A 144,179-nucleotide genomic window follows, 5' to 3' on the forward strand; every position below is an offset into this window, starting at 1 on the left:
AGGATTTCAATCCATGATTGATACATGGCTGTTAATAATAGAGCAAGTTATACCAACAACTGTTCACTAGCCACTGTTTCCATGGTAATTGAGAACATACAAGCACAGGTCAGTCTCATTTACAACCACTGACATATCTGCATTATGCTCATCCCCCTCCATACAAGGTTAACTCAATTGATGTATGCAATGTACATAACAAGTCTTAATGTTGCCAAATCAGGGTCCATGAACAAGAACATATAATATAAAACAGAGAAAACTGACAACAATTGTTGACCGCTATAAAGTGCCTTGCAAAAGTATTCATCCCCCTTGGCGTTTTTCCTATTTTGTTACATTACAACCTGTAATTTAAATTGATTTTTATTTGGATTGCATGTAATGGGCATACACAATATAGTCCAGATTGGTAAAGTGAAATTAAAAAATAACGTGTTTCAAAAAATTATAACAAATACAAATCTGAAAAGTGGTGCGTGCGTATGTATTCACCCTCTTAACTATGAAGCGCTTAAATAAGATCTGGTGCAACCAATTACCTTCAGAAATCACACAATTAGTTAAATAAAGTCCACCTGTGTGCAATCTAAGTGTCACATGATCTGTCACATGATCTCAGTATATATACACCTGTTCTGAAAGGCCCCAGAATCTGCAACACCACTAAGCGAGGGGCACCACCAAGCATCTCCAAACAGGCCAGGGACAAAGTTGTGCAGAAGTACAGATCAGGGTTGGGTTATAAAAACATATCCAAAACTTTGAACATCCCACAGAGTACCATTAAATCCATTATTAAAAAATTGAAAGAATATAGCACCACAACAAGCCTGCCAAGAGAGTGCTGCCCACAAAAACGCACGGACCAGGCAAGGAGGGCATTAATCAGAGGGGCAACAAAGAGACCAAAGATAACCCTGAAGGAGCTGCAAAGCTCCACAGCGGAGAATGGAGAATCTGTCCATAGGACCACTTTAAGCCCTACACTCCACAGAGCTGGGCTTTATGGAAGTGGCCAGATAAAAATCCATTGATTAAAGAAGAAAATAAGCCAACACATTTGGTGTTTTCAAAAAGGCTTGTGGGAGACTCCCCAAACATACGGAAGAAGGTACTCTGGTCAGATGAGACTAAAATTGAGCTTTTTGGCCATCAAGGAAAACGCTATGTCTGGCGCAAACCCAACACCTCTCATCACCCCGAGAATACCATCCCGACAGTGAAGCATGGTGGTGGCAGCATCATGCTGTGGGGATGTTTTTCATCGACAGGGACTGGGAAACTGGTCAGAATTTAAGGAATGATGTATGGTGCTAAATACAGGGAAATTCTTGAGGAAACCTGCTTCAGTCTTCCAGAGATTTTAGACTTGGACAGAGGTTCACCTTCCAGCAGGACAATGACCCTAAGCGTACTGCTAAAGCAACACGAGTGGCTTAAGGGGAAACATTTAAATGTCTTGGAATGGCATAGTCAAAGCCCAGACCTCAATCCAATTGAGTATCTGTGGTATGACTTAAAGATTGCTGTACCCCAGCGGAACCCATTCAACTTGAAGAAGCTGGAGCAGTTTTGCCTTGAAAAATGGGCAAAATCCCAGTGGTTAGATGCACCAAGCTTATAGAGACATGCCCCAAGAGACTTGCAGCTGTAATTGCTGCAAAAGGTGGCTCTACAAAGTATTGCCTTTGGGGGGGGGGGGTGTGAAAAGTTATGCACGCTCAAGTTTTCAGTTTGTCTTATTTCTTGTATGTTTCACACCCAAAAATATTTTGCATCTTCAAAGCGGTAGACATGTTGTGTAAATCAAATGATACAACCCCACCCCCAAAAAAACATTTTAATTCCAGGTTGTAAGGCAACAAAATAGGAAAAATGTCAAGGGGGGTGAATACTTTCACAAACCACTGTAGGTAATTACAAAAGACTTGTTGATAGATTTGAGTGTAAAGAGGAATGTGGAATTTGCAACGTGTTTAGGAGGGGTCATTCCTTACTAGTAAAAGACAAAAGGTGACACAGGTTATGAGAAATGGGGAGAAACAAAGCTAAGTTTGTTAAATTGGTTAAAGTTAGACAAACTTTGGAGAACTGAAGAAAGCTTTAATTTGGTCAGGTGGCAGAGAGGGGGTACAGGAAGGAAAAGGCAGATGATGTGTCCAGGTGCTGGCGGATATCTAGAGAAGAATTTATGGTTGGAATTGTCACCAGTTGCACGATTATGAGTCACAGTTATATTGTGGTCATCAAAGGGAAAGAGTCACATTTTGAGTTTTGAATTCAGATTCCACACACCAGGTGTTCCACGTCTGAATCATTCCTGATTAGAGGGGAGGAATGGGGGTCTACAGAGTAAGGGGCTTAGAACCCTTGGACCATCCATTAAAGAACAGATCAAACAGGATTACCATTCTTATTTCAAATTGAATTCAAATAACCATGACGACTGTGTGACGTCAACTGACCTCAAAGGGAGGGGCGTAAAAATTCTACATACGGCATCGTTTCGTAGATATTTTAAAACAGCAAACACATTTAGACACAGTTAAATGTTACTTGTGCTGTTTAGTTTCCAAGGTAACAAGAAGTGTATATTTAGAGTGTACAGAATGAGGCAGAGGGGAAGAAAAGTGTTGATCCTCTTGATGAAGCAATTAACAAATAGACAAAGTCCAATAGCACAGATCAAAACAGCTCATCTGTTAACAGTTGGAGGAGAAGGCTCATGAACGAAACAGTCATCCTCTCATTCACCACCACTTGTGACACTTGAGTCACTTGGTATTTAAAGACATTACTGATTCGTGCAGTGCAGTACACATTCGGCCAAAACTACCTAGGAAGTTGTTATCTCATTGCTGGAGTATACAGACATCAGTGAGGGAGGTTAGTGCCTACATCCGTTGATCTGGATACTCATCAGTCGGTTGAAGGCAACATTGTTCTGATTAATTAATTAGTCAAGAGAGCAAAAACATTATGGGTTCAGCCAACGGGGAGAACTGAGGAAACTCAGAATTCAAGGCAGAACGGTTACTGTATGCAACTGTGTCAGCTCAGCCATAAAGTAATGCAGTACAAATTGAGTGAGTGAGTGAGAGAGTGAGAGAGACGTTTTGTCTTCCGTGTCTCTGGCTTCAGCCTAGGTTGAAGATACCCAGATTAGAATCTTTCGAAAAATAAACAGATTCATGGGACAAGCGCCATTGCTAACTAGCATAGCTGGCCCCTTTGCTTTTCTAATTCTTTCTCATTTATGCAAAGAGTTATGGGATATTAGAATCCTTGTCTTAACCTTTGATATCTTCAACTTAGGCTTCAGCACAATTGTGTTTCCTATATTCAAGTAGTGTACACAAGTCACTTAAACTAAATTAAATAAATACTCAGTAGCAACACACAGTATAATATTAACTAAGGAGCACATGCCTACATGGATTGTTGACTGTTAGTGCATGGCAGTTAAATACCATTTAGCCTCAGCGTTCCACCATTAACAAGGCACTTGTTCTGTATGTCACCCAACCGACACCAGTGAGACTGTGCCTGGATATGATCAGTATGGTCGTGTCTGACGAAGACCAGCCTGGTGGTTCTGTAGTCTAGTTAAAAACAAGAAGTATTTAATTGGTGCAGGTTGAGGCCAAGTTCCAGAGGGTTATTGTTTGAATGCTGCCCTGAGTTTGGCTGAGCATCCCCATGGGTTCTCCAGTATGTCTTCTGCCTGTGGCATCAGCACCCCTCTCTGCAGGTCAACCCAGCGACCACTGTCCTTTTCCCCACCCTTCTCTTCTTCCTCTTCCTCTTATCGCTGGACTCTCTGATGGACACTACGACGGGGTGGGGCACCTACATCCTCTCCATGGAGAAAATGCTTTACCAAGCGGTCCTCTAGTGAATGGAAGGTCAGCACACAGAGGCGGCCGCCAGGTTTAAGCACTGTCTGAGCAGTGCAGAGTCCAGCATGCAGGTCATTCAGCTCATCATTGACAAACATACGCAGCGCCTGAAATGTCTTGGTGGCAACGTGTGAGGGTCGCTGAAGCCGATCTTTGCGGGCATAGAGAGCGCTGGCTGCAAAAGATCCTAGAGGCAAAGAAATGCTTTTATTTTAAATAAATCAAACAAATGACATGAAGCATTTATATAGCGCAGGAAGCATGTTATTCACCTGGAGAGCAGCATACCTGAAATGTTTCACATTCAATCCAGGAGAATCAACAGACCAGAACAGAATTCTTACAGCTCTCTAATGACTCTTAGTTTTTAACCTCCCAGTCTCAATAAGCCCCAATCATAGCCACATTTTCCCATATCCTGTCCAGGCTGCAGCTTTAATATGTGATTGACAATGACAGTAAGTAAAACCTGTAAATAAACAGGTGCTTGTGATAATACTTGAAAATGAAGTTGTGCTTCTCTTTCAGATGACTCTCTCTTCATCCCCCCATTGCTAGCAAATAGCCTATAATGGTTGCCTTTGCTTGTGCGGTTTGATGACACCGTGTTCAGACAGACTGTGTTCAAGTAAGCTCAGATGGTCATGTTTGCATTTGGTACTGTTTGAAGTGCCACAAAACAATCTGTGCTGGGTGAAGAGCACGTCCACTCCTCCCTGCTCCCTGGCACTGATTGACAGGCAAGGGGTCCAGACTGCAGTGCCTTCCTGGCTGCTGAAGCGCTGCTCTGTTTCCTATCTGGAGCTTTGGTGTCCCCTGTCCAGAGTAATGCCAGCATTGACGTAGAACCCAGCCCATGTTTGTACGTGAGAGGAGAAGAGAGGGAGAGCAAGAGAAAAAGAGAGAGAGAGCAAGAGGGAGAGAGAGCGAGCAAGCAAGAGGGGAAGGGAGAAAGAGACAGGGAGAGAGAGAAAGAGAGAGAGAAAGAGACAGGGAGAGAGAGAGAGAGAGAGAGAGAGAGAGAGAGAGAGAGAGAGAGAGAGAGCGGTGTGGCATTTCTCTCCTCTGGCGTTCAACAGCACTGACTGTGAGTCACCCAGCAATCAATAGAAAACCTGCGCTGCGGCCGTGGCCCAGTTTCACCAAGTTGTTCTCTCTCTAATTCATCTTTCAAGGGTCCCACAGCTAGAGTGCACGAGAAAAAAATAAGCAAAGATGCCACAAAGCAGCAGACTGGGAAAGCTAACAGAAATCTAGCTATATCCAAACAATCTCACTGATCAACTGAACAGGCTGAACAAATAGCATTGCCAAACAGACACCAAATCCTCCAGACCTGTTGGAGGCAGCGGAGTTCTGAAACCCCTCTGGGATGTGGTGGTTATTCCCATTTTATAAGACCGATCACTTTGTCTTCATCGCTAATGGATAAATAATATTCTAAAAAAACTTTTGTCTAATGTTTTTCGCTACAACCCTGACAAAAAATCTGGAAGAAGGCCAAAAAAACGTAATTATTAACTAAGAATTTAGTCTAAGAAACATAAGAACACCCTTATTTGAATACATTTCTTCTCCAGGTGATGTTACCCCTGGTGATTGTCTGGTCCGAAGGCTGACGTGATGGACTCTGTCTTGCTATGAAATGAAAGGGTATCGCTGAGCTGTACATGTTCTTCTCCATCTGATTTTGTTTCTATAAAGGGGGTCTGGGAAAGACATTCACTTCACAATCATATTACAGCAATTACTTCTCAATAAGGACAGTACTGCACTGTGGAACAACACACCACTAAAGATACGGGATCCAAATTACATGGCATCATTTGGAGTCCTGGAAGAACCATTCCTAGGCAGCCATATGCTGCCTGTTTATGCACAAGAGTATTTCAGACTGATGCTTGATTATTAGTTCATAAATCCTGTGTTCTATAAAGCAGTGAGGCACTTGAGGATGTATTACATCATTAATATTGTCAGGGCTTGAGGCATGAGTGCAACGGACTGCTCGTGAACTCTCCATGGAGCTTGGGCTTGTGCCGTGGTGATTATTCGTTTCTGTGAGCTGAAACCACCGCCTCATTCACAGTCTGTGGTTAGTGAAACACCACCGCCAAATGTCACCAAGTTGCAGACACCATGACGAGGATAGAAAACATTCACATTAGAATGTTATTCTTTTGAGGTTGTTTAACCCTGGAAAGTGTGATTTAGAAATCAACACAGCGTTGCAATTTTAAGGGCTGTTCATTTATAATTGAATAAAACTAGAGTGTCCATTTAGCTGGGCAAACTTCACACTGACACAATGCATTTATTGCGAGGCAAACAACCATTACTAACCGCATCCGTCACGTGAGTGAATGCTGGGTTGAAAGGCCACACACTCCTACAACAGTCAATCATGTTATCCTCACTAACTGTGTCCATCACCATATCAAGGATGTGCCTGTTCACTCTGCTGCGTTAACTCTCAACAACTTGAGTCCATTTGAGATGCATTTCCCAAGAGGAAGCCAGTGGGACCCATGCACTCTCTATGTTTAGTGGTTGGATGCACCACTCTGACCCACTGAATAACAGAGCCTATATGGCAGGGGTAGGCAACTAGATTCATCCGCAGCCCTATTTTTGTCGGAGCGGATGGTCAGGGGGCCAGAACATAATTATAATATTTTTTACACTGCAAATTGACCACATCTTAGCCTAAAAAGAGATTGTATTTGAAAATAACAAGCATTTCATACCTTGATTACAATGAGACATGATGACATATATTTGTTATTAAATGTCACGAATTAAACACATTTTTAGCTAAATTCCTGGATTTTATGTTCTTATTTGACAAAAAAACGTGTTTCTGACCCCTGCTATATGGGCTAAATGGATTGCTCTCCATAATAATATGTCAGCAGTTCTTAAAAAATATATGTATACTTAAATGAGGGAAAACATTTTAGGGGCCTCAGTCAGCCACAGCTGTGTGGGTTTACACAAAGGAAGGAAGAGAGAGACAAGGGGATGTATATGGAGGGAGGGAGTGAGTGGGGGGAGCAAAAGGCTCCCAAGGCACCTGTCATTATGGTGTCTCAACACCTTCAACAACCCAACCACCACTGCTTAATTTGTAACAAAATAGATGCTGGGGTGCAAGCGAGAGGGGGTAGAGAGGGCTCATTAGGCATTACTGTTGACTCTGGCAGGGAAGGGGGAGGGGGACAATTGGCTTAGAATTAATATATTGGAGCCACAACTGAAGCAAAACTGCATGATCGTGTTATGCAAATGTATGTAAGCTAAACACACAAAATTTATCATAATAGTATAATATTTGATCTATTAGTGGATTGTTGCTTTTGTTCATCACACGCCGAACATTTATTGTTGTATTCATATCAATTTATATAAACTATGGGTTGGTTAAGTCATATTTATTTGACTGGTTTGTCTATTTCTGTGGTGTTTTTCTCCTCATGAAATCAGATCCATGTCCTTTAGCTAGCTCTGCTAAAGAGGTATATAAACAGATGAATCAAATTCAAAAACATTTCAGAATTACATTCAGTATATTCAACTAAATGACTACTGAGGCAGGAACTATTTGATTTATTATGTCTCTACATTTTCATAATACAGGGGAATGGAAAGGAAATTAAGGAGGCAGGGCTACTAGTCCTTATAGAAGAGCTTCAGGGCTACTACTCCTTATAGAAGAGGGGCAGCGCTACTACTCCTTATAAAAGAGCTGCAGGGCTACTACTCCTTAAATAGAAGCGCTGCAGGGCTACAACTCCTTATAGAAGCGCTGCAGAGCTACTACTCCCTATAGCAGAGCTGCAGGGCTACTACTCCTTATAGCAGAGCTGCAGGGCTACTACTCCTTATAGCAGAGCTGCAGGGCTACTACTCCTTATAGAAGAGCTGCAAAGCTACTACTCCCCATAGAAGTGCTGCAGGGCTACAACTCCGTATAGAAGAGCTGCAGGGCTACTACTCCTTATAGAAGAGCTGCAGGGCTACTACTCCTTATAGAAAAGCTGCAGGGCTACTACTCCTTATAGCAGAGCTGCAGGGCTACTACTCCTTATAGCAGAGCTGCAGGGCTACTACTCCTTATAGCAGAGCTGCAGGGCTACTACTCCTTATAGCAGAGCTGCAGGGCTACTACTCCTTATAGAAGAGCTACAGGGCTACTACTCCGTATAGCAGAGCTGCAGGGCTACTACTCTGTATAGCAGAGCTGCAGGGCTTCTACTCCTTATAGAAGGAATGCAGGACTACCACTCCTTATAGAAGAGCTGCAGGGCTGTTGGTAGCAAACACAGTTTATAATAAGCTCTGCACCACAACATGGCTAAACAGCCTGGAAGGCTTCCTGCCACTGTAGTCTATGGGGCTTAAGAGATCTGCATCCTGATCTAAGTGTGCCTGCAAAAAGGTAGAGAGATGGAGAGAGAAAAAGAAAGACCCATCCAATAAATCTATAATTTCGGTCCTGAACACCCCCAACCATTGCGCTACAAAGTGTGCCCCCTTACACAAATACAACCTCCCCTCCCCTCCACCCACATGGCATTCTTCCCTAGGCAACGGTGTCACCAGCAGCCTAGCTGACCCCCTGGGACCCACATGAGTCAGGACCTCTTGGATTGATTGGAATAAAGATTGCTGGTGACTCGCTCTGCTCTTCAAAAGAGATCAAACAACTGTCCTCCCTCACACCTGTTCTCCCTGTGTGACGCACGTAGCGCCTAGCTCCGTAACAGCCATTGAGAAGATCTCTCTGTAGAGATCTCAGAGGGAGGCAAAAAAAACAAAAATGCATTAAAAATTATGATCCATCCTCAATCTGTGCATGAGTGTGTGTGCATGTGTGTGAACGAGATGGGCTGGGGGATGGGCATAAAATGAGGTAGGGTGGGAAACGAAATCAAAAGCAACAAAGGGGAGGAGGAAAACGGGAGGGAAGAGAGAACGGGGGGCTCATGTGAGAAAGAGAAGTTGTCACTCTCTTGTCAGAGCGGCAGCCGCACCCTACGCCAGACGCATCTCTCTCCTCCTTATTAATAGTAATCTCATCAGGAAATGGGTGCGAGAGGCATCCAAAACACAGACAGGAGAGGATGATGCTTGAGATTAGAGCCATCGTGATTTTCCCCCAGACAAATAGGTCCCACAGGGAGACGGGGGCTTAATATTTCCCTACCGTTTCTGCCCTGAGCCTCTAAAACAATGTAGGGAATTAATGAGGGTACCTGCCACCACGCTGGCCAGCTGCTGTGTCCGGGTGATGGGGTAGACACTGCGTGCCTCCACCATGGCCGAGGCTATTTTCCTGGCATGCCTCTCCTCCCCATAGGCAGTGAGGATGGACGCAAGAGCCTGTTGATCTAAGGCGTTCACAACGTCAGCAGCGCAGGGCATGTCGGGGTACCTACGCACAAAGAAGAGCCCAATTATGCTGCTTGACGTCACGTCCTTGCTGACAGCGGCGAAGCCTGACATATCTCAGACACAGCTGAAAACCTCTGTGGCTAACAGGAGCGATGTAACCAGCGGCAGAGCCGTATTTCTATATTTGCCAGTTCATTTGTCTCCATTCACTCATTGACAGGTTCTCGGTACATCTCGTTAGAGAAACATAATTAGTGTGGATAAAATACATAACTACAACAATAATAACTACAACAAAGTGTTGGGAGGGCAAGACATGTAATGCTTTAGATGAATAACGTGCCAGTGATCATACATGCCATGTGTCGTTTTAGTTGGTGCTGGAAAACAAATGCAAAAGGTTATGTCAGAGGAAAAATCAATGCTGACCTCTGCATGTTAAAATTCCACAAACGCCTCAACAGATTTGAATGCAAAGAAAAGGAGCAGGCACACAAACATCACCTGTACAGTAGACCTTGAAATAGACAGTGTAGACGACTATCTATAAACTTGAGATCTGCCATATGAACAATTATTTAAAGGGGTTCATTGGTCATTTCAACTAGGATAACAGAACGAGGGTAATATAATAGAAATATAAATATTTTTTGTAATGATTACAATAAAATGCCTTCATGAGTTTAATACAATTGTCATACCTTATCATAACCTAAAAACAAAATATATTTTGCTCCATGTCTGTCTATGTTGTCATAAGAGACTTTAAAATATGTAGCTTCAAATGGTGTTTAAAATACATTGCCTACGAGGTTCCTCAAATGGGGCAAAAATTAACCACATAATTGACCGAGATGGGTTTTTACAGTGTAAATGGGAGGTAAAGATAAAGAACAGATCTAAGCCCTTATATGTTGTTCATCTACCACAGCAAGAGTGACTCATTCCTTCATCGAACACTAACATGATATACTAGTTCATGAACCACTCTGCTTTGCTACTGTGAGATGTATCGATGATTTTCATTTTGCCGCTGTAAGGGTTGGCCGATGCGGCGGAATCCTACTGATTATACAATAACAATTGCCGTTCCTTTCCACAGAAACATAATACCTGTCAATTTGAAAAGCTCATGTCAAATCACTGTCAAAGTCCTTGAAGGCAAGGATAGATTGATAGACTACAAATTCCAGGTCTTATGAGTGCTCAATGTGCATATATATATATATCAATAATTTTCATTATATATATACACATCTATGGGAATAAATTGTTGACCCAATTGACTTTCCTCTCATGACAGAAGCAGGGAAATAAAATTGCCACCAGATTATAACATTTCCCAGCATGCAGTAGGAAGGAGGCGCCGTATGTGTGTTGAGAAACACATACTATGTTAGAGTAATCTGGGCTGAAGGTAGTTCAATGTATCCTCCAGACACATAGGCCTATATCATTACTATTCACTGATACTACCCTATAATACATAGTGATGGACATCAAATTACAATAATGCTTTGTGCAACTTTGGTGGGGTGATAATGCATGGTCCCACCTATCTGCATCCATCCTCATGTCCAGAGGGCCATCCTTACTGAGGGAGAAGCCTCTCTCGGGAAGTCCATCTGCATGGAGGAGCAGCCAGTATCCAGAAGAACAGCATCCACACTACCTGGCTGAAACCTCAGTCTAGACAGCAGGGCTCCCAGCTCAACTGAAACGCCCGAGCAACGGGTGCACCCGGCCACTGGGGGAGGGAGGGAGGGAGGGGGAGAAAACCTTTAATCAGATAATTAAATGTCAGGAAAGGGACATGGAGAAATGGGTACAGATTATGTAAACACATTCAACACAGGTCAGAAATACTGTACAAGAATTTGTACAAGAACTCCTGTTGACACTTCCTGTTTGTTATGAATGCTAATGAGACAAATAAAAAGCACTATAAAAACCTTTTAAGCAAAAGTGGTTGACAGAAAAAGTAAAATTTTCCTTGCTGTTCAACACCCGTCTCCTCTGGACCCCATCCCCATGCAAATCCTTCCTGTATAACACACAGCCCTGTACAAGACACAGCCTCCTGCCTCGACACACAGCCATGTACAAGACACAGCCTCCTGCCTCGACACACAGCCCTGTACAAGACACAGCCTCCTGCCTCGACACACAGCTCTGTACAAGACACAGCCTCCTGCCTCGACACACAGCCCTGTACAAGACACAGCCTCCTGCCTCGACACACAGCCATGTACAAGACACAGCCTCCTGCCTCGACACACAGCCATGTACAAGACACAGCCTCCTGCGTCGACACACAGCCCTGTACAAGACACAGCCTCCTACCTCGACACACAGCCCTGTACAAGACACAGCCCCTTGCCGCACACACAGGTGGTGGGATCTTCCCATCACGGTCATGCATTTTTCATGTGACCTTTTCAGTGAGCACAGAGATGATGGCTGGTGAGAGCTAGAGGGGCAGCCATAAATCAGCCTGAGGGGCCAACAGGGCCACCCAATACTGGCAGACAGACAGAGACGGGGTCTTAGACACCACACCAACCTGACTTATAACATCTTCCACATCTCAGCACCGCAGACAATTGCGATTCCGCCGCATCTAACCTCCTCTAGTCTCCTCTCAATAGTCTTGTTGAAATGAAATAAAAGACCCCCCATTGCTGCAATAAAGATATAATAGCAGTGGCCATCTCGATAAGGTCTCTCCCACTAACGGCTTAGCAAGCAGGCCTTGGGGTCCTTGTGTTCATACACCCACTGACGCTTGAGAGACCAAGGGTTGAGTGGAGCATCTCGCCCGCGCCGTCAGGCCAGGGCTTTTCCTTATCATGCTCGAGAAGTTTTTCATTCTTCGCTGCAGTCATTAATATGCTGTAAAATCTATAGCAAGGCATTCTCCACACCCACGTGCTTCACAGACTCGTCCACCCCCTCCCGGTCCCATCTCAACAGAGCAGTGCCCCCAGACAGAGCAACCATGCCTACTGTGTACCAACGCAGTACACAGTAAGACCTTATGTCAATATGCTGAGAATTTATGGCTTCTGCAGCTCATTGGTTTGAGACCATTTTCATCAATCAGGACTCTTGATGTATTTCACTCCCTTCAGAGACTGAAGTCCCCTAAAAAGTTACATTGAGTATAAAATGTAATAAAGTGTAGGAAAACTGAAGGGATATCATTTATCCATACATTGTTTCATGGACATAACATCTACATTTACAAACCTTTGTTATCCCCCTAATTCAATTAAAGTTGGTTAACATGGTAAACTATACTGTGTGTGGAGATACATTTAATTTCATCCAGGTAGTTGACTTGTTCAAATGCATCGTAAGGTTTAATCATAAACTTGGTTTGGTACAGATGGTGTCGTGTCAATTCTTCTAGCCTCCTCCACAAATCTTATATTGTCTTCAGCAATAAGGCAGGCAGGCAAGGAGAGGAGGTGGATTAAGTAATGAAGAGACAAAGACCCTAACAAACTGTTCTTATAGTAGTTATGGCTAAATCGTGTTGAACTACAAAAGATTATGATGGAGCTTTCTTAGTAAGGGATTTTAATCTATGGATTTTATACATTGATAATTGCAAGAGATAAGGAAATTGCCCACTTGGCCAGTGTCTCATCATTAGTAACTATTTTCAGTTACTATATTTAAGTTCCGGGTATTTTTTTTCTACACACCCTCAGCTATGCCGGTTGAACTCACCTTCCCCTACACACTGAGGAGGCTCCGATGCTCTCTTTCTGTAAGACACAGAAGGATTTAAGAATATGCAAAACAGTTAACGTTTTTTTAATTATTTACTTCTTTATGTGGCTTAGACACATGGTTGGATATACACATTCCTTATGTAAGGTGTTATATTATTAAACATGCCCAGTTTCAGTAGTGTGTGCATGTTTGTGTGGTCCAAGTATAGGCTTCTAATTGCTTTAGAGAACTGATCTATATGTAGTTATGCAACCCACAACATTAACATCATTCTTAACTAATAACTGAATAAAAGGTTAGTTGGTGTTTTAAATGTCATCTCCCCTGGTCCACCTACAACATGTTAAATGATTGAAGAGAAGGCCACATTGGGGCATATGGTGGATTGAATGACCTTAAGTAATGCTGGGGGATGCCCTGCCCTGCTGAGTGAGGTAACAGGGCTCTAGGCAGGGAAACCTTGTTAAAAAAATAAAATGATGAACTGGTTATTGTTACAACCACTCTTCTTCACGTGCATGTGTCAAACTAGGGCCAGTAGGGACACTCGTCCCTCTGCACGAGGTAGACCCCAATGCCCCAGGGTGGTGACTGGGGATACTGTCCGGAAGGTTGCAAGTTCAAACCCCCGAGCTGACAAGGTAAAAATCTGTCGATCTGCCCCTGAACAGGCAGTTTCTAGGAGCACTGTTTCTAGGCCGTCATTGAAAATAAGAATTTGTTCTTAACTGACTTGCCTAGTTAAATAAAGGTAAAATAAAAAAATAAAACACTGTAGTCTGTAGTCACTACAACTTCCATATCACATTAAAAGGGATTTGGGAACTTATTTAACTTTAAGTTCCATTAGGGTCTTCAGGAAGTGTGAAGATTGACCACTAAACGGCGAAACTTCCGTCTTTCAAAAATATTCCAATTTCTGGCATAAGTGCTCAGCCTGCATCTATTTTTGCTACTCAGTTTGCTCCAGAAAAAGTCCCCAGTTGTCCACAACTGTTAAAAAGAAAGCCCTTCCCCTGTCTGTGTACTGTAGGCCCATCCTGGAAGTAAGTATTGGTGGTAGTATTGGTGCCTTGGAGCAGGACCTTATATGGCTCCCAGGGCAGTATTGAGTAGCTTGGATGAAAGGTGCCCAGAGTAAATGGCCTGCTCCTCAGTACCAGTTGCTAATATATGCATATTATTATTAGTATTGTATAGAAAACACTCTGAAGTTTCTAAAACTGTTTGAATGATATCTGTGAGTATAACAGAACTCACATGGCAGGCAAAAATCTGAGAAGAAATCCAGGATGTAGGAAATCTGAGGTTGGTCGATTTTCAACCCAGCCCCTATTGAATACCCAGTGGGATATTGGTTATGTTACACTTCCTAAGGCTTCCACCAGATGTCAACCGTCTTTAGAAACTTGAATGAGGCTTCTATTGTGATGTGGGGCCTGATGAGAGCTCTGAGTCAGTGGTCTGGCAGAGAGCCAGGTCCTGGTCACGCGCATTTCACATGATACGACCTGCGTTCCATGGCTTTTCTACAGACAATGGAATTCTCCGTGTTGGAACGTTATTGAAGATTTATGATTAAAAACATCCTAAAGATTGATTCTATACTTAGTTTGAAATGTTTCTACGACCTGTAATATAACTTTTTGAAGTTTTCGTCCAACGTTCGGCTGGACCTGCACGAGCATTTGGATTTGTGTACTAAACGCGTTAACAAAAGTAGCTACTTGGACATAAATAATGGACATTATCGAACAAAACAAACATTCATTGTGGAATTAGGATTCCTGGGAGTGCATTCTGATGAAGATCATCAAAGGTAAGGGAATATTTATAATGTTATTTCTGATTTCTGTTGACTCCAACATGGCGGATATATATTTTTTTCTGAGTGCCGTCTCAGATTATTGCATGGTTTGCTTTTTCCATAAAGTTTTTTTAAATCTGACACAGCGGTTGCATTAAGGAGAGGTATATCTTTATTTCCATGTCTAACAATTGTATTTATCGACATTTAGAATGAGTATGTCTGTAAAATGATGTGGCTCTCTGCAATATCACCGGATGTTTTTGGAACTAGTGAACGTAACGCGCCAATGAATACTGAGATTTTTTATATAAATATGAACTTTATCAAACAAAACATACATGTATTGTGTAACATGAAGTCCTATGAGTGTCATCTGAAGATCATCACAGGTTAGTGATTCATTTTATCTCTATTTGTGCTTTTTGTGACTCCTCTCTTCGGCTGGAAAAGTGACTGAATTTTTCTGTGAGTTGGTGGTGACCTAGCATAATCGTTTGTGGTGCTTTCGCTGTAAAGCCTATTTGAAAGAGGACACTGTGGTGGGATTATCAACACGATTACCTTTAAAATGGTATATGTATGTTTGAGGAATTTTAATTATGAGATTTCTGTTGTTTTGAATTTGGCACCCTGCACTTTCACTGGCTGTTGTCATATCGATCCCGTTAACGGGATTGCAGCCCTAAGAAGTTTTAATAAAGGAACAGAGCTTTGAGCTGCTGCAGTCTTCTTCATATGAATGTCAATCACCTGTTTATCTGGGTTTGAAGTAGAGCAGATAAAGGTTTGCCTACACATATTCCTCTGTTGGTTTGGTAATCTTTTAAGCGCTTCCTCTGACGGATGACACTGATGTACAGTACAGATGTACTGTGTAAATATAGTGTCCTTTGTTTTCCATTTTCATGATTGTAACCTGAACACATTACACAAAAATGCACTATATTCAGCAGCACTTGAAAACACACATCTGCAGATGCCATTCCCCTCCCAACACCCCATTTTGAGGTAAAAGTGCCAGGAGTCCTCACTGTTGAGTGCTAAGTGTGTGTGTGTGTGTGTGTGTGTGTGTGTGTGTGTGTGTGTGTGTGTGTGTGTGTGTGTGTGTGTGTGTGTGTGTGTGTGTGTGTGTGTGTGTGTGTGTGTGTGTGTGTGTGTGTGTTGTTGTTGTGTGTGTTTGTGTGTGTCCAACATGACGCGCTGCCTCTCCACAAATCAAGTCTGAAATATTCCCCAGTGCTGACCTGCTCAGCTCCTCTACCTGCGTCACTAAGGCCTAAGACAAGATGCTGATTGATTGCTTTCAGCAGGGGAGCAGTGATGAAAATATCTACAGGACATGAAAAAAGAACACACACAAAGTACCACTGGCGAAAGATGCTTGTGTTTGGTTTGGAATGTGAACTTAAGCAACCTCAAATCTAGAAGTTTAAACTAAACTTAAAAATAAACAAATGTAGCATGTATGTGTTTAAGATGTAAGCCTAAGACTAGAGAGAGTTAGAGCTACGTAGATTCTCAGTAGAGTGCCACAACTAATGTCGTTTCCCCTTTCTTCTCCCTGGTAGGCCTGTTCACTAGATGTAACCCTAGGAGAGTGGAATGGTGTCTATAGTAAACACAATAAATCAGGTTTCTTGCTAAATGCTAATCACCCCATGCAAATCAATGACATGCAGACACCAATCACTAGTAATTTACTTTCTCTTTTTGTTAATTTTCTACTTTCTACTAAAGTTGCACACACATAAAGCCCCCTGTACGTAAGTAATAGCAATAAGAAAGATATCTCTGGTAATAGACTAGTACGTAGAATCTCCACAATATTGTCACACTCAGTCACAATTAGAGAATTAAGTCTCAACATTAGGGCCTGGACAATAACAGATACTTGTTAGTGTTGTGGCAAGGAAACAAAGCACAAAGCGGATTTACCTTCTTTAGGAAAGCAGCCCTAATATGTTGGAAACAAACATCACGATGTCATTCAGAGTTACATGTATAGATTTTCCAAGCTATAGCACACACTATTTCACATACAGCAGGTTTATAAAGGACCAAAGACTTTGATCTGCTTCGTGTTTTCATTTTTGGCAAGGAAAAAAATATTGCGATACTGGTATCGTCTCAGGCCTTCTTTCATTTTGATTTTGGCACAAATGAAAATGTGCCACTGATTTGTCCATTGATTGATGTTTCAGCATTGAAGATTTCGGTGTTCGAATAGCCATGTGTGACATATTCACGCAGTTACAAGCCTGCTAGAGTTAGCAGCAGGCTTCATACCGTAGTAGTACAGATGAAGCCTGAGCTGGAATCTGAAGCAAATTGAAGCTGGTTAGCTTTAGAAAACCAGCTTCCTTCGTAGGATACCCCTCAGACCACTGCAACCAACGTGAAAGTTGTCAGGGCGTCTACTACGCTAGAAAATCTAACTCTGGGCTCTAATCTAAGCAATTACATAAGTGCAGATTCACATCGCTCTTCAATAGTTTGCATCAAGGCTATACTTTTTGCAAGGCAAAAGAGAAGTGAAATCAGTGAGGATATAAATACGGGAGAGAGAGAAGAGAACGCTCTCCAGCCCTGTTGTGTGGAGGCATTACGTGGGCTGCAAGGGTCTTTTATACAGGCTTCCAATAATATTAGCTAATTGCTAGATTTCTCTGGCTTCTCTCAACTCACATCGTGAGTGGGTTTGGAAGGGTTTATAGCTGGGATATATTGCTGCTGACAGAATGGCGTACTCTGATTTTCTCTCTTCCGTCTCATCCCCCTCTCATAGGCGCGTTGGTGTAGCAGACATTCCCCCGAGAGAGGTTTCCCCGGAATCTACGTAAAAGGATTCCTACCCACGCCATGGTCTTAGGAACATCTCATTTTCATCCTCCCTCATGCGCTCTCGCTCGCACACACTCCTTCTCTCCCTCATTAATAAACACAGTGGCACGGTGTCTCCCTCCTCTCTTCAAAGTTTGCTGGGCTCTCCTCTCTCTTTACCTCCCACTCACCACTGACGGAACCTCAGTGGGAGGCAGCATCTCCCTCACACTGGGGCCGTGGGCCTCTGTTCTGACAAATGAGACACCAGGCCCACCAGCTAAGCGTGGGGGGACTGGGTTTAAGTCTCCCTGACACAATGGATGTGGATGGTTTGTGAAACGAGGGGCTTTAGCACCAGTTACTCAATGATTCGCTTTCTTTCAGGGTTTGAAGGTTGGCAGGGAGGTGGAGAGGGTTGGGAGCTGGGATGCAAAAGGCTGTATCATGATCTAGCTAACCTTCAATCCAAACTATGATCCATAAATTGTTGACTATATAACTTTGAGGGAAAATAACCCACATAACAGCACCAACAATGCAAGCACATACCAATCACATTCGGCAGTAGAGCTATTGTGAATCAGACTTTATTAGAGTGTCTATTCTGTTTTGTAGTCTCACTTCAAATAACTGCCTCTAAAGCATGTATATATTAATCAGAATGTAAGCAGGTACAGTGAAATTAATTGCATTTTAGGTAGCCTACACATTTTACAATTTTACAATTACTTTTATGGCATATTAAGATGTGTTAAAGGGATACTTTGGGATTTTGTCAATGAGGCCTTTGATCTACTTTTCCAGAGTCAGATGAACTGATGGATACCATTTGTATGTCTCTGTGTCTAACATACACGTCATTTGTAACTAGTTAGCAACTTCCTTCAAACTCCAAGCAGAGACATAAAAATGGTATCCATAACCTCATCTGACTCTAGGGAAGAAGAAAGCTCCTCATTGTCAAAATCCAGAAGTATCCCTTTGATGTTCATTGACATTGCTACGTGCAGATTACATTTGCAAACAAATGTATTTATATTTGACTTGCAAATCTGGGAAATATGTGACTTAAGTACAAATTGTACCCATATTATACATACCACTGTAATTATTATTAAAAAAGGCAATCACCTGTGTTCCTTGGCCAGCTGTTGAGCTAAGCTGAATGCTGTGGGGTCTCGGTCTAGGGCCACTACTGTCACTTCAGGAGAGGCCCTCAGGATGGCTTTGGTGTGACCTCCACCTCCAAAGCTCAAGTTCAGAAAAACCTATGGACACAAACAATAGGCTATATGTAGGCTGATGTCAAGGACAGTGCTTTCAGAGGCCTTACAACAACAATCTTCTATCAATTAGCCTATACAGTGGGGCAAAAAAGTATTTAGTCAGCCACCAATTGTGCAAGTTCTCCCACTTAAAAAGATGAGAGAGGCCTGTAATTTTCATCATAGGTACACTTCAACTATGACAGACAAAATGAGGAAAAAAATCCAGAAAATCACATTGTAGGATTTTTAATGAATTTATTTGCAAATTATGGTGGGAAATAAGTATTTGGTCACCTACAAACAAGCAAGATTTCTGGCTCTCACAGACCTGCAACTTCTTCCTTAAGAGGCTCCTCTGTCCTCCACTCGTTACCTGGATTAATGGCACCTGTTTGAACTTGTTATCAGTATAAAAGACGCCTGTCCACAACCTCAAACAGTCACACTCCAAACTCCACTATGGCCAAGACCAAAGAGCTGTCAAAGGACACCAGAAACAAAATTGTAGACCTGCACCAGGCTGGGAAGACTGAATCTGCAATAGGCACGCAGCTTGGTTTGAAGAAATCAACTGTGGGAGCAATTATTAGGAAATGGAAGACATACAAGACCACTGATAATCTCCCTCGATCTGGGGCTCCACGCAAGATCTCACCCCGTGGGGTCAAAATGATCACAAGAACGGTGAGCAAAAATCCCAGAACCACACGGGGGGACCTAGTGAATGACCTGCAGAGAGCTGGGACCAAAGTAACAAAGCCTACCATCAGTAACACACTACGCCGCCAGGGACTCAAATCCTGCAGTGCCAGATGTGTCCCCCTGCTTAAGCCAGTACATGTCCAGGCCCGTCTGAAGTTTGCTAGAGAGCATTTGGATGATCCAGAAGAAGATTGGGAGAATGTCATATGGTCAGATGAAACCAAAATATAACTTTTTGGTAAAAATTCAGCCAGTCTCCAGATCTCAACCCCATAGAAAATCTTTGGAGGGAGTTGAAAGTCCGTGTTGCCCAGCAACAGCCCCAAAACATCACTGCTCTAGAGGAAATCTGCATGGAGGAATGGGCCAAAATACCAGCAACAGTGTGTGAAAACCTTGTGAAGACGAAAACGTTTGACCTCTGTCATTGCCAACAAAGGGTATATAACAAAGTATTGAGATAAACTTTTTTTAAATTACAGGCCTCTCTCATCTTTTTAAGTGGGAGAACTTGCACAATTGGTGGCTGACTAAATACTTTTTTGCCCCACTGTATGTGTCCTGATAAATAAAAATGCCACTGAACAATAAAGACTAATCCCCAAATATGATATTTGTCAAAAGTATTTGTGCCTGTAGAAATTACACATTGATTATTGCCTGAGAAAATCACTACTTAGTTTTGTAAAAATGACCCATTGATTACTTTCTGAGAAAATCACTACCTAGCTGTTTCTCTACTAACGTTACCTAGCCATTTCTATCTTTTACTTCAGTGGTTTGTAAAATAATTGAGTCATCCAGACATCTTTTTAAAACACCTACAAAGTTATTATTTTCCAGTGAACAAAACACAATGAGCATGAACCAGTTAAGATAACTTATTTATCAAGGTAATTTGCTTATAGATAAGTCGATGTAATGTCTATTCACTTCCCGACTGTATTGGCTCATAGCTACAGTTCCCAGCTTGAATTGAAGACTCTTGGGTATCGGGTTACATATCCACATCCATTGGAGGCTGGGAAGTCCCACCTAAACTTTCATTCGCTGGTCGGACTGTCCGTACATTGTTGGTGTAAGGATAGGTCTCACCCTCATATGCAGCACAGCGTTGGAAAGCTAAAAGCCTCCAACATAGACAGCAATTAGTTGTTCTATGACAAACACCAATGTTTTTATAACAAATTGTATTTTAAAAAATGAACAATTTGTAGACAGTCATCATTTGTAATTCATTACAGCAGGACAACATTTATAGGAGACAAAAGCTGAGATCTTGAATTCGTAGAGTCACTAACCCACTGTACAGGAGGGGAGGAAAGAATGAATCAAGGCAGTGCTGTAAGGACTCAGGATACTTTTCACAACCCACTAGTTAATTGATGAATTATTACAGTAAAAAGGCAGCTGAAATCTTATAGGATGTCATTTATAAAGTTGATAGTAAATATACAGTACAAGTCAAAAGTTTGGACACCTACTCATTCAAGAGTTTTTCTTTCCTTTTACTATTTTCTACATTGTAGAAAAATAGTGAAGACATCAAAACTATGAAATAACACATATGGAATCATGTAGTAACCACGTGTTGAACAAATCAAAATATATTTTATATTGTAGATTCTTCAAATTAGCCACCCTTTGCCTTGATGACAGCTTTGCACACTCTTGGCATTCTCTCAACCAGCTTCATGAGGTAGTCACCTGGAATGCATTTCAATTAACAGGTGTGCTTTGTTAAAAGTACATTTGTGGAATTTCTTTCTTTCTTAATGCATTTGAGCCTATCACTTGTGTTGTGACAAGGTAGGGTTGGTATACAGTGAAAGGACCGACGCTGGAGTCGAGAAGCAGGTACGGGGAGTAGAACATTTCATGAGAAACTGACAAAGCACAAGACAGGAACAGCGTCAGCACACGGGTACACAATGACAATCAACAATCAATGCAGCAGTGGAGAACAGAGATGGGGAACTGACAAATATAGGGGAGGCAATAAACAGGTGATTGAGTCTAATTGAGTCCAATAATAGGCTGATGCGCGTGACAGTAACCCCCTCTAGGGGTGTCACCCAGCATCCCACCTGGGCGAGCCTAACGGGCCGGATGAGGCACGGGTGCTGAACAAGCCGGCTGGACGTGAAACCCAGACGAACAGGCAGAGGCATGAGAGCCTGGCAAGCCGGCTGAGGCATGAAGGCCTGTCGATCCCGCGTGATCGACAGGGAGGCGTAGCAGCATGACAAGCTCGCTGGACATAAAATCCTGACGATCCGGCTGAGGCCTGACATGGGATGGGCGCCTTCTGAGCCAACCGGGGCAAGAAACCTCTCGAGCCAGCTAGGGTGTGACAGCCTGATGAGCTGGCTTAGGCACCCCCGGATCCATCAGTGGCGGCCCCCGGACCCGACGTCACCACCAACCGGAAAGCCAGCACTCCCCGATGCTTTGTATGAAAGCTTCTGCATTGATTGTCTTATGTCCTTGTATACCTGTGTACTGATGCTATTCCTGTTTTGTTTTATGTCTGTTCCTGATTAAATGTTTGACTCCCCGTACCTGCTTCTCATTCCCGGAGTCGGTCCTTACAGAATGCAGAAGCCTTCAAAAACGAAGCATCGGGGAGTGAGGTTGATGGTGACGTCTAAATTTGAGATTTTTGGTTCCAACTGCTGTGTCTTTGTGAGACGCAGAGTAGGTGAACGTATGATCTCTGCATGTGTGGGTCCCACCGTGAAGCATGGAAGAGGTGGTGTGATGGTGCTTTGCTGGTGACACGGTCTGCATTCTGCAGCGATATGCCATTTCATCCCATCTGGTTTGCGCTTAGTGGGCCTATCATTTGTTTTTCAACACACCTCTGGGCTGTGTAAGGGCTATTTGACCAAGGAGAGTGATGGAGTGCTACATCAGATGACCTGGCCTCCACAATCAACTGACCTCAACCCAATTTGTATTTATTATGGCTCCCCATTAGCTGCCAACGCAGCAGCTACTCTTCCTGGGGTCCAGCAAAATTAAGGCAGTTGATACAATTTTAAAAACATTACAATACATTCACAGATTTCCCAACACACTGTGTGCCCTCAGGCCCCTACTCCACCACTACCACATATCTACAGTACTAAATCCATGTGTATGTATAGTGCGCATGTTATTGGGGTTTGTGTGTATGCATGTGTCTGTGCCAATTGAGATGGTTTGGGATGAGTTGGACTGCAAAGTGAAGGAAAAGCAGCCAAAAAGTGCTCAGCATATGTGAAACCCCTTCAAGACTGTTTGAAAAGCCTTCCTAATGAAGCTGGTTGAGAGAAGGCCAAGAGTGTGCAAAGCTGTCATCAAGGCAAAGGGTGGCGACTTTGAAGAATCTAAAAACTAAAATATATTTTTGATTTGTTTTTACACTTATTTAGTTACTACATGATTCTATATGTTTTATTTCATAGTTGCGATGTCTTCACTATTATTCTACAATGTAGAAAATAGTAAAAATAAAGAAAAACCCTGGAATGAGTAGGTGTGTCCAAACTTTTTATTTTTTATTCAGGCCCTATTCACCCATTATTCATGAATAGGTTGTTGAATAAGCGTATTCAATTGTAAAATGTCCTCTATTATGAAAGGTGTACTGCAGGGTCCGATTTAGGGACAAGTTCTCTACTATTTATATAAATAATATTGGTCTATTAAATCCTGTAATATTCATCTGTATGCAGAGGTTATGTCTGCCATTGCACCAACTGTTGACCAAGCCGTTAGAGCTGCAATGTGATTTTGTTTCATTACAGAAGGCCCTTGTTGATTTAAAACGTGTACTTAATGCGGGCAGAACTAAATATATGTAGTTCTATAATTCAGGCAAAAATGTTACCAATGGACTACATTTTTACTCATTGGATGGTTCTCTCATCGAGCAAGTTCCATCCTATAAATATCAGGGAGTTTGGATTGATAAAGATCTAACTCTTGAAAAACATACGGAAGAGCTAGTTATAAAGCTAAGATTTAAAGTGGGCTTATTTTTTAGAAATACATACTTCCTCGCTCTAAACAGCAGGAAGCAGATTGTACAATCAACTTTCCTGCCAGTTTCTATCGTGACACCATTTGTCAAAATGCAGCAGACACACCATTCGTTTCATCACTGGTGGCAGTTTTAATACTCACCACTGCATCCTGTATCAAAAGGTTGGCTGGTCCTCATCAAAGTCACGTAGATCAATTAATTATCAAACATCTTTTTTGTTTACAAAGCCCTACTACACAAGTTTCCAACTTACCTAACTTTGGTGCCAACGTATAAAATAATGTGATACCAAACCTGTTCACAGGGTTGGTTAGCGCTGCAGATTCCTAGGGTCTACACGGAATTAGGTAAATCCGTTTTCACACTTCACATTTTTTGAATCACTTACAAAATGCATTACATTTGGATTCCCTGGTGCCACTAGGGTATTTTAAAACCCTGACGATAAATGAGTTCACAGAGGTGTAAAATTGTTTGTTTGTTTGTTTGATTGATTGAATGATTTAGTAACTTGTCTATGACACCAGTGATGTTGGTGATGTTCTTGTGTAGGGTACTTCTTATTGTATATTGTTATATTTTTTATCTTTTGCTTTGTGGTCTCAGGCCGCCATTGAAAATGAGACCCTGGTCACAAATTGGGCTCCCCTGATTAAATAAAAGTTCATTTAAAAAAATACAGCAATCAGTAAACATCAATTGATCATGTATTTTCAGATACGCGAGGGTAGCCAGATGCATTTGTCAAGTAGCTAGCTAGCTAAAGGAAACAACATGTCATTTAGCTTGTTTCATCAGAGATGAGGATTTTGGAAAGAGTTTGACATCGTCCTGGTAAAGTTGTAAATCAGACTACTGTCATCAACACTATAGATGGAAAGCAAATCAAACGATATTGGATATAGCCATCCAGTTTATCTCGTTAACAAGCCATATTGTCCTGATCTGATGTTAGCTAGCTATCATGTCTGTCAGCAGCAATTGTGATCAAACACCTTAAAAACAACGTTGAAAGGGGATACTGCTAGCCAACTCCACTAGGAAGGCCTACGTTGGAGAAAAAAGTACACTGCACAAAGTTTCTACCTGTAGCTTGCAAAGTAAACATCAGCTAACAGTAACGTTACATTGGCAAATGCACCCGTCTGCGGTTTGAAAGGCAGACCCTACAAAGGATGGGAAATTAACTTAAACCACTCATACTTGTCAGGTATTGATCACTTTCATTTTACATCACTCAAATATCCAATTAATCGTGGCCAATACTGAGAGACAGCGTGTGGCTACCCTCACTTATCTGAAATGACATGATCAATTGATGTTTATGTTTCGGAAACATAATGACTTTCACTGCTATGCGGATGACAGATAGATGTACATTTCGATGAAACATGGTGAAGCCCAAAATTGCCCTCACTGGAAGCGTAAGACATAAGGAAGTGGATGGCTGGAAATGTTCTACTTTTAAACTCAGACAAAACAGAGACGCTTGTTCTAGGTCCCAAGAAACAAAGAGTTCTTCTGTTGAATCTGACAATTAATCTTGATGGTTGTACAGTCATCTCAAATAAAACTGTGAAGGACCTCGGCGTTACTCTGGACCCCGAACTCTCTTTTGACGAACATATCAAGACTGTTTCAAGGACAGCTTTTTCCCTCTACGTAACATTGCAAAAATCAGAAACTTTCTGTCCAAAAATGATGCAGAAAAATGTATCCATGCTTTTGTCACTTCTAGGTTAGACTACTGCAATGCTCTACTTTTCTCCTACCCGGATAAAGCACTAAATAAACTTCAGTTAGTGCTTAACCTACAAAGCTAACCTACAAAACTTTACATGGGCTTGTTCCTACCCATCTTTCGATACCTACATGTACGCTACGGTCACAAGACGCAGGCCTCCTAACAGTCCCTAGAATTTCTAAGCAAACAGCTGGAGGCAGGGCTTTCTCCTATAGAGAGAAGTCTGTCTGTTATCTCTGGAGTATTTCTCCAGTCTTATCCGGTGTCCTGTGTGAATTTAAGTATGCTCTCTCTAATTCACTCTCTCTTTCTTGCTTTCTTTCTTTCTCTCTCTCGGAGGACCTGAGCCCTAGGACCATGCCTCAGGACTACCTGGCATGATGACTCCTTGCTGTCCCCATTCCAGCTGGCCGTGCTGCTGCTCCAGTTTCAACTGTTCTGCCTGCGGCTATGGAACCCTGACCTGTTCACCGGACGTGCTACCTGTCCCATATCTGCTGTTTTCAACTCTCTAGAGACAGCAGTGGCGGTATAGATACCTCTGAATGATCGGCTTTGAAAAGCCAACTGACATTTACTCCTGAGGTGCTGACCTGAAGCACCCTCGACAACCACTGTGATTATTATTATTTGACCCTGCTGGTCATTTATGAACATTTGAACATCTTGGCCATATTCTGTTATAATCTCCACCCGGCACAGCCAGAAGAGGACTGGCCACCCCTCATAGCCTGGTTCCTCTCTAGGTTTCTTCCTAGGTTCTGGCCTTTCTAGGGAGTTTTTCCAAGCCACCGTGCATCTACACCTGCATTGCTTGCTGTTTGGGGTTTTAGGCTGGGTTTCTGTACAGCACTTTGAGATATCAGCTGATGTAAGGCACTTGTCATCTCCCGTCTGGATTACTGCAACTCCGCTCTCTCCACTGGCTTCCAGTTGAAGCTCGCATCCGCTACAAGACCATGGTGCTTGCCTACGGAGCTGTGAGGGGAACGGCACCTCAGTACCTCCAGGCTCTGATCAGGCCCTACACCCAAACAAGGGCACTGCGTTCATCCACCTCTGGCCTGCTCGCCTCCCTACCACTGAGGAAGTACAGTTCCCGCTCAGCCCAGTCAAAACTGTTCGCTGCTCTGGCCCCCCAATGGTGGAACAAACTCCCTCACGACGCCAGGACAGCGGAGTCAATCACCACCTTCCGGAGACACCTGAAACCCCACCTCTTTAAGAAATACCTAGGATAGGATAAAGTAATCCTTCTCACCCCCCCTTAAAAGATTTAGATGCACTATTGTAAAGTGGCTGCTCCACTGGATGTCATAAGGTGAATGCACCAATTTGTAAGTCGCTCTGGATAAGAGCGTCTGCTAAATGACTTAAATGTAAATGTAAATGTAATCTTGAAAATAATTCAGTACTTGCTGTAGACCTATAACTGATGATAGAGCTAAATGTGTGCAATTATTTTGCATGGAATAATCTGAAATTTGTAGTTCTGACTATGCTCTTCAAGAGTTGATGTATGATATTACAACCAAATAGTTAACATTTATTCAACAATCCCTTGAAAATAGCACACAGATGTCAATTGGTTAAGTGGAGCTGCAGGTTTCCTTGACCCCAGCAGGCAAGTCGAACACTCTGCACCTTACTGTGACGTTTTATTGATAAAGACCTACAGCCAAAGAATTATAATTATGGCTAAACCCCAGCTATTTCTACAATTTGTCCTCTTAAAATGTTATTTGAAACGTAACCCTTACATTAATCTCACTGCTAACCTTATGCCTAACACTTGCCATTGCCAGGTGGAAAGAATGGAAAGAGAGAGCCTGTGACAAGACTTCCGTTTTTGGATGTTAACAAGGTGACACTCCATCTTAACTCCTCCTCCAGATTTACATTTACATTTAAGTCATTTAGCAGACGCTCTTATCCAGAGCGACTAACAAATTGGTGCGTTCACCTTATGACATCCAGTGGAACAGCCACTTTACAATAGTGCATCTAAATCTTTTAAGGGGGGGGTGAGAAGGATTACTTTATCCTATCCTAGGTATTCCTTAAAGAGGTGGGGTTTCAGGTGTCTCCGGAAGGTGGTGATTGACTCCGCTGTCCTGGCGTCGTGAGGAGTTTGTTCCACCATTGGGGGCCAGAGCAGCGAACAGTTTTGACTGGGCTGAGCGGGAACTGTACTTCCTCAGTGGTAGGGAGGCGAGCAGGCCAGAGGTGGATGAACGCAGTGCTCTTGTTTGGGTGTAGGGCCTGATCAGAGCCTGGAGGTACTGAGGTGCCGTTCCCCTCACAGCTCCGTAGGCAAGCACCATGGTCTTGTAGCGGATGCGAGCTTCAACTGGAAGCCAGTGGAGGGAGCGGAGGAGCGGGGTGACGTGAGAGAACTTGGGAAGGTTGAACACCAGACGGGCTGCGGCATTCTGGATGAGTTGTAGGGGTTTAATGGCACAGGCAGGGAGCCCAGCCAACAGCGAGTTGCAGTAATCCAGACGGGAGATGACAAGTGCCTGGATTAGGACCTGCGCCGCTTCCTGTGTGAGGCAGGGTCGTACTGTGCGGATGTTGTAGAGCATGAACCTACAGGAACGGGCCACCGCCTTGATGTTAGTTGAGAACGACAGGGTGTTGTCCAGGATCACGCCAAGGTTCTTAGCGCTCTGGGAGGAGGACACAATGGAGTTGTCAACCGTGATGGCGAGATCATGGAACGGGCAGTCCTTCCCGGGAGGAAGAGCAGCTCCGTCTTGCCGAGGTTCAGCTTGAGGTGGTGATCCGTCATCCACACTGATATGTCTGCCAGACATGCAGAGATGCGATTTGCCACCTGGTCATCAGAAGGGGGAAAGGAGAAGATTAATTGTGTGTCGTCTGCATAGCAATGATAGGAGAGACCATGTGAGGTTATGACAGAGCCAAGTGACTTGGTGTATAGCGAGAATAGGAGAGGGCCTAGAACAGAGCCCTGGGGACGCCAGTGGTGAGAGCGCGTGGTGAGGAGACAGATTCTCGCCACGCCACCTGGTAGGAGCGACCTGTCAGGTAGGACGCAATCCAAGCATGGGCCGCGCCGGAGATGCCCAACTCGGAGAGGGTGGAGAGGAGGATCTGATGGTTCACAGTATCGAAGGCAGCCGATAGGTCTAGAAGGATGAGAGCAGAGGAGAGAGAGTTAGCTTTAGCAGTGCGGAGCGCCTCCGTGATACAGAGAAGAGCAGTCTCAGTTGAATGACTAGTCTTGAAACCTGACTGATTTGGATCAAGAAGGTCATTCTGAGAGAGATAGCGGGGAGCTGGCCAAGGACGGCACGTTCAAGAGTTTTGGAGAGAAAAGAAAGAAGGGATACTGGTCTGTAGTTGTTGACATCGGAGGATCGAGTGTAGGTTTTTCAGAAGGGTGCAACTCTCGCTCTCTTGAAGACGGAAGGGACGTAGCCAGCGGTCAGGGATGAGTTGATGAGCGAGGTGAGGTAAGGAGAAGGTCTCCGGAAATGGTCTGGAGAAGAGAGGAGGGGATAGGGTCAAGCGGGCAGGTTGTTGGGCGGCCGGCCGTCACAAGACGAGATTTCATCTGGAGAGAGAGGGAGAAAGAGGTCAGAGCACAGGGTAGGGCAGTGTGAGCAGAACCAGCGGTGTCGTTTGACTTAGCAACGAGGATCGGATGTCGTCGACCTTCTTTTCAAAATGGTTGTCGAAGTCATCTGCAGAGAGGAGGAGGGGGGGGGAGGAGGATTCAGGAGGGAGGAGAAGGTGGCAAAGAGCTTCCTAGGGTTAGAGGCAGATGCTTGGAATTTAGAGTGGTAGAAAGTGGCTTTAGCAGCAGAGACAGAAGAAGAAAATGTAGAGAGGAGGGAGTGAAAGAATGCCAGGTCCGCAGGGAGGCGAGTTTTCCTCCATTTCCGCTCGGCTGCCCGGAGCCCAGATTACCTGGATTGGTTGAACAGTGTAAAAAAGAACCTAGCCAAGACCCGTATGTAGTGGATCTAATTTGAAGAGTTTATTTTATGCCTGCTACAGTTGAAGTCAGAAGTTTACATACACCTTAGCCAAATACATTGAAACTCAGTTTTCACAATTCCTGACATTTAATCCTAGTAAAAAGTCGCTGTCTTAGGTCAGTTAGGATCACCACTTTATTTTACGAATGTCAGAATAATAGAACTAATAATTATTTACGTTTTTTTTCTTTCATCACATTTTTCTTTCATGATCAGAAGTTTACACACACTCAATTAGTATTTGGGGCGGCAGGGTAGCCTAGTGGTTAGAGTGTTGGACTAGTAACCAGAAGGTTGCAAGTTCAAACCCCCTTGCTGATAAGGTACAAATCTGTCGTTCTGCCCCTGATCAGGCAGTTAACCCACTGTTCCTAGGCCGTCATTAAAAATAAGAATTTGTTCTTAACTGACTTGCCTAGTTAAATAAAGGTTTAAAAAAAATTGGAAGCATTGCCTTTAAATTGTTTAACTTGGGTCAAATGTTTTGGGTAGCCTTCCACAAACCTCCAATAAGAAGTTGGGTGAATTTTGTCTCATTCCCCTGACAGAGCTGGTGTAACTGAGTCAGGTTTGCAGGCCTCCTTGCTCACACACGCTTTTTCAGTTCTGCCCACACATTTTCTGTAGGATTGAGGTCAGGGCTTTGTGATGGCCACTCAAATACCTTGACTTTGTTGTCCTTAAGCCATTTTGCCACAACTTTGGAAGTATGCTTGGGGTCATTGTCCATTTGGAAGACCCATTTGCGACCAAGCGTTTAACTGATGTCTTGAGATGTTGCTTCAATATATCCACATAATTTTCCTACCTCATGATGCCATCTATTTTGTGAAATGCACCAGTCCCTCCTGCAGCAAAGCACCCCCACAACATGATGCTGCCACCCCTGTGCTTCAGGGTTGGGACAGTGTTCTTCGGCTTGCAAGCCTCCATCTTTTTCCTCCAAGCATAACGATGGTCATTATGGCCAAACAGTTCTATTTTTGTTTCATCAGACCAGACGACATTTCCCCAAAAAGTACAATCTTTGTCCCCATGTGCAGTTGCAAACCGTAGTCTGGCTTATTTATGGCGGTTTTGGAGCAATGGCTTCTTCCTTGCTGAGCGGCCTTTCAGGTTGTGTCGATATAGGACTCGTTTAACTGTGGATATAGATATCTTTCTACCTGTTTCCTCCAGCATCTTCACAAGGTCCTTTGTGGTTGTTCTGGGATTGATTTGCACTTTTTGCACCAAAGAACGTTCATCTCTCGGAGACAGAACGCGTCTCCTTCCTGAGGGGTATGACGGCTGTATCTTAGGTTTAGCGAAACCGTAACCTTAAAATTAAGACAAAAAAAGCTAATTATGGATTTCATATATTTTTATAATACAGACAATTTTGACTTTGTGGCTATATAATCTAGTGGAAACCACAATGCCAGAAATAACACTGTGCCTCCATAAGAATTTCATCATGTTTACATTGCTGTCCAAATCCCCCATTGTATTTATTGCAACTTGCACATTATTCCCCTTGCTTCCAGGCTAGAATTTAGTTTGGCACAGGAGGGGTTAATATAAGCCTAGCAGTCTGCCTGTCCAGCCTCTGAAGATTTGTTTCACTTTTGAAATGCAAACTCCCCTGGAGCCTACATAGAGAGTGGACAGGTGTCCAGACGGGACTCAACTTTATTTGAGACAGGCGATATCATGCATCAACGTCATTATTATGGATATAGCCAAGTAAATTCCAATAGAAAATAAGCTAAAACAAACAAAAATGCAACTAGTCATTCCAGGTGCAATGTTTGACGTGACTGACTTAGCTGAAGTTGGCTAGCTAGCTAGAAATGGTCAGGAACATTAGTCAGCCTGCATAGCAACCATTTTTGTTCGAATGTACGACCAGTACTTTTCCATGGCAACTATGCAAAAAGAATTAACGACTGGAGCGCGTCTGTAGAAACATGACAAAAATAACTAAAGGACCAGATTTCTGTCTGGACTATTTCCTCTGGTGGAAGAATTCAATTGTATGAATTTACTTTACTTATAAAATTTTTTATGAAAATGTGTCATTTATTGTTGTTTTAATATGTTGGTAAAAGTTTTATAAAAGCAATAAGACACGCGAGGCAGTGCCTTATTGCTTTCGTGTAGGGCGAAACAACGCCATTTACCTGCGTCTGTGCCTTATTGCTTAAATAAAGACCAGAGGATCAGAGCTTTCTAACAGTACACAGTATTACTAGGTACTGTTCATGGCTCTCACATGAAGAAAAAAATGATATGGGCATACTAATAAAGATACGAGAATTAGTCCTGATCATGTTTTAAGGCCGAAACTCGGCATCCTTTTCTAAACGACTGATTTAAAGTTCTGCAAATGTGCTCCAAAAAAACCATACGCAAAATGTGCCGTAGCATTGAAACGTCAACCGGCAGAAAATGAATGGCTGCAGATCAATATACACTTACTTCCAGGTTGGAACCAGTCTACCAGTAACCTACATCATTAGCCAAATGCTTATTGGTTTCATTTTCAAGCTAATTTAGAACACAGAACAATTGATAAAGCTCTCTTGTAAACAACTACCACATACAGTGTTGTGAAAAAGTATTTGCTTATTTGATCTATTCTTGCATATTTTTGGAACTGAATGTTATCAGATCTCAACCAACCAAACCTAATATTAGATAAAGGACATGGGTCCCATTATGTCTGGCGAAAACCAAACACTGCATTCCACCGTAAGAACCACAAACCAAGGGTCAAGCTTGGTGGTGGTAGTGTGATGGTTTGGGGATGCTTTGGTGTCTCAGGGCCTGGACGACTTGTCTTAATAGAAGGAACCATGAATTCTGCTCGGTATCAGAGAATTCTCCAGGAGAATGTCTGGCCATCCGTCTGTGAGCTGAAGCACAGCTGAGTCATGCAGCAAGACAATGATCCAAAACACACAGTCAAGTCTACATGAAAATGGTTAAAAAGCATCCAATTTGAAGTTTTGGAATGGCCTAGTCAAAGTCCCGATCTAATCCCAAATGAAATGTTGTGGCAGGACTTGAAACGAGCAGTTCATGCTGAAAAGTCCACTAATGTTGCTCAATTAAAGCAGTTCTGCATGCCAGACTGGGCCAACATTTCTCCACAGTGATGTGAGAGACTGATCAACAAATACATGTAGTATTGGTTGTAGTCATTGCAGCTAAAGGTGGCACAACCAGTTATTGAGTGTAAGGGGACAATACATTTTTCACAGGGGAATTGGGTGTTGCATAACTTTGTTAATTAAATAAATAAAATACGCATCCTTTTTTTAAATATATATTTGTAAACTCAGGTTTCCTTTATCTAATATTAGGCTTTGGTTGAAGATATGATAAATCAGTATAAAAAAAATATGCAAAAAATTTGAAAATCTTTAAAGGGGCCAAATACTTTTTCATGGCACTCTACACAGTCATAAAAATACTAATTTGATGTAATTTTACAGAGACCAGGTGTAGATGTAGAGGATTTTAATTTGGCTATTTAGCGACGTACCGTAACTATGCAGTCTGGAACGATGTGGCTGCAGTGATGGTTGTGTAACTAGTGTAGGTCTAATTGCGTAATAAAACTCCTGGAAATGTTGGCTACCTTTTCTAGTTCTTTGCAGAGGCAGCGATTTGGACAGTAACAGGAAAGAAAGTAAACTAATTTGTATTGAAAGCTCTAGCTATGATCTCCAAGTTTAGTTGAGTAGGGTATTGAATGATGTTGCCAAAAGCAACAGTTTTTTTTTTAAGTAAGGTTTTTGTGTAGCAGATGCACAGAACGTTAGCAGGTTTAGAAAACGGGGAAAGGATCAACAGGACGCCAGGCCAATAAGTAAAGAAGTATATATACAGTACCAGTCAAAAGTTTGGACACACCTACTCATTCCAGTTCTTCTTTATTTGTACTATTTTCCACATTGTAGAATAGTGAAGACATCAAAACTATGAAATAACACATTTTTTTATTTTTCACCTTTATTTAAACAGGTAGGCCAGCTGAGAACAAGTTCTCATTTACAACTGCGACCTGGCCAAGATAAAGCAAAGCAGTGCAACACAAACAACAACACAGAGTTACACATGGAGTAAAACAAACATACAGTCAATAATACAATAGAACATTCTATATACAGTGTGTCCAAATGAAGTAAGATTGGGGAGGTAAGGCAATAAATAGTCCAATAAATAGGCTGTGGTAACCAGCATGGCTACCACAGCATTCTGCAGCGATATACCATCCCACCTGGTTTGTGCTAAGTGGGACTATCATTTGTTTTTCAACAGGACAATGAGCCAAAACTCACCTCCAGGCTGTGTAAGGGCTATTTGTAAGGAGAGTGATGGAGTGCTGCATCAGATGACCTGGCCTCCACAATCACCGACCTCAACCCAATTGAGATGGTTTGGGATGAGTTGGACAGCAGAGTGAAGGAGAGAATGCCAAGAGTGTGCAAAGCTGTCATCAAGGCAATGTGTGGCTATTTTGAAGAACCTAAAATATATTTTAATTTGTTTAACAGTTTTGTTGGTTACTACATGATTCCATATGTTTTATTTCATAGTTTTGATGTCTTCACTATTATTCCACAATGTAGAAAATATTCAAAAAATAAAGAATAACCCTTGAATGAGTAGGCGTCCAAACCTTTGACTGGTACTGTATATGTACATGTCTTTACACCCCCCCATCTCTACATTTTGGAAAGGAAACAAATTACCAACTTTTGTGTCGTATTTGGGACAGAAGACTAAGGTTGTTGGCAAAGTCTGGGTGAGTGACCATAAAATTCTAGTCTTGTCTCCTCTAACTGTTTCAAACATGATCCACTCCATTGCCATAAAGAAGAACAGGTGCGCAGGGGTCCTGGCAGGACATGCTTGCCTTTAGTGTGACTGTCAAACAGAAGGTGGGGGCCAATTTATCCACACAAACTCTGTGACAAAAGGTTACTTTACTGCCATTCCAATAATTTCCTTCTTCTACTATGAAAAATGTTATGTAAAAATTGATGTATTGCTCAAATGCCCAATTACAGAGCGGCCTACAGTACAATTATCTACATTGCACTTGCATCCAATTACAGCAGCTGTGGTCATATTGTTATGCTCCCAGTGTAATGGGGCATGGCTTTGAAAACAATGTATGAAGGAAGAAAGAAAACATCTAATTTTTTTATTAGACCACAAATCCTTTTAAATATAATTTGTTTTGATAACAGGAATGTGTAGATCCCTACCAAGGTATTCAGTTAATCTGGATGAGGTGGTTCATGGTGGTTGTGTGAAGAGTAACTTTGCCTGAAGACTTGGGTTAGCTCCCAGGGTGAATGCCTAGGCTTCAGCTCAGCGGGCTTACAGTCTTGTGGCATGCGAGACAGCCGGGTTTGAACCTATTTGTTGACATTGGTGCCATGCCTCAGATTGGTCTTTGCAAGAAGACCCTCAAAGGGGGTAAAGTTGAATGAAGATGGTTTGGTAAGACATGCTTGTGCATTGCCTGAGAGCTGAAGACATGTGATACATCCTGAGCTAATGCCTACAATTCTGCTTAGTGAGCTAACACAGTCTTGTAGTGTGCAGGAAACCTGGGTTCTTACTCAGTAGGTCACATGTACATAACCATAAGTATTCAGTAAACACAAAGTTGACTCACACCGTACTTTCAATATATTTTTATTTATTTCTGTGCCTTTACAACCATATGCCTATTTATTTTGGGTTGGAAGGGAAATTGTTCTCAGTGTGTCTCAACTGTCAACAGTGGATGCACCATAACCATTGCATTTTTTAAGAAAGTGAAAACATTGCAGTCAAATTGTCTGTGGCTTATGACTTCTGCCTTTTGTCTCATTGCATCAACAAAAAGGGCTTTTTGGTGGCCAACAGATGGAAAATGACAATGGGAAATGTCTTCCGTTCCCCACAGAAACATTAAACATGCCGATCGATAGTGACGTCGGAGGTGGGGTGTGTGCGTGCATGTGAGAGAGAAGAGGTGATCAATGGCGTTTCCCTCTCCCATCTAAAGCACAGCAGCAGATGGGGCGGAGGTGTGGGCTAGTGGGATGAGTCACACGCATAATGAACTCGCCTGGTGTGCCATTCAATACAAAAAAATAAAAACAACAAAAATACAAACTGCAAGGTCTGCTGGCCTTTAACCAATATTTTTTTATAAGACAACATCTCATAGCACTGTAGGAACTGTGAAATGACACACACACAAACACTATCACACACAATCTACACACACATTCTTTATTTGTATTTTTGTATATTGTTGTATTTAATATTTGTGTGTCTGTTCTTGTCGTGTTTTGGTTTGTTTTTGTGTGGACCCCAGGAAGAATAGTAGCTGCTTCGGCAAAAGCTAATGGGGTCCTGAAAAAACTAAATGTTTCAAAACCAAAATGGTAAGTATATGCTACTGAAAGGCAAACTAGTTATTAGACGAGACAAAATTCACAAATTCTACAGCACAACGGCAGAGTCATGTCTTAAGTGCAAAACTAACATTATAAACTCTGTGGTTCGAGCCCTGAATGCTGATTGACTGACAGCCGTGATATATCAAACCGTATACCATGGGTATGACAAAACACATACTTTTACTGCTCGAATTACGTTGGTAACCAGTTTATAATAGCAATAAGGCTCCTCAGGGGTTTGTGGTATATGGCCAATATACCACAGCTAAGTGCTGTATCCAGACACTCCGCGTTGCGTCATGCATAAGAACAGCCCTTAGCCGTGGTATATTGGCCATATACCACACCCACTCGGGCCTTATTGCTTAAATGACAGGGAATGCTATAAAATCCTAAAGTTATGGGCGGGGTTAGAAAGTTGACTGTCAGAAGTATTACAATGTAAATGTACTTTTAATCTGTTTGTCTGTATATGTCAAGACATGGCATTTGAGGGTGCAGTAAGATACCCAATGGGTTGGGCGATACTTTTCTCATCAATCATCTTGAAAATAACATATACTTAAAAACTGGAAATCAGCCAATCCTGCATCATTAACACAATGATAAGGTAAAATGCTCTATTATCTACATTTTTTAAGTGTGTGTGCGACGGAGAGAAACAAAATGGTGCCGTTTGAGGCCATGTGGTGGAGAGTGATACGGGCGCTGGACATGGGTGTGTGAGCGGGTGGGGCTAGGCAGGGTGATGTTGTGGATGTTTGTGTGAGTCTGAATGTTGTCGTTTGTAAGTTGATGTTTTGTATTGTTAAAAATAAAATCTTACAAAGAAGTTTTTTTAAAGGAAAACTAGTCTTCAATTGGGGCAAGCAGGGGATCCAATCTTAACAACTCTACCTCTGCTAAAGCCTCCTAAATCTTTAGAACTGTGGCCATAGAAGCAACAATGCTGATCCTGCCTAGGTGATGTGGATTGCTAAAGAAGTAAGTTGAATGTGATAATAAACAGTGTAGGCTTACTAGGCTATGTGGCAGCACTGGAATCAGAGTTAGATAAGGAGGAATCCACCTATGAGCATCAACTAATATTATTTTAAAATGCCTTCTAATACAGTACTAACCTGAAGCTAGTAAACCTGTTAATGTAATCACAGCACAACCCACTCCAGTCTAGACACCAATCCTCATGATGTCTCCTAGCCCAGTCTAGGATAACAAGGACTGCCTCTGGGCATGAACAGATAATCTATTACATTTTTAATCCATGCTTTAGATGTATGATGGGAAGATCACCACCATGACTGCTCATTGAGGATTAGGCGTGTGAACACATGGGACCTTTCAAGCTTCGGGCACCAAATACACCCCACAGTCCAATTTTGGGGGGAATGGTGAAACGTTTTCAGTGAAAACTACATAGACTAAAACCAGATATACACTACGCAGAAAATAAGATTGACCTATATATTTGTTAATAAGATCATCTTTGAGAACTATCAATCACCAACAACAAAAAGGCACAGTCAAGGAGAATCAAAAATGTATGCATTCATGCATTCACTATTTTTGTCATGGCAGGATTTTGTTATAATGTTTGAGTCACTCCGATAGCATAAGCCATGCCAAAATGGAAAGCCCCGCAACTTGTGCCATATCATGAGGATACCTGGACCACATATTGAGGTCATAAAGGAGCAATTATTTCTCCATGCCCCAAGAAATTGGCTTAAAAACAACAACAATTTGACTGTGGCGAAGAGAAGGGCCACAAAAAATTCTGGACGGCGGCCTCACCATTGGCCACGCCCACTGCCCCCAACCCACCCACCCACAACCTAAGCCTCATTTTGATCCAGGAAAAAACCCTGCCTATGTGTTAAACAACATGTGACCCATGGAAATATATCCTACTACGGGAAGGAGCACGCAATGCAACAAGTCTACCAGATCCAGCAGTGTCATTGGAGGGTATTTTCATTTGTTTATCCACAACTCTCCTCCTGTGATGTACTTTTAGAGCATGATGTCTGTTTTGAAAAAAAAAACGAGAAAAAGCCTCAAATATGAATGCCTTGTGTAACATCTACAGAGGCCATCATTTTATGTGATCCTTCCCCTTTAAGCAACCTGCCATCTCGGCAACCAGACGGACCAAACAACTCCCTGAAGGATTTGGCTATAATGGGCTTGGCATTTGCCATGATGATTGACACAGAAGTTGGAGCGAGTCATTCGCATACATACAGAGGGGTGTCTGTAGTGCTCTAGCCAAGTCTGCCTGGACCAAGACATCCTGGATCAGGCAGGAGGGGAATAGGACCAAAATAAAACATCACAAAGCCCGGTCATACTATCTTTCCAGGTGAAGCCAGGGGAGTAACTATGTCCAAGTAATGATGCTGTTGCTGGTGTTCTTCTTCGGTCAGGGGTGTCAAACATACGGCCCCAGGGCCGAATCCGGCCCGCGAAGGTGTCAAACCTGGCCTGCGAGTGGTTGGGGAAACAAACTAAAAAATATAAACATAACATGTAAAGTGTTGGTCTCATGTTCCAAGAGCTGAAATAAAAGGTCCCAGAAATGTTCCATATGTACAAAAAACATATTTCTCTCAAATGTTGTTCACATCCATTAGTGAGCATTTCTCATTTGCCAAGATAATCCATCCACCTGACAGGTGTGGCATATAAAGAAGCTGATTAAACTGCATGATCATTACACAACTGCACCTTGTGCCGGGGCCAATTAAATAGCCACTCTGAAATGTGCAGTTTTGTCACACAACACAATGCCACAGTTGTCTCAAGTTTTGAGAGAGTGTGCAATTGGCATGCTGACTCCAGGAATGTCTACCAAAGCTGTTGCCAGAGAATGTTATGTTAATTTCTCTACCATAAGCTGCTTTCAATGTCGTTTTAGAGAAATCTGTCCAACTGGCCTCACGAGCGCAGACCACGTGCATGGCATAGTGTGGCTAAGCGGTTTGCTGATGTCAACGTTGTGAACAGAGTGCCCCATGGTGGTGGGGTTATAGTATAGGCAGGCATAAGCTACGGAGAATGAACACAATTGCATTTTATTGATGGCAATTTGAATGCACAGAGAGACCGTGACAAGATCCTGAGGCCCATTGTTGTGCCATTCATTCAGCATGATAACGCACGGCCCCATGTTGCAAGGATCTGTACATAATTCCGTGAAGCTGAAAATGTCTCAATTATTCCATAGCCTGCATCCTCACCACACATGTCCCCCTTTGAGCATGTTTGGGATGCTCTGGATCGACGTGTACGACAACGTGTTCCAGTTCCCGCCAATATCCAGCAACTTCGCACAGCCAGTGAAGAGGAGTGGGACAACAATCAACAGCCTGATCAACTCTATGCGAAGGAGATGTGTCGTGCAGCATGCGGTAAACGGTGGTCACACCAGATATTGACTGGTTTTCTGATCCATGCCCCTACCTTTTTTTAAAGGTATCTGTGACTAACAGATGCCTATTAATATTCCCAGTCATGTGAAATAAAGGCCAAATGAATTAATTTCATTTGACTGATTTCCTTATATGAACTGTAACTCAGTAACATTTTTGAAATTGTTACATGTTGAGCTTGTATTTTTGTTCAGTATACTTTAAAAAGACTAAAACTAAATCAAACTGTGTAGAAATGATAATGGACCTACATTTATACAGTTTCTTGACTGTCCAGCTCACTAATAATCACCGGAATAAAAACTGCACAGTCGAAGAGTATAGAAATGTTCAAAAACGATGCAAGTTTTGACGGCGAGGAAATATAACCAATATTCAGTGCGGCCCCCCAGACCTCGTTGAAGATCGAAGGCGGCCCCCGGGACAAAAATAGTTTGACACCCCTGTCTTAGATGAACATATGTTAATGATGAGGTTGTAATCTGATTTGACAAGGCAGGAGGAAAGGTAAAGCAATCATAACAGGTGAGACATGCATCTTGAACCTTAGCCTTGTGAATGAATGATTGTCAATATACAGTTGCATACATGTCCACTAATTAAGGGATGTAATATCTGCCTTTTCCAGCAGAGGGAACAGAAGAGTCAGAAGTTCCCCAAGTGTTGCAGTTGGGCATTGAAACTACAAGGCAGTGGTACTGCAGTTTGCAGGGCAGTTGGGCATTGAAACTACAAGGCAGTGGTACTGTAGTTTGCAGGGCAGTTGGGCATTGAAACTACAAGGCAGTGGTACTGTAGTTTGCAGGGCAGTTGGGCATTGAAACTACAAGGCAGTGGTACTGTAGTTTGCAGGGCAGTTGGGCATTGAAACTACAAGGCAGTGGTACTGTAATTAGCAGGGCAGTTGGGCATTGAAACTACAAGGCAGTGGTACTGTAGCTTGCAGGGCAGTTGGGCATTGAAACTACAAGGCAGTTGTACTGTAGCTTGCAGGGCAGGTGGGCTTTGAAACTACAAGGCAGTGGTACTGTAGCTTGCAGGGCAGTTCGGCACAGTCACCTCACTGCATTCCTCTAAACACCTTCTATGCTCAACATCCTAACAGAAACAAAGGAGAAGTTAGATACTGCTAAAGGGTAAAGTTACACAATAGACTATATGAAAATCCTTCAGGGATGCCCTTGCATTTTATTTTAAAAAATGACATATTGAGTTCATTTAGTTCATGCAAACATATGACAGTTTCTGACTTATTGGAAAAAAGGCCACATCTCGATAATCTTCCTCTTCAGTTCATTAGGAAAAGGGGACAGGAACCTGAGAGATGGCAGAAGACGAAAATCGTACTTGTGACTCCCCAGCCCGGGTCAGTTACAGTGAGGGATCTAAAATGTCATTGAGGGGAGTTTTTAAATATCTTGTTACACTAACAGACAGACCATTAGGGAGACCGATCCACTGGTACAGGATCGCTTTCCTTGTCGCATCTGTTGCCATGACAGGGATGGGGGAGTGGGTTTGCATTTCCCCCGTCACTCAAAGTTCAGAGCAAGATTAAGTATACATAAATTTGTCAATCTTGTGATGGAGTGTGTGTATTTTATGTAGGGCACTCAGTGTCTTCAATGGCTAATAAAGGTGCAGAATGTGATAGGGGTGAGGGCAGTTGTCATCGACTGGATGGCTTTATGGTTGAGAAGCTGAAGTGTCTCCTGTATAGCCGTTGCCCATGGATTCACTCAATTGCACGGAAGGCAGGCAGCAAACTGGCACTTACTGGTTAAGGGTATTAAGAAGCTGTAAAGTACTGTTAAACATCTACATTTACACTGAATTTTGAAGACTGGAGATAAAATCTTGGAATAAGTTCAATGTGCTTTGCAGAAGGAGATGTTTTGTTTATTAGGGTCAAGATTTCCCATCACAGACATGTGCAGATCTCACAAAGAAAAAACATCTTAGTGCTAAATCGGTATTTCTCGCTGCACACCTGTTCAGGGATTAAAATAAGTCTAGGCCGAACATAGGGAGGGAATAAAACGTAATACTGAAACAAAGATGTACAGTATCTGGACAAGCCAATAGGCAGGTAACCTGGCAGGTAGGAGTGTTAACCAAAAGGTTGCTGGATCGCATCCCAGAGCCAACAAGGTAAAAATTGGTTGTTCTGCCAGGCAGTTAACCCCCAACAACAACTGCTCCCTGGGCAGCAATGATGTGGATGTCGATTAAGGCAGCACCCCGTATCTCCTGATACAGAAGGGCATGGTTAAATGCAGAAGACACATTTCAGTTGAATGCATTCAGTTGAACAACTTACTTTACTTTAAACCAAGTGCACATATAATTTACAACCCAGCACACTGAAACAGAGTTCACAATTTAAAATAGGTCTGCTTCAGAACAGGCAAGTCAGAGGCACGCGGAAGAACTTGCACTAATATACAGTATGGACCTTTGTAGCACAAGATGTTGTATATGCATTTCACATTATTAATCAAGGTCAGACTCATTCCCACTAGGATAAATTACTATCTTCAAACATGTCACAGAAACTCGTAACAAAATCCAATACAAACCAAGTGGAAATGTAAAATGTTACAGAAAGGAAATAGCAAGCCACATCAGAAAACAAATAATTGTCTGGGCATCAACTCCATACACCAAGGCTTGAATAGCAGCAACGCAGAAGGCAAATGAGAGGTGAATATCTCACAGACAAGAAAACTTCTAGCAATTACTCTGTCAAGACTGAGGTTATTATGTTGATCGGCTTCATTGCTGTTCGTGGCCAAGACACATGTGGTCTCTTGCCTCAACAGGCTTTGAATAGACCTACCTGAAAAACTTCCCCTTGTGCTTGTGCTTGTGTGTGTGTGTGTGTGTGTGTGTGTGTGTCGCCTGACAAAAAAATGAGATGGCAAGAGTGCCGTCTTCTACTACCTTGCTGCATGTCGAGGTAATGTCCCTTTTGTTAATGGAATGCAGTAAAGTTACAACAAATACAAATATTATTTGTCTATTCAAAACTCTACAGAGATTTTAAGTAGAGATTTTTTTTAGGAGAAAGATTTTAAGCTAGCGAGGACAAGACAGAACTGCACGAGCCAAAACATTTGTTACTATAAATCACCCTGCCTGAGTAGGTTTAGGGAATATTTCCCAAAGAAATGAATACATTACCAGCTGAATTCCATCAGGAAAAAGAGCCAGAGGCCCAGAGCACACAGTCTTTAGGACCCTACCATAACCCCTCTGTGGCTGCCATACTAGAGATCTGACCCATCCTAACCTCGGAACCCATTAGCACATCTCTCGCCAGGTAGCTAGCTAACTCTATCTTCATATTTATATGAATGTCTGTTACGCAAGATTAGACCCATGACAATGTTCACAAAATCATAACTACCTTTTGCAGTCAGTCTGAAAAGTCAGCATGTAAAAAACCAACTGCTTGCAAAACTGACATACTGCAACGTAACATTTTTTAAATAAAAACAAGTTAGATTTTTTGGTGATTTGTCAGATTAAATAAATGGATTTAGTGTGCAAGAGGAACTGTCCCCAGGACCCAGAGGTGAAATTAGATATACAATAGTGTTCCAGTCAGTTCTACCTAGCACACACAGTCAGTGGACAAGCTCTACCTTCTTTCGCCCTTTGCTAGCAAGGAAAATAGCTACATTTTACCACATAGGCTATACAAGCTGCATTAAAAAATAATATTTATTTTCACTTACTAATTTGTTCATTATTAGATGGACTCAATATAATCAATTAAATCAATATTCATTCATTTAGGGCTTAGGGATCTAGTGCCTTTTAAACTAATTTGCATTGCCCTTAATCTAGCCTAACATCAAACCACATAGGCCTATGTCATCATTCTCAGAATCACAGGACATAGGGTGAGAAGAAACCAAGAAAGGATTTAGTTTTTTTTATGGCAACCAATTCTGTCTTTAATTCATGGCTTGTTAATTGTCTCATGCGGGTGATCAACTCTTTAATGATCCTACAATCACTTGCTGTTTTACAGATCATGAGGCAACCACGTCATGTTCCCAAGCCACACTGAGTGGAGGAGGACAGAGGGAATTGGGAGATAAATCTTCTCTCTCCATCAACGCCCCCAAAGATGTTTCTAGATGTTACAAATGCCATCGACAACTCTTGTCCAAGCCTCCTCTTCATAAAGCCCCTGTCAACCCTGCCTCCCACGGTAGGTGCCCTGAGACTGCCTTAACAGATACAGTGGTGGATGGAAAAGTAAGGAGGAGCCTGTATATGAAGCACTTAATTCTATCGTTAAAAAAGACAACAATGAATCACAAACTGAACTTGTCAGCAAAATACATTGCTAGACAAATGTCTGAGCTATATCTGATGTGAAGAGTATTTTTTTTCCTCTGTCAAATACAAGCCAAAATGTTTCACAGGTAAAAGTCCAATAAGGTTGCAATCTAGTCTGGAGGCAATGAATGACAGCAGGTAATGAGTTATTGCAATGTCCCGGGTTAAGGAGAAGGAGCAAACTCTAAGTGTGTGCATGAGTCATCACCCCATACCCAGAATTCTAGACAGATTTTGCCCTGTAGGTTAGTTATTCACCAGCACCACTTCTGCCTATTTCCAAATAAATTTGACTTACTCATTTATATCACCATCATCCTCAGCATCATCATCAAATAAAATGCAGATAAAACATTACAAATAAAAAGGGTTGTGAAAAAGTGTGTTGACAAATGTACGCAGACGTCACTCGACTGAAGGAAGTGTTGATTTGAAGAAAATAAATAAACTCTAACGAGACTGAAATCTGATGGGTAGGCTGAATCCAAGCCATAGCTTTGAGGTACGGAAAGGATGTTAGTCATGCCTGCTGTCTCTGGGACAAGATATTTTGATTGCCATTCATTTGAAATATTTCTTCCCACTACAGAGATGAGAAAAGCTCCAGAGGTTGGGGGATGAGGGGAAGGATTTAAAAGAAATGGCAATGCCAAAAATCTCTTCTTAATTAATTCTAACAAGAACAAAACAAAAACGGGGTCAAACATGATACAGCGGATCCTTTCAAAATGACTATGCGGTCGGTTGGTGCCCATTTTAAAAGACTCCACTTTGTCAAATGGATGAGAGAGTTGTCAACACGGCGTGCAAAGGAAACAACGCAAACTATTTATAGCCCAAATGAAACCAAATTGAAAGGAGGGGGTTCAGGGGTAGAATCCTCTAACTACTGTATATTCACAAAATGTAAAGAAGCAGCGGGAGAAATGGCTTCCCTCCTGAAGGTGAATTTCATGGTACTAAAGGAAGACAAAAGAAGAACAGGGTCATGTCCATTAGTATGTGTCAAGTGTGGCGTCAAGCTAAATGAAGACCTCCCAGTGAAAGAGTACTCATAGAAAAAAAGATCTAGAGGCATATGAAGAGATGCTTCTGGTAGTTGAAGGCTGTTTTCACAATAACCGATGAAAGAAATTGGGGGGAGGGAGGGTTGAGAGACTGTGCCATCCTTCATCATGTACTGCAACGATTTAAAGATTTCCTGATAAAGTGGATGCCCCAGGCAGTTTGAAGACTGGAATTATCATCAGTTCATAGCTAGCTATTTTGTATACATTTAGCTGTTAGAAAGGGGGTGGGGGTGTAGCCTACTAAGTGCACATCATTTCTAGTTCAACCTCTCAGACTAGACTCAGACAGTATCGAAACAAGATCATTTTCACTTTTTAAGCCTTAGAAACCCCTGAAAGTCATTAAGGCACCAAAACTTCCTCAGATTTTTATCTATTATCTTTGTTTTGTGTCTTATATGTGTTGTATGGTACAGTTGTATCATGTTGTATCATCTAGCAATATGCTAAATTACACATAATTCAATGTTGGCAATAATATGCCAAGCTTGGCATTTCTGGACGTGCTATGGGATTGGGCAGAATAAGCAAGGACGAGGAGTAGGACGGAAAAGAGTATTGTGGGCCTGATCTGTTAAAGCCACAAAGCAAGCATTGATCCACAGTAAACAGCCTTCGTAGTGAAGCTCTTTTGAACACTAGATGGGCCGTTGAGCTTGACAATTTTCATCAGCGCACTTATACTAAACAAAAATATAAACACAATATCTTCAAAGATTTTACTGAGTTACAGTTTATATAAGGAAATCATTCAATTTAAATTAATTAATTAGGCCATCATCTATGGATTTCACATGACTGGGAATACAGATACGCATCTGTTGCTCACAGATACCTGTGTTGTCCCACTCCTCTTCAACGACTGTTTGAAGTTGCTGGATATTGGCAGGAACTGGAACGCACTGTCGTACATGTCGATCCAGAGCACCCCAAACATGCTCAATGTGTGACATGTCTGGTGAGTATGCAGGCCATGGAAGAACTGGGACATTTTCAGCTTCCAGGAATTGTGTACAAATCCTTGTGACATGGGGCAATGCATTATCATGCTGAAACATGGTGATGGCGGAGGATTAATAGCACGGCTATGGGCCTCAGGATCTCATCACGGTATCTCTGTGCGTTCAAATTGCCATCGATGAAATGCAATTGCGTTCGTTGTCTGTAGTTTATGCCTGCCCATACCATAACCCCACCACCACGGGGCACTCTGTTCATAACATTAACATCAGAAAATCGCTTGCCCACACAATGCCATACCAGCGGTCTGTGGTTGTGAGGCCGGTAGGACGTACTTCCAAATTCTCTAAACCGACATTGGAGGCAGCTTATGGTAGAGAAATTAACATTCAAGTCTCTGGCAACAGCTCTAGTGGAAATTCCTGCAGTCAGCATGCCAATTGCATGCTCCCTCAAAACCTGAGACATCTGTGGCATGGTGTTGTGTGACAAAACTGCACATTTCAGAGTGGCCTTTTATTGTCCCCAGCACAAGGTGCACCTGTGTAATGAGCATGATGTTTAATCAGCTTATTGATATGCTACACCTGTCAGGTGGATTATTTTGGCAAAGGAAAAATGCTCACTAACAGGGATGTAAACCAATTTGTGCACAAAATTATACGCTGCTGCTACTCTCTGTTTATCATCTATGCATAGTCCCTGCACATTGACTCTGTACCGGTACAAGCTGTATATACAGTGCCTTGCGAAAGTATTCGGCCCCCTTGAACTTTGCGACCTTTTGCCACATTTCAGGCTTCAAACATAAAGATATAAAACTGTATTTTTTTGTGAAGAATCAACAACAAGTGGGACACAATCATGAAGTGGAACGACATTTATTGGATATTTCAAACTTTTTTAACAAATCAAAACCTGAAAAATTGGGCGTGCAAAATTATTCAGCCCCTTTACTTTCAGTGCAGCAAACTCTCTCCAGAAGTTCAGTGAGGATCTCTGAATGATCCAATGTTGACCTAAATGACTAATGTTGATATATACAATCCACCTGTGTGTAATCAAGTCTCCGTATAAATGCACCTGCACTGTGATAGTCTCAGAGGTCCGTTAAAAACGCAGAGAGCATCATGAAGAACAAGGAACACACCAGGCAGGTCCGAGATACTGTTGTGAAGAAGTTTAAAGCCGGATTTGGATACAAAAAGATTTCCCAAGCTTTAAACATTCCAAGGAGCACTGTGCAAGCGATAATATTGAAATGGAAGGAGTATCAGACCACTGCAAATCTACCAAGACCTGGTCGTCCCTCTAAACGTTCAGCTCATACAAGGAGAAGACTGATCAGAGATGCAGCCAATGATCACTCTGGATGAACTGCAGAGATCTACAGCTGAGGTGGGAGACTCTGTCCATAGGACAACAATCAGTCGTATATTGCACAAATCTGACCTTTATGGAAGAGTGGCAAGAAGAAAGCCATTTCTTAAAGATATCCATAAAAAGTGTTGTTTAAAGTTTGCCACAAGCCACCTGGGAGACACACCAAACATGTGGAAGAAGGTGCTCTGGTCAGATGAAACCAAAATTGAACTTTTTGGCAACAATGCAAAACGTTATGTTTGGCGTAAAAGCAACACAGCTCATCAACCTGAACACACCATCCCCACTGTCAAACATGGTGGTGGCAGCATCATGGTTTGGGCCTGCTTTTCTTCAGCAGGGACAGGGAAGATGGTTAAAATTGATGGGAAGATGGATGGAGCCAAATACAGGACCATTCTGGAAGAAAACCTGATGGAGTCTGCAAAAGACCTGAGACTGGGACGGAGATTTGTCTTCCAACAAGACAATGATCCAAAACATAAAGCAAAATCTACAATGGAATGGTTCAAAAATAAACATATCCAGGTGTTAGAATGGCCAAGTCAAAGTCCAGACCTGAATCCAATCGAGAATCTGTGGAAAGAACTGAAAACTGCTGTTCACAAATGCTCTCCATCCAACCTCACTGAGCTCGAGCTGTTTTGCAAGGAGGAATGGGATAAAATTTCAGTCTCTCGATGTGCAAAACTGATAGAGACATACCCCAAGCGACTTACAGCTGTAATCGCAGCAAAAGGTGGCGCTACAAAGTATTACCTTAAGGGGGCTGAATAATTTTGCACGCCCAATTTTTCAGTTTTTGATTTGTTAAAAAAGTTTGAAATATCCAATAAATGTCGTTCCACTTCATGATTGTGTCCCACTTGTTGTTGATTCTTCACGAAAAAATACAGTTTTATATCTTTATGTTTGAAGCCTGAAATGTGGCAAAAGGTTGCAAAGTTCAAGGGGGCCGAATACTTTCGCAAAGCACTGTAGGCTCGCTACTGTTATTTTCACTGTCATTTTACTGTTTTATTTTTTTGCATTTCTTTACTTATCTGTTGCTTACCTAATACCTATTTTTTACTTAAAAATGTCACTGTTGGTTAGGGCTTGAAAGTAAGCATTTCACTGGAAGGTCTGTTGTATTCGGCGCACATGACAATTACACTTTGATTTGAAATAAGCTTTTTGTGCATCTGAAAAATGTCTGGGATCTTTTATTTCAGCTCATGACCAACAGTTTACATGTTGCGTTTATATTTTTGTCAGTATAGTTTCTGGAGCAAGCACTATCCCCAATATAACCTTACAACTGTAGTATAATTAGTTTGCAAGGCAAACAAGCTGTAGTCTAGGTGTTGTACTACATATGTTTTCTAAAGTAGTACCAAAGAAAACCATCGGAAAAGCTAAGTAATCTAATGAGTAAACAAATATTAATGAGGCTGTTTATATCTGAATTTGATAAATTACAAACAAAATATATGCCTATGCTGCCATAGAAACAGAAGACACGGTGTAAAGGTATGAATGAAAGTTTGAATAATTTTTTTTAAAATAGAGTAGGCTACTTATCAACAGTATGCTACTAAGTATCAGTATTATTAAGGGAGAAACTGTTCAAGACCCAATCAAATGTGTTCAGATTCCTAGTCTTCCCCTCCAAAGCTCTTATTTGTTTGTGTGGGAGCAGTGGATTGGTCTAGCTCCAATTAGGGAAACGGAAAGGGGGATACCTAGTCAGTTGCACAACTGAATGCATTCAACCGGTATGTGTCTTTCACATTTAACCCAACCCCTTTGAATCAGAGAGGTGCGGGGAGCTGCCTTAATCGACATGCACATCATTGGCGCCCGGGGAGCAATTGGTTACTGGCCTTAACCGCAAGGCTACCTGCCGCCCTTCAAGGCTAGTGCTCTAAGGGGGTATTGGACTAAAATAAAATACTAAAACGTCTCAGAAAATATTATTGTGACAGATTCTGGGTATTCCAGCTTACAGGCATGTTTGAATATGAACTTCCTTTGAAACAGACTTGAAGTTGTCAAAACATATCAAACCATATTACAATTATAGTACAAATGTAGATTTCTAATACTTAGCTGGCAGGCACATCAAATCAAATGTTATTTGTCACATGCTCCCGAATACAACAGGTACAACAGAATACAACCTTACCGTGAAATGCTATCTTACAAGACCCTAACCAATAATGCAGTTCAAGAAACAGTTAAACTATTTACTAAATAAACTTAAGTAAAACAATTTAATAAAAGTATCAATAAAATTGCAATAATGACGCTATATACAAGGGGTACTGGTACCGAGTCAATGTGCGGGGGTACGGGTTAGTTGAGGTAATTTGTACATGTAGGTAGGGGTAAACTGACTATGCATGAAATCAGACTGGAGACTGCTTGTTGACATTGTGTTAAAAGCCCTGCTGCACCTGCCCTTTACTACCCCATAATGATGTTTCCCCAATAATAATAACATCCTCCTGGGAATGACAGAGCAAACTCAACCCTATCTACAAGCCAAATACGTGGCACTTCACTTCCCTAGCAGAGTGTTTATTCTGGAGCTGTTTGTGCCGCATTGAGTGTGCTTGTACTATGACACAGATACAATGCAAACAGATGACCTACCCAACTAACAATAAGCAACAATCACAGTGCATACAGGGAGCTCTATGAGCCTGTTTCGTACAAGCTAAGGCAATATGTGTGTAGAGTACACCATTCATAACTGGTACTAGTCTGGTTGCCCCAATTTCTGTTAGACAACAATATATGCTAACCGAGAGATTACTCATTTGTCACTTTGAGCCTTGAACATTTACAATGTTGGAAACCCAAAATGTTCTACTTTGGCTTGGGCAGTCCTAGCTTTTGTTTTGGTGGCCTTGCAGCTTTATCTGCATATCGAATCTCACGTCTTTCATGATGTAACCATTTGGGTTTGTGGGACATCATTTATGAGGACTAACATCTGCTGGTGAAGACTGCTTAACCACATATCCTTTCATTCTGGTTTTGCCAGGGTGAGAATATATATATATATTTGATTTTTTCCACAGCTGACTAGTTGCAGGTGTAATTCAGCACCACAAGGAGTAATGCATCCTACCCCACCTGAACCCTGGGCCACTAAGCAGCCTGAGCAGGAACCAACACCGCAGTATAATCCTACTTTCAATGGGCTCAGTGTAGAACATTTAAAGCACTGGAAAACCATTATTTAACGTTACACAATCATGTGCATAGTGAATGCATATGATCGTATGAGTTAGTAGATAAATCCAACATATGGTATAGTTGCCGTTAGTATCGATGCTGTATCGTATCGTTGTGTGGCTATGAGGTTTTACAAGCCTTGGATTGAGCTCCTACTTGATATTGAATTTGTATCAGAAGCATTGTGTTTGTATTGTAGATAAAATATTGTTAACATATTGGTATATTAACGCCCAATGCAGATTGACCAAATCCCTGCTATAATCTTTTCAAGGGTTTTAATGAATGTGAAACATTCATGTTTATAAAATTTCTCTCAGGAAATGGTCTCCCTGATCATTATGAAGGTTACTATTTTTTTCTTATATCACTAACAGTGAAGTGATTCCTTATTTTTCCCTGACCCTATTTTTAGCTATATTTTACAAAAATAAATGAGTCATGTATTTAATTAATCAGTTAGTTAATTCCCACGAGATAGTGAGCTGTATGGCTGCTGATGGCTGATGCTTAGAGAACTAACAAGACACAAGTACAGGAAAATTCTGATAAATATGCAAAAGTGATGTACGTTTATCAAACACTCAACCATCATTCTAGTACTATCCATTAACTCAATTGACAGTCACGTAGAGAAGTGTTTCCCAGCTCCAGTACCCCTAACAGCAGCACAAGCACACCCGATACAACTTGTCAACTAATCATGAAGCCCCAGATGAGTTGAATGAGGTGTGTTTGTCCGTGGCTAAAACAAAAATATGTATTGTTGGGGTACTTGAGGACCAGAGTTCGCAAACACAGATTTAGATGACATGGGCTGCGTTTAGACAGGTAGCTCAATTGTGATATTTTGTTTCACTAAATTGGTCTTTGAACCAATCAAATCAGCTCTGAAGAGGATCTGATTTGAAAAGATCTGATGTGATTGGTCAAAGGAACTAAATAAAATATTTGAATTGGGCTACCTGTGTAATTGAGACAAAGTCAGTCTGGTATAAAGTAGGCTAGTCATAACACTGTAGACTGAAGGTCATGCCAAAATGACTACATTATGTCAACGATCAGTTCATCTGGGTTTGCTGGCAAATTCATGAAATGTTTTACATCAGTGTTGAGTTTAAATGTGGAATTGTACATCAAAAAACCAATGATTATTACAGTGCCACTATGTTTGACATGTCCTGTATGATCTTAAAATGACAGCACAGTGTTAGGGAGGGTCACAAAACAAGACAAAATGACAGGCTTCTCAACTCGCCCCCTCTGAACTTGCCTCAGACAAGAGAGCTAGTTTTATTTCCAGCGCTGTATTACAAAGCACTAAAATTGTTCCATTTGCCTACCCAAACCTCTGTGACCAGTGTATGCACGATACACAGGCCCAATTACTTATGAATGCATTTATTGTGTAGATGCATTGTTAGCTGCCCCCCACGACTGTCAAAATAAACACAAAACCACTAGGGGGATTCATGGTGGCATGAGCATACCTGCAACAAGAAATCAATAAATAGGGGTACGTACCTTGAGGACTTGTCAAATCAGGTGAGGGGCTAACAACTGCACTTCAATTAAATCTGAGGCTGTTTCCCATTAGTTCAAATTAATATATACACTGACTGTTAAAAAAAAACACGAAATAATCCAAATAAAATCTATTGTAAGCCCCGTTCAGCAGGTATAGCCAGATGAAAGTTCTTACTTTTACTTTTATTCAGGTAAAACAATTTTCAACAGCGCATAGATAACAATAAACCAGCCAATGACATAGATTGTCAACTAATAAAGCCGCACAGTTTGACTCGGCTACTGATATGACCTGGGGTTGTTTGGCATGCAAAAATACTTTTAGATCAATGACTGTCAACACAGTTACATGCAGTTCCCCACTGAAGTAGACACATCAGATATCACAAAAGATTTGAGGTATTTTCGGTAAGTAGAAAGAAACCATTTTTGTGAACCGGCAATTCGTAAAGTTTATATAGATGTTCTGACTGATGCTACATTTGGATAGGTTTGGGGTCCGCAGACCGATACACTTCTATCTTAAACATTTGAATTGGGGACTGATGCGAATCGGTAAGTCGCTACATCCCTAATATTAACCCCCCCAAATATTTATCTGGCGTAACTTTAATGCATCCTAGCTAACAATTATTACATACATTTATTCATAGGGTTGGCTCAGAGATGGATAGAGGACACAATATTGTATCTGTCCCATTATGCCGTCTGTGAGAGCATGGGCAGATGAATTGAGGCCATCACCATTCTGAAGTAGTACATTTTCTTCTTCTACTACTTTATCAGTTGATAAACAAATTGAAAGGGTGCATACGCCACCTGCAGTGTGTTGTTTGAACAGGTATGAAGCCAAAATCTGTGATTTATTGCCACCTGCAGTTATGGAATGTTTGCTCACGTGTATAATTCATTGGCTGATCCCTTCTGGTGACCTGGATGGAATTATGTGATCCTTCCTTAACCCATAGGAAGTCCCAACCAATTGACTACTTCAATATGGTGAAAGTCCTCAATGGCACTGCCTAATCTAAAACATGCTTTTGGGTACTAGAGTCCTCTATCCATCTCTATGGGTTGCCTACACTTCCAGGATTACAAGCTAGCTAGAAAACTTGGAGGTTTCTCAGACAATCTGATGAGAACATGAGGAAGATCTGTAACTTGTTGTAACTTGTCTTAAAAGCATGTCTCGGTATCATTGTTTTATTATAATAAATACATTTATATATGTTTTTTAATGTGCAGTGGCGGCAATGATTTAGCAGCGGTGGTGCGCCGCTGCTAAATAAATATAGGGGAAACACTGAACCCCATACTCCCCCTCACCCCAAAGATAAACCTAATCTGACAATAAAGGAAATATTAGTGGACATAATGATAACATTAAATTCACAAACATACCTGGGAGATGTACTTTTTCAGGAAAACATTTACATTTACATTTAAGTCATTTAGCAGACGCTCTTATCCAGAGCGACTTACAAATTGGTGCTTTCACCTTATGACATCCAGTGGAACAGCCACTTTACAATAGTGCATCTAGGTCTTTTAAGGGGGGAGGTGGGGGGGGTGAGAAGGATTACTTTATCCTATCCTAGGTATTCCTTAAAGAGGTGGGGTTTCAGGTGTCTCCGGAAGGTGGTGATTGACTCCGCTGTCCTGGCGTCGTGAGGGAGTTTGTTCCACCATTGGGGGGCCAGAGCAGCGAACAGTTTTGACTGGGCTGAGCGGGAACTGTACTTCCTCAGTGGTAGGGAGGCGAGCAGGCCAGAGGTGGATGAACGCAGTGCCCTTGTTTGGGTGTAGGGCCTGATCAGAGCCTGGAGGTACTGAGGTGCCGTTCCCTCACAGCTCCGTAGGCAAGCACCATGGTCTTGTAGCGGATGCGAGCTTCAACTGGAAGCCAGTGGAGAGAGCGGAGGAGCGGGGTGACGTGAGAGAACTTGGGAAGGTTGAACACCAGACGGGCTGTGGCGTTCTGGATGAGTTGTAGGGGTTTAATGGCACAGGCAGGGAGCCCAGCCAACAGCGAGTTGCAGTAATCCAGACGGGAGATGACAAGTGCCTGGATTAGGACCTGCGCCGCTTCCTGTGTGAGGCAGGGTCGTACTCTGCGGATGTTGTAGAGCATGAACCTACAGGAACGGGCCACCGCCTTGATGTTAGTTGAGAACGACAGGGTGTTGTCCAGGATCACGCCAAGGTTCTTAGCGCTCTGGGAGGAGGACACGATGGAGTTGTCAACCGTGATGGCGAGATCATGGAACGGGCAGTCCTTCCCCGGGAGGAAGAGCAGCTCCGTCTTGCCGAGGTTCAGCTTGAGGTGGTGATCCGTCATCCACACTGATATGTCTGCCAGACATGCAGAGATGCGATTCGCCACCTGGTCATCAGAGGGGGAAAGGAGAAGATTAATTGTGTGTCGTCTGCATAGCAATGATAGGAGAGACCATGTGAGGTTATGACAGAGCCAAGTGACTTGGTGTATAGCGAGAATAGGAGAGGGCCTAGAACAGAGCCCTGGGGACACCAGTGGTGAGAGCGCGTGGTGAGGAGACAGATTCTCGCCACGCCACCTGGTAGGAGCGACCTGTCAGGTAGGACGCAATCCAAGCGTGGGCCGCGCCGGAGATGCCCAACTCGGAGAGGGTGGAGAGGAGGATCTGATGGTTCACAGTATCGAAGGCAGCCGATAGGTCTAGAAGGATGAGAGCAGAGGAGAGAGAGTTAGCTTTAGCAGTGCGGAGCGCCTCCGTGATACAGAGAAGAGCAGTCTCAGTTGAATGACTAGTCTTGAAACCTGACTGATTTGGATCAAGAAGGTCATTCTGAGAGAGATAGCGGGAGAGCTGGCCAAGGACGGCACGTTCAAGAGTTTTGGAGAGAAAAGAAAGAAGGGATACTGGTCTGTAGTTGTTGACATCGGAGGGAACGAGTGTAGGTTTTTTCAGAAGGGGTGCAACTCTCGCTCTCTTGAAGACGGGAGGGACGTAGCCAGCGGTCAGGGATGAGTTGATGAGCGAGGTGAGGTAAGGGAGAAGGTCACCGGAGATGGTCTGGAGAAGAGAGGAGGGGATAGGGTCAAGCGGGCAGGTTGTTGGGCGGCCGGCCGTCACAAGACGCGAGATGTCATCTGGAGAGAGAGGGGAGAAAGAGGTCAGAGCACAGGGTAGGGCAGTGTGAGCAGAACCAGCGGTGTCGTTTGACTTAGCAAACGAGGATCGGATGTCGTCGACCTTCTTTTCAAAATGGTTGACGAAGTCATCTGCAGAGAGGGAGGAGGGGGGAGGGGGAGGAGGATTCAAGAGGGAGGAGAAGGTGGCAAAGAGCTTCCTAGGGTTAGAGGCAGATGCTTGGAATTTAGAGTGGTAGAAAGTGGCTTTAGCAGCAGAGACAGAGGAGGAAAATGTAGAGAGGAGGGAGTGAAAGGATGCCAGGTCCGCAGGGAGGCGAGTTTTCCTCCATTTCCGCTCGGCTGCCCGGAGACCTGTTCTGTGAGCTCGCAATGAGTCGTCGAGCCACGGAGCGGGGAGGGGAGGACCGAGCCGGCCTGGAGGATAGGGGACATAGAGAGTCAAAGGATGCAGAAAGGGAGGAGAGGAGGGTTGAGGGTTGAGGAGGCAGAATCAGGAGATAGGTTGGAGAACGTTTGAGCAGAGGGAAGAGATGATAGGATGGAAGAGGAGAGAGTAGCGGGGAGAGAGAGCGAAGGTTGGGACGGCGCGATACCATCCGAGTAGGGGCAGTGTGGGAAGTGTTGGATGAGAGCGAGAGGGAAAAGGATACAAGGTAGTGGTCGGAGACTTGGAGGGGAGTTGCAATGAGGTTAGTGGAAGAACAGCATCTAGTAAAGATGAGGTCGAGCGTATTGCCTGCCTTGTGAGTAGGGGGAAGGTGAGAGGGTGAGGTCAAAAGAGGAGAGGAGTGGAAAGAAGGAGGCAGAGAGGAATGAGTCAAAGGTAGACGTGGGGAGGTTAAAGTCGCCCAGAACTGTGAGAGGTGAGCCGTCCTCAGGAAAGGAGCTTATCAAGGCATCAAGCTCATTGATGAACTCTCCGAGGGAACCTGGAGGGCGATAAATGATAAGGATGTTAAGCTTGAAAGGGCTGGTAACTGTGACAGCATGGAATTCAAAGGAGGCGATAGACAGATGGGTAAGGGGAGAAAGAGAAAATGACCACTTGGGAGAGATGAGGATCCCGGTGCCACCACCCCGCTGACCAGAAGCTCTCGGGGTGTGCGAGAGCACGTGGGCGGACGAAGAGAGAGCAGTAGGAGTAGCGGTGTTGTCTGTGGTGATCCATGTTTCCGTCAGTGCCAAGAAGTCGAGGGACTGGAGGAGGCATAGGCTGAGATGAACTCTGCCTTGTTGGCCGCAGATCGGCAGTTCCAGAGGCTACCGGAGACCTGGAACTCCACGTGGGTCGGCGCGCTGGGACCACCAGATTAGGGTGGCCGCGGCCATGCGGTGTGGAGCGTTTGTATGGTCTGTGCAGAGAGGAGAGAACAGGGATAGACAGACACATAGTTGACAGGCTAGAGAAGAGGCTACGCTAATGCAGAGGAGATTGAATGACAAGTGGACTACACGTCTCGAATGTTCAGAAAGTTAAGCTTACGTAGCAAGAATCTAATTGACTAAAATGATTAAAATGATACAGTACTGCTGAGTTAGGCTAGCTGCGTTGTTGACACTACCCTAATCAAGTCGTTCCGTTGAGTGTGAAGTTTCTACAATGCTGCTATTCGGGGGCTAGCTGGCTAGCTAGCAGTGTTGGTTACGTTACATTGCGTTAGGAGAACGACAATAGCTGGCTAGCTAACCTAGAAAATCGCTCTAGACTACACAATTATCTTTGAAACAAAGACGGCTATGTAGCTAGCTATGTAGCTAGCTACGATCAAACAAATCACACCGTTGGGACTGTAATGAAATGAAATGAAAATGTGATACTACCTGTGGAGCGAAGCGGAATGCGACCGGAATGCGAAAGTTCTATTCAGTAGACGTTGGCTGGCTGTTGGCTAGCTAGGAGTGTCTCCTACGTTAAGGACGACAAAATAGCTGGCTAGCTAACCTCGGTAAATTAAGATAATCACTCTAAGACTACACACTCTAAACTACACAATTATCTTGGATACGAAGACAGCAAAGACAATTATGTAGCTAGCTAATACTACACTAATCAAGTCGTTCAGTTGAGTGTGATAGTTACTACAGTGCTACGGTAGCCGGTGAACGTATGCTAGCTGGCTAGCTGCTAGGCAGATAGGAGGACGACGAAATACGATAATTACGCAATTATCTTTGATACAACGACGGCTATGTAGCTAGCTAAGAAGAAATTGCTAAGATTAGACAAATCAGACAGTTGTACTATAATGAAATGTAATGAAATGTAATGAAAAAGTTATACAACCTGCAGACCGAAGGAGACCGAAGCGTGGATGCAACCGGCTCGCTCCAACCCGGAAGCTGTGAAAAGGTTTCATTATGGAGATCTGGAATAAATTTAAGCGAAATGCAGTTTTTGAGCCCTCATTCAAACCCCAATCAAGGACATGTTGCAGGGATGAGTCATCATCTCAATCCAGCTGTCCACGGGGCATACATCTGATTAGCATACCCACGCTCACACACCAGGCGCAAATGTAAATATTGTAATAAAACCCTCCATAATAACATTGCTCCCGTGTCTTGGAAAGGCTTTGCTTTGTTTATTTTTCCCACTTTCAGCAATATTGTATGACTGTGAGCAAGTACGCAAATAACAGTTATTAAAACTGGATTTCAGGTGCAGCTTTCTGAGATCCTTCTACAGGCAGCCTCCTCTCTATTCTGTTCCTTATGCTCTCTCTCCTGACATTTTTATCATTAGTATAAATATCATCCTCATTATTGACAACATGAGTAACCATCAAGGCAGATATTCAACTGTACATTTTGATCTCAAGATATCAATAACTGAAGTCAAATTCATGGAACCTGTTGACAAAACAAGCACCTTCTGCACACAGTAATGTTCTCATTTGTAATGTAAGCAACTAAACAAACTGGCACAAGGATATGTTTGGGTGTGATACGATAAACACGGCTATATTCACACATTATGGACTTATGCCACTAATAGTTTGCATGTAGAGTACATTGATGTACATGTATCTAAATGAAACTAAAGCCGCAGACTGTGTAAGATGAAAGGGTTAAAGTAGCTCAACATGACAGTCCGGTGGAGCACCCACAAGGGGGTTGTCTGCTCAGCAATGCTGAACCACCTGCTGCTCTATAGACTCAGGCACCCCATTTCACTAATGAAGTCCCAGACTCTCTTTCACACCACGCCCCCATCACCACTATGAAATGGTCTACTCATGAAAGTAATGAGCCAGGGAGGGAGAGAGACTCTGCTGGCCACTGATAACCTCAGACTAAACTTGCAACCTTACGAGACAAGGGCTTAATATCTGGCCGTCAATCAGCCCCGGCGTCCCTAGCTGGAGTGTTTAATTACAAGGATCAATTATTCACCAGCCTCCTCTTTCACTACACTGTGCTCCGAAAAACAATGGATGAGTGAAAAAAAAACTGTTGCCGTGGCCCACAGGGGGGCCCAATTTTACCCTTGGGGGACAGTTAACCCCCTGCTCTTGTACATACACAGAGTGTACAAAACATTGAACACCTGCTCTTTCCATGACATTGACTAACTGACCAGGGGAACCCAGCTGAAAGCTATGATCCCTTATTGATGTCACCTGTTAAATCCACTTCAACCAGTGTAGATGAAGGGGAGGAGACAGGTTAAAGAAGGATTTTTAAGCCTTGAGACAATTGAGACATGGATTTGGTATGTGTGCCATTCAGAGGGTGAATGGGCAAGACAAAATATTGAAGTGCTTTTGAGCAGGCTATGGTAGTAGATGCCAGGCGCACCGGTTTTGTCAAGAACTGCAACGTTGCTGGATCATTCACACTCAACAGTTTCCCATGTGTGTCAAGAATGGTCTACCACCCAAAGGACATCCTATGTCTGTGGGAAGCACTGGAGTTAGCATGGGCCAGCATCCCTATGGAACGCTTTTGACACATTGAAGAGTCCATGCCTCGACAAATTGAGGCTGTTCTGAAGGCAAAAGGAAGGTTTTCCTAATATTGAGGTCGTTTTACTTCAAAAAGCACAAGAAAGAAGATTTCGACTCCCACCATCTCAGATTGTTCTGAAATTATTTCTGTTGTTAGAAACTGATAATATTCTGTATACTGGTTGTTAGGGTGGGATTGGCGTGGGGTGCAGGGGGTCCGTGGATGGCTTTTGACTATTTATTTGGATTCCTCATGTCTTCCTCATGTCTTCCCTGTTTTTATTTGTTATTTATTTTATTTCACCTTTATTTAACCAGGTAGGCTAGTTGAGAACAAGTTCTCATTTGCAACTGTGACCTGGCCAAGATAAAGCATAGCAGTGTGAACAGACAACAGAGTTACACATGGAGTAAACAATTAACAAGTCAATAACACAGTAGAAAAAAATGGGCAGTCTATATACAATGTGTGCAAAAGGCATGAGGAGGTAGGTGAATAATACAATTTTGCAGATTAACATGCTTAATTATCAGATGGTCATGTACAGGGAGAGATATTGGTGTGCAAAAGAGCAGAAAAGTAAATAAATAAAAAACAGTATAAAAACAGTATGGGAATGAGGTAGGTGAAAATGGGTGGGCTATTTACCAATAGACTATGTACAGCTGCAGCGATCGGTTAGCTGCTCGGATAGCTGATGTTTGAAGTTGGTGAGGGAGATAAAAGTCTCCAACTTCAGCGATTTTTGCAGTTCGTTCCAGTCACAGGCAGCAGAGTACTGGAACGAAAGGCGGCCAAATGAGGTGTTGGCTTTAGGGATGATCAGTGAGATACACCTGCTGGAGCGCGTGCTACGGATGGGTGTTGCCATCGTGACCAGTGAACTGAGATAAGGCGGAGCTTTACCTAGCATGGACTTGTAGATGACCTGGAGCCAGTGGGTCTGGCGACGAATATGTAGCGAGGGCCAGCCGACTAGAGCATACAAGTCGCAGTGGTGGGTGGTGTAAGGTGCTTTGGAGACAAAACGGATGGCACTGTGATAGACTGCATCCAGTTTGCTGAGTAGAGTGTTGGAAGCCATTTTGTAGATGACATCGCCGAAGTCGAGGATCGGCAGGATAGTCAGTTTTACTAGGGTAAGCTTGGCGGCGTGAGTGAAGGAGGCTTTGTTGCGGAATAGAAAGCCGACTCTTGATTTGATTTTCGATTGGAGATGTTTGATGTGAGTCTGGAAGGAGAGTTTGCAGTCTAGCCAGACACCTAGGTACTTATAGATGTCCACATATTCAAGGTCGGAACCATCCAGGGTGGTGATGCTAGTCGGGCATGCAGGTGCAGGCAGCGATCGGTTGAAAAGCATGCATTTGGTTTTACTCGCGTTTAAGAGCAGTTGGAGGCCACGGAAGGAGTGTTGTATGGCATTGAAGCTCGTTTGGAGGTTAGATAGCACAGTGTCCAATGACGGGCCGAAAGTATATAGAATGGTGTCGTCTGCGTAGAGGTGGATCAGGGAATCGCCCGCAGCAAGAGCAACATCATTGATATATACAGAGAAAAGAGTCGGCCCGAGAATTGAACCCTGTGGCACCCCCATAGAGACTGCCAGAGGACCGGACAGCATGCCCTCCGATTTGACACACTGAACTCTGTCTGCAAAGTAATTGGTGAACCAGGCAAGGCAGTCATCCGAAAAACCGAGGCTATTGAGTCTGCCGATAAGAATATGGTGATTGACAGAGTCGAAAGCCTTGGCGGGGTCGATGAAGACGGCTGCACAGTACTGTCTTTTATCGATGGCGGTTATGATATCGTTTAGTACCTTGAGTGTGGCTGAGGTGCACCCGTGACCGGCTCGGAAACCAGATTGCACAGCGGAGAAGGTACGGTACGGTGGGATTCGAGATGGTCAGTGACCTGTTTGTTGACTTGGCTTTCGAAGACCTTAGATAGGCAGGGCAGGATGGATATAGGTCTATAGCAGTTTGGGTCCAGGGTGTCTCCCCTTTGAAGGAGGGGGATGACTGCGGCAGCTTTCCAATCCTTGGGGATCTCAGACGATATGAAAGAGAGGTTGAACAGGCTGGTAATAGGGGTTGCGACAATGGCGGCAGATAGTTTCAGAAATAGAGGGTCCAGATTGTCTGTCTTTTCTGTTAGAAAAGAGTTTGGTCCAAATCAGAAGTTAGGTATTTATTGAATAATATATGAATCCTATGAATTAAAAATGGCCAAGTTGGGTGCAATACAATATCTTAATTTATCAGAGATCAAATTATATTTCAACAAAATAACGTTGCTGGAATGCTAATCTTATCGGTTTCTAAATATGGAAATTATTTCAGAACCATCCGAGATGGTAGGTGTCATGTCATGAAAAGACCCACTTCCAAAATACAGTCATTGGCATGGTTTTCTGTTTTTTCCCTAGGACCTTTTTCAAACTTAGTGTGGGAGAACATCCTGCGAAGAGAACATTTTAGTTTTAAAGCTAGTTTCCTGCAATTTTACACATTTTGCCATAGCATAAGAACACAGCATAAGCCTTCAGAGTGAATCAATGCGGGCCTCATGCCATGACATTTTTTGATTCTCCCTGATTGTATATTATTTATATAGTGATTTATCATGATCTTATATATATATATTATTTATATAGTGATTTATCATGATCTTATATATATATTATTTATATAGTGATTTATCATGATCTTATATATATATATATATATATATACATACTACAGTTGAAGTCGGAAGTTTACATACACTTAGGTTGGAGTCATTAAAACTCGTTTTCAACCACTCCACAAATTTCTTGTTAACAAACTATAGTTTTGGCAAGTCAGCTAGAACATCTACGTTCTGCATGACACAAGTAAGTTTTCCAGAAATTGTTTACAGACAGAATATTTCACTGTATCACAATTCCAGTGGGTCAGAAGTTTACATACACTAAGTCGACTGCGCCTTTAAACAGCTTCGAAAATTCCAGAAAATGATCTGATGCATTTAGAAGCTTCTGATAGGCTAATTGGGTCAATTGGAGGTGTACCTGTGGATGTATATCAAGGCCTACCTTCAAACGCAGTGCCTCTTTGCTTGACATCATGGGAAAATCAAAAGAAATCAGCCAAGACCTCAGAAAGAAATGTGTAGACCTCCACATTTCACATTTTTTAAATTAAGTGGTAATCTTAAAATACCTAAAACAGGGAATTTTTACTAGGATTGAATGTCAGGAATTGTGAAAAAATGAGTTTAAATGTAGTTGGCTAAGGTGTATGTAAACTTCTTACTTCAACTGTGTATATATATATATATATATACACACTATATACATACATATATACACATACATCCTGTTGAAGTCAGACGTTTACATGCACCTTCGCATAAATACAATTAAACTCATTTTTTCACAATTCCTGACATTTAATCCGAATAAAAATTCCCTGTTTTAGGTCAGTTAGGATTAGAGGTCGACCGATTAATCGGAATGGCCGATTAATTAGGGCCGATTTCAAGTTTTCATAACAAATCGGAAATCGGTATTTTTGGGCGCCGATTTCCGATTTTTTAAATTATTTTTTATACCTTTATTTAACTATGCAAATCAGTTAAGAACACATTCTTATTTTCAATGATGGCCTAGGAACAGTGGGTTAACTGCCTTGTTCAGGGGCAGAACAACAGATTTTCACCTTGCAACCGTACAGTTAACTAGTCCAACGCTCTAACCATTGCACTCCACGAGGAACCTGCCTGTTACATGAGTGCAGTGGAAGCCAAGGTAAGTTGCTAGCTAGCATTAAACTTATCTTGTAAAAAACAATCAATCATAATCACTAGTTATAACTACTAATCCAGTTTAGCAGGCAATATTAACCAGGTGAAATTGTGTCATTTCTCTTGCGTTCATTGCAAGCAGAGTCAGGGTATATGCAACAGTTTGTGCTGCCTGGCTCATTGTGAACTAATTTGTCAGAATTTTACGTAATTCTGACATAATATTGAAGGTTGTGCAATGTAACAAGAATATTTAGACTTAGGGATGCCACCAGTTAGATAAAATACTGAACGGTTCCGTATTTTACTGAAATAATAAACGTTTTGTTTTCGAAATTATAGTTTCCGGATTTGACCATATTAATGACCAAAGGCTCGTTCGTATTTCTGTGTGTTATGTTATAATTAAGTCTGATTTGATAGAGCAGTCTGACTGAGCAGAAGCAGGCCCGTAATCATTCATTCAAACAGCACTTTTGTGCGTTTTGCCAGCAGCTCTTCGCAAGCACAGCGCTGTTTATGAATTCAAGCCTATCAGCCTGATGGCTGGTGTAACCAATGTGAAATGGCTCGCTAGTTAGCTGAGTGTGCGCAAATACCGTTTCAAACGTCACTCGCTTTTAGATTTGGAGTAGTTTGCCACGGCTTTTGTGGAGCGATGGGTAACGCTGCTTCGAGTGTGGCTGTTGTCGATGTGTTCCTGGTTCGAGCCCAGGTAGGGGCGAGGAGAGGGATGGAAGCTATACTGTCACACTGGCAACACTATAGTGCCTATAAGAACATCCAATAGTCAAAGGTATAAGAAATACAATGGTATAGAGAGAAATAGTCCTATAAATACTATATTATCTACAACCTAAAACCTCTTACTTTGGAATATTGAAGTATCATGTTAAAAGGAACCACCAGGAACTTAAACGTTCACTTTTTTACACGGCACATATTGCATATTGGCACATATTACTTTTTTTAACCTTTATTTAACTAAGCAAGTAAGTTAAGAACAAATTCTTATTTTCAATGACAGCCTAGGAACAGTGGGTTAACTGCTTGTTCAGGGGCAGAACAACAGATTTGTACCTTGTCAGCTCGGGGACCTTTCGGTTACTAGTCCAATGCTCTAACCACTAGGCTACCCTGCCGCCCCAAGCTTTCTTCTCCAACACTTTGTTTTTGCATTATTTAAACCAAATTGAACATGTTTCATTATTTATTTGAGGCTAAATTGATTTATATTAAGTTAAAATCAGTGTTCATTCAGTATTGTTGTAATTGTCATTATTAAAAAAAATATATATATATATATATATATATATATAAAAAAAAAAAAATTGTCCAATTAAATCGGTATCGATCTTTTGGGTCCTCCAATAATCAGTATCGGTGTCCGCGTTGAAGAATCATAATCGGTCGACCTCTAGTTAGGATCACCACTTAAATTTTAAGAATGTGAAATGTCAGAATAATAGTAGAGAGAATAATTCATTTCAGCTTTAATTTCTCTCATCAAATTCCCAGTGGGTCAGAAGTTCACATACACTCAATTAGTATTTGGTAGCATTGCCTTTAAATTGTTTAACTTGGGTCAAACATTTTGGGTAGCCTTCCACAAGCTTCCCACAAGAAGTTGGGTGAATTTTGGCCCATTCCTCCTGACAAAGCTGGTGTAACTGAGTCAGGTTTGTAGGCATCCTTGCTTGCACACGCTTTTTCAGTTCTGCCCACAAATTTTCTGTAGGATTGAGGTCAGGGTTTTGTGATGGCCACTCCAATACCTTGACTTTGTTGTCCTTAAGCCATTTTTCCACAACTTTGGAAGTATGCTTGGGGTCATTGTACATTTGGAAGACCCATTTGCAACCAAGCTTTAACTTCCTGACTGATGTCTTGAGAAGTTGCTTCAATATATCCACATAATTTTCCTGCCTCATGATTTCATCTATTCTGTGAAGTGCACCAGTCCCTCATGAAGCAAAGCACCCCACAACGTGATGCTGCCACCCCGTGCTTCATGTTTGGGATGGTGTTCTTCGACTTGCAGGCCTCCCATTTTTCCTCCAAACAAAACGATAGTCATTATGGTCAAACAGTTCTATTTATGTTTCATCAGACCAGAGGACATTTATCGATTACCATGTGCAGTTGCAAACCGTTGTCTGGCTTTTTTATGGGGGTTTTGGAGCAGTGGCTTCTTCCTTGCTGAGCAGCCTTTCAGGTTATGTTGATATAGGACTCGTTTTACTGTGGATATAGATACTTTTGTACCCGTTTCCTCCAGCATCTTCACAAGGTTATTTGCTGTTGTTTTGGGATTGATTTGCACGTTTTGCACCAAAGTACGTTCATCTCTAGGAGACAGAACGCATCTCCTTCCTGAGCGGTATGACGGCTGCGTGATCCCATGGTCTTTATACTTGCGTACTATTGTTGGTACCGATGAACGATGTACATTCAGGTGTTTGGAAATTGCTCCCAAGGATGAACCAGACTTGTGGAGGTCTACAATTTTTTGGGCTGATTTCTTTTGATTTTCCCAAAGAGGCACTGAGTTTGAAGGTAGGCCTTGAAATACATCCACAGGTACACCTCCAATTGACTCAAATGATATCAATTAGCCTATCAGAAGTTTCTAAAGCTATGACATAATTTTCTGGAAATTTCCAAGATGTTTAAAGGCACAGTCAACTTAGTGTATGTAAACCTCTGACCCACTGGAATTGTGAAACAGTGAATTATAAGTTAAATAATCTGCCTGTATAATGCACAAAGTAGAAGTTCTAACCGACTTGCCAAAACTATAGTTTGATAAGAAATTTGTGGAGTGGTTTAAAAATAATTTTGAATGATTCCAACCTAAGTGTATGTAAACTTCCGACTTCAACTGTGTATATATGTGTATATATATATATTTCAATCCCAGGCTGTGTCACAACCGGCCGTGACTGTGAGTCCCATCGGGCGGCGCACAATTTGCTCAGCGTTGTCCGGGGTAGGGGATGGTTTAGCCGGGACGGGTTTACTTGGCTCATCGCACTTTAGCAACTCCCTGTGGTGAGCCGGGCTCCTGCGGGCTGACTTCGGTCGTCAGTTGAATGATGTTTCCTCCGACACATTGGTGCAGCTGGCTTGCGGATTAAGTGGGTGGGTGTTAAGGAGTGCAGTTTGGCGGGTCATATTTCAGGAGGACACATGACTCGACCTTCGCATATTTGAGATTCTTGAAAGTAGCCACCCTTTGCCTTGATGACAGCTTTGCACAGTCTTGGTGTTCTCTCAAAACCAGCTTCATGAGGTAGTCAACTGGAATGTATGTCAATTAAACAGGTGTGCCTTGTTTAAAGTGAATTTGAGGAATCCAAGTCCATATTATGGCAAGAACAGCTCAAATAAGCAAAGAGAAACGACAGTCCATCATTAATTTATTAAGACAATACGGAACATTTCAAGAACATTGAAAGTTTCTTCAAGTGCAGTCTCAAAAACCATCAAAAGCTATGATGAAACTGGCTCTCATGAGGACCACCACAGGAAAGGAAGACCCAGAGTTACCTCTGTTGCAGAGGATAAGTTCATTAGAGTTACCAGCCTCAGAAATTCCAGCCCAAATAAATTCTTCACAGAGTTCAAGTAACAGACACATCTCAAAATCAACTGTTCAGAGGGGACTGTGTGAATCAGGCTTCATGGTCAAATTGCTGCAAAGAATCTACTACTAAATGACACCAATAAGAAGAAGAGCACGGTGGAAATCTGTCCATTGTTCTTATGAGTCCAAATGTACGATTTTTGGTTCCAACCACCGTGTCTTTGTGAGACGCAGAGTAGACGAACGGATGATCTCCGCATGTGTGGTTCCCACCATCAAGCATGGAGGAGGTGGTGCGATGGTGCTTTGCTGGTGACACTGTCAGTGATTTATTTAGAATTCAATGCACACTTAACCAGCATGGCTACCACAGCACAATGACCTAACACACCTTCAGCCTGTGTAAGGGCTATTTGATCAATAAGGAGATTGATGGAGTGCTGCATCAGATGACCTGGCCTCCACAATCACCCGACCTCAAACCAATTGAGATGGTTTGGGATGAGTTGGACCGCAGAGTGAAGAAAAAGCAGCCAACAGCAGCTCAGCATATATGGGAACTCCATCAAGACTGTTGGTAAAGTATTCCAGGTGAAGCTGGTTGAGAGAATGCCAAGAGTGCACAAAGCTGTCATAAAGGCAAAGGGTGGCTACTTTGAAGAATATAAAATATATTTTAATTTGTTTAACAGTTTTTTGGTTACTACATTATTCTATACGTGTTATTTCATAGATTTGATGTCTTCACAATTGTTCTACAATGTAGAAAATAGTACAACTCAAGAAAAACCCTTGAATGAGTAGGTGTGTCCCAACTTGACTAATACTGTATTTATAGCTCCATTATCTTTTCTACATTCTTTATATCTGGTTTAGTCATTTAAGTTAACACTGAAAACATGTAGAAAAAATATATAGGTTTTATCATATTGTTTTGGAGTGTAGGCAACGATTTAGCAGCGGTAGCCTTTATGTAAATGGAGCTATTTATGTAAATGCATAGGCAACCACAAACAGTTGCAAAAGTCTCTGGATAAGAGCCACTTATTTTTTACATATTTTTTTATTAACATATTGAACTATAGATTAAAAAAACGATTTATGCTGAGTAAATTGAATCTCTGCAGTTCAGCACATACACTTTCCTGTCTCACTGTTTTTCAGACAGACAAAAGTATAAGCTATGATTTTCTAAAAGGAATTTCATTATTTGGCTAACAAATTTCATTGGAACTAAAACACTCTTGTAAAAGGACATAGTACTTGTTATGTATTTAAATTCAGGTAAGGAGAAGGTGTAACACGGGAGGCCATTTTAATTCCACAAGGGGGAGTGTGGTGAGACTGCAGTGGCCACCTAGTTTTTCCCTGCTAAAGCAGTAGTGGATCTTTCCCTGGACATCCAGTTGACGGCTCATTAATCTGCCCTGGCGGAGGTCCCCAATTCTGGCACCAGAGAAAAGGATTCCCCACACCTTGTCCTCACTCTTGCAATTCCAGGGCCACAACAACAAGACGGGGGATTCCTGGCAGCATAAAAACAAAGAAATCACTTCCTGCCCGTGGAGCCACCGGGATGTCCTCTGTGAGTGGGCGTGTGAAAACGGGGAGTGTGAAAACGGGGGGGGCAGAGAAACACTCACCCACTATCATCTGTGGGCTAGTAATGAGGGATGCTGGAGGATAAAAATCTATTGCAGTGGTCGTGGGTGGACCTGACAAAAAGACAAAACACTCAACAATATTGAGTTCCGGGGCTGGGCGACAGGCTTTTAGTCCATACATTTTGAAAAGATGTGTCTTTTCCTAAGAGTGATTGGGGAGGTCGTGAATGGGGGCTGGATAAATGGTTCAACTTGCTGAGAAAGAATAAGTTTTCTTTTTAAACATTGTATAAAAGCTATGTTCTACACTTGCAGAGAACACTTGTACAAGACAGTTTTCTTCATTGTTTCATTCAAACAATTAGGTTACAACAAAGGGTGTGTCAGGGATGATGCAGGGGGTTTCATCAAGACTATTAACTTAGCCTGAGTAATAAAGCCTATTTGTACCATCAGCCAGGGTATACCACGGTGATTTATGATTACTGACTGATGGGCTAGGAACAGAGATACTCTCTGTATGTTCCTAGCTGACGGGGCAGCCCTGACATTATGTTTTGATGCTGACTGACACTACCTTCTCAAGTGTATTATGCTCAGTCTTTAAACTAATGACTTGCAAGTATCAAAAGGAGTGACAGAGAAGGGGGATAACGTACATCAGGTGGACTTTTAAAATATGGCCATCCTATTCATTCATTTCAAAATCTTAGTGGCACTTTGTTAATGTTAGTCATCTTCTGACACCTTCTTACCCTGATTCAATTTGATTTATTTGAGTCATTTTCACAGCAATAAGCAGCCATAAATCCTGTTCCTCCATGTAAATAAAATACCCTATCCTCCAGCTCCTCCTGTCTTGAGTAAAGTAATAACCTCCAGGTCAGGAAAAGCTTGATTCTGCCCTGAGAAAAGGATATCCTTCTCCAAGCCCCCTACCTCGACCACCGTCTCCCACATCACGGTTTATAACCACCTTTAGGCCTCACACTGCCCATTATTCAATTAGCCAAATGCTAGAATTGAATCAAGATGACGATAATTAGGTTAAAATGGTTATCCGGCTGGCTAAGCACATTCACGTTCAAGGTGAATAGAAAAATATTCAATTGTACAAACTCTAATCTTTTAAGAGCTAATTTGGTGGTTAATAAGGCCAATCTAGTTTGGGTAATTTATGGTTGATGGGCAGGGAAGGAAGGCCAGCAGGAGAGCAACACTGTGGCTGCTTGAGATAAAGCTCATTTCTGGAGTATAAAAAAGGTTTTACAAGGTCCATCTCTAGACTTATCAACCATCTCTAGATTGATCAGCACAATTAAGACCTAAGCCCATAACCTTATCGTCATTTTTGTAAGTAGTACAATCACTTGTTATTTTAAAGGCTTTGCATGTGCATCACTACTAGCCCTGACAGTGTGAGAGAAATGTGGGGAAATATCACAGTCCACCTGTGTAGATATCTGCGCTGGACTTCATGCGTGGGAGGCAGCGGGACATGAAAGGCTGCATTGCCATTTACCCACTTTGGTGTAATTGCAGCATTTGCTCTCAGATACCCATCATCTCCCTAAGTGCTCCATTCATACACACTATGCTTAGCCTGACAAGAGCAACTACGCAGGGTTGATTGCTTTACAATAGCAGATCAAAATATTAATCTGACTCAGTTCAGTGATTTAAGTGAGTATTTGGCTAACATGGAGTGTGGGTTTCCTCCCAGTCATTGACTTGTCAGTGAAACCCCCACTTAAACAAACAGGGTCTGTGATTACACTACCTAGCTGCTCTACAGGACAGCTGATGAAAACAGAGTGCAGACACCTGATTGCCTGACTGGTTCATTAACAGAAATGGCGGGGGGATTTCACATGGAGAATCTCTACCATAAAAATGTATATTGTAAGACCGTTTAAAGTGTTTACATGTGCCGTCATTACTACATGGAAATGTAAACACAAAAACTAAATGGTTTGTAGCTGTTTATTTACATGTGTACCTTGACCAAGGCTGCTATTACATATAGCCTAATAGACCACATGAATGAATAAACATTGTATTTATGTTTGTGAGACCTTACATTTCAGTTTATAAACAGTTGCCATTGTCGTTGCAATGTTCCAGCGAGCAGTCTGAACATGACGCATTTCAAATCTCCATCAAAGAGAAATTACAGTAAGAGCTGGATTCAATCAAGCATGCCAAAGTAGGCTTAGTGTTTATGTAGTTTCTATTTACACAGCTAGCCTACTTTCTGCACACACAAGTATCTCAGTCTGAAAGTTGAAGGTAAGATGGATGTGCAGTACCCAAAACATTCTGCTAATGTATTTGAGTATGGGGGAGGGGACCGAGTATGCCAATATGTATATACTGTAATGCTGGTTTGACAATGTTGCTACAAGTGTAATTACAGCAGCATACACACACAAGTAAGCACAACTTAAAGGGCCAATCTGTGACTACTACATCCCACATGGCCATTTAAATGAATGATGTATACCCACTGGTTCTTGAAGAATATATCTTATAAATTACTCAAAAGCTTAGTTCAACTGTCATACCCCATCAGAACCCAAATTATTGCCTAAACTTGTTTGTAAATAATGTCATTATAAACACAGTATGGCCTCAAAACATGGCCAAAACGCAAATGTTGCATCATGGATAGTCAGTCCATACATAGCTCTGTCTATGAATTTGAGAGTGGTTACATTTCTTAAGCCCCATCCCTCAGCATTTTACCAAAACAGTGGCAGGGTGTCTTTATTATTGTTTAAACAGCAGATTGCTGCTTTAACGTAAAGTATTACAGCTTTTAATTACTGTGCTACATTGCCGGTCTTTCAGCTTTTAATAAATTCTATTTCAGCATTTGGGGGTGAAGCACAAACTGTATAAAGCAATACTGTAATATATATGCAACTAGGCTACACCCTAGATTGACAGGCTCTATGTGCAGTGACTAGAATTACATAAAAAAATCTATCTAACACTTGTTTTTAATGGCAAGCTCTTGGCTAGCTTTATTGGGACAGTTGGCCAATGGGCGGAGAGTGAAGGAGTTACAGTAAGAGGCGCTAAAGTTCAGGCAGGAGTGTTGCAGGCAGCACTCTATGTCCTGCCAACAGCCTTACGGTGGCACAATGCCTGACTAAGTTGTTGACCCATGGCCCCCACCTGCCCTGTCCGTGCAGCATCTCTCGGCCACCCAGGGGGCCCATCAAGTCTCCCTCCGCACTGCCCACCAGAAACAGAAGGCCTTTGACTTATGCCCATCTGTCCTGGTAGTATGTATGGGAAAGCAAAGGTAGTGGGATCCTGGTGACTTAATGTGCCCTCTCAAGAGAAGTAGCCCATCTTATGAACTGAGAAGTGAAGTTTGGCCACAAACGATTCATCATGGGGTAAAAACAGGCTAAATGCACAACAAACCTTACCTGCTGTTCCATAGAATATTTAAACATCAAGGGCTCACTAAGAAAAGGTGGGTTGACACACACACACAGTGCGTTAGAGAAGAAAGACTTACCTGGCCAGGTTGAATATCTAAACATTGGAGCACTTCTAAGCATGACAGGTGTGTGCAGTGTCTGTTCAGCCAAGATGGTGGAGTCATCTTTACGTCTGTCCTGGTGACCAGGCTCCATGGGAGCAAAGCCAGAGTAAGACAACCTACTCCCCTTCCATGGCTGGCTGACTCTACAAGCAGCATCAAGAGCAACCCTCCATGATGATCTCAAGGTGGGACAAGCAGACACATGCTGGCATGCCATGGTCTGAAGAGAATTGGAAGGGCACAGACATGATGAGAGTGACATGACAAACACACAGCAACTTTGTAAGATACTATTCTAGCTAGTGGCTAATGCAATAAATGCCACTAATTGTGGATGGCAGAAAGAATGGTATTAGCGAGCTAAAAAAATGTAGCTAACATTTCTGGCTAAGCTAGCTAGGTATCAGAAAATATGAAGCATTGATCCGTTTTTTCGATCTAGTTATCCAGCTACAGTAAATACCTAGCTACTTAGCAAAGTACACAGTAAACCAAATCAAAGTGGGCTCCAGGACATCTTTTTACACTAGAGTGCAGTACTCAGTAGAAGATCACGTTGAAGAGAGCTATCTAATTTCAAAGTGGAGAAGTGCGAAATGATTTGTGTAGCTACTAGCGTTAGACAGCTAATAGCTAGCTATTCTCAGGTGCATATTCATAGAAAACTATCGGGGAAAAGTGTTCGGATATGTGCGTTCCGTTCAGCTGCAGTAATTTAGCTAGTTAGTAGCTAGTGTTACAACACCTTGAATAACTTGCAACTGGACGATGCAAATTGTATTTAGGACATTGGTCTTAGCGCAATAGTATACTTACTTTCTTATGTTAGCTATGTGTCATAATGGTTTCAATTACATGATAAAACATTATTTTTTGCTAGATAATAGCTGGCATACGAACAGAGTTTTTAAACCACTTCCTCCACCAGTACTGCAATCAAGTGACTGCAACACCAAGCTCACCGACGTCACCCAAGGTGCATAGCCAATCAGCTGTTGCGAAGGAAAAGGGGGCTTGTTTTTGAAAAGACGCGCTGGTCTTGGGAGAAAAAGTAGCAGTGGCAGTACTTGCTAGCGAGCTACAATTGCAAATGTGAAACAATTATAGTCAAAGGTAGGCTGTGGGTGTATTATACTTCGCTCCAGAACATACGTAATGTTTATGATGTATTTTACAACTCGCAGCACTTGCTGTTTTCGCTCGGAGGTGAGCTTATATGACTCTTTGTTGACTGCTAATGTTAGCTAGCCACAAGAAGGCACTACGGGCGACGAGACACGAGACAAGTCGCCCTGTTCTTTATGTAACAACATATTTGTATATATTCACTGCTTAAAATGTAACGTCGAATGCAAGTAGTTAGCTATGTTATTACTTATTAAGCTGGAGACTCTTACCTCTCTCACTAGCGTTAAGCACCAGCTGTCAGAGCAGCTCACAGATCACTGCACCTGTACATAGCTCATCTGTAAATAGCCCATCCAATCTACCTCATCACCATACTGTATTTATTTATTTATCTTGCTCCTTTGCACCCCAGTATCTCAACTTGCACATTCATCTTCTGCACATCCTACCATTCCAGTGTTTAATTGTTATATTGTAATTACTTTGCCACCATGGCCTATTTATTGCCTTACCTCTCTTATCCTACCTCATTTGCACATATAGATTTTCCTACTGTATTATTGTTTGTATGTTTGTTTATTCCATGTGTAACTCTGTGTTGTTGTATGTGTCAAACTGCTTTACTTTATCTTGGCCAGGTCGCAGTTGCAAATGAGAACTTGTTCTCAACTAGCCTACCTGGTTAAATAAATAAATACAAATTATGTCTGGCCATGCCCAATTCCCCAAAGCCTGGTCTCTGCTCCACTCCAATGGAGTATATCTGAAACATCCTTCACTGTGGAGTTTAGTCAGCTAAAGCATCTTCCTTGTGCTCTCTCAACTAGATCAATACACAATAAGAAGAGTCATGGACGTGTGCAGCCATGTCAAAGTGGTTGTTCGTGTGCGGCCAACTAATGACAATGAGAAGTGCGAGAACTTCAGAAATGTGGTCCAAGTTGTGGACAACCACATGCTAATATTTGACCCCAAGGAACAGCATATGACATCTTTCGGGGGACCAAGAGTTCAAAACAGAGATGTCAACAAGAGAGCCAATAAGGACCTGAAATTTGTCTTTGATAATGTTTTTGGGGAGGATTCTTCTCAGGTGGATATCTTTGAGAACACCACTCAAAGGATACTTGATGGAGTGTTGAATGGCTTTAACTGTACAGGTAATAAAATAGGCTTGAGCCTACTAATCTTTACAGGACTACACCGTTTGATTAGTAGGCCTATGACTATGTGCACATTGAGACAGACGTGAAAAGTGTTGCAAATAACTTAATTTAAATTAATGTCATAGTACAGAGGACCATTATAGAAATAGTCATTAGTATACTACAGTAGCCAACATCTTTGTACCCCATTTAGCAGTTAAATTCCAATAGATTTGGTGTCACATTTAAACCTACCAAAATCAGATTTATTTGAAGTGGAAGTTTTGATCATGTTTGATTACTAATCCCTCTCTGAAATGTTGCAGTCTTCGCTTATGGCGCAACAGGAGCAGGCAAGACACACACCATGTTGGGCTCAAGCAATGACCCGGGTGTGATGTATCGCACCATGACAGAGCTCTTCAACCGTATGGATCAAGTCAAGGAAGAGAAAATATTCGATGTAGCATTTTCTTATCTTGAGGTGACTGGTTTCATCTGTCTGATTTTACAAGTAATACATTTACACAGAAATCAAGGAATAATCTTCCTCCATCATACCTGGGAATTAAAGAAACACATTTTATTAATGAACAATCAGAATTTAAATTGCCAAAAGAATCCAGCCAAGTTCTTGTCATAACTGGTTTTCAGGTCTATAATGAGCAGATCCGGGACCTCTTGGCTAATGTGGGCCCACTTGCAGTGAGGGAGGACCCATCGAATGGAGTGGTTGTCCAAGGCCTTACTCTGCACCAGGTTAGTGATCGACAGGTTATTTGTTGTCTGTCAGGTGTGTTTGTTGTCCTTTTTTCCCTAGTTGAATGAATTTACATCTATTTTTAATGGACGTGTACTGATTTTATTTGTTTAAAAGTATTCATGTGACCTATTTTGTAGCCTAAGTCTGCTGAGCACATCCTTGAAGCTTTGGATTATGGCAATCGGAATAGAACGCAACACCCCACTGACATGAATGCCACCTCGTCACGGTCCCATGCTGTATTTCAGGTATGCTATTTCAATGGAGTGGTGTCATCTACCTTTCCTCCTTTACCAGACAGCAAGCAGGTTTACCCACTGCAGTCACTGAACAGGTGAAGATGAAATTGTTGGTGTTCTTGTCCCACTAGATTTACTTGAAGCAACAGGACAGGACGGCCAGCCTTAATCCAAATGTCCGTGTGGCCAAAATGAGCCTGATTGACCTCGCTGGCTCCGAGCGAGCAAATGCCACTAACGCAAAGGGAGCACGTCAACGGGAAGGCGCTAACATCAACCGTTCACTCCTTGCCCTGGGAAATGTCATCAACGCTCTGGCTGACCCTAAGGTATGTGTAAAGCATCTTGATGCATGTTTCTCATTGAATATGACAAATTATTCAAAGGAAATGTTTCTGCTCACAGAATTCAATATAATTCAAAAAGGTGGTTGATCTTTTGACAATAACACCCACAGGCATTTCTGTGAGACTCGTAAGCAATGTTGAGCAGGCCTTGGTGCTGCTTCCTCACCACTGAGAATACACAAATTTATGTCTAGATTTAATACTAAGACAGGTGTGTCAAACTAATTTTGCCCTGGGGGGCGCATTCGGTGTTCGAAGTCCAGAGGGACGCACTGAAACTTATATTTCCTTGCCATCAACATTTGCTAAAGATAGTCCTCTATCCATCATTTTTGGAATTTTCAATGCTCCCGGATTGTCTGGCTTTCATTTCTGGGATTATTAGCCGTCTGGACACAGTCAAGAAACGGTATGAATGTAGGATCATTATCATTTCTACACAGTTTCCATTTGGTTTTAGTCATTTTAAACTATTGAGTTCATTCCCCCCCACACACTTTTATCCAAAGCGACTTAGTCATGTGTGCATAGATTTTATTTATGGGTGGTCCCGGTAATTGAACCCACTACCGTGGTGTTACAACTGATTGCATATGTTTATCTCACTGGTGAATGGTGTTAGGGTTATCCTTTGCTGTCGTTCATTTTCACTGTGCCAGTTGATTTCTGTGGTCACTGCATTTTTTAAGATGATTTTTTTCTTGTGGATTTTTAGGTCGGCCTAGTCTAATTTATTCTGCCTTCATTTTGTTTGTATGTTGTTTAATTGATTGTAATTTTACATCACACTGGCAGCAATACTCCCCTGCTCTGTCATTGCCAGAAAAAAAGTGAGCAGCTCCCTGTGACTCAAGGAGCCTTGCTTGGTCTGTTAGCAAGCCAAGTATTTGGATAATATTTCATTCCAGTTGCATACATTAACCTGTCACTGAGTCTTTTTGGTTTACCACTGACCCTGGGGATTCCACAAGCAGGCCACATGCATTTAGGAAATGCTGCACAAACATGCCACGCAGTACCAAAATGTATTTTTATTATGGCACCATTGCTTTAGGGAATGATACCTTGATGTCCCAGCTAGGACTGGTCCCATGGCCATGAATTGCAGTTGCACATTTAGCCTTTGTGGTTTTCTCCATTGGCCCATTTCCTCTCTCTCTCTCGGGCTGTACATTGTAAATCCTGCTCTGACGAAAGACTCATTTTGCTTAATTGGGACAACCTCCTTTTAGCTGCAAACTTTGAGCTCCCATAGGATCAGCTGGAAATATAAGGGTTTCCTGGTTCCAGATGTAGGTTTCGGCCAGGGAGAACAGCTGGCCAGCCCCCAGCCCATTGCAGATCACTTTTCCTCTGCAAGTGCCTGGTAATTCCTGCCATTTGAGTCTCCATGCGACTGTGACTCACCTGAACAGATGTAATGTACTCAAGACGCATCTGTGCCATTAGTGAAGCCAGGCTGAATTCAGACCTAGCACATTCACACCAGCAGAAGATAATCTGCTTGGGCGTTTTCATTTTCTATAGAAATGAAAGGTATCTATCTGCCAGAAACCTGTTTATGGAAACAAATAGTTACCGTTTGCCAAAGTAAAAATACGAATGTGTATATACAAAACATTAAGAATACCTTCCTAATATTGAGTTGCACCCCACACCCCGCACTCAGAACAGCCTCAATTTGTCAGGGCATGGACTCTACAAGATGTCGAAAGCGTTCCACAGGGATGCTGGCCCATGTTGACTCCAATGCTTCCCACAGTTGGCTGGATGTTCTTTGGGTGGCGGACCATTCTTGATGCACACTGGAAACTGTTGAGCATGTAAAACCCAGCAGTGTTGCAGATCTTGACACAAACGAGTGTTTCCTGGCACCTACTACCATACCTCGTTCCAAGGCACCTAAGTATTTTGCCTTGCCCAGTCACCCTTTGAATGGCACACATACACAATCCATCTCTCAATTGTCTCAAAGCTTAAAAATAATGATTTAACCTGTCTCCTCACCTTCATCTACTCTGATTTTGAAGTGGATTTAACAAGTGACTTCAATAAGGGATCATAGCTTTCACCTGGTCAGTCTGTCATGGAGGCAGCAGGTGTTCTTGATATTTTGGACATTCAGTGTATGACTGTACTAAAATGGCCCCCTATACAGCCTTATTAGTGTGTTGTCCCATTGTCACTGGACATTTACTGTATGAGTCCCAAGGGGTCATAGGACTGTGGTCAATTGCATTTTAATGCAAGCAAGAGGGAATTAATTGGTATTTTATGTTCTATGAGGTTTGTCAGACCTTTACCAATCCCAAACCTGAATGTGTAGGCCTAACCTTTTCCTGTTTTGCACTTTTACTCTTTTCTCAGGCTAATGTTGATTTTGCTTGATTTATTATAGCAGAGTAAGAAAGCCCACATTCCATACAGGGACAGCAAGCTAACACGACTCCTTAAAGATTCTCTTGGCGGGAACTGCAGGACGGTCATGATTGCCAACATTAGCCCCTCCTCCAAATCTTATGACGACACCCACAACACACTGAAATACGCCAACCGGGCCAAAGAGATCAAATCATCGGTCAGTAAACTACTCACCCATCCCAACAATGTTATAGGATTTATTTAGGCCTCTTTGGCTGTGTTTTTAAAAGCCAAACATGAGTTCAGAGGTGGTTTTGATAGGGAAACTTGTACTACATGGCATTTCTTACAATATTTCTGTTTGTAATGCCTCTCTTTCTCATTCCATACGTTTTTACATGCATCTACCTGTTCTTTAGCTCAAGAGGAATGTTGTCAGCTTGGACAGTCACATCGGCCAGTATGCAGTGATATGCGAGAGGCAGCGAGAAGAGGTAATATAATATGAAACACCAATCTCTACTACGTAGACTGGAGGCCCTTAGGTTCCGAAAATGTGTGGACATACATTTCACATTTTATCAACAGTTTATGCTATTTCAGATCATTCAGTTGAAGAAGAAGTTGAAAGAGTATGAGGAGAGGAAGATGGACCCTCTTGTTCCTGGAGTCTCTAATACTATTTCCAGTCAGAACCAAACAGAGATTCACAAGTAGGTACTTATTTCTTGTACCAATGTGCATGCAACAACCAAAAGGCAAAACTTGTATTTATACAGTAATACAAGTTATGTTATGCATAATATGCAACCACACTTGAGTGTCCTTTAAACTTGTACACTTTAATTGAAATCCATAGATAATTTATCATGTTGAGGGAAAGTACAAAGCCCAAGGACCTGGGCTTTGGGTGGAGAGTTTGCTCTGCATTTTTGATAGGGGAAGCTGTGAGCCACATAAAAAATAAAACTACACATATAATATATCGGTATTAGTTAAAAACGTCCTTCCTTCACTCCCCTCCAAGGGCTGCAGTGGCGTCTGTTTAAAAAGGGAGAGAGGGAAAGGGAAGGGGGGGTGGAGCTGAATGAGTCTCATTCCCACGCATTTCATTCACCGGCATCAGAATTCACAACTCGCACAATGTGAGGCTCTGAAGAGAGGCAGCATGCTTCTCACACAATTAAAAATTCATCAGTCTGGCAAGGCCACGGCGGCTCCTACGTCACAGGGGTTACATTGGAGATTGCAGTCACATTTCAGCGGCTGCTCTCCACTGTCTGTTTATTTATTTACCTGCATATCCCTCTTCCTTTACCAGAATGAGACATTGTTGCAATGCCTCTGCCTTATTGGGTGAAAGCTGCTGAGGGTGGTCCAGGGCAACTGCCTTATTGGGTGAAAGCTGCTGGGGGTGGTCCAGGGCAGCTGCCTGATTTGAACACTGTTCAACCTGTTGAGTTGTACAATAACATGACATAGGATTTTTACTTGAGAAAATTTTATTTTTTATAAACCTTTGCCCTCCATTATTAAGCAAGGACTCCATTTAACAATAACTGGCTGGTTGCCCCTTTTTCTGGACAGGGTGTCAGAGTCCCTACAGAGCATTTTCTCCAGCCGTACTCAGATCAGGAGGGAGCACCTTGTTCTGGAGCGGCAGCTCAAGGAGAACGAGTTACGTCAGCGCCACAGCGAGGAGTGCAACCAGCAGGCCCAGCTCTTCAGTGCCAAAGACAAGACTGAGAAGGTCTGAAAAGGGCCCTGCTTATCACCATGTCATTTTAGCCAGAAAATGGTCCCAGAAGGAGCATGTCTTTTATGATGTACCAGTGATAGATGGATGTTTAAAGTGCATACACTCCTTTGTCATATCCAAATCTGATAGGCTCTGTTGTTGAATAGGCCACCTGCAAGCACGAGCGCAAGCTGGCTTCCCTGCTCACACAGCAGCAGCACATCCGCAAGAGGCTGAAGGAGGTTGAGCTGTGCTTCCTTGAGAATGAGGGCTGGCTGCACCGCGTGGAGAATGACGTGAAGCTACTGAGACAGGACTCCCAGCCACCAGTGGTGAGGCAACTGCTGGAGGGGTCAGGAGATATGGAATCACTTGACCCAGGGGTGGTGTTAGAGTGGTGTGGTATATGGGTTATTTTGTTCATGTACTGGTAGGGGAGATGTAGAGGAAGATGGTCCCTCCAGGATTCTGTGATAGTGTTTTTATTTTATTTATTTTTGCTAAATCAACAATTCCCTGCATATTATGTGAGGGTTTGCAAATTTGACCAATCACCGCACTATTTCTTCATAAAACAGTAAAAATATTGCTATATTAATCGCTTAAAGCTGACCCATCACCGCAGTACAAAAAGAGGGCTCACAATTCAAATCAAATTGTATTTGTCACATGCGCCGAAGTTCTTACTTTACAAGCCCTTAACAAACAATGAGGTTCAAGAAATAGTTAAGAAAATATTAACTAAATAAACTAAAGTTTTCAACAACAAAAAGTTACACAATAAATAACAATAACTAGGCTATGTACAGGCGGTACCCGTACAGGTTAGTCGAGGTAATTTGACCATATAGGTAGGGGTAAAGTGAAGATGCATAGATAATAAACAGCGAGTAGCAGCAATGTAAAAACAAAAAGGAGGGGGTCCATGTCAATTGTCTGGGTGGTCATTTGATTAAATGTTGAGCAGTCTTATGGCTAGATGTTGTTAAGGGGTCTTTTGGACTTAGACTTGGCGCTCTGGTACTGCTTGCTGTGCAGTAGCAGAGAGAACAGTCTGTGACTGGAGTCTGACAATTTTTGGGGGCCTTCCTCTGACACTGCCTAGTATATGGGTCCTGGACGGCAGAAAGCTTGGCCTCAGTGATGTATTGGGCCATATGCACTACCCTCTGTAGCGCCTTCGGTCGGATGCCGAGCAGTTGCCATACCAGGCGGTGATGCAACCGGTCAGGATGCTCTCGATGGTGCAGCTATAGAACTTTTTGAAGATCTGGGGACCCATGCCAAATCTTTTCAGTCTCCTGAGGGGGAAAAGGCATTGTTGTGCCCTCTTCACAAGTTTCTTGGTGTGTTTGTACCATGATAGTTTGTTGGGTATGTCCACGATCAGTTCCTTTGTCTTGCTCACGTTGAAGGAGAGGTTGTTGTCCTGACACCACACTGCCATGTCTCTGACCTTCTACCTATAGGCTGGCCGTCGTTGTCGTAATCAGGCCTACCTACCACTGTCATTGGGAAACTTAGTGCTTACAGCCCAACACCATGCAGGACATTTGGCATTTGCCAGAGAACACCAAGATGGGAAAATTTGCCACTGGCGCCCTGTGCTCTTCACAGATGAAAGCAGGTTCACACTGAGCACATGTGACAGACGTGACAGTCTGGAGACGCCGTGGAGAACGTTCTGCTGCCTGCAACATCCTCCAGCGTGACCGGTTTGGCGGTGGGTCAGTCATGATGTGGGGTGGCATTTCTTTGGGGGGCCGCACAGCCCTCCATGTGCTCGCCAGAGGTAGCCTGACTGCCATTAGGTACCGAGATGAGATCCTCAGACCCCTTGTGAGACCATATGCTGGTGCGGTTGGCCCTGGGTTCCTCCTAATGCAAGACAATGCTAGACCTCATGTGGCTGGAGTGTGTCAGCATTGATGCTATGGACTGGCCCGCCTGTTGCCCAGATCTGAATCCAATTGAGCACATCTGGGACATCATGTCTCGCTCCATCCACCAACGCCACGTTGCACCACAGACTGTCCAGGAGTTGACGGATGCTTTAGTCCATGTCTGGGAGGAGATCCCTCAGGAGACCATCCGCACCTCATCAGGAGCATGCCCAGGCGTTGTAGGGAGGTCATACAGGCACGTGGAGGCCACACACACTACTGAGCCTCATTTTGACTTGTTTTAAGGACATTGCATCAAAGTTGGATCAGCCTGTAGTGTGGTTTTCCACTTTAATTTTGAGTGTGACTCCAAATCCAGACCTCCATGGGTTGATAAATTTGATTTCCATTGATAATTTTTGTGTGATTTTGTTGTCAGCACATTCAACTATGTAAAGAAAAAAAGTATTTAAAAATAACCTTTCATTCATTCAGATCTAGGATGTGTTATTTTAGTGTTCCCTTTATTTTTTTGAGCTGTGTAGTTCAGGTGAACTATCCCTTTTAAATGTTATTTTCATCTCCCAGAGTACATTTTAGAAGGGATGGGAACAGGAATTTTACTCTATGCAACCTTTTTATTTTTTACTTCTGGTTTGTTTGTTTTTGCAAATACGTCTCAAATGTTGTTGTGACAGTTTGTTTTCTTCCATCTGTTCTGGTAATTAGGACTGTGCTTATTTTATTGCTCTTGTTCACTGGTGGATGATTGAGGTGAGTGGATCAATGATCTTCACGCATCCCTCACACAGCCAGTTACCTAAACCATGTAGATGTTTTTTTCCTCTTTCTCATCCCTCTTCTAGGAAGTGGCACAACAATGATTCATCCGCTTGTCAAATGTTCTCTCTGCTGTCGTTTCGTATACTCTTTTTACGTCAGAGGTGGATGACAGCTTTTTTTTTTTTTTTTTTACCCAGAAGACAGGTTCTCAGAGATGAAGCATGGCACAAAATAAACCCCTCAAGACTCATTGTCTTGTGCGTCACTGATGACTCCCTGCCAGCCTGTTCTCTAGCTGTGGTCAGGGTTACTCAATATGTTCCCTCGTGGTCATTTCCCTAGCTCTTCCACTTTCCCCTTTCCCCCTCAGGTACTCCAGAAGGACCTTCGCTGCCACAGGCTCCAGCTACAGGTAGAGGACCTCACGCAGCACATTGAGCAAATGACCCACCTCATCGGCATCCAGGACCAGGAGAACAAACAGACTAAAAAGTAGGTCATTTTTCTTTTACAGGGTTCAACACGTGATGTTATCACCATACCAACATTTGGACTTCAATACCGATATTCATTGTAGCATTTGATACTCTTTACCCCAGCAATACGACAGTGGAAAAATACCTCACTTCCTGTGTAAAACATGTGGCCAAGCCAACGCTCCAGCTGGAGAGCTACTTTTGTTCCTGTTGAGCAGCTTATTGCTGGAGTCTGATATGCTACAGCAGGGCTGGAACAAAAGCCTGGAATTACATATCAGAGTTGAATCATCCACCTGTATCCACTGAAGACAGAGAGTGGAAATGCAGTGATATTACCATAAGATGGCCTTAAGTCTTAAAGGGGTTTGTTAGACTTTTCAGACCTGTAAAGTGGACTTAAGTCAATCCGAGCCAGTACTCCACAACATCTGTTGTACAGATATTGCTACATGTTTTGGAAGGTATCTTCAGGCCTAATCCTACATGAATGGGAAAATATGGTCAGGTAGACACAGGCATATTAAGATGGGAATAATATTTATGAATAATTGAGTATGAGTAGTGACTCACACTGTACTATGTGAGTATGAATGGCTGTGTGCCATCCATACCTGTCATACATTACCTCCAGAGAATGTACAGTGTTGTTGTTGGTTACTTATATGAATTAGTGAATAGAGAGTATTAGTCTTTTGAATTATACTATACTAGGTGTTGCATACATAATGCAACAAAATTCACTTTGGCACCTTTTACACTATAAATTGTGATACTGACTCAACAGAACATCTTTTAAGCCTGAGTTTCATGCTTTCTTCTGTTCAGAATGGTGCACATGCTGCTGCCTGCCTACAGCAGGCAGTACTGGACGCTGAGGGGGTCGGGCCTGGTCACAGCTGCCGACGAGGCTGAGAACCAGGACCTGGAGCACCTGGTCTTCAGGGAGAGGGGTGTGGTGTGGGCCGATCAGGAGAAGGCAGGGGAGCAGAAGGACGAGGAGACCCAGGCTGAGGGTTCCAGGCTTAGGCCAGAGCTCGTACCCATCCTGTCATTTTCACACCTCATCTGTCCCCATCAAAACAGTCCCTGCAGTAGTAAGTCATGACTTCACACCTTATGTTGTCTTAAAAAACGCAGAATTGGCTTCAACTCCCAGTCACAACGATGACATGTAAATTCCCCCTGAGGGGTATACTATCATGCCCATTCTTTCTAGAAAATCTAAATATATTTTGGCAAGTTAGCTGGCCATTTATCTTGCTTTGTAGTATACCCCCCTGGTCGACTGTTTAATCATCTATTGTAGTGCTTTATTTTCAGGCCACCAGTGGCCATACAGCAATATCTGGTGGCCCTGGGCTATTGGGCTCTATTTACTGTTGATCATGGGAGCCTACACACACGGGAGCCACCATTCTCCAGGTCCTATCACACCCTGTATAACCCAGCACCAGTGCGCCATCAGGCCTCCTTTCATGACATTCAGCCCCTAGGAGACAATGGAGCGTGAACCAAAGCTGGCCAGCAATACTTAATTACTATGTTGCTGTCCATCATATGTCAGCAGGTGCACCCCGCATCTGTCCCCCTGTACTAGTCACATGCTTGTTTCCCTGTGTCTTTTATTTTGTGTTTTTGGCCCTGTCCACTTGTGCTTATAGTTGAGTGATATCCTGTAATTTGACCCTCCTTTCACAAGCCATGAGCACAAGTGTATGATACCAGATCTCAATAGGTCCCGTCCGTTTGTTCTATTCCCTCCGTTTTCACCTTGCAATGACTGTCCTGAAGACAACTGTTATTATTTATTTAAAGATACATTTATTGAAAGGCCCAGTGCAGTCAAAAATGTGATTTCCTGCATTTTATATACAGTATATATATATATATATATAGTGTTTAAGTGTTCCCTTTATTTTTTGGGAGCAGTGTATATATATATATATATATATATATATATATATATATATATATATTCACTGCTCAAAGAAATAAGGGGAACACTTAAACAACACAATGTAACTCCAAGTCAATCACACTTCTGTGAAATCAAACTGTCCACTTAGGAAGCAACACTGATTGACAATAAATGTCACATGCTGTTGTGCAAATGGAATAGACAACAGGTGGAAACTATAGGCAATTAGCAAGACACCCCCAATAAAGGAGTGGTTCTTCAGGTGGTGACCATAGACCAATTCTCAGTTCCTATGCTTCCTGGCTGATGTTTTGGTCACTTTTGAATGCTGGCGGTGCTTTCACTCTAGTGGTAGCATGAGACGGAGTCTACAACCCACACAAGTGGCTCAGGTAGTGCAGCTCATCCAGGATGGCACATCAATGCGAGCTGTGTCTGTCAGCGTAGTGTCCAGAGCATGGAGGTGCTACCAGGAGACAGGCCAGTACATCAGGAGACGTGGAGGAGGCCGTAGGAGGGCAACAACCCAACAGCAGGACCGCTACCTCCGCCTTTGTGCAAGGAGGAGCAGGAGGAACACTGCCAGAGCCCTGCAAAATGACCTCCAGCAGGCCACAAATGTGCATGTGTCTGCTCAAACGGTCAGAAACAGACTCCATGAGGGTGGTATGCGGGCCCAAAGTCCACAGGTGGGGGTTGTGCTTACAGCCCAACACCGTGCAGGACGTTTGGCATTTGCCAGAGAACACCAAGATTGGCAAATTCGCCACTGGCGCCCTGTGCTCTTCACAGATGAAAGCAGGTTCACATTGAGCACGTGACAGAGTCTGGAGACGCCGTGGAGAACGTCCTGCTGCCTGCAACATCCTCCAGCGTGACCGGTTTGGCGGTAGGTCAGTCATGGTGTGGGGTGGCATTTCTTTAGGGGGCCGCACAGCCCTCCATGTGCTCGCCAGAGGTAGCCTGACTGCCATTAGGTACCGAGATGAGATCCTCAGACCCCTTGTGAGACCATATGCTGGTGCGGCTGGCCCTGGGTTCCTCCTAATGCAAGACAATGCTAGACCTCATGTGGCTGGATTGTGTCAGCAGTTCCTGCAAGAGGAAGGCATTGATGCTATGGACTGGCCCGCCCGTTCCCCAGACCTGAATCCAATTGAGCACATCTGGGACATCATGTCTCGCTCCATCCACTAACGCCACGTTGTACCACAGACTGTCCAGGAGTTGGCAGATGCTTTAGTCCAGGTCTGGGAGGAGATCCCTCAGGAGACCATCCGCCACCTCATCAGGAGCATGCCCAGGCGTTGTAGGGAGGCCATACAGGCACGTGGAGGCCACACACACTACTGAGCCTCATTTTGACTTGTTTTAAGGACATTACATCAAAGTTGGATCAGCCTGTAGTATGGTTCTCCACTTTAATTTTGAGTGTGACTCCAAATCCAGACCTCCATGGGTTGATAAATTTGATTTCCATTGATAATTTTTGTGTGATTTTGTTGTCAGCACATTCAACTATGTAAAGAAAAAAAGTATTTAATAAGAATATTTCATTCATTCAGATCTAGGATATTATTTTAGTGTTCCCTTTATTTTTTTGAGCAGTGTATATTTCTACACTATGAAATTATGATAATTCCCTTTTATAGTTTAAGAAAAGACTGCCTAAATGTCTGCCTGTTTTGGCGGGATGGCATTTTGGCCTGCCTGGTGACATCACCAAGTGGTAAATGAGTTAATAAGAATGAGTTCCAGGGGCCTCCCGGGTGGCGCAGTGGTTAAGGGCCAGCTGTGCCATCAGAGTCCCTGGGTTCGCGCCCGGGAGGTCCGTGGGGCGACGCAAATTACCCAGAAATTATTTCATATTTAGATTTTTTTTTAATGGCTGCATTGAACTTTTAACCCCTTACACTTGTGGGCTTTGGATAGGGATAGAGCTAAATGTTTCTTACAGAAAAACAAACAAATATGGAAATGTATAGCCATGGTAGAAATTTAAAGGGAACTGTGAAGATTATGGGAAAATTATTAGACTAAAGGTTAGGCCAACCGTTCAGCTGACACGAGACTGAATCCAAACATTTCACTGTTGATTTTATGTGCATTTTTTAATTTACTGTAGTTTTTTTGCCGCATTTGTTTTTTAACTAAATCCGAAAATTCTCCCCGCAGTAACATGATAAGAATATTCTTGGGAAATTTGAGATGGGTGCAACAAAAGACAAAAACATTCAAAGGTTTGAGTGTGAGGTCTAACTGATGTTTCCAAGTGGCCACACACCTCAAGTGTGCACAGTTCCAAATTAGTTTCAATGCAGTTTTACGACTCAGAAGTCCTCAACTATACATTGCTTTTTTGAGCTCTCATAACTGTGCCGTTTAGGAATTAGAGCAAGCATACTTGTAGTTGTTTTATCTGGAATACAGCCCTGCATCCTCGCCTTTACAAAATTATTGTTGCTTACACAATCCAAAACAGTCAATTTTTCTAAATCACAATTTGGGTCAGGTGGGTGAAATTTGAGCGCTTGTTCTATTGCCAACATGACTAGCAAAATGATAAAAATAGGATCTTAGTGTTAGGCTTTCACAAAGCAGTTCAGAGAAACAGATTGTAATTTTGTGTGCACGGAATGGATGAGTAAATTCAAATGCGTGGTCCGCTGCAAATGTTTCCACAATACAACAAACTGGCTCATTCTGTTCAGGACAACCCAGGGTATAACACCATGGTGTTTTGTAACTGTACATCAAACATAGTAATCATACATGTTGACAATGTATATTACATGAGTTTTATGATATGGAAATGTGAAGTGCACATTGGGACTCATGGTTGTTAGGCTTGCTTGTATGACATCAAAGCAGTATTTATTATAATCCTTAGCATCTCATCTTTCAAAATACATAGAGTCCTTGCAATTTACAGCATTTCCCTCACTCAGACAGAACATTTTCTAAAGTTGCCAAATTTAGTGGAAGGGATGGGGGCAACTTCTTGTCGTGTGCGGTGCTCAAGTTCGGAACGAGAGCTGTGAAGTGCAGAGCCTGAGATCTGACATCATGTATAGCATTTTACTGTACAGCCATTACGTTCCAATTTAGGTGCTTATCAATGTCCAAATCTGCCATTTTCAACCCAAATGCAGATACAAGTGTAAAGGGCTACCCATTCTTTAACCAGGCAAGTGTACAACAGTAGATTTTGCTGCGCAGTTCATGATGACTATTCACATTTACCACAGCCAAATGCTGAGGCACGATTGTGTCTGTTCTATTGATAACTGTGCAGGCTGAGCTGTGATGCTAGTCATGCTGTGTGTTGTGCTGATAACTGGGGGGGTGGCATGGTATTCATGAAGGAGGCGGTGTTGTTGAACATACTGTTGTCTGTCACTCAGGTGCCGAGAAACATAAGAGGAGAGTCTCGCTGCGCCTTCAACCCAATCCATCATCGAAAGGTAAACCTGTCTTTACTCTCCCTCAGGCCTGCTAACCTGGTCATTAATCTAAAAGCTTGCCACATGGAATCCTTCATAGTGACAGTCCGAGGGGATCAAATATGTCCATCAAAGTCATCACTCCTGTGGTAAAAGCTCTGTTTCAGCTGTTAATTGTTCATCAGCAATTTCAGTTGTGCTAAAACTGGTTCCAGGATTCACTAGTATAAACTTAGGGTGTTAACAGAGAAGGCTTGTTTCAGAAGACCACAAAGACTGGAATGGTTAAAATAATGAACTGGCAATATTAAACATCCCCACTGTAGTGGTCAAACTGAAGTGCGACCATGAGTAATATTGATCTGTGGATTAAGTGTTTTTTATTGTTTTATTCCCACTGATCACTGGTGTTTAGTGTAACAACTTAGTTTCCCTTCTGCCAACCTCAAGAGATGATGGGACATCAATTGGCACTTCAACTGATTCTTAAGCGAGGAAAAATACAAAAAATAGGAATTCTGTAAATAAACTACAAAAACTATTCCGACATTAAATAGAATGTAATTTCCAGTTGTTCAGCAATGCGGACTTTCTGGTCTGGAACTAAAGATATTTTGTGAAAATGAAATGACACTTGAGACCCCTTGAGAAAAAAAAGGACTGGGAAAACCTTTAGGGAAGTACAATAAGGAAGTATGTGAAATATGGCCGTCCAAATTGTCTGTAATGATATTTTCTGCTGAACAGGTGGTCTACATTTGATTGAAACACATTGTGGGAAACGTCAGCTACATTTTTAAAGAAAACCACACCAGATGACCACGGCGCAACAGGAAATGGTTTAAAAAACACTTTTTACTAGGGCTGCCACAATTACCATTTAACCGTCATGAAAATAAAATAATCCTCATAACAGTTTTAAAACGTGTTTTTTGTGGAACAGCTGACTGAAGACTGGACAGCTGGGCATTTGTGCGGCTGAGTGTTTCTGGGGACGGCCAGGCATTTGTGCGGTTGAGTCTGTTTCTGCGGTAACATAGACTTAACTTAAGGGTTTATCATAGTCCAAAACCGGCACACATATACACTTCGGTTTTCTAGAATATTGGACCGTTAGCTTTCATACTTTTCTCATTCTCAGTGCAGCTCAAGCAGTTTCTCCAATTGTCAACAGATTCAAATGAATAGAGGATGCGTACCGGAGACGCGTTGGTTGGGAATTGTAGGAAGGTGTGTGTTCGGGCTTTGTGTCCCCTGCAGATGGTGGTCTCAGAGCCAGGTAGCTATGTCACAATGGGACACTGGACTATCACTTCTGTGTATGATTTACGCTTTTGATATGAAATAAGATCTTGTCCAAATCATGTTACCTGTTCGTGTGAAATCTTTGTTTTTTTCTGTGTTTGTGTAACTAGCATCAGAGCTTGAGTATGGAAATCCTCCCTATCCAACCTTTTTATTACTGCACCATCTCTAAGTGGATACGAGGGCAGGTCACCACACATGACCCTCTCAATAGGTTTCTGCACACCGCCAGTCCAATGCCTTGTACCCATCCCTTTATCTCCCTTCAGCACAGGATGGCCCACACAATTTCAATCTCTCTCCTGCAACCTCGTTCTGTGCCAGTCTTACTTGTTCCTGCTCGATCACTCTCTCCCTCCTTGCCCCCCTCCCCCTTTCCTCCATATCTTGTACTCAGTCAATCCAGCATCCAGCCCTCCCAACCCAGGCTGCTCAAACCTCATTCATGAAAATGCAAATTCAATGCAGTGAAAAGAAGGTAGGCAAGGCAAGCGTAAAACGCCCCTGCCCCGTCAGCAAGAACAGCAGCAGCGCTATAAAGAGGGAGGCAGCAGCCAAGCGACCCTAATACGGCGCTGTCTCCACCAGAAATAGCACCTCATGCATGTATTAATCCTACAAGCCAAAAATATGTGATTGAAAGAACTTGGCTGCCATTTATTGCCGGGCCAGATCTCCGTCAGAGAAGCAGTACCATTTATCACTGTCCCCTCATCCTGTCTTGCTATCTGAGCTGTGACTCAAATTTCCTAAATATTGCATTCTGCTCTTCACATGAATAAATAGGTCCATTAATCTTCCATATCTCCTCCTCCCTTTTATGATACGCAAATATGTTGTTAAAAATGTGAGCATTTTTAAAAGCTTCTACATTAAACAATTTAGTTGATTGTTCTATTTTGTCTGTGGGGGGGTGGGGTTAGAGTAGGCAAATTGATATGTCAAATCCACTACCACACAGCTCACATTTCTGGGAATTGCCTCCTCCTCAGTAAAATGTAGTAGGTAGGAAGCGGCGTCACAGGGCTGTGGTCAGCAGCATGTAAATGATGCAGCCGCAGTGTCTCACTGCAACAAGTGAGTCTGCCTCCTCGTGCTCTGATGCTACATGCTCTCCACTTTACTCTTACACACCAGCTTTTATACTCGAACAACCCTGCTAACGTTCTTCTGGTGACATAATCCTCAATCTCAGCCAGGTTTTTATCATAGTCTTCCTATTCTCGTAAAACATTGTATTTATTCATGTTAATACATTTAAGCTCTTATTACATAATTAAATCCCAAAATTATATTCATAACATTTAGGCCGGTTAATGGAAGACCCATATATATTAAAACGACTTTGGTGTATATTAAAAATTAATTGTGTAGCCTATATCAATTATTCCCATTTAATCAGTTGTATGTAAAGTTAGTTGTATCTAAGTTAGTCTTGATCAAATGACCAATAATTAACAGTATGTAGTGTGTATGACTCATCCTCACTGATGACTAATATGGTGATCCATTCAGTGTAGCTGTATCCTTTATACGACAGGTTGCTAAGCGTGTGAGTCATCCATTATGGCTAGTGATTGTGAACCACTTATACCATGAAATAACTTATAGGACTAATCATAAGATATGTCCACTCCTGCTTTGTCGGCCATAAGTTGTTTCCCTCGTTCCTTGCTTTGTGTTCCATAAGGATTTTATGTGGCCTTGTTATGTTTACATGATTGGTTAAAGGTCCATTGCAGCAGATTTGATCTCCATATCAATTCATTTCTGGATAACAATTAAGTAATCTTACCGTGATTGTATTCCATAAACATTGTCAAAAATAAGCAAAAATAGCTTCTTAGCGAAGAGCAATTTCTCAAGCGAGAATTGTTCTAAGACTGTCTGGGGAGGGGAAAACTGAAAATTAGCTGTTATTGGCAGAATGGTTTGGAACTCTCTTATTGGTCTATTAAGTAGTTTGCCACCTGGCGATGTCACCGGGCAGGCCAAAACTCCATCCCACCAAAACAGGCTTAAATTTCAGTATTTTCAAACAGCTCTTATTAAACAGTTATTCCAACCACATAGTGTGGAAATATACACTGAGTTTACAAAACTGTATTAACACTGACCAGGTGAATCCAGGTGTAAGATATTGAATCCACTTCAATCACTGTAGATGAATGGGAGGAGACCGGTTAAAGAAGGATTTATGAGACAATTGAGACATGGCTTGTGTATGTGTGCCATTGGGGGTCAATAGGCAAGATAAAATATTTGAAGTGGCAGTGGTCTAAGGCACTACATCCAGTGCTAGCTGTGACACTAGAGATTCTGGGTTTGGGTCCAGGCTCTGTCGCAGCCGGCCACGACCAGGAGACTCATGGGGCGGCGCACAATTGGCCCAGCGTCGTCCGGGTTAGGGGAGGGTTTGTCCTTGTCCCATCGCGCACTAGCGACTCCTGGGGCGGGCCAGACGCAGTACACGCTGAAAATCGTGTTTTTGACTGCACTGGGCCTTTAAGTCTTGGTTTCTTTAAAACAACAAATTATATTTTTCTTTTGCCTTACTCGATTTGATTCATTTTCTTCTTTCCCCTACTTAGCCATATTCAATGTCACAGTAGCTGGGCTTGTCGGGACTGGTGAAACTCAATTTGTGGGCATGAATGTGTCCCGGCCCTTTCTCCCTTACACCTCTGATTAATGTCTGCACTGTGTAAAGGTCACCAGGTTCACTTTCTTTGGCTACCTCTACACTTCTCCAACTGCCAAAAGATGAGAACCCTTATTAGGCCTACTGCAGACATGGACTTATCCTTTCAGTATTTTACAGAGAGGTTATTCCTTCATCTTTCAATGGTAGTGATACGCTGTGTCTAATTTTTATACCGGCGCCAACTAAGATCTATTCAGATGTGATTGATTTTCTTAAAATATGATTATGGTGCTCTAACACAGATGGTAAGGCCATGCGGGGGTCAAAGTTCTCAGGAGGGTGATTATTTTGGATATAAAATAACACTCCAGACCACATGAATGTCTAAGACTAGATAGAATGTATGTAGAAATTGTAATGGACATACAGTTGAAGTTGGAAGTTTACATACTCCTTCGCCAAATACATTTCATCTCAGTTTTTCATAATTCCTGACATTTAATCCTAGTAAAAAAATCATTGTTTTAGGTCATTTAGGATCACCACTTTATTTTAAGAATGTGAAATGTCAGAATAATAGTAGAGAGAATTATATATTTCAGCTTTTATTTCTTTCATCACATTTCCAGTTGGTCAGAAGTTTACATACACTCAATTAGTATTAGTTTACATACACTCAATTAGTACCCCCAACAGCAACTCGCCCAAGCCTTCCCCATTTCTCCTTCTCCCAAATCCATTCAGCTGATGTTCTGAAAGAGCTGCAAAATCTGGACCCCTACAAATCAGCCGGGCTAGACAATCTGGACCCTTTCTTTCTAAAATTATCTGCCGAAATTGTTGCCACCCCTATTACTAGCCTGTTCAACCTCTCTTTCGTGTCATCTGAGATTCCCAAAGATTGGAAAGCAGCTGCGGTCATCCTCCTCTTCAAAGGGGGGGACACTCTTGACCCAAACTGCTACAGACCTATATCTATCATACCATGCCTTTCTAAGGTCTTCGAAAGCCAAGTCAACAAACAGATTACCGACCATTTCGAATCTCACCATACCTTCTCTGCTATGCAATCTGGTTTCAGAGCTGGTCATGGGTGCACCTCAGCCACGCTCAAGGTCCTAAACGATATCTTAACCGCCATCGATAAGAAACATTACTGTGCAGCCGTATTCATTGATCTGGCCAAGGCTTTCGACTCTGTCAATCACCACATCCTCATCGGCAGACTCGACAGCCTTGGTTTCTCAAATGATTGCCTCGCCTGGTTCACCAACTACTTCTCTGATAAAGTTCAGTGTGTCAAATCGGAGGGTCTGCTGTCCGGACCTCTGGCAGTCTCTATGGGGGTGCCACAGGGTTCAATTCTTGGACCGACTCTCTTCTCTGTATACATCAATGAGGTCGCTCTTGCTGCTGGTGAGTCTCTGATCCACCTCTACGCAGACGACACCATTCTGTATACTTCCGGCCCTTCTTTGGACACTGTGTTAACAACCCTCCAGGCAAGCTTCAATGCCATACAACTCTCCTTCCGTGGCTTCCAATTGCTCTTAAATACAAGTAAAACTAAATGCATGCTCTTCAACCGATCGCTGCCTGTCCAACATCACTACTCTGGACGGCTCTGACTTAGAATACGTGGACAACTACAAATACTTAGGTGTCTGGTTAGACTGTAAACTCTCCTTCCAGACCCATATCAAACATCTCCAATCCAAAGTTAAATCTAGAATTGGCTTCCTATTTCGCAACAAAGCATCCTTCACTCATGCTGCCAAACATACCCTTGTAAAACTGACCATCCTACCAATCCTCGACTTTGGCGATGTCATTTACAAAATAGCCTCCAATACCCTACTCAACAAATTGGATGCAGTCTATCACAGTGCAATCCATTTTGTCACCAAAGCCCCATATACTACCCACCATTGCGACCTATACGCTCTCGTTGGCTGGCCCTCGCTTCATACTCGTCGCCAAACCCACTGGCTCCATGTCATCTACAAGACCCTGCTAGGTAAAGTCCCCCCTTATCTCAGCTCGCTGGTCACCATAGCATCTCCCACCTGTAGCACACGCTCCAGCAGGTATATCTCTCTAGTCACCCCCAAAACCAATTATTTATTTGGCCGCTTCTCCTTCCAGTTCTCTGCTGCCAATGACTGGAACGAACTACAAAAATCTCTGAAACTGGAAACACTTATCTCCCTCACTAGCTTTAAACACCAACTGTCAGAGCAGCTCACAGATTACTGCACCTGTACATAGCCCACCTATAATTTAGCCCAAACAACTACCTCTTTCCCAACTGTATTTAATTTATTTTACTCCTTTGCACCCCATTATTTTTATTTCTACTTTGCACATTCTTCCATTGCAAAACTACCATTCCAGTGTTTTACTTGCTATATTGTATTTACTTTGCCACCATGGCCTTTTTTGCCTTTACCTCCCTTCTCACCTCATTTGCTCACATTGTATATAGACTTGTTTATACTGTATTATTGACTGTATGTTTGTTTTACTCCATGTGTAACTCTGTGTCGTTGTATCTGTCGAACTGCTTTGCTTTATCTTGGCCAGGTCGCAATTGTAAATGAGAACTTGTTCTCAACTTGCCTGCCTGGTTAAATAAAGGGGGGGGGGGGGAATGGGGGAAAAATTTGGTAGCATTTCCTTTAAATTGTTTAACTTGGGTCAAACGTTTCGGGTAGCCTTCCACAAACTTCCCACAATAAGTTGGGTGAATTTTGGCCCATTCCTCCTGACAGAGCTGGTGTAACTGAGTCAGGTTTGTAGGCCTCCTTGCTCACACACGCTTTTTCAGTTCTGCCCACACATTTTCTATAGGATTGAGGTCAGGGCTTTGTGATGGCCACTTCAATACCTTGACTTTGTTGTCCTTAAGCCATTTTGCCACAACTTTGGAAGTATGCCCTGGTCATTGTCATTTGGAAGACCCATTTGCGACCAAGCTTTAACTTTCTGACGGATGTCTTGAGATGTTGCTTCAATATATCCACCTAATTCTCCTCCATCATGATGCCATCTATTTTGTGAAGTGCACCAGCCCCTCGTGCACCAAAGCACCCCAACAATATGATGGTGCCACCCCGTGCTTCACGGTTGGGATGGTGTTCGTCGGCTTGCAAGCCTCCCCTTTTTTCCTCCAAACATAACGATGGTCATTATGGCCAAACAGTTCTATTTTTGTTTCATCAGACCAGAGGACATTTCTCCAAAAAGTATGATCTTTGTCCCCATGTGCAGTTGCAAACCGTGGTCTGGCTTTTTTATGGCGGTTTTGGAGCAGTGGCTTCTTCCTTGCTGAGCGACCTTTCAGATTATGTCGATATAGGACTCGTTTCACTGTGGATATAAATATTTTTGTACCTGTTTCCTCCAGCAGCTTCACAAGGTCCTTTGCTGTTGTTCTGAGATTGATTTGCACTTTTCGCACCAAAGTACGTTCATCTCTAGGAGACAGAACACGACTCCTTCCTGAGTGGTATGAAGACTGCGTGGTCCTATGGTGTTTATACTTGCGTACTGTTGTTTGTACAGATGAACATGGTACCTTCAGGCGTTTGGAAATTGCTCCCAAGGATGAACCAGACTTGTGGAGGTCTACAATTTGTTTTCTTGGCTGATTTCTTTTGATTTTCCCATGATGTCAAGCAAAGAGGCACTGAGTTTGAAGGTAGGCCTTGAAATACATCCACAGGTACACCTCCAATTGACTCAAATGATGTCAATTAGCCTACCAGAAGCTTCTAAAGCCATGACATAATTTTCTGGAATTAATTTTCCAAGCTGTTTAAAGGCACAGTCAACTTAGTGTAACTTCTGACCCACTGGAATTGTGATAGTGAAATAATCTGTCTGTAAACAATTGTTGGAAAAATTACTTGTGTCATGCACAAAGTTGATGTCTTAACCGACTTGCCGAATCTATAGTTTGTGAATGAGAAATTTGTGGAGTGATTGAAAAATTTGTTTTAATTACTCCAACCTAAATGTATGTAAACTTCCAACTTCAACTGTATGTACCCCTATTTATTTATTTCTTGTTGCAGGTATGCTCATGCCACCATGAATCCCCCTAGTGGTTTTGTGTTTATTTTGACAGTCGTGGGGGGCAGCTAACAATGCATCTACACAATAAATGCATTCATAAGTAATGGGGCCTGTGTATCGTGCATACACTGGTCACAGAGGTTTGGGTAGGCAAATGGAACAATTGTAGTGCTTTGTAATACAGAACTGGAAATAAAACTAGCTCTCTTGTCTGAGGCACGTTCAGAGGGGGTGAGTTGTAGAGTGGTTGAAAAACGAGTTTTAATGACTCCAACCTAAGTGTATGTAATCTTCCGACTTCAACTGTATCTATTTTCAAATAACTGCTCTTTTTCATGACCGTAAATCGATTTAGATAAACAAATCGGTCATTAAAAAATCTGTGCTGCCCTCTGTTGAATTTTGAAATCCCGATGTGGACCTCGAGCCAAAACGTTTATCATGGGATAAAATCATTTAAAAAATTAATCCCTGGGCCATGTATGAACATTTCTATGGCAAACAACTGGCATGTTGTTAGTGAATACCCACATGCTGAAGCCGACAGCCTACTGTGATTTAGACTGGATAATGCATTCGTATCTTGCACTTGAGATCAAACTAGTAAACCAAGTAGCAAGGCCTCACCAACCACTAACAGAAAAAGTGTTCTGGCTGAACAGGATGAACCCTGGACCCTGTTCAGGGAGAAGCAAGTTTATAGAACGCTCCTATATAAATGTGTGTAGAACAGATGTGACTGTTTGTCAAGTAAAATATGGAACTCTTTACGTTTTATATCCGCAACATTCCAAAGGTCTTAACACAGTGAATACATTCAAGGTGTATGCACTTCCATGTAAGTGCTTGGTGGAGGATGTTTCTAAATTACTTTACAGAATTTTTTATGTTTTAATAAAAGTCAGGGTTGAGGTCAATTCCATTTGACCTCTCTCAATTCAATAAGTGATATGTAGAGCTATGCCTAAATAGAAAAATCCTCTAATTGTCAATTCACAGTGCATGGATTGGACTGTATTGAAATGGAATTGACCTTGATGAAGTGTGGTGTGTAACTTGATAGCAATTTATTTGATCATGCATAGGCCAAAATTTGTTAGGTTCTTTGTGGCTTCTTCATAAAAAATAAATCCTATTGATGTTGTTTTCTAGGCCCAGCAGCCCAGGTGACAGTGATGGAACCCATTTCCAAGAAACATACCAGGAGAAAGCTGGCAGTGTCTCCACCAAACCCTGGGAGTGTTGTCTCCGCCTCAGCGCAGGTTCCCATGGTCCTCCAGGAGGTTTTAAGACAGGAGGGGATGTTTCCACTGCTCTACACTCCAGAGGCCAGCAGTACACTCAACAGGCCTTCACTCCTGCCTCTCCAGCACTATGCAGTCAATGACCCCAACATGACATTTGACATTGAAGATGAAGACAATGAATCAGCTCTTGCCAACGCTACCGTCGTCCTTTACCAATGTAGCCCCAATCATCAAGCGGTGTCTTCGTGCCCCTTGAGTCCAAGCCAACAGCAGGCTCCCCGAGCCAATGACATGAGCAAGCCCCCCAAAAGGTGGGTGTGGTATTGTCAAAGATGGTCATCATACTCCATCATTTCAACAGTCCAGTTTAATATTAGCTGCTGAACAATGTAAAACAGTGCATACATTCATAGATTAAGACATTCTCAGTATATATATATATTTTTTTTTGCCTCTATTACTATTACAACAATTCTCATTTTTATTTTACACATTTTGTCCCAGGTGACAGAAATTGTATTAGGGTTTGAGCCCCTCCAAGTACTTATTTCTAAACGTTGAGCTGCCTTGTCTCTTAAATTTGAGGTACGAGCAAGTGGCAGTGAGAGAGCTCAGAATTGTCTAACGTATCAGAGTGCGGTACTCATTCCAGTCTGTTTATTTGATTTGGTCACATGTAAGAGACTGTTCAAAAATTGAGAAGGAAATTGCCTGACTTGTTGTATCCCGCAGACTGGAGATACCGTCTCTGTTGGACATCCAACATGGCAAGACCTACATGGCCATGACTTCGGCTGCGCAGGGCAAACGCAAAATGAACTGGTAGGTGTGGTTGTGACATACTCAAAATACATGTTTCTTAGAGAAGGATCAGGGAAGGAAGTGTTGTGCTGCTCAGATATTAACACATTTCATCTCTTGTGTTTCAATCTCCCTCTGTAGCAGCAGCAGAGAGCAGGAAATCCTTTCAGCACCCAAGCACATAAAGCAGGACCCCACAGTAGTAGCAAGACCACTAAGAGTGCGTCTTTTTGCTGGTGAGTACAACAATACCAGTATTTCTCCCCTGAAGTGACCCAGGGAAAGAGTGTAGCTTGCTTTCATTCGCTATTTATAAAAATACATTAAATGTGTGGCTATTTCCCCCTCTAAAATCCCCATGTTCATTCCAGTTAGTGGTGCTTACACTCAGAGCTCATGCCTACATCTCTCAGCTGCAACACAAAGTTCAGGGCAGGGCCAGGCCAGAACATGCTTTTTTTATATGCCTGTTATGAAGGACACTTGCTTTTAGAAAACCAAGCTGTTTTTAAATCTACAATGGAGCTTGTCTGCCTGTTAATTATGGCACTTATTATTTTCATTTTAAGGATTTTGTTTGGCTTTTGGACAAAACTGCAGAATTTGGTTTCTCATACGATTGCATACTTTTAGTGTGATGTGTATTAGACAGCAATTTGTTTTATTGTTTGATTTATGTATGTTCAGTAATCTAAAAATAACTTTATTTTTTAATAATGGGATTTTTCACACTGCAAAGGAAAAACATTCAATTTGAAGCTCTCCATACAGACGGGGGTTCTATCTAAGCATTGTGTTTCTCCTTAGGGTCAGAGGAGAACGAGCCCAGAAGAGTTATGAGGAGTGTTTCTGAGGGGAATCTTCACCTCATGGATGTTCAGAGGAAAAAGTCCATATTCTATAAAACCTCACAGAAATTCAAGAGTGTGACAAAGAGGATGTGAGGCCTGCTTTTGACCAGATGTTGCTGATGTCATGTAGAAATTAGGGAATCGTGTTTAGATGTGGAGAGAGAAATTAAATCCTATGGATTTCTTGGATAGTTTTTGCTTGAATTGTGTATGATTCTGTACTTGTTCTTAGTTTTATTTTATGTTTTTACATTTTTATTTCCTACATTAACATTTGTTGTACAGATAATTTGCTATATTGTTATTTAGTAATAAAATGTTTAGTTAACTAGTACTGTATGTGGTTGGTTTTTGACATGAATAATTCAACTCATCCAATAATTTTTTCTCAAATGGTTATTTTCTGGGCTTTTCCCTGTTTAGTATACATATATTTCCTTTCAATGTAAAATTGAACAGAAGGGGTAGATTGAGTTATCAGACATGCAGTTTTACTGTCAAGTCATGTGAATGCTGTTGAAATTGAGATTTGTGATGTTTGTTCATTCTGCTTGTAACCCATCTGTATAGTGAAACTCATTCACCTGTGGAACTTTTTTCACAGTTCAATATCAGGCTACACATCATAAACAGAAATGGAGGGCTCATTAAATATTAGGTCAGAATGTTGAACAGTGTTAAGAATTCCAACTCACTGAGAGCTGTATTGAGCCCCATCTAATTGCCGCTCTTAAGTAAATACATTTGTTTTCAACCAGCTCTAACAATAGGTGTTGTACATGCACTTTGATACCAGCTTCAAAGAACAAATCTGACCTACATTATGTCTGGAAAGAAGCCAATTCATCACTTTAAATTCAGTCTTTCAGTTGCACAGCATCCAATGTGATCTTTATTTTTAGCCAGGAAGTTAATGCCAGGTGCACAGATGGGGAGTCTACCTGTGCTGAGCACGTGCCCTCCCAAACGCTGAGTGCCCTGTTGGGTGGTGGTATACAGTGTCTTCAGGAAGTATTCACTCACCTTGACCTTTTCCAATATTTGGTTTTGTTACAGCCTGAATTTTATACATACATTTAGATTTTCTGTCACTGGTCTACACACAATATCCCCTAATGTCAAAAAGGAATTATGTTTTTAGAAATGTTTACAAATTGAATTAATGAAAAGCTCATGTCTTGTTATGGCAAACCTAAATAAGTTCACAAGTAAAAATGTGCTTAATAGTTGCATGGACTCACTCTGCAATAATTGTTTTTAGAATTAATCAAGATGCCGGAATGGAAGGAAACAGCTGAGGGATTTCACCATGAGTCCAATGGTGATTTTAAAACAGTTAAGAGTTCAATGGATGTGATCGGAGCTGACTGAGGATGGATCAACAACATTGTATTTACCCCACAATACTAACATAAATTAGAATGAACAGAATACAAATATTCCAAAACATGCAGCCTGTTTGCAATAAGCCCAAAAAACAATACTGCAAAGTAATTATCTTGTCCTGAATACAAAGTGTTATGTTTGGGGCAAATTCAACACCTCACTGAGTACCACTTCATATGTTCAGTCATGATGGTGGCTGCGTCATGTTATGGGTATGCTTGTCTTCGGCAAGGATGGGAGTTTTTTTGAATATAAGAAATAGGAGAATCAAGAAATCCTTGAGTAAAACGTGGTTCAGTTTGCTTTCCAACACACTGGGAGACAAATTAAGCTTTCAGTAGGACAATTACCCTAAACAGAAGGCCAAATATACAGGAGTTGCTTACCAAGACAACATCGAATATTCCTGAGTGGCCTAGTTAGTTTTGACTTAAATTAGCTTGAAAAAGTCTGTCTAGCAATTGTCAACAACCAACTTGACAGCTTGAATACATTTTTAAAGAACAATGGGCAAATATTGTACAAAGCAGCTGTGATTATAACATCTGTTTTGGAAAAAGTCAAGGGATGTGAGTCCTTTCTGAAGGCACTGTATACATATTTTTTGTATAGCTGTTCTGAACCCACTGCCCGCAAGTCATTATGTCAAGTTAGCCTGTTGGTTTGCCCTGTACAGGGTTCGGCGCGCCCGGGTTGCGCCTGTTTTCCAGTCTGCCTTGTATGGAGATTGCGCACGCCCGGTATCCAAACGTGCATCGCTTGAGATGCGGTCACCGGTCAAGTGTGTGTAGCAAGCTACCACAGCAGCATAATATTTAATTAACACACGATAACACTGGATTTACGTCATCAATTTCGGTCTGGCTGGCTGATACGCGCAGCACGGAGTCAGAAAGACAAAGAAGAGAGCATGAATCAACGACCCTCCGACTCAACTCCATCCCTTCTTCCGTCGGAAGTTGCACATGTGTGTCAGGGCAGCAGCAACACAGGTATTCTAGACTCTAGCTAACCACCACTCAAATATCAACACAAACCACTAGCCAGCCATATCAACACAAACCACTAGCCAACCAGCCATATATCATAAATTGGAAGATTATGAATATTATATTGTAAAGTTATTTTAAAACGTTTAATTTTGAGCACCTCTGAAAGGTCTGTGCACCGTGCTGCTCAATGCAAATATCAACACTCTACTGCGCAAGTACTGACACCTCTCATTCACAAACTCTTCATTGTGTTTTTTTCTCCAAGAGAGGCAGGTCTTGACTAAAGTTTATTAACTTCCTCTGAGCCAATGAGGTGACTACTGCGTTCTACCCACTGACCAATGGGACAGATTGAGAGATTGTAGGTGGATGTTGCTTAGCAACTGCAGGTAGAATCTAGGATCATGTTGGTATCATTGTCTTATCTTACCTCCCAGAGAGACAATACATGTTATGTGTTGTGACTTTTGAAGATGACATCTGTTTGAATGCATCAAAGTATTTGAAGTTATTAAGTCTGTTTTCTCATTCTTAAATTTAAACATGTTTTCCTTTCATAATGCCACTGCGCAATGTCCCAATAAGTCAGACCACTTTTAATTGAATAAGATAAATACCCAAAGCCTATACTGAGTTTACAAAACATTATGAACACCTGCTCTTTTCATGAAATAAACTGACCAGGTGAATCCAGGTGCAAGCTATGATCCCTTATTGATGTCACCTGTTAAATCCACTTCAATCACTGTAGATGAAGGGGAGGAGTCAGATTAAAGAAGGATTTTTAAGCCTTGAGACAATTGAGACATTAGTTGTGTATGTGTGCCATTCAAAGGGTGAATGGGCAAGACAAAAGATTTAAGTGCCTTTGAACAGGGTATGGTACAGTGGAGGCTGCTGAGGGGAGAACGGCTCATAATAATGGCTGGAATGGAGCAAATGGAATGGCACCCAACACCTAGAAACCATGTGTTTTTTATTTTACCTTTATTTTACTAGGCAAGTCAGTTAAGAACAAATTCTTATTTTCAATGATGGCCTAGGAACAGTGGGTTAACTGCCTGTTCAGGGGCAGAACGACAGATTTGTACCTTGTCAGCTCAGGGATTTGAACATTGCCATCTTTCAGTTACTAGTCCAAAGCTCTAACCACTAGGCTACCCTGCCAATGTATTTGATTACATTACACTGATTCTGCTCCAGTCATTACCACAAGCCTGTTCTCCCCAATTAAGGTGACACCAACCTCCTGTGGCATGGTAGTAGGTGCCAGGCGCACCGGTTTGTGTCAAGAACTGCGTCGCTGCTGGGTTTTTTAAGATCAACAGTTTCCCGTGTGTATCAGGAATGGTTCACCACCCAAAGGACATCCAGCCAACTTGACATAACTGTGGAAAGCTTTGGAGTCAACATGGGCCGGCATCCCTGTGGAACATTGTAGAGTCCATGCCCCAAAAAATTTAGGCTGTTCTGAGAGCAGAAGGTGTTCCTAATATTTGGTATACTGAGTGTATACTGCCAACCCATTGGAAAATGCCTTCCTTAATTGAGAGGTAAATGTGTTATAGTATTTTACCAATTGCCAGATTTTCTGCTGCAGAATAATGGGGCAGGCCTACTATTACCAAATGAATACTGCTAACTGCTATAGTTATAGTTGTGCTATTAAAAAACATCAATATTACAAAATGAAACATTTATTCCCATACTTTCCTAGATCCTATGTTCTTTATTGTCAGGTTGCATCTTGTATATTTGTATGATTTTCCAGCTGAGGGGAGTTTGGCTGGGCTTTTAAGGGAGGCTAATACTGATATAGCTGAGCGTGAGAGAGAACACGGTTTGGGCGGTAGATGTTGAAGTTTAAGACAGATTGCAGCTTGCTATTTCCATGACTGGTAAGTAGGAAAATAAGCACAGACTCCCACACAAACATACGCACTCCCCTCCTACAATGCTGCCGTCTCCCACAAGGCAGTGCGTCACAGCTGTGATCCTTTAGTCTCCTGACTAATTAGAGAAACTGAAGACTTAAGACTTCTTCTTGAGTGAAGAGTTGCTTTTTATTGTTTCAGTCACCCCCCTTCTTTCTTCCAGTAGTTTTTCAGCTTTTACTTTTACTTAACTACACTTTTCTCTGTGGAGTGTCTTGGTTCGGTTTATCTTTGTAGGTGGCTGTGTTTCTGTAAGTCTGTTTCTCAACCCAAATCCAAAAAGGATATATTAAATGTAGAGATCAGACAGGGTGACATAATTCTATGTGTATGAGAGACATTATCATCCAAAAATATTAGCAAAAAAGAAGGGTGGAGAAAACCATTTGAGATTCACCACTTCATCCTCAGGAGTGTCCAGTACAAGTGTTAAAAAATCTTCTTACGCAATAATATCACAGTAATGACAATCATTATAAACCACAAAACAAGAGCATGTCAACAGAACACAAACTCACCTACAGACAAATAGAAGTCAAGTTCTTCAATGCACCTTTTGGAAACATAATCTAGTCATAAATGTTACTATATAATACTAAATTACTCTTTGCTTGCATACACTTAAATACATTAAGACTGGTTACCATTCAAGCTACTGTAAACCACTTTGCAGAATAGCATTCTATCGGCAGTATAGAAATGAACAATGCTATTTGATTGTGAAGGTAGGAATGAATTCTGTCCTTGATAATCAGGGAGGGAAAACAGACAAAATAGTATCAAGCTTTTCTCTTGCAAGCTTAAAATCTATTTTGATCCAGTGTTTTTTATCAGTGAACTTATTTTCTCCTGAGCCTAAATAAACGTTTTACACTGGATCCTCTCTGCTGGCATTAGCTCTATCCCAGCATCAGCACCAAGCAAACAGCTTTGAGCCATCCCTGCCAAGTAGGAGGCCTGCCATCCTCCCTTACGGTCTCAACAGCCCCACACAACTGTGATGCAGGGTTTTTGTAAATCTCTTCAACTGTAGAGAGATTGGAACTGTTCACATTTGAAATGCAATTGCCTGCACTTAACTCTGGCTTCTCTATAGCCTACTGAGTTGGCATTTGGTCTCTGATGCTCATTAACCCTGTGACACCCAACAGTGTAAAAATACCAGCCAGGTCACCCGTGATACAAGTCAGTATTCGACGTCCATCCATGTCTGAGGTTGTCGGGAGATGACGTGGAAACCGGCCACTAGGGGCAACAGTGAGCGCTGTTACCTTCAAGAAGGTTTTGATTTTGCTAGGGCATTGGGGACTGGGATGGTGGATGGATGTAAGCAACTGCCTCTGATTCAAAAGGTTGCATGTTTGAATCCAGAAATATAAAGTAGTTCTTTATGTTTTTGTTTTAAGCCTATCCCAAACCTTAACCCTTACCTCCCAAACCTTAACCCTTACCTTAACCCTCCCGAGTGGCGCAGCAGTTTAAGGCACTGCATCTCAGTGCAAGAGGTGTCACCGCAGTCCCTGGTTTGAATCCAGGCTGCATCACATCTAGCTGTGATTGGGAGTCCCATAGGGCGGTGCAGAATTGGCCCAGCGTCGTCTGGGTTTGGCCGGGGTAGGCCGTCATTGTAAATAAGAATTTGCTCATAACTTACTTGCCTAGTTAAATAAAGGTTACCTTAACCATTTGGAATGAATGCCTACCCTTAAGAATTTTGAGTTAATGCCTGAACTCAACCCTAACCTTAAAAATGTGGAGTTAATCACGTCCGGATGAAATGCATGCCCAAATTCAACTGCCTGCTACTCATCCCCAGAAGATAAGATATGCACATTAGTAGTAGATTTGGATAGAAAACACTCTGAAGTTTCTAATACTGTTTGAATCATGTCTGTGAGTATAACAGAACTTATTTAGCAGGCGAAACCCCGAGGACAAACCATTCAGATGTTTTTTATTTTTTAGGTCACTTTCTTTTCAATGGGTTTTCAGTGGGAATCCAGATTTCTAAGGGACCTTCTTGCAGTTTCTACCGCTTCCATTGGATATCAACAGTCTTTAGAAATTGGTTGAGGTTTTTCCTTTGTGTAATGAAGAAGTAGCCCTGTTCAGAACGAGGGTCACTTGTAGTGTACTGTTAGATAGAGGCGCGTGACCAGAAAGCTAGCTACAGTTTGTTATCCTCCTGTATTGAACACAGATCATCCCGTCTTCAATTTGATCTATTATTTACGTAAAAAAATATCTAAAGTTGTATAACAAAAGTAGTTTGAAATGTTTTGGCAAAGTTTACAGGTCACTTTTGAGATATTTTGTAGTCACGCAAGTTGGAACCAGTGTTTTTCTGGATCAAACGCACCAAATAAATGGACATTTTGGATATATATCGACGGAATTAATGAACACAAGGACGATTTCTGATGTTTATGGGACATATTGGAGTGCCAACAATAGAAGCTCGTCAAAAGTAAGGCATGAATTATATTTTTATTTCTGCGTTTTGTGTCGCGTCTGAGGGTTGAAATATGTTTTTCTCTCTTTGTTTACGGAGGTGCTATCCTCAGATAATAGCATCGTTTGCTTTTGCCGAAAAGCCTTTTTGAAATCTGACATGTTGGCTGGATTCACAAGTGTAGCTTTAATTTGGTATCTTACATGTGTGATTTCATGAAAGTTAGATTTTTTTTTTTTTTTTTTTTTTTACCCCTTTTTTTTCTCCCCAATTTCGTGGTATCCAATTGTTGTAGTAGCTACTATCTTGTCTCATCGCTACAACTCCCGTACGGGCTCGGGAGAGACGAAGGTTGACAGTTATGCGTCCTCCGATACACAACCCAACCAGCCGTACTGCTTCTTAACACAGTGCGCATCCAACCCGGAAGCCAGCCGCACCAATGTGTCGGAGGGTACACCGTGCACCTGGCAACCTTGGTTAGCGCTCACTGCGCCCGGCCCGCCACAGGAGTCGCTGGTGCGCGATGAGACAAGGACATCCCTACCGACCAAGCCCTCCCTAACCCGGACGACGCTAGGCCAATTGTGCGTCGCCCCACGAACCTCCCGGTCGCGGCCGGTTACAACAGAGTCTGGGCGCGAACCCAGGGACTCTGATGGCACAGCTAACGCTGCAGTACAGCGCCCTTAACCACTGCACCACCCGGGAGGCAAAAGTTGGATTTTTATAGTAATTTATTTGCTTTTGGCCACATATCCCAGAGAGGTTAAACAAACTTGTCGTTTGGAACAACTTTGAAATTTGAAGTTTGAGAAACATGGATGAACATCTAATTCTGATGTGAGAGCTGGTAGCAGCATACAATATTTTCTAAATTGCATCCTGCAATCATGTCAAACACTGCATAGTGCATCTCCTTAGGCCCAGATGTATCTTTTAATAATATTTGTTCAGTATCAGTATGATTACTGTAGCATCAGTAGCCTCTGGAAAATTTGAAAACTGTCCACTCATCTAACACCACACTGGCCCCTACACCGACATATGTTGTAGGCCATCCATGCATGTACATGACATGAAATATGTTTTCCTGTCTTTTCTAAGATGTAGTGATTATGTACAAAAAAATGAAAATCTAGAAACAAACATTCTGAGTCAGAGCTAGAGGTAGTTTTGTAAGTATTGCAAAAAGGCAAAATTGGGTTTAAAGGCTTGACACACTGGTAGATACACTCTTAGAAAAACAGGTGTTATCTAGAGTTTAAAGGGATTCTTCAGCTGATCCATAAGAGAAGCCTTTGAAGAACCCTTTTTGGTTTCAGGTAGAACCCTTTTGGGTTCCCTGTAGAACCCTTTCCACAGAGGGTTCTACATGGAACCCAAAAGGGCTCTTCCTGGAATTAAAAAGGGTTCTACATGGAACCAAAATGAGTTCTCCTATGGGTACAGCTGAAGACCCCTGTTGGAGGGCCACAATCATATTTTGATAGACAAGTTTCCTTACCAAATTCTGCAAATATGGACAACCAAATACTTCAACAGTAACTTTGATGCCGTCTCTACACATCAAAATAACAAAACTGTATATACAATTTAAGATAGAAAGGACAATCAGATATTACTTCTCCATACACAGAAAACTCACAAAATACTTTCAAAAATATAAACATTCGGATTGTTCAAGTTGATCAATTTAGCTATTTGAGACACATTTTTTAAATGAACCTTCATTTAACTAGGCAAGTCGGTTAAGAACAAATTCTTATTTACAATGACAGCCTACTGGGGAACAGTGGGTTAACAGCCTTGTTCAGGGGCAGAACAACATTGGAAACTGTATGACAAAGAAATGCATTTGAAAGGATGATGAGGAAGCTGCGGGTGTAAACCGAAGTCAAAAGTTGGAGTAAGTTGGAGAAGAGTAATACAGTATGATGATGTTTTATTACCATGTTTTAATTATCATTATCAATCCAGTGAAACTGGCTTTGTTGTAAAGGGTAGCTTTGGTCTCTGTCCCATGTTGCTTAATTTAAATATTTAAAAAGGGTTTATGGAAATTTCTGTCATGCAACCTGGATTTGAAATGTAAAGCAGAGCAGTAGAAGATGGTTGCTGGGACCCACTCCCTACCAACAGAACAGGACAGAACCCTGGCATTACATTGATTTGTGGTTCTGATATATTATTTTCTGGATCTGGGCCTGCACTAGGAGATACTGCAGTCCATAGGCTGTTGCCTGACAAGTGACACCTACTTTAGCTACAGAATAAGGTAAGCTTTGCTGCACAGATTCCTTTATGCTTGGATTGCACAGGTAGAATAGCACCACAGGATCTTGTTTTACCAAATTGTATGAATCAAATCTTTCCATGGTTTCCTGTCAAACTTGATAATCTCAATGGAGATGTTCGTGTCTCATTTTCAACTGGCCTCATAAGTACAGTACATGTGGATACACTTAGATCTGCTTTATCAAACAAGGTGAGTGATCTAAAGTAAGCTATACAGGTAACTGTCAAGATAAATACCAACATAAAGTGTACTATAGGGCGTTGGGCAACCATGAGCCAGAACAGCTTCATTGCATCTTGGCATGGATTATACAAGTGTCCAGAACTCTATTAGAGGGATGCGATACCATTCTTTGACAAGAAATTCCATAATTTTGTGTTTCGTCGATGGTGTTGGAAAGCACTGTCTCAGGCGTCGCTCCAGAATCTCCCATAAGTGTTCAATTGGGTATAGATCTGGTGACTGAGATGGACATGGCATATGGTTTACATCATTTTCATGCTCATCAAACCATTCAGTGACCACTCGTGCCCTGTGGATGGAGGGATTGCCATCCTATTGGGGCATAGTCATGGCAGCTAAAATAATGGCCTGCCCAGCATTTGTATACATGACCCTGAGCATTGCTTAATGTTAATTGCTTAATTAACTCAGGAACCACACCTGTGTTTTAAAAAATATGTATATTTCACCTTTATTTAACCAGGTAGGCCAGTTGAGAACAAGTTATCATTTACCACTGCGACCTGGCCAAGATAAAGCAAAGCAGTGCAACACAAACAACACAGAGTTACACATGGAATAAACAAATGTACAGTTAATACCACAATATAATAGTCTATATACAGTGTGTGCAAAGGAAGTAAGATTAGGGAGGCAATAAATAGGCCATAGTGGTGAAATAATTACAATTTAGCAATTAAACACTGGCGTGATAGATGTGCAGAAGATGAATGTGCAAGTAGAGATACTGAGGTGCAAAGGAGCAAAAATAAATAAATAACAATATGGGGATGAGTTAGTTGGGTGGGCTATTTACAGATGGGGTGTGTACAGGTGCAATGATCTGTAAGCTGCTCTGACAGCTGATGCTTAAAGTTAGTGAGGGAGATATGAGTCTCCAGCTTCAGTGATTTTTGCAGTTTGTTCCAGTCATTGGCAGCAGAGAACTGTAAGGAAAGGCGGCCAAAGGAGGAATTGGCTTTGGGGGTGACCAGTGAAATATGCCTGCTGGGGCGCGTGCTACAGTTGGGTGCTGCTATGGTGACCAGTGAGCTGAGGTACGGCGGTGCTTTACCTGGCAAAGACTTATAAATGACCTGGAGCCAGTGGGTTTGGCAACGAATATGAAGCGAGGACCAGCGAGATCATACAGGTCGCAGTGGTGGGTAGTATATGGGGCTTTGGTGACAAAACGGATGGCACTGTGATAGACTGCATCCAATTTGCTGAGTCGAGTGTTGGAGGCTATTTTGTAAATGACATCGCCGAAGTCAAGGATCGGTAGGATAGTCAGTTTAACGAGGGTATATTTGGCATCATGAGTGAAGGATGCTTTGTTGTGAAATAGGAGGCCGATTCTAGATTTAATTTTGGATTGGAGATGCTTAATGTGAGTCTGGAAGGAGAGTTTACAGTCTAACCAGACACCTAGGTATTTGTAGTTGTCCACATATTCTAAATCAGAACCGTCCAGAGTAGTGATGCTAGACGGGCAGGCAGGTGCGGTCAGCAATCGGTTGAAGAGCATGCATTTAGTTTTACTTGCATTTAAGAGCAGCTGGAGGCCATGGAAGGAGTGTTGTATGGCATTGAAGCTCGTCTGGAGGTTAGTTAACACAGTGTCCAAAGAAGGGACAGAAGTATACAAAATGGTGTCGTCGGCCTAGAGGTGGATCAGAGAATCACCAGCAGCAAGAGCGACATCATTGATGTATACAGAGAAAAGAGTCTGCCCGAGAATTGAACCCTGTGGCACCCCCATAGAGACTGCCAGAGGTCTGGACAACAGGCCCTCTGATTTGACACACTGATCTCTGTCTGAGAAGTAGTTGGTAAACCAGGCGAGGCAGTCATTTGAGAAACCAAGGCTGTTGAGTCTACCAATAAGAATGCGGTGATTGACAGAGTCGAAAGCCTTGGCCGGGTTAAAGCACCTGCTTTCAATATACTATCCCTCATTTACTCAAGTGAAGTGTTTCCATTATTTTGGCGGTTTCCTATAGCTATCAGTAACATTATTGTTCTGATAGGTCATATACGATATTCCACAAATGTATTGACAGTTGTACATTAGCTTGTTAGTTGTTGTCAATTTCTACTCTATATATTTATATTGTGGTGCATGATTTCATGAGAATGGATTAATTTCATTAGATTGAATTAATCTAATTTAGATTTTGATTTGGTATCATCAGGTACCATGAATCTGCCTTGATATATTGGTGGTTAATTTGCAGAGAGATCTTAGCAGGGTGTCTAGCTAGGAGATTGACTACACCAGTATTCAAATAGAATATATTGACTGATTGGTTTGGTTTGTTAGAATGATTATAAGAACAATAATCCTAATGCATATATTCAATGTTTTGCCCATATATCCTGGTCCTGGACCAAGATATATGCCCATATTTTATATATGCCCATATATCCTGGTCCTGGTTAAAGGAATAATCCACTCAAAAAAAAAATCATTAGTCCACTGTTGATAGATTCCCAAAATGTGTTGCATGTCACAGCAATCAAGTTTTCAAGATATAGAACTGTTCAAAAAGCAAGTTGCTGCCACATCATCATGATGATGTGTAAAACCACTAAAGGGACACTTGTTTTTTTTTGTGTGTCTGTTTAACCAAGCCAGTGTTTGGTCATAATGAGAGCATACACTTTTGAGAATTGGTATGTTACCTCACTTTAATAAACAGCGATTGAATAATGGAATTCCTTCATCAACGTACTGTCGAGCACTGTGTGATGGCGATAGTGGAGTGTGCATAGGTGGTAGGGGGGTTACGAATAATATCTTTACCAGGTAATGTCTGCTGTTATGAAATAAAGTGACATAAAATCACTATATAGCTGTGATGGCTCAGCAGTATGCTCAGCCCTGCTACCTCTACTCAGGAACTCAGCCAAAACACACCCAAAATGTATAGAGCTTGTTATGACTCACCCTCAGGGGAATGTGTTGTATTGTGCAGGTAGCCTTGCATTTCAGCACTACAGCTTTACCCCAGCTTTGCCACTGTGTTGTTCTCCATCTGAATCGTGCCTTCTGAGTAGGGTTTTCAGATTGATAAGTGATTAGGTTTTAAATAAGGGATCTTCAAGAAGACATGCTACACGAAATAGATTGAAGGCTATGTAGCTGATGTCTATATTCGGCCATTTTCATTGGAAAATAAACAAATTCACCTGGTAAAGAGGCTCTTAATGAAAGGAAAACAGAATCTGAAGCTGTAACGACGGTAGATGTGCCACAAACACAGTATATTGTATGGTTTCTACGTCAAGGGGTGTTTGATGCAGTGATTACGAACTGGTTACTGTTCAGAGCCCGGTTTCTCAACCCCAACCTTCAACAACCTTTCCTTATTCAAATAGTGTAAAAACAAACACACCTGACCTTCTCTATCCAATTGCGCAGCATTTACTAAATGAACATGTAACAACGTGGTAATACAATGTTGTTGCTATTAATTACTGCTTTACTACACAAGAATAAGTGTAACTTAATGTGAAGTGTTACCAAGAACCTAGATATCCAAAAGGAACCAAATAGGCTGATATAAGTCAATTGTATTGTAACAGGGCAATATGTATTTATATTTCATCAACATTTATTCGTAAAGCGTGCACATTTGGAAAGATGAACTGCTGTTGTGCATGAATGTTACGAATCCCTTTTGGCCCGACAGTCTAGGGGGGATGGTAATGAGACCCGTAACATAACTCATGCAAATTATTATTGTGACAAAGTAAAAGTGTTAACGAAATAACCACGACAACAGAAATCTACCGTCAAACTCCAGGTTTATTTATAAACACACGGTAATGGGGGGAGCAGGAAAAGGGGCTGAGCTGGACCCAAGGAAAGAAACAATAAGCATCCAAAACACCCCTAAGCTAGACTAGCCTACTTTAACAACAGCTAACTAACTAACCAAAAATACAGTGGGTGGTCCGCCCAGTTCTAACTAGTGTATTTAACAAAGTTCACCTACGGGTAGTGTATGCCCATGGGCGACTTGTCTTGGTTTCCCCCTTTTCCCACCAGCAACAAACAAACACCATAACCAAAAACAATACTCACAGGTGATGACAAAGTGCTATGGAGGTGCTTTAAACAAAAGAGAGGTTAAGACACAAAGCGAGAGTGAAACACAGAGACCTACAGACATGGCATTTACAGAGAGATTGAGCGAGAGATTGAGCGAGAGATTGCTTTAGAACAAACAAATGATGGGGTTTTTAAACCATGGGGAAGGAACTGTGATAGGATAGGATGTAGGAGGAGGTGTGTCTTCTGATTGATGATTGATTGTTGACTGATTGGGGAGTGATGGTTTTCACCTGTGAGGGGAGAAGGAGAGAAAAGAAACACACACACAGGATACACACACACACAGGATAACTGTATCCGTAACAATGAACAAAGTCTATCAAAACAGGTTAACCTTGATGTTGGCCAGCACAGGCCAAAGGTTTCTCTCAAAGACATGGCGCAGTGCCAACACTGTGTATTAACTCTTTGTGTTAAGGTCATGATTGGAGTAGAGAAAGCTGATCCGAGAACAACGCTTCCAGTCCTATCAATCATTCCATGATATACACAGCATGTTCTTCTATGCTCCAATTATGCCCTTCGTGTTATACTTCCTTTAATACTTCCCTGTTAATTGAAACCCCTCACACATAGAAAAAAGCAAATGTTCCTAACATTCCCGTTAGTAGAGACACAAATCTAAGGAGTGATAATTTGTCATGATAGAAGTTGGATTGAGGTAGCCTATCTGTACGATTTTAGTAATGAAGCTAATGTTAGCCATCTTGGACTTTCGTTATGGAAACTTATGGTCTCATCACTCCTAAAGACAATTTCTAGGGTAAGAAAATACTTCATTCAATTACAAATTTGAGTGAACTATCTTTTTAAGTCTTGTCGATGTTGGATGATGAAGGTAGAGTTACCTATTGTGTTTCCATGGCAGCCTTATTAAATCATGGCTGCACTAGTATTATTGGTGTGAAAAGGTCCTTATGTTTGACAGAACAACAAGAGAAGAATCTTTTGTACATTACTTTTGGTCCTTACATTGGCAAGGCTTTTAATGTGTACTTAGAATTGTAGAATACATAGAATTGTGAAGGGAGAAGATGTCAGTTGGAGTTACTTTGTTACGTAGACATCTGGGTAGCTCATGTCTTCATCAGGAGAAGCAGACATTTGTAATGGTTGACATTTAACTTAATTTACAAGGTGTTACTGGAGAGGGAGAAGGGGGGTGATAATATTCTTCTAAGTTTCATTTTCCCTTCTTGTTTGTACAAATATAGCTCTCAAATAATAAAAACAATATCCAGCTTATATCTGCAAGTTAGTGAGACACCCACACTCATTTACAGCGATAGGCAAATGACCTTAACGATGACTCATACCATTTGCTTAAAGACTTTTTTAAAGCACATTAAAAATCCTTTAATTCGAAGCCCAGGCGCCCCTGAGAAAGAAGAATGGTGTAAAGCTTTGCTGTGAAGAGCGACCATGGGGCCATGGTTATTGTCAAAAATGCCCTCCAAAGTAAAATCCCCTCATGTTCGAGTGCACAACAAACATATCAGTCATGTTTATAGAAGTGCAAATCAAAAGCCTGCATAAATAAGTCATTTCACAAACATGACATAACAGCTTTGTAAATCATTCATAAGCTTGTGTCATACTTGGGTGACATAGCTCATACTGGGGTGGCTACAATGGCATTACCACATGGCAAAACACATGATCTACACAGCATATTACATGTTACAGTTCTACAGTATGTCATTCTGCAATAGTAAATCATGTCAAATTACCTATATGTTATACCACGGTTAATTATGGTGTGCTACAGCATAATAATACTAAATCGACCAAGAAGTATATGCTGGAAATAATTGAATAATTACATTTTTAAATGTAACCTTTATTTAACTAGGCAAGTAATTTACAATGACGGCCTATCATAAGTATGTTGTGTATGGAATAGATAAAATAGCGAGTTGATCTGTAAAACCTCGTGAATTAGTAAATTGGTGTGGCGCTGCAGGTCAGTTTACTGTGGGTAAGCATGCATCCAACATAGGTTTTCAGAATGGGACAACAAAAAAGAGGACTTAGCTTCCCTGCCACAACAATGTGTATTTGTCCAATCCGATCAGATCTGAGAGTACCTCTTTGCTAAAACCAAAAGAACCTGACACTCATTTTAGGCCTCAGGCCTTAGAGGTGCAAGTGTTAACAGTCCCTGTCTTATCTGGCTGCATCAAGTTTACTTTGTTGTAAAAAAAAGTTGTGTAATTGGAGTCTTTAACAGGTTGTAAAAGGGACTGAAAGGATTCTGATGCAGTGATGTTATATATCTGTCCTGGTCAGGGGAGACAAAAGCACACAGCAAACTGCCAGAGCAAAGCATGTCATCTGAATGGTAAGTCTTCTTTGCAGTGTATTACATCCAAAGGCTTTGTGTCCCTGAATTTGGCTGGTAGAATGCACAAAGGAAGCAGTTTGTTCGCCCCTGACAAGTGTGCTTTTATTTTCCACGGCCCTTTGATGTATAGAGAAACTTTGGCTGTGATATCCCTCGTGGACAAATGCAGGAGAAATCCCACTCCTTTGTATCATCCTTAACAATTCCTCACCATTCACTGGAGAGCCTTTATTCACTTTAACCTTTGTGCCTACCGTCTGTTTCTCAAGTGTAATGAGGAATTTTGTATGACTTTATTGTTGGGGGTGGATAGTCGGTTGAAGTGAGGGACATGTTAGGAATCGTTGAGTAATGCTACAGAAGCATCACATCACAAACACATTAGCCCTGTGTTGATGCTTCATTAGCTGTCCTATAGTGACATTCATCTTTGCACCTGCTGCATTTAAAAGGACTTCCAAGTTTTGAGACAAATATTCTACCTCAATTATATTCAACATCAGTAGCAAATTGCTCACACCGGTGAAACAAAGAAAACACGTTGACAGGTTAAAAAATATTTGTTTGTAAATCCAATGGATTTAAACACAGCAGCTGCATGGGTCTGGTCATGTTCTTAGGTATAAGTTGATCATATAAAAATGCTAAGTATCTGCATGGAGCCAGAGAAGTGTGAGATTTACACAAGGCCCCAACACTGTAATTGGGTGTTGACTTTCTGTGTTGACTGACAGCTTTGTTCTGACTGTATTCTTGAATAAATGTTTTTCTCCCATCTTAGCTGCCCTCTATGAACAATATCATAAATAGAGCCCAGCAGATCATGACCCCTAAACTGCTTTTCCCATAGCATAGACAAAAGTATAGATATGAGTCCTACTCCAGTGAATAGAGTGAGGGCTTAAGATGGCGTAACAGATAGCTTTTAGGGGTGTGAAAGTTGGGTGCTGAAAGGGGATGGTATGACCAGTATTTCTCTCTCACTTATTTGTAATGGGAGTAGTTAGCTTTGAACTTGGCCCCCAGCAGAAACTTCCATGAGTATGGAAGACAGTGTCTCTGACTACTGGACTAATATCAATATATTGTAAGAATTGAGGGTCAATCTATTGCACTTCAGGTAGTTATTTCTTTCTATTAGTGTAATGGACTGTGTGGGTTGTCAGGCTAGTCATAAATGCAAATGATCAGGTCAGCACTCCTCGGAAGCCTGCAATGCCTTTGGCCTGGCTAAGGAACAGTATGCAAATGTACTTATTCAAATGTACACCTACCTCTTTGTACACATACATGGGCCAATGAACTACTGCTTTTGGACTGAGCAATACCATCACTGTATATGTTGTTTATTAAGAGGAGCAATTCTTACCCTAGTGAAATGGGCGTGTTCATTCTTACCCCTCAGGAGGGAGGGCAAGCAGCTCTACAGACTTGCAAAAGCCACAAAGTAATAGCAACATGTATATTTAATTTCTTTTGAAATGTACATGGTTGGTTCTGAAATGTTGCTATTTAGTGATGAGCTCAGGCAAACCTGACAGAGTATGATTTATGACAAGCTCAGAGCTGTCAGCATGCAACAGGCCCTTGCAGAGCCATGAACAAACACACATCACCCCACTGGGCAAAAACTGGTTGAATCAACGTTCTTTACACGTCATTTCAACAACAACAACAACAACAACAAAAATGTGATGATTTTTAATCATTGTTGAAAACTGATTGGATTTTCAAAAAGTACTATTTTTCACCAAACGTTTTACCTAAATCCAACGTCATGGTGACATTCTTTGTTGATTTCACATTGAATTAATGTTAGTTGAACTGACGTCTGTGCCCTATGGGATGTGACAACAACAAGGAAGAGAGTTAAGACAGAGTAAAAATATACATTGTTATGAAGGAAATGACTGACAGCCTATAATGACTATGCTGACCATTCCTGTTCCTCATCTAGATAGATTTTATTTTACCCCATATCATTGTGGTTACCTTAGGATTTTGGCCATGACGGCCAGTCACTTTATGTTACAAGTTGGACCAACAGAATATGACTTGGGTATGACACTAGCAGGTAGACTGGGGAGGGGACATGTAATCTGATAAACCTATATTGATTCTGATGTTGCAGTGCAGCATGACAGAGAAGAACTACAAAGAGTTCAGCACACCGTGATGAGAAGATAAATAGGTTTTGCTAGTGTTCTCTTCCTAAAGGGCAGTCGAAATACGAGAGGGGTGTCTGTGTTACAAAAGCATCATTTAAAACAATTCTCTCTTTTCTCTCGGGTCCTTCTTTTTTGGCAGGAAAATACTTACTCTTTCTGCATATTGGATTCTTAATGGTAAATAAAAAGGGAGTGAAACAGTTTCACTGTCATGCTAGTAATTGTGCAAATCCATGTGCTCAGTATGCACTCATCTGTAGAGCCTAACATCCTGTAAACAGAGACATGGGGAGAGAAGTTGAAGAGATGGACTGGGATCTGAGGGTTAGAGATATCCCGCCATCAGTATGTACGCTATTTTTAGCGCAGGTACTAGTAACTCGTGACGTGAGGCACTCATTATCAATATTTATGGAACAAAGATTGAGACAGAGTAATGATACGCAATCCTCTTAGGACCCATCCACCCATAATAGTTGTCGTTACAGGCAACGAAGGAAAATGCTGATGGACAAATAAAATGTAGGCGGGCACTTTACATTTAGTAATGATTTCAGAGACCAGGCTATGCCCAAATGTAATTAACAGACGTAAACAAGAAAGCCAGATGACCTAAAACACATGTTAAACTATAAAGAAACATGCATTCTAAATACATAGCTACAGGTAAACAAGCTAATGATTGTATTTTGGCTTAGCATTTTCCAAGCTAGAGCACTGCAATACTAACGCTATTTCACTTGTTGGAACATATTGAGAGAAACCCAATGTAATCACACATTTCTAAGGACTGCACTACATGCATAAGTAATAATGCTTGAGGAATCTATTGAGGAAATTATCTTACAAACCCACAAACATTTTTTTTTTAAGTGATTGAATTCTACTAAAGACAGTGGATCTATTGGTTTGATTTTGATTATCAAATCAGGGTAAAAATGATATTGCAACTCAAAACGATGTTCTGTTGCTATAAAATGAACTAAAAACTAAAACCTTAGTGACTATTGTATGAGACGAGAGAATCCTGGATAGAGAACCTACAGGTAGTTAGTTGATGATGCTGCAGGTGAAGAGTTGCTCACCCCCTGCAGAAACAGACTGGCCATAGGGCAGTTAGGGCAAATGCCATATGGTCTGGTTCATCTTTAGCAGTGGGCAGGTCTAAATAGGGGGTTTTGTACAGAATTATCATTACTTGGCTAATAATGAGCCTCGAGGGAAAAAAATGGGCCGGTGTGTTAGAAATCCCTGGGCCGATTTCAGGTCCCAGTCCGTCCCTGACCCCATGAAGAATGCATAATGGTGGGACCTGTGAGTACTTCTCACAGGAGTAGGTCTAGTTTCTGTTCGTTGAGGATTCAGGAACTGGAAATGTATCCTATCAATGTGTTGACTCGTAACAAATTCTCATATGTTTGTTACAATGTTTTTTGCTCATACTGAGTTTTTGTGCTGACTGAAACTGAGTTCCCTTTTGTGTGCATAGTGAACATGCTGTAATGAAACATAGCCTGATCTGTTTTAATTGCTTTGGGACTTTTGTTTCAAGAATGCTAAATGTACGGTCCCTGCTGTTTACTGACCTGTTTTGCTTTAAAGATGAAGTTCTTGGTACATGGCCCCATTGTAGGAATCACTTCCTGGAATGGTCTTGGTGTTGATCAGTCTTGGATCTGTCCAATCACAGCTTGGAAAGATAAGAGAATATTCCTAACAAACCAGTTCATCTACAACACTTAAAGTCATGTGCATGTTTTGTAGACAGGAGGTGACTGATATTGTTGGGGAGGACACATGGCATAGGGGAGAATGGCATGCCAACTAACATGCAGTCCAGCAATCAAGTGATCAATTGGTGACCTCGGAGTGAGCCATAAGATATTGTGGTGCAGAGTGCGGGGGAGGGCATGGATAGTGGAAAAGGGGCGAGCATGAGTCAGTGGCAGAGTGTGTGAAAGCTGTGGGAGCAGAAGAAGCGTTAACATAACAAGTAGATGTAAGTCAAGTTGCCATGTTATGAGGAGGACTAAGGAGGACAGAGTAGGATGACGGTAGAAGACGGAGAGGTGACGGGTGAAGTACATTCTAATGTACCACCTTCTAGAGAGCTATGCTATGTGCTTGTGGGAGGGCTACTACTAATCAAACTTAGTGATCTAGTAATGTGTGGTTCATCCACAGTTTGCCTTAATTTAGCACGGAGTTGATCGGCGTCTAAAGTAAGTGAGAATTAAAAAGGAAAATGTAGTATCCATTGCCATGGAGGGAGACTTATTTTTGTGTGCTGTTATTTTTGCCAAACAAAAACAGTCTTAGGGAACAGCCTTGCTGTAGAACAGGTATGGAAACTACATCCACATTTAGTTGATATGTGATGAGCTATGTAAAAAATACATTTTCTGTAAAAATAATAGGCTATCTGATTGTGCACAAGTGATGTTTTTGAAGGTATCGAGTTGATTCCAGGGACTTCATGGTCTTGCATAGCCCTCTTGACTTCCATAACCCACCCCAAAAACACACACACAGTAACACACAAACACTCACACACACACACACACAGGTTGATGGAGTTTATGGATGTGTACCTGGGGAATGCTATCTCTCTTTACCCTAGAAGTGGTCCCTTGGACTGGAAGTTAAAATAGACATACAGTATGTACAGAATTAGACTTAGGGGAGGGTTACCATGCATGCAAGTGTCAGTGGCATCGTGTTTTCAGGTACAGCCATCTGATTGAGTTGTGTGTTACATTGTTAAACCTAGTTGTCTAATTAGTCCGACAGTCCACGAAGCCTATTTGTTGTGTGTGTTCATGTGCTAGAGATTTAATGTAGCCATAGGCTACCATTCCTACAGTATTTGCCATGAGCGACAAATTATTAATACCATTCTGTTTCACTAACAATTCCCTAGATAGTTCGAATCCCGGTTCAAAGTTGGGCAAATATCTCCTATTACTCATGTTACTTACCAGTACATTTGTAGCGCATATACGAGTGTCACAGGTGTGACGAATACCCCAAGCATAGCGCTTCGTCACTGCATAACAATTAGATGGCTGAGTGTTCGCCGTGCAACTGATGGAATTTTACTGAAAACAGATATCGCGTTTGAACTTGGAATTAATGATTGTAAACTGAAACATTTAGGATTTAAACCATTGAGTTGTGGGCTACAGCAAAATACCTACACATATCTAGAAGTTTAGGGCATAGCCTAGGCTACTTGAAGACGTGGATTCACTTCTGATTTTTCTAGGCATTTGAAAACGAAGCAAATAACAGTATATTGCAAATGTAAGTATATGAGTCTGGCTCTGTTTCGTCCTCAACGCTAGTTTTATTTTTAGCAGCAACAAGTTCTCAAAGAACATAATCTCACTAGCGAGAGGGACGATAAACGATTGAGAATGGTTTGTTTTATCGGATATCACCCCACCTCTGATTGTAAAAAATCGAAATGTTAAAAGTTGTGCCGGTTTTGCGTAATATTGCCTGAGTGGTAACAATAGATAGCCAGCGAAAGATATAACCTAGGCTACTTCGTGCATATGTCTTATATTGTACAACTGTTAGGGGGCTCAATATTATTGTGCAAACATAACCTAATTTAAAGAACTGAGATTGTATTCATTGAGTGGTCATTTGGGGTCCCTCATAAACTTGACTGCCTTCGCTTATTTCAATCACGTAAGACCTCCAATGGCGTTGTCCGGGAGAGGGTATTGCGTATATCTGTCTTTCTATCTATACAGGCTTTTGTGAAAATTGCGGCTGGTTGTTGTTTGTCCTGACTGTAGAGCCACCAAGGTGTTACAGAGTTTAAACACGCGGAGATTGCAAAGGGTTATTAGATTGATAAGTCACCGAAGTGGTGGGCGATCTACTGAGCACAGCAGAAGTTCTCATATGATGACTTCAAACAAGACACATTACCTACCAGCATCTGTTGGAGTGAGTGGATATTAAGACACTTCTATCTCCAGGACAGCGTAGAGGAAAATGGTAAGTAAACATGGAAATACAATCGAAACAGGAATGGTATCCAAGAAATAGCAATGCTTGCGATTTAATCCGGGAATTAATTTAGGCTAGCGATATAGCTGGATCATGGGATGGACTCTGTCTGTGGGCTACTTAAGAAACTCTCAACAGAAACCCATGAGTTTGTTAAGAAGGATGATATTGGCAAAGCTTCTGTAAAAAGATTGGAAGTCATTTCTAAGCTCAAGAAATGCAGGTAAATTATGTATTGGGATATATTGTATCATCTGTGCGCGAAATGTGCGAGTGTGCTGTATTGTCTTTGACGGCTTTAAGGTTGTGTATATTGCTAACCATGGTATGTATTGAATATCATTTTTTCAAGTGTGGTGCCAATGAAAGCAACATGTGTGTGTACCTGTCGTCCTGCCCTATACATGACTTGAAGAGTGCGGCAATAACGCAGTAGGATCAGCATTGTTAGGTGTACAGCTATTTGGAGATGCTATTTGATTGAGCCTTTGTGGTGACTAGAGGCTTTTGGTACAGGTGCTGCTTTTCTTAAGGTCCGGCCAACATGTGATCAAATATTAACAGGACGAGCTTGGGGAGAAAAACGTTCACGTGACGAGGCGTTGGGAAGCAGTAGAGTAAAGCAGTATCAAATGGTACTTAAGAAAACTATAGATTTTTTTTGTCCCCTTAGTTACCCTCGCTGTGTTATGCTTTCAGCACGTTGGACAGAGGCACCGGAGTCGTTGCATGGACTAAAACACCAAGTGGACATCAACTCTCTTTTGCTGTTCCCTTACCAAAGCTGGGGAATTTTTTTCAACTTTTGGTAAGCGTATGCTGAGGGAGCCTTGTGATCTAAAACGGAAAACAGGAGAAAAGCGCGTGTCAATGAAGGTCTTGCGCTTTGAGATTTGTCTCGCCACTTAGAGCATGTGAAAGTTGAAATCTTAGAGCCGCTGTATAGGGCGTGCGTTCTTTTCAAGCTCCAGTCTTGGTATACAGCGTTAACTTTGGGAAATGCAAGTCTTGGTCTTGGAGATCTAACCACTGATAGTGGTTGTCAGCCCTTAAAAAGGTAAGAGTTCCCTCCATTGTGATTCATTGTTATTCATCCGCCATCCTTGTCATTATCGCTTATATTGTTTTGTGGTTTCAAATTTAAACGTGGATCCTATCAAATGCACCGTCATGGTATTGTGCATTGATTTGCGTGAAATTATATCCAGCTAATTATTTTCCAATTTACTATTTTGATTTGATTTGATTGACAACAGTCAGCGTTTATGGATTTATGCAAGGTGCTATTTCATCTCATGAAAGTTTAGTTTGAAGGATGTATATTTTTATACAGATTACAATATTTCTCAGTACTAAGAGTGCATGACGGAGCCTTAAATTAAACACGCAAAGCACTCGTTTAGGTTTATGCTGTAGACATTTAGCAAACGCTCTTGTTCAGAGCGACTTACCAAGGCTATGCATGAAGGGAAGCTTAATACAACTCGTAAACAAAACCTTTATAATCACTCAAATATATATTTTTACATTTACTGCAACACAATCTAGGCTACGGGATCCCGTCTCCCAATCGAAATGGAACTTTGGAATGCGCAATTCATGAATCATTCTACCCGACACTAAGCAGAATAATGGTGCATGTCCTAAATAAAATATTAGCCTCAACCCCGGCTACCTCAGTCTCACTGATTCGCTTCATATTAGGGCATATCTATCTATCTATCTATCTATCTATCTATCTATCTATCTATCTATCTATCTATCTATCTATCTATGTATTTTTGTTTGTCTCGCATATCAAACTATTGTATTCCTCTCTCAGCCCTAAGCAGCAAAAAATAGCCTACTCTTATCTGTTTAACATCTTTACCATCCTCCGTCATCCCGATCAAATCACTTGTGTCTTTACTACAGCCGCTTCTCGGTTTCATTCATACTGCGCTTTCACTCTAGCACTAGCATCACCTGCTACCCCTCTTTGTCCGCGCGCAAGTCTGTGTAGCCCACATTCGACCTGTCGGAGACAACTTCCACGTTTACAATAAATAGCAAAACCACAAATTACACAATGATTTAATGAAATATGAAGAACAAAAACATTACCGAGAAATCACCTCATAGAAATCAGAGGAATTTCAAAGATGCAATCAAAGATATGGAATTACAAGAAAGATAGGCGTGGTCAAACTGCCTATTGACAGATGTTAGGCTATGGCTGGCTAAAGGTGGTGCGAGATATGATGGCTTGATAAGAAATTGCCCGAAAGCAGTGGGTTTGTAAGACAGTAGAAAACCAGGCATGCAAGATTGCGTTGATCCTCAAATTGATTAGTCCGCGACAATGTTTTTGCTGACTTAACAGCCAACGGACTTTAGAAATTCGTCGTGCGTGCCAGCGAAGAAACTGTGGATATTGTTGGTATTCAATCTATCTCTTTGTACGGCTTCAGTTCAAAGATTCTGATTTCAGGACGATGCTATTGAATGGCACATAGCTGCAAGAAAAACACTAAGATATCAACGCCCACAAGCGCTCGCAGCCCTGTTTTAATCAAGAAGGTTCCAGTGGGGTTACATTTCAATGCATTATTGAGCCTATCCTCATTTATAGGCTACGTCTGAATTATTACAGCTTCATTGTGTTTTTAAATGACATGTTTAAGTTAAATTCTAGCTTGCATTAGAAAACCAAATAAGGCTCTTTAAAACATAGTCCATGCGTGACTCATTATTTAATTAAATACTTTACTTAATAATTGAACGAAATGAGTATACTTATTAGGCTATTGCCTATAGGAAAGCAGGAGACCCGTTAGTTAGGATGACGCTGTGTGTTGTAACATATATCACAGCTGTAATAATAAGAACAAGAGAAATCATGTTAATATTATTAATCAAATGTTTTATATAATAGGCCTTATAATAAGATGATACTTACTAGAGCTATGCTTAACGAATCGATCGCCTAAACGTTTTCGTTTTATTTGTTGCAGTGGGTTTATGAATGAATAGACCAGCGACAATATGACAAATTGGCTGCATACAAAGCAACATGTATATTGTTATTTGTTAGATTTCTTAATTTGGTCAGGTTTTTATTTTAATCATTTTCTCAGGAATAACATATTTTCTTCAGGAAAGTCGAAGCGAGAGGAGACGTGGGTTTATGTGTAGGCGTGCGGAGGGAGGAAAGAGCGGAGGCGGGGTAGGGGGGGTCTGTGGGGTGGCACGACACACTTTGTATGTATGAAGTTTTTTTTTAGAACTTTCTGCAATGTACGTCATCGGATCAGTCCATAAATGGGGTTGTGTTATCTTACTGAGAATCTCCCTCAACCCGCCCCCCTCTCCGCACTCTTAGCGCTGCAGAGTTGGGGTGGGCGTCAGTAACAAATCTGAGGATGGTAGGTTTCATTCCAAATAACATTAAATGCTATTGTGGCATCATATTTGACAGAATATGCGTGTTTCATTCTTTATAGATGACTCACAGGGGCGATGAGAGATATTTATGTTTGCGTTCCTATAAAGGTGTTTAGTTTTCCGAGTCAACCTTTCATGAACTTTAAATGGTGAGGTCTATGAATATGTATAGCTGTAGCTGTAGCCTATAGCTCTCTGAAGTATTTTATTATTTTACATGGTAGAATCTGAAGTAGGCTAACAGTTGATAACACTCCACTTTTCGTGCGTAATTGAATAGGGAATAGTTTGACATGTACGTAACAGTAAAAAACAAAACCAACAAAAGGATAATGATTATCATAATATGAATAGGCTAATGATAATAATATTAGAATAATCGGATTATAATCAGCGGCTGCCTCGTCATGATTTTCATCATCTGCACCTCCATCCATCTAGTTATCATGTCATCATAATGAGTTATGGCGGGTTGAAACGTTTGAATCCAGCTATTTATCTATTCAACGATGCCGAGACACATCTTGGTTAGTTTAAATCATGGGAATACACGATTACAAAAGCTGATCCAACACAATATGTCGAGGTTGTTGTTTCCAAAACCAATACCTTGCTGTGCCGCTTGTCTGGTAATTGTAACCAACGAGACAAGAGTCTGACTGGCTGCTGGCATGACGCCACTGCAGGACAATTCAGTGTGTGTGTGTGTGTGTGTGTGTGTGTGTGTGTGTGTGTGTGTGTGTGTAACAATGAGGTCCGATGAATTGTGTCTGTTCAGAAAACAGAAAAGAGGCATAAGGGAATTGTCATATTTACAATCAACTCAATTTCGTTCTTACATGTAATTGATTAAAGGGGAGTGCATTGTACCGAATGTGCTCAGAAAAATAGATGTAATTGTAAAAGCATTTGTTGTGCATGCATATTGCGCATATGTGTCTGCACAGTAGCCTAATTAATATCTTTGTTCAGCATAACTTTGAGATGTCTTACGCGGTAGAGTTGGACTCAGGATACCTGCCATGAGTGTTTGAATATGGAATGGGGTGCTGAGCTCTACCTCTGGTTGGCTTTTCACACTCTTTTGATATTGACATCAAGTTGCATGCCTGTGTTATGGACAGGGGCGAGCGACTCATTTACCTTACCTATTGACATACTTAGGTGTAGTGCTCAAATAAGAGCTCCGCTTAGATCCCCCAGACAAATATGTACATTTTATTTGTGTGAGTTGATGCTGCAGTCAATTTGATGAAACAATGAGTGTGTTTTTGTTTTGTTGTTGTGGTGAGAGAGAGAGAGAGAGACAGAGATAAAGAGATATATGATACTTCTTGCAAATTCCCTTCAACTGAGCTTGTTATGCCTTATGCATTTTCTCATCCAGGTGTTTCCACAGGGTTTGAACAGTATATACATAGACAGACTAGAGTTCAAACTTACCACTGGTTCTTAATAACACTATAGTCGGATATTCATTATGTTTCATGGGAAGCAGAGAAAGGGTTAATTGTACCCTGAAGTGTGAATTTTGGTATAGAGTAGCTAATTCTCAGCAGATATGCTTATGATGCCCAATTTGATGCTGCCACAGAGCCTTGTTATTCTATTGTCTGATTACTTCCAAGAGGTATCTTCTGAAGGTGTCTTAATTGAATGTTCATGTCTCAATGTGGATCTTGGCATCGCTGACTTGTCAGAATTATGTCACAGTTGGCAAGAGAAGATGTGAAAAGATGTATGCCTGTGTGTAGTGTCATCAGTGTTGTTTTGGGCATCTGGTCAGTGAAGAGCAGGTATAGGGTGCTTCTTGTGTGAGAGAAGACTATCATGTTGTGTGACCCACACTTCAAAACGGTATTCAATATTTCTAAATGATTTGTTTATGGACTTCAGAACCATCTGTTTAAAAGTTTATGTCTGTTTTAGTTTTTAAAGGTTTAGTTCACCCAAAATACAAAATTAAGTTAAATGTTTGCTTACATTGAAAATGGTGTAAAAGCTGGAGAGAGTGTATATTCCATGCTTCAGATTTCTGGTTACTGCCACCAACCCCTAAGAGAACCTATGGGAGTGAACAGGGCTCCATCACCATGCTCTAAATTGCATGCTCAAACCACCTCAAGTAGCGTAACTTTATGTGTTTATATGAACAATCGAATTCATCAACCTGCCCTTTTCTGAGTAGAAAATTGTTCAATGGGTAAAATAAAGCATGAGGATGCCGCTTCTGTCCAAGGGTTGTAATGTTATGAAAGACGTGAAATAAGGAAATGTTGGTTTGCCACACCATTCATGGTAAAGCGCCCATCACTCTTGAGAACTCTTTTCGCATAAAAAGGATTGGTGATTGTCTGAAATTAACTTTTATTCTGAACGTGGCATGCTGAAAGCCAGTTTAGTTCACTGCTCAACATAACATAATGATCTTATGTTAGCATGAGTGAGTGTGTCTGAGTTTCAGTTTAGGGGCAGTACGTCCTGATTAGGCACCCAATGTAACCTTCATCAGACACAGAGTGTACTGTAGGTGCAAGGGCTGATCATTAGCACTGACACGTATAGTATAGCATAGGATAGCATTGCATAGCATAGCACAGCATGGTACTCGGTATTGGCTAGCTCTTTCTGACTTTGCTTAAGCTTGACCCAACTATGCATTTTAAATTCAGTTGCGATGCACTTTATTTCAGACACGCTAAACTTCATTTTGAAGTTCTACACAAAATGCTAAATAATCTCCTTAAACTCTTAGGTAACAAGTCTCCTGAACTTTCCACTACTTAGAACGCCACCTTGCATTGTGCTGTATTTGCAGATATGAGAGAGATCATGTTGTTGTTCTTCTAATGAGATGCCAAGTGATTTATTTATGAATTACCTTGTTGGAACAGCCCCCGTGCAAGCTTCTTTTTTGTTGGAGTCATGTCGCTCAGCGATTGCTGATGCAACTCTTTGTCATCCAGAGTTTGCCCTCGCCTACTGTGATCCTTCGGGGAGGGCTATATTCATCTTGGCATGTCCCCGGGTGTGTTGGAGGTGGAGTGAATCACAAAGCAGGTGTGAGCATTCAATCCCATACTGCTATATGCCAAGTAAGAACCATCCACCTCATTAACTTGTACAGAGAAGAATCACGATGGCCATATAGCAAACAGATCACAGTAAATCTTTCATTGGAGGAGGTCCAAGCCACAAGGACAATGAGCTGTTTCCTTCATTTGACTGAGGTTGAGCCCAGAAACTTTTCTCTTCATAACTTGACTTCTCTAAACACCCACTGGATGGTTAAGTCAAAAGCTTTATTAATTTAAGTGAGATTTTTTTTTTCCTTTTCCAAGTTTATTGATTCAAGCCTTATTGAACACTGCTCGGATCTTCAGAATAACGTGTACATTTTCTTGAGTATATATCTTTAATATTGAGAAGCCTTGTATTTAATGATAATACTTTTGCTTTCATATGATTAAGTTATGTGTTATGAGAAGTTTACAATTTTATGTTAGGGGAAAAGGGAATGGGGATAATTGGTATCATGGCAAAAAGTGTCTACCAGTAGGCTTTCCGCCTGCATAGATCCCAACAACTAGGGCATGGAATCTTCTCATTATATAGGTTGCCTGGAAGCGGCGCTGTTCAGTAGCTCTGGTTCAGATTCACCGATCAGTCATTCACCTCGCGCAAATCGTGGTGCTGTCTGCGGTTCTAAATGTTTAGTATGCGGCGTGTTAATAGAGGCGCTGTTCACGGTGCTGAATGTTTAGTTCGTGGGCGCGCTGACCACAACACTGACAATGGTGCTGTTTTTTCTCGCGCTGATCGCGGCGCTGTCCACGTTGCTGACTATTTGTGCGCTGGTATAATGGCACAACGAGCGATTACCACATATAAATGATATGTGCACGCATGATTGCATATCACATTGGATAAAAGCGTCTGGTAAATGGCTATTTTTTTTACTGAATCTGCGGCTTCTTCAATTTAAGTTACAACAATTTCAAGAGCTAGCCTATTCGAATGTCTCTTTGTCTTAACTTTGGACATTCCCTGAGATGGTTATATCTACTTGTAACCCATAGTTTTGTTGGTATAACATACATGGCATAGCCTACCTATGGGATCTGACGATGAACCATTTCAAAGGCTTCGGAAAACGAGGTCTAGCTAGGCAGGCTTACCTTTTGCATTTATAACACATGTCCTAGTTTATACAGGAACATTTCAATGCATCCACTGCTAGTCGTAAATGTTCTGTAGACGTAATCAATCCCATACAGAATATACACTTAGTTATAACACGTTAATTACATAATTATGTAGCAGTGAATGTGTGTTTCTGTCCAATTCCACAATTGAAGTAACAGTGTTCTCTAAAGAAATGCCATATTTCTGGTCAAATGCATGGAATAAGAATCTCTTTTTGGGTAGGGTATTGGTTTTCTTATTTCCATGATTTATTTGGGATTTTGTAAAACCAGGTTCTAAGTAGTAGTCATAATATATATATCAGATCTAATCACATCTTATCATTACACGCAATGTAGCCACATGGCACACAATCAAATGCGTTATTCTTTTTTATGTACAGTACAGCTACAAAAAGATCACATCTGATGTCAGTGAAACACGGAAGAAAGATCCATTGCCAATCCCTTCTTTATCCCACTCCCATCTGTTGACCAAAGGCGTATAAAAAGCATGATGAGAGCCAGGCCTGCTTTAGGACTCTGGTAACCGTGTCTGGTGGCAAGCAACCAGTCAGCCAGTGGCGAGTCACATGTTGCAACGTCATTATGTAGTAAGTTACTGTAGTTGCAAGGGATACAGGCGTCATTTCAAGCTCAAGAGGTCTCTCATCGCGTAGTGCCGTCGCGGCGCAGTTTATAGCATGCAACCCCTTCGGTTTTAAGCGATCTCCAAAGGAGCCGTGCAGCCATGGGAGTCCATTACCTCAACCATGCAATTTCCACCATCAATAATTTAATCTATTTGCTCCAAAGCTGAAGAGATATCCCTAAGCTGTCGGACAGTACAGGGAAAATATAGCTTAAGTAATTACACAGGGGGTTGTCCAAAACATCCCAGATGACACTGTCCTGTTGAATGGTCTCCTTTACGACTGGGCGGTAAAAGGTATGTTTTTCTTAACTTGTTTGATCATTTTCGCTATGCTGTGTCGATGCTCGCTCGTTTTGTGAGTGGGGAGATGTTTTAAAAGTATTGTAATCAAGTTGGGGATCATGCAGGCGCACCGACTCGGTCGCAGTTTGAGAGAGAATACGTGTAACTCTATCCTCTTGTTCATTAATAAAAAAAAACGGCGTTATTATGCTGATTGAATTTCTAATAGCGACCTCGAAAGGGGTCAGTGGAGGTAATCATTTCGTTTTCTGATGTATTTAGCTGATTAATTAATGCGACGAGTTGTACATTTAGCCGTGTTGGCTATTGCCACTGTAAGAAATAGGCGAGTAGACTACATTGCCTACCCACATAGGCTGTAGGCCTATTGTAGCCTATTCATTTTAACCCATAACCCATGAATAAAATGCATCTAAATGTTATGTTAAATAATATAGCATCGTAATTCAGATAATATTTTTTTTCAACTATCTGTAAATGGACCTTCTTTTCTCAAAAACCAGAAAGGTTTGTAAGCAAATTATTTTTTAAAGTTTGATGCACCTCATTAAGACTTTATAGGAAACAGCTATACCCTGCAAGGTTGGTCTAGCTCTCTCTCTTAAACCGGATAACCTCACAAGGCGAGGATGAATATTACAGATTATTAAACGGATTCCTACATGGAGCAGTCGTGCAATTATCAAGGAGCGCGCGGATAATACGTTTTATGCGCTCTAGTTCGAGAACAACCCAGCGGTGCCGCGATACTGCTGTTTACCAAGTAAACCTTGTTAATGTTTGGTGTAGAGATTTTTAAAATTTAATTCAGTCTGAGATTATTGCTGTATTTTAGTGTAGGCTAGTTTGTCTCGGAACATTGCATCAAATAGCTCTGAAAATAGGATCCAACTTGGCACAGACTTGGAAAACTAACTATAAATGCATTAATGACATTCCGTTAAACACGATTTTCTTTTTGTTTAGTAACTTTTTGCTTTTTCAGTCTACAAGTTTTCATGTTTTCGAGTTTGACTTTGTGTGTGTATGTGTGTGTGCGTGTGTGTGTGTAGGCCTGTGTGTGTGTGTGTGTGTGTGTAGGCCTGTGTGTGTGCTCGTGAGAGAGAGCGAGAGAGGATTTGGGTTTTAAGAACATTTCGTGGTCTAATACGCCATCTAGCGCAACTATATGGAAACTGCTTGACACCCGTTTTAAATTAGGACTTGCTCTACGTCTAATGTGCTGCTGTTGAGCCTTTATCTTATTATTGTTCGTATAGACCACTTGCAATCAACTTGCAATCAACATCGTTTTAAAATACTACTGATTTATTCAGATATAAATAGGTGCAGTAGACTAATAAGCTAACTCGAGCACTGTCGATGAAAGTCATTATCTTCAAGACATGCCTTTCATCACATTGCTAAATGTAATTATCCTAAGGGTCTATAAGGGCTATTTAAGGGTTGTAAAAATCCAAAAGAGAGCACAGAGTACTGGGCTTGTCGACCTATGTGGGGACACTGTCTGACAGTGTCAATAGATTCATTGACATGTAATGCAGACCTTATGTTTATTTATTAATTAAGATGGCCTACACTGGTATAGCAATTGGAAACTTGTAAGGCTAGCAATTGGAAACTTGTAAGGCTAGCAATTGGAAACTTGTAAGGCTAGCAATTGGAAACTTGTAATTTGAACAGCCAATTTACACATAATAAAATATTGTTAGGCTGTAGTTTTGAAGTAGTTATCATTTGACCTGTGTTGCCTGGTTTGCAGTCACGTTGACAGGTTAACATGTTGCACCAGTAATTAGTTGTAAGTGCAACTTGCGGATAGACATACAGGAAATGTTGCACTTATTAGAGTACTACGTTTATCAGGAGGTGGCTTAAGTATGAAGTGGGTAACCTTTGAATATTATGATATTGTTATATATAGGCTATTGGACCTGTCTTTTGCAAACTGGCACATTAATGACACTCACTGGTTCTTTCCAGAGGAGGTGGTGGAGGACAACGCCCACAGTGTCTGTCAATGGAAAATTACATTTATTTTATATCAGAGTTTGCCTGGAGGAAAAGCTACAGTAAAGGTTGCTTATCCATTTCAAGATGCTATTTGCGAGTGTCAGATGGGGAGCAGATCTCTCAAAACAGTCTTCCGTGTGGTTTCTTTCTTGCATCTGTTAGCTATTACGGGGGGAAAGGATAATGGCCTTACATTTGTATATTGTGACTGAGTCCTCTAGTATGTTTCCAAAATATTTAGTTCATATAAATTAAGCATTATCTTTTAGGTAGATTTATTTGGAGCACATCCAAATGTCATATTTTAATAGTCTGGATAGGAAAATATGTTGATTGGTGTAGCCATAGCACAAGCTGATGTACAGGGATCTTGGATCATGTGGAGAAAGGGTATTTTCCCCCTCGTAGTGACTTACTTGACAATGTGTTTTCAAAGTGAAAACATGTGTTAACCTTTCACTGGAAAAGAGAGGAGTGTTAAGACAAGAATGTTGAGAAAATGTGTCTTTGAAAAAGAAAGTTAGTATGTACTGCCACAGAAATGTTACCCACATACATGACTGTGTAAGTTAAGTGTAAGTGAAACATGAAGTCATAATGTGGTGAGTTTTGTACATGGTTGAAACACCATTGTGTTTGTGAATCCACTCCAGCATCTGTCAAAGGGAGATTTTTCATTATAATCCCCACCTGACACGAAGAGCAAACACTGCAAGGCACCATGCTTTCTCTAAACACAACCGTATAGCTGTGCCTGCCTCTCTCACAACAATTGAACAGGTGCTCATCTGAATGTGTCATCGCAAAGCCCTGCCACTATGTGGAAATCCGTCAACTTTTATCTATGAACGTTCTGAATGCACCAAATGCAACTGTAAAGGACTGATTTTATTGATGCAAATCTTGATTTGACGGAATATATGTTATGGCTGGATAGAGTGTGGAAGTTTGCTTGTTCTCTTCCAGACCATACTGTACATATTCAGTACATGATAATTATAACCTGGAGATTTAAAAAAAATTGGACCGTAAAATCCAATTCAGAGCTGAATATATTCTCAAATCTAATATATTAAATGAGAACATACCAGCCACGGTGAGAATCACTTTTACTTTGGTTTGAATTAGATAGGTCTCAGAGAGTACTGTTATTCTGAGCCAGTCCCACAGCAATGAAGTAATTCATCGCCTAGATTGCATTTTAACAGGATGTTGATTGAGAGCATAAGCCATATTGATTTTCCTGATGGAAACAGGAAATAGCTGAGTTAGAAATAAAATTATTTGTTGTTCCCGGTGTGAGGAGGCCCAGAGGACTGGCAGGCAATTGCACACTGATGAGTGGCACTGCCCCCAAAACACATCCCCTCCATCCTGTCCCCTATGGAGACCTGGGAGAGACGTCATCTGTGGTTGTTATGCCGCGAAATGACGCCTGCACTGACTCCCCACCCCCTGTTACTGCAAGTTAGCCCCAGTGATCCATCAGGGAAGAAGGACTACTACCTCTGCTGCAGCATCTTCTACATGAAGATGGACCCCCAATCAGTTCATGTATCAGTAAGCAGTGTGATGGGATTTCAGTCCATGTATTTGTTTTCCTTGATTATTGGGGCAGCCTAATGACTTTATAGGATGATAAAGGATTACCTCTTATGAATAATTATTTTCAAATTACAATATTGAGAAAATGTTGGAACGATTTCCTGCTCATCTATGTTTGCTTGGCTATGTTTTGTCTCCAAGGTTGTCTTGTCAGTAGGAGGAAAGATGTCCCCATCCCCCTGCAAACATGTACAAACCAAGCCCTCCTTTCCTCTCCTCCTCCATCCCCTCCCTTCCCTCTAACACACACTCACACTCTGGAGAAACACGTCACTGAGCTTGGGGACTCAGCGGCTCATTAAGGAGAAGGATGTGATATTCTCAATCGAGACTGTGAGACTCCCAGCACGCCTATTTATAGATGCAATATCTCTATGGCAGTCACCGTGGCGTTGGCTAATCGCAGCCGTGGCCCCAGACGCCAATTAAGAATGAAACAAATGCTTTTTAGGTGGGGTCTGCCCCTCCCTTCTGCTAAGGTCCTTCCGTCCGCCACACTGCCTGGTGGGGGAGCGGATCTGCTTGGAGCGTATTCCTGCATCAGGTCGGGACACAAGGAGGGCGGCATGCAGAGTGCAGTCAAAGCCCTGCCATGGCTATTTTTAAATGCACCCCTCTGGAGAGCAAGAGCTAGGTTTCTTATATTGTGGTTGTTTTCATATGTTTGACTCTGGGTCTGGGATGTCCGTGGATATGTTGAATTGCTGTGACTCATAGGGCATAAAGGTAAGAGATTCTATTGTGAGCTAGGGGGGAGGATGAGGATGAGGGTGTGTGTGTATATTGATACATTTTGGCTCTGTTGGGCACTTGTGGCATTCTTTCCCTTGCAATGTCTGTTCACCAAATTTATGTGAGCAGCTGTACAGAGAAAGCATCTGATAGAAGGGGTACGTGAGTGTGTCAGGATGCAAGCACATTACCTCTCTTCACTTCTCTAACCAGTACTTTACTGACTCTCTCTCAGTCTCTGCTAGCGCTACTGCTCACTCTCAACATTCCTTTATTTAAACATCTCTATGTCCCTTAATAAATCCTGCTCCCAATTTGACCCTATCAAGTTTAGCATATTAATGGTAATATTACATCAAATATTGGTTGCCTTTTGCAAAATCACACAAAATAAACAGTCACTTATCTGAACCTAGTCAGAAACACTCATGTATTCAACCAATCAATCAATCAATCAATAAGTCTCTATTAACCCTGTGGGAAATGTAGTGTGAAGTCAGGATAACACATGAAACGTGTTCGGCTACAATACATGGTATTAGATTGGAAACATGATATATTTTGCCTGTTCTATAGCTACACTGAAAAAATGTATTCAGGCCCTTAACGTTTATGATATTGTACATGCCAACCTTGGATAACAACATCAAATATAAGAAAGATAATGATGATGATAATGATGATGATTATGATGAAGACATACTGTAGTTTCATTATCAGTTTAACATAATTGTTTAAAAAATTGTTGTTGTTTGTTGTTGTTGAAGAAGAGAAAATAATGATATATTGGGTTGCACTTCATAGTAGGATGGCCCATTAGGAGATAATTAGCAATCTAATGCTTTGACATTTAAAGCATATGATGCCTAGCCACATCCACTCCCAGTCTGAAAAAACTCGGCCTCAGTTGAAAACGCTGGTGTCAGCAGCCCTTAATGTTGCTTCTGGGGTCTTTGTGGGAAATATTCTATGGGAAATATTGTAATGTTGTATGAGGAAACAGAAAAAATGGAATTCACAATGTATGGTAATTACTTATACTGTTATTTGCAAGTTGGCCAAGTAGTAGTCGGCACTCATGATGGTGTCAGACTGTTGGCTTTCTTTGCAGCTGGAGGAGAAATGTGATACTCTGGTAGTAATGGGTGGAGATGGTAGGCGTGCATCATCTAATGGTGCTTAGTAATAACTGAAAGGAACACAATTAGATTGTGATCCAACCTTGAGATATTATGGAATACTGTGATAATGAGTGTATTATGAACAGTATATTGTATAAGCAGACAACTCTGATAACTCAATGGAAGAAAACTGTTGATATATTATATAATACATAATATAGCTACATAAGATTATATGCATATGAATTGCACTTAATTTCATCCTCTCTCCCCTCTCATCCTTCTCCCTGCTCTCTCTTTCTCTCTCTCTCTAGTTCCACCAGGTTAGAAGAGTGATGACCATCCTGTTCCTTACTATGGTTATTTCGTACTTCAGTTGCATGAGAGCTGCTCCCATGAGAGACGCCCCAGGTATAAGGGGCCACCGAACGGAAGGCTACTTGGGTGCTGCAGTGACTGCCGGCCAGGGCCACGGGACTCCACAGAGCGGGGGTGGGCCGGGCCAGCATGGGGGACTGCCCTCGCTCACAGACACGTTTGAGCAGGTGATTGAGGAGCTCTTGGAGGTGGAAGGAGAAGCATCTCAGCTGGGGCCTGGAGCTGACAAGGGCCAGGGAGGAGGGGGTCCTTCCTCTGTGGTCACCACGGAGACCAAGGATGTCGACCTGTATGCATCGCGGGTGATGATCAGCAACCAAGTGCCTTTAGAGCCACCGCTGCTTTTTCTCCTGGAGGAATACAAAAACTACCTGGACGCCGCTAACATGTCCATGAGGGTACGGCGGCATTCTGACCCGTCGCGGCGTGGCGAGCTGAGTGTGTGTGATAGTATTAGCCAGTGGGTGACAGCTGTGGACAAAAAGACAGCCATAGACATGTCTGGGCAGACCGTTACCGTCCTGGAAAAGGTCCCTGTCCCCAATGGCCAACTGAAGCAATACTTTTATGAGACCAAATGTAACCCTATGGGGTACACAAAGGAGGGCTGCCGTGGAATAGACAAGAGGCATTATAACTCCCAATGCAGGACAACCCAGTCCTACGTGCGAGCGCTCACCATGGATAGCAAAAAGAAGATTGGCTGGCGGTTTATAAGGATAGACACATCATGTGTATGCACATTGACCATTAAAAGAGGAAGATAGTGTATATAATGTATAGATTTTATTGAGAGTTTAAAAAAGAGAGTAAAGAGAAAATATCTATTTGTATATATACATAACAGGGTAAATTATTCCGTCAAATGAAAATTTTATGGACTGCATGTAAAAAAGATGACGTTTATACAGTAAAAGTGATACTACAGTCTATTTATTGAACATATTCATGACCTTGTAAACAATTAAAAAAAGATCTGATCAGTCATTTGCGCCCAGTTTAAATTACTATATCACATTCCTCAAGACATTGTGGTTTGTTTACGTTGCCAAGAATGTGAGAAAGAAGGAAAAGAGCGATGAGGATGAGGGAGAGGGTGAGGACGAGTTCCATTAAAAAAACTTGCATGCTGCTTCAATTGTGAATTGAGAATTTGTCCACCTAAGAAAAAAGGATATGATACCGACCAAAACATTCCGTTTACATACGCAACAGTAAAAGGGTTTTCCTCCTTAGTACTTTATCTGTTTACTGTTCTAAACTTCTCAAGGTAATGTTGGAATTACATACTATGTCAAGGTGCTGTTGTCAAAGCTTTGCTGTTTATTTTTTTATCCCCACCAGAGGACAAAATATAAGAATATATATATATATAAAATTTATTCATTGACATATGTTTCTGGATTAATATAATTCATTTTGTATGTTGTGAAGTTGTTTGCAATATTAAATTGAAATATTTAAAGAAATAAAAATGACTATAGGCAACTGAAAAACAAAACCAATGTCAATAAAGTTTGAACCCTACATTTCTAGTTACACTGCATAAAGATTAGATGAAAACATGGACGGATGGACGGCCAGACAGATACATAAATACCTACCTTCCTACATGCATACCTACCATCCTACCTACCGACGTACCTGCCTGCCTGTCTGCCTGCATGCAGACCAATTGAGGCTGGTGGGAAGAGCTATAGGAGGACATGCACATTGTAATGGCTGGAATGGAATAAATGGAATGGTATCAAAACATATGGAAACCGCATGTTTGACTTTGTTCCATTTATACCATTACAGCCATTACAATGAGCCCGTCCTCCTAAAGCAGACAGACAGACAGACAGACAGACAGACAGACAGACAGACAGACAGACAGACAGACAGACAGACACAGACAGACAGACAGATTTTATTTTCATCAGCATTGGCTTGGTTATAAAAGCCTCAATATATACTCAATCAACAACACAAAGAATCAGAACATATAGAAGGCCCATAAGTCTACGTCGTATAGCCTAGGCTACAAGCTGATCCTTGATGGCCTCTGAGAGCTTGATGAGGAGTACATTCAAAGTTTTTAACCCTGAAGACAGGATCCTTGACTGGTGAATTCCTTGGATGGGCCATCTCAACCCTATCCAATCGACACAGGTAGGTGTCCCATTCCTAGAAATGGATGGTCAACATTCTCTCACAAAGGATACCAAAATATGCCTAATTGTGATAATAAAATATAACAATAAAAGTGCATTCAAGGTATATTCCGTAAGATTTTCACACACAAATAGCACTTAAATTCTTGTATATATCTATAGTACTCAGGAAATTGTATTTTATGAGAGAGAAATCACTTTTCTAAACATCATTTGAGGGATCCTACCAATGTATAGGCCTACATAATGTGTTTACAAGTTTCCTATCACAACAAAAACATAAACATTGGGTCAGCAGTCTATGTCCTCAGTTTTGGCGTAATGAAAAGGTTACACAGTTTAATGCATAGTAATGAGTAATAGGCCTATGTAGTATTTCAGCTCTCAGAAAGCAAATTCCCTATTGCTGTGAGAAGTGGAAATTAATCAATAGAAATGCATACATAATGCAAGAACTGACAGAGATCAAAATTATGGTTTTAAACATATTGAAGCAACATTGTAGGTTTACAAAGACATTTACAAACAATTCAATTTGGGTTATGAATAATGATCAGATAAAATATTTTAATAACTATACATTAATATCTATAATTTAAATAACCATTGAAAAGCTGTAAATGTTGCAGGTTATACATTTAGGATACCACATTTTCTAAAATATCAAACAAAACTTTAGTGATATGACTTCTCAGTTTTTCCCCCATCTTGGATTTGGCACATCGACCGTATATTGCGCCGATTGCGTGTCCTTGACGCAACAACATTCCCCGTCAATACAGCTCAAATCTGTTTATCGCCGAGTGGATATTTTGCTCGCCTGCTAATTTCTCCCGAACAGTGCCGGATTTAGGCTATTATGGCGTCTTTGGGGGAACCTGTTCGACTGGAAAGAGGTAAACCGTCAAACTACACAGATTGCTTGATCAATAATAATAGTTAAAATGATGAAAATACACACACGAGTTTAACAGATGGCTAGCTGGTTAACGGTAGCTAATCTGGAATTTAATTTAGTTAACTAACTAACGTTAGGGCAAGTCAATTAATTTTGAAATAACTAGCCCATGAACAATCATCTCTCAAAAGTCGAAAGAAAAATAGATTATTCCAATATAATCTGCTTTAGTTTTCAGAAAGACAGATGGGCTGAGTTGCTAATGTTGTAGCCAGCTAAGGTTAGCTAATTTAGCTAACAAGATAGCCATCCTCAAATCTGGTAACGTTACTAGGTTGTTTGCAGTGGTGTGTGGTACTTAAGTACAAATACTTTAAAGTACTACTTTAAAGTATTTTAAGTAGTTTTGGGGGCTATCTGCACTTTACTAATTTTATTTATGCCAATTGTTTTACTTCACTACATTCCTAAAGAAAATTATGTACCTTTTACCCCATACATTTTCCCTGACACCCAAAAGTACTGGTTGCATTTTGACAGGAAAAGGTCAAATTCACACGCTTATCAAGAGAACATTGCCTGGTCATCCCTACTGCCTCTAATCTGGCGCACTCACTAAACACATGCTTTGTTTGTTTGTAAGTTAATGTGTTGTAGTGAGCCCCTGGCTATCCATAAATACAAAAATTGTGTCATCTGGTTTGCATAATGTAAGGCATTTGAAATTATTAATACTTTTACTCTTGATACGTATATTTTAGAAATTCCATTTACTTTTTATACTTAAGTATAGTTAAAACCAAATACTTTTAGACTTTTACTTTAGCACTATTTTACTGGGTGACTTTTACTTGTCGTTTTCTATTAAGGTATCTTTACTTTTACTCAAGTATGACAAATGGGTACTTTTTCCACCACTGGTAGTTTGTAGCTTCCTAGTAATGTTAGCAGTTGCACCCAAACAAAAGTTCAGCGTCTAGTATGTAGCTCAGTAGCTTGCTAGGTTCATTTGAAAATGTTGCGCCTGAATGCCCGGACTGTTACTATGTTGAATTCTACCATGTGTTTACAAGCAGTGTGATGAAGATTTGGTAATGATCAGCTATGCCTGTATTGTAATACCCTGTGCATGGACAGATTTACTTAATCAATCTACAAAATCAAAACCATCAGACTCCATTACTCTTGTGCTGTAATGTTAGATCCTCTGCCTCAAACAATTATTTCCCAAACCAAAGTCTTTAAATCAATGTAAATTATTGGTAAGATCTCTGATGGTGGGTGGTCTCCATGTTTTCTCCCCACAGACATTTCTCGAGCCATTGAATTGCTTGACAAGCTCCAGAGGACGGGGGAAGTGCCACCCCAGAAACTGCAGGCACTGCAAAGGGTCTTGCAGAGCGAGTTCTGTAATGCTGTGCGAGAGGTGAGCTGAGACTGTGCCATTAAATGCCCATCACACCCTTCAAAATTCAACTCAATTTATGTGGCCAAATCTGGACCTCAAGGCCAGAAGTACTGCTGATTTTCATTCTCCCCCTCCAATCAGGGTGATTGATTCAGACCTGGGGCACCAGGTGAGTGGAAAAAAAATAACCAGCAGTACTCTGGACCTCCAGGCTCTGATTTGTGAACTTGTGTGAGATGGGGCTGACACAGACAGGCCTATAAAACATGAAATGTTTGATTTCTGCCTATGGACTAGTTATTTGACTTCTGATGTAAGATTTGTCATTCCTTCAGTGTATCATAAAGTGTTTTTTTCAATGTAGTGTTGTGATTACAAAATGAGCTATCCAGTTTGAGGATTAATTACTAGCTTGGAACCCTGGACAGCAAGAACTACCATTTTTAACATGCCAGACTTTTTGAAGGAAGTCATTTAGCTTAGCAGTTTGCATTTGACTAACCTTCTTTCTGCGTTTTCTAAACAACTCCTTAGGTGTATGAACATGTGTATGAGACAGTGGACATTAATAGTAGCCCTGAAGTCAGGGCCAATGCCACAGCCAAGGTATGTCACAACAACAACAACCAATATTAAACAACAACTCTGTATGCAACTCTGGGTTAACAACTTTCTCCTCTCTTGCCCTGTAGGCCACTGTTGCAGCGTTTGCGGCCAGTGAGGGGCACTCACACCCTCGCGTGGTGGAGCTGCCTAAGACTGAGGAAGGACTTGGCTTCAATATAATGGGAGGGAAGGAACAGAACTCTCCTATTTACATCTCACGCATCATTCCTGGGGGAATCGCCGACCGCCACGGGGGCCTCAAGAGAGGCGACCAGCTTCTTTCTGTCAATGGGGTGGTACGTGTTGTTTATGCAGTCTCTGGCTGTGTCCATATACCCGTACTTGCGTTCTAAATAGTAGGCATTTTGGGAAGGCAGATTATTTTTTTGTGTTTTTTTTTTTTTTGTGGTATGTGAAATTTTGAAGATTGAGTATGCTTTAAAAATTCCAGGATGTCCTAGTCATTTTGGATTTTTATCTAGTAGAATTTGCTGCACCCTTGAGGAAGAGAATTGTATTTCGGGGCCCACGTGTGTCTGACAACAGCTGATAAACAGTTGAGACGAGCTGTACCTGAATGAATGTAGGGAATCAAAGCATTTGCGCATTAGATGATGTAGGATACTATACCTAGTATACTGTTATATTTTGCTTACTGCATTTGTTTTTACTAAACCCAACGTTCTAAGTAGTATGATTAGTACACAGTATGCAGTTGAAGTAAATAGCAGGAAAACCAGATTTCGGACACGGCCACTATCAATATACATTTATCATATTCAGTCATCTAATTTTGTTTGTTATTTAAATTAATCCTCCTTTTATCTCTTTCTTTCCAGAGTGTGGAGGGGGAGCACCATGAGAAAGCTGTGGAGCTTCTCAAAGCTGCCCAGGGCACTGTGAAGCTGGTGGTCAGGTACACTCCTAAAGTCCTTGAGGAAATGGAGTCCCGCTTTGAGAAGATGAGGTCTGCAAAGCGCCGGCAACAGAACAGCTATCCCCAATAGTGTTTTTTCATCACTGGCACGCAATTCCCTCATCTTTCACCCTCTTCCAGCCATCTGTCCCAGTCACAATTTTAACCTTCATCTAAAACTTAGCTCACTACATTTAGTTTGTATCCACATATATTATATTTCTACCTTTTCTACAACCTACCCCTTCAACTTCTGACACTATCCTCCACACCACGACTCAAGGCAAACACTAGATTTATCATATTTCTACAAGTAGTTGGTCATTCACGCTTTACATATGCATTACATTTTGGACTGACATATTGGATGCCGTTTGAGGACCTGTGAGACCCACCACAGAGGTTCATTGATTGAAGAGATGGTATTTTTTTATTTTAGTACAGCCTTTATAAAGTGCCTCAGGGCAATACAAATGTATTTGAAGTTGTACTGTCATTCAAATTACAAAACTAAGCTCAGATGATTCAACACTTCAATGTCAGGTTTACCAAGCATTTGCAGGAATGCAAACGTCACACCTGCTATTTTTGAGAGCGAAAAGAAACTGGTACTAATAGAATATGTTTAGGATATAAGGGTTATAGAATAAATATTATCGAAGGAATTGGGTATTGTGTGTAAATTGATATAGACATTTTGTGTTTACCAGTATACGAAGGCTAAATGGAGACCGTTATGTTTTACCATTGTCTCTGTTTCGTTTTTTTCCTCCTGAAAATAACCGGTATGATCATTTTGGTAGATCTGTGTTTAGTATTCTAATCTAAATTCTAAATTGTTAATTAAGGAATTAAATAATACATTCTCTGAATTTATTTTTAACCTCGTGCTGATGTTTTCACTGTCTTACAAACTTTAAAAAAATATTTTGCTGACTCATAAATTATTCAACAACTTCTAGCTTTTGCATCCCATGAATGATTTAGAGCCTTCAAATGCGTAGGTTTTCAGTGGGCTGGGAGAAGGCTTTCTAAGATGCTGTGCTCTCTTTTAAAATTCAGATAACCTTTTCCCCTTATGACAGTAAGGGGGGACAGTATACAATTTTGAGACCTGAGGCAAACCTGACATTTTAAATATTTCAAAAGAGCAATAAGTCAGAAACTTTTGAAACCAGAGGGGTATTTCACAAACAGGGTCAGTGGATTTTGAGATTCCCCAAGAAAGCTGCTTGCGCATAGTCATTTTAGTTTTTAATTTCTTTGAGTTACTTTGCTCTATTCACACTTCAACGGTGTGGCCAACTCATTCAAGGTGGGTGTACAGTAAGTTGGCCAACATGTTGCAGCGATGACAAACATGCCATTGTTGTCCAACATCAACTGATGTTTCCAAAAAGCATAAATGAGAAAATGACAGTATTGCACTACCACCAGCATGGTTGTTTGAAATAGGGTGCTACCTGCTATCTTTCAATATGAGTAAACTCATTATTGAATGGCATTCATTAAAAAATGCATGAAATCTACTGGTATGTGAAACCCACCTTCATTAATACAGTTCATAATAAAGACCAATAACGTTGCTATGCTGTGGTTGAGTTAACAAAGCCATATTTTTGGTTGCTGACTTACCGGTTCGAATAATTACTTGTTGAGCTATAAAATTAGGTACATGTCCCATTTGAGTGAACTATCCCTTGAAGATGTGAACATAATTTGGCATCAATGATTTCAATTCCAGATATTATGTTAATTTTCACCTGAATAGCATAGTTTGTATTTTATCTTATGATGGTCACTCGTGAATGTACTGTGTAATTCCAGTTATATTGATCAAATTAGATTTTAATGTTTTTTTGGCTGAATTGAATAAAATGTATTCTTCTAAATCATGAAACATTTTGTAATTCCTTCACTTCATAAAGAAATTATTCTATGTTCTATTCATTCTTATAAAAAGATGTGTAAAGTAAGCAAAGGCTTAACAGATTTGGCACCCCATAGCAAGTTGGTTACATGTCAGCTTGCCCCTTAGTATGATTACTGAAATGTCCTTGTGACTGACATGAATGGTTTCAACAGAATGTTCAGGACAGTTACCTTGCCAATTCCTAGAGCTTTGTGAAACACCCCTCAGGTTTCTACCCTCTTATATTTTGGAAGGGTCAATAGAATATTTTTCTAAGTGTTTTCTTTTGATATTTTTATTTTTTACAAGGGATTTTCATGAGAGAAAAAAAATCCTGAAATGATTTGTATTCCTTTTCTGACTGTTATATTCTTGTTTTGAGTACCAAGACCAAACTTGCAACATTTATGAGAACTATTTGATATCATATTGAATGTTTGCTTGTTTTGGACTGTTAGGTCTACTTACAAAATGTGCTGCTCTCAGTTTATTCTGTCCATTTGTATTGTATATTGTGTTACAAAAACTGCACAAAATAAATTATACCATGAAAGATGTTTTAATTTGCTTATTTTTATTCTAAACTTAAATAATATTACCATACATTTTATTGTGTAATTCCTTAACGCATGTAGTTTTAACATCCTTTTTGTTTAGGAGCCCCACATTTTTTGTTTGATAACGTTTGAAGATGCCATATTATGTCATATTGCCAGAGGCAATAATGGTACTATAGTAAGGGTTATTGCACCATTTCATAGAGAATGGTACTAATGTAGTCCAAATTAGGTGTCTGTTCTAAGGTCACAGCACAGTCCCAGCTCCGTCTGTCCAGTTATTTTTTTTTCTGACATTTTTCATTGTGTTGAAGCCGCCTGGCCTCCGGACCATCTCCTCACTTCGTCCTGCAAATCAAGTCAGCAGCATACCACCCTGCATACCACTGCTGGCTTGCTTCTGAAGCTAAGCAGGGTTGGTCCTGGTCAGTTCCTGGATGGGAGACCAGATGCTGCTGGAAGTGGTGTTGGAGGCACTCTTTCCTCTGGTCTAAAAAATATCACAATTCCCCAGGGCACTGCCCTGTGTAGGGTGCCGTCTTTCGGATGGGACGTTAAACGGGTGTCCTGACTCTCTGAGGTCATTAAAGATCCTATGGCACTTATCGTAAAAGTAGGGGTGTTAACCCCGGTGTCCTGGTTAAATTCCCAATCTGGCCCTCAAACCATCATGGTCACCTAATAATCCCCAGTTTACAATTGGCTCATTAATCCCCCTCCTCTCCCCTGTAACTATTCCCCAGGTCGTTGCTGCAAATGAGAACATGTTCTCAGTC

The 144,179-nt window shown here is 41.6% G+C and overlaps 3 protein-coding genes and 1 pseudogene across 4 annotated transcripts; 3 read left to right on the forward strand and 1 right to left on the reverse strand.

Annotated features, from left to right (window-relative positions):
* Window positions 1-3,460: 3,460 nt before the first annotated feature.
* Window positions 3,461-72,360, reverse strand: LOC115112557 (12S rRNA N4-methylcytidine methyltransferase-like; annotated as a pseudogene).
* A 66-nt stretch (window positions 72,361-72,426) lies between these two features.
* LOC115112420 (kinesin-like protein KIF18A) lies at window positions 72,427-98,930 on the forward strand. 2 transcript variants are annotated; one of them, XM_065011997.1, is made up of 18 exons: window positions 72,427-72,557; window positions 73,400-73,732; window positions 74,044-74,201; window positions 74,372-74,476; window positions 74,618-74,728; window positions 74,851-75,048; window positions 77,468-77,644; window positions 77,847-77,921; window positions 78,031-78,140; window positions 79,015-79,177; window positions 79,333-79,497; window positions 82,202-82,323; window positions 83,136-83,404; window positions 87,633-87,692; window positions 96,850-97,255; window positions 97,677-97,766; window positions 97,887-97,981; window positions 98,553-98,930. In XM_065011997.1, the coding sequence occupies exons 2-18, from the start codon at window positions 73,423-73,425 to the stop codon at window positions 98,687-98,689; spliced, it is 2,751 nt and encodes a 916-aa protein (XP_064868069.1). In that variant the 5' UTR covers window positions 72,427-72,557; window positions 73,400-73,422; the 3' UTR covers window positions 98,690-98,930. The 2 variants fall into 2 exon arrangements, with proteins under 2 accessions (XP_064868069.1, XP_029495336.1); XM_029639476.2 differs by having other exon boundaries at window positions 72,428-72,557; window positions 77,465-77,644.
* A 29,852-nt stretch (window positions 98,931-128,782) lies between these two features.
* Window positions 128,783-136,411, forward strand: LOC115112421 (brain-derived neurotrophic factor-like). Its single transcript, XM_029639477.2, has 2 exons — window positions 128,783-129,092; window positions 134,887-136,411. Exon 2 carries the CDS (start codon window positions 134,908-134,910, stop codon window positions 135,715-135,717), a length of 810 nt encoding a protein of 269 aa, XP_029495337.1. The 5' UTR covers window positions 128,783-129,092; window positions 134,887-134,907; the 3' UTR covers window positions 135,718-136,411.
* A 1,452-nt stretch (window positions 136,412-137,863) lies between these two features.
* Window positions 137,864-141,267, forward strand: LOC115112422 (protein lin-7 homolog C). The gene is made up of 5 exons (XM_029639480.2): window positions 137,864-138,002; window positions 139,312-139,430; window positions 139,947-140,018; window positions 140,105-140,314; window positions 140,858-141,267. The coding sequence occupies exons 1-5, from the start codon at window positions 137,966-137,968 to the stop codon at window positions 141,023-141,025; spliced, it is 606 nt and encodes a 201-aa protein (XP_029495340.1). The 5' UTR covers window positions 137,864-137,965; the 3' UTR covers window positions 141,026-141,267.
* The last annotated feature ends 2,912 nt before the right edge of the window (window positions 141,268-144,179 follow it).

Source organism: Oncorhynchus nerka, linkage group LG27, assembly GCF_034236695.1.
Source record: "Oncorhynchus nerka isolate Pitt River linkage group LG27, Oner_Uvic_2.0, whole genome shotgun sequence".
NCBI classification, from domain to species: domain Eukaryota; kingdom Metazoa; phylum Chordata; class Actinopteri; order Salmoniformes; family Salmonidae; genus Oncorhynchus; species Oncorhynchus nerka.

Excerpts from the sequence above, each read along its gene's own strand:
- LOC115112420 (XM_029639476.2), top strand. The coding sequence starts at position 73,423 with ATGGACGTGTGCAGCCATGTCAAAGTGGTTGTTCGTGTGCGGCCAACT. Across the intron at positions 74,202-74,371 it reads TAGCATTTTCTTATCTTGAG|GTCTATAATGAGCAGATCCG; the intron begins GTGACTGGTTTC and ends ACTGGTTTTCAG. Across the intron at positions 77,922-78,030 it reads GCGAGAGGCAGCGAGAAGAG|ATCATTCAGTTGAAGAAGAA; the intron begins GTAATATAATAT and ends ATGCTATTTCAG.
- LOC115112421 (XM_029639477.2), top strand. The coding sequence starts at position 134,908 with ATGACCATCCTGTTCCTTACTATGGTTATTTCGTACTTCAGTTGCATG.
- LOC115112422 (XM_029639480.2), top strand. The coding sequence starts at position 137,966 with ATGGCGTCTTTGGGGGAACCTGTTCGACTGGAAAGAG. Across the intron at positions 140,019-140,104 it reads GGGCCAATGCCACAGCCAAG|GCCACTGTTGCAGCGTTTGC; the intron begins GTATGTCACAAC and ends CTTGCCCTGTAG. Across the intron at positions 140,315-140,857 it reads TTCTTTCTGTCAATGGGGTG|AGTGTGGAGGGGGAGCACCA; the intron begins GTACGTGTTGTT and ends CTTTCTTTCCAG.